The sequence below is a fragment of the Eulemur rufifrons genome, chromosome 15, assembly GCF_041146395.1.
Source record: "Eulemur rufifrons isolate Redbay chromosome 15, OSU_ERuf_1, whole genome shotgun sequence".
NCBI classification, from domain to species: Eukaryota; Metazoa; Chordata; class Mammalia; order Primates; family Lemuridae; genus Eulemur; species Eulemur rufifrons.
This window is the reverse complement of record NC_090997.1, coordinates 54,656,920-54,788,334: the sequence shown is the minus strand read 5'-3', so window position 1 is coordinate 54,788,334 and position 131,415 is coordinate 54,656,920. Positions and strand designations below refer to the sequence as shown.

Here is a 131,415-nt window from a genome sequence, read left to right as displayed (position 1 = left end):
TTCAAATTTTGAGAACTACCTATTTTTGAAAACCAGTATTATGGTAAAGACTTTAATCTGTAAAACTTCCCCCAGGACCTCTGGGTGCATAAGAGTTCCCTGCAAAAAATATTACTGGAAACTTGAGCGTTGATAGTCCAGCAAGAGACTATAGATCTGTCTTAAGAAAAAAACAAGGCTGGAGAGAACAGGAAGGTGAATTTGCTTGGAATCTTGGTTTGGGGTCAGAGGAACAACTATAGGAAGCTGGAAGATGACATAGACCACCTACTCTTCATGAAGGGAGTCAGATTGCTCAGTGGGGCTACTAATTATGAAAACTCGAGACCATTTAAGGTTGGCTCAAAGAGCTATGAGCATTGGGAAAGCAAAACATTCAGCACTTAGAAGTAGCAATGAATGATGGTAGGAAGGGTCACAGCAAGGCAGATAGTGACAAGAAAGAAGTCAGTGGTGTAGCTTTTTCCAACACTTCCATAGGGAACAATAGGAGCCAGCACCCAGCACACATGCAAAACTTCTGTAAAACCTGGAGGAGCCTTCTGGAAGCTAGATTCCAGAAACTAGCAGTAGCAATGAATAAAATAAACATTGCTATATTTGTGTGTTCTATATTTTTCTTCAAGGTAAAACATCACCAAAAAATTGGCTTTAATTCTTTTATTTTACAACTTCACAAGTTTACATGAGGCACTAGAATGTCATCACAGTGCCTGTCCCTTAAATTATGCCTGAGTGTTCACAGATGAAAATATCAGATCACTACAACTGTGATCTTAGGAAACTTCCTATTTTTGATGATAATGTTAGGATTTGTAGGTCAGGAGTATCATCTGGATACTAAGGTTGAACATTGTATTTGACTGGTTATGATTTGTTAACAAAGTTATTTTATAATTAAGTTTAAGGCTCACTCCACAAAGAATCATTCTATGTAACTGTAGTGCTTTAGGGAATTTACCAAAGATGTTCCTTTTGTTCCAGTTGATTCCATAGTGGATAATTAGAAAACTTACAGAGCAAAGTATGTCTTCTCTTTCCCCTCCCTGACTCAGCCAAACGTGTCAAAAGGAGTGTCTTCATCTTACTCTCTTCACTTCTGCGCTGGCACTCTGGTTTGCCTTCCTCCATCATTGTTTCGTTGAAATAGTTCTCCCCAAAGTCATAAGTGACCTCCAAAGGACTATGCCCAAAGGACATTTTCAACCTTTGTTTTGCTGTTTTGACATTATTAATTACCCCCCTCCTTGAAACATTCTCTTGCATTTCTGTACCTTCACCCTCTTTGACTAGCCACTCCTCGTCAGTCCGGATCCCTGGTTTTCCACTCACCTACACAATGACTTTAGTTGGATGGTTCCCTGTATTATTCTGAATGCAAACAAATCTTCCTCATATTATCTTATTTTGAGCATACCGTCTCTTTCCTGTTGGAACTCTCACTGATGGCCCCATGCCCCAACCTCTTCTTAAAACCCTTCAGTGGTTTCTCATTGCTGCTGAGATGAAAGGCTTAAATCTATTACCATACATGGCTACCAAGTCCCTGCATGATCTGGCCCTGCCTGCTTCTCAAGCCTCATTATTTGCTTTTTAACAAGTATGCTGGATTTTAATAATAGAACAGTTCATTACAGGTATTTTGCATTAGTTTGAACTTTACATTTTAAAATAATTTAAAATAATTTCAGACTTAGAAAAAAAGGCACAAAAGTGATATAAAGGGTGCCCATATACCCTTTTTTAAATTTTTTTGGCTGTTCTTGTGGCAGCACCGTATACCCTTTAGTTGGCGTCCCTAAATGTTAGTGTCTTTAACCACTTCACAATTATAAAAACTGGGAAGTTAAATTGGATACAATACTGTTATCTAATCTACAAACCTTATTTAAATTTTGTTAATTGTCCCATTAGTGGAGGTTTTTTTTTTTAAAAAAGATACCAAATGATATTAAATTTTCATGTCTTCTTCATTTCCATTAATTTTTGGACAGTTCCTCCATCTTTCGTTGGTGTTCATAACACTTGAAGAGCACTGGAGAGTTATTTAGAATGTACCTCAACTTGAGCATTTCTGATTTTTCTTCACGATTAAATTCAGATAATGCATTTTTTGGCAAGAAGGCCACAGAAGCAGTATTGTGCCCTTCTCAGTGCAGCCTGTCAGGAGATAAGTGATGTCAATTTGTCTTGTTACTGGTGATGTTAGCTTACATCACTTGACTAAGGTGATGTCTACCAGGTTTCTTCTTTTAAAAGTTAGTATTTTACCCTTCTTAAGGAATAAGTATCTTGTAGCAAGATACCTTGCAAATATGTAAATATCATGTTTTTCATCATAATTTGCCCACTAGTTTTATCATCCATTCATGATTCTTGCTTGAAACAGTTATGATTATGGTATTTATCTAATGGTCGTTTTCATATCTCTAAACTTATTAATGGAATTCTACTAAGAGGAAAACTGTCCCCTTTCCTCCATTTACTTATTTATTTACATCCATGTGGACTCATGGATAATTTGTTATCTTTGATGGGTTATAATTGATTACTATCATTTTTGTTACTCAAATTGTCCCAGATTTGGCCACCGGAACCTCTCCTGTGTCCTTTCATATCCCCATAATTTTTTGAGCACTTCCTTACTTTCTGGCACCATAAGATCCTCCAGGCTTAGCTCATATTTTTCCTGACCCAGCCCTAGAATTCAAGGAGTCCCAATTCCTTTTATTAGGGACTGGTATGTAGAAACCAAGATCTGAGCACTAAGGATTCTCATAACTACTAGGGTGTCATTGTTTCTAGGCCCTCTTAGCAGACAGCTAGGAAATATATGAATGCGCACACATACACACATCTATATTATTTCTGTATCTCTGTGTGTGTGTGTGTGTGTGTGTGCGCGTGCGCGCGTGTGATGTGTGTGTAATCATGCTGATACCTCTGATTCCAATCCACAGGGTTTATTCCAACAGTCCTCCTTTCTTTATTTGTAACCTTTCCTTTGACAATGAAAGCCTAGCTCTCATTACCCACAATATATTTATTTGCTCAATCCTAGAATACTCCTAAAGTAGTTTCAAAATTGCTAACCCACACCCCTGTGAAAACAAATTTACTTTAGCCTTAGCACATATAGTTAAAATACTGTTTTCCAAAGGTACTTAGGTTCTTTTCTTCCTCGTCCACTTCAGTTTGTTATTCATTTGTAACACAGCTAGGATCATATGTTACAGTTTGTATTCCATTTTGGGTCCCCTTTTCCCCACATCTCAGCTAATTTAAATTATTTGCTTTTGGAGTATGTGCCACTAACATGGTTCTAAAATTCAGAACTATACAAAAAGTTATTCTTAGACACGTTACTCCCACTCCCCAACATCCGTTATACTCTGTTCCCATCTCCCCCACCCTTTCCACTCCATTCTTGCTTGCTTGCTGTAAGTAACCAATTTCATTATTATTGTGGTTTTGTGCATGTGTGTGTGCAAGTGTTTTGAATAAATGAGCAGAAATGTGTATTATGTTCCCTCTTGCTTACATGAAAAGTAGCAAACTATCTCAAGCCGCATGTTGTTACATTCTGTTATGGGAACCTTTGCTCAGTTCTCCTTCCACTGTGAAGAACATTCAAACCCCCTAACTAGCCAGCCCCCTCTCACTTCTCTCTCTACTTTTCCTTCAGACCTCACCCAAGCACTACGCCTCCTGAGAAGATTTCTCTTACATCCCTGACTAGGCAAATACCCTTTTAATATTATATTAGGTCATTAAGTATGAAATGGTCAATTTCCTTAAGTACTAAGTTTGACAGTTGATATCTCTGACACTTCACTTTCATACTTCTTGGCTTTTTTCTTTTCTTTTTTTTTTTCCTGTTGTGAAGGTAAATCCTCAGTCTTTCAAACACACAGTTAGGCTTGTGATTATCTTTCATATTTTTTTAGAGCAATTTTTGTGAAACCATGGATAAGTCAAAAATTCGTGGTGTTCTTGAATATGAGTTCCATCATGGAACCAATGCAGTGCAGACAGCTCAAAATATCTTTGAAGTGTCTGGGAAGGATGTGGCCAATGGACACATAGTATGTCTGTGGTTTAAGAAGTTCCATTCTGCAGATTTTAATTTTGAAAATGAGCCATGTGAGTGACGTGAGACTAAGGTGGATAATGATGAGCTGAAAGCTGTAGTAGAAGCAAATCCATCTCAACCTACGCATGAATTAGCAGCAAGGTTTGACATTACTTTTCCAACAATATTGGACTATTTGAAACAAATTGGCAAGGTAAAGAAGCTGGACCACATGAATTAAATGAGCGTCAGAAGAGAAATCATCTTGAAGCTTGCCCTTCTTGCTGTCACGACATGAAGGCAAACCATTTCTGCACCATATTGTTACATGTGATGAAAAATGGATTTTTTTTGACAATTGCAAGCATTCAGCACAATGAATGGATAAAGATAAAGTGCCAAAACAGAATCCAAAACTGAATATGCATCAAAAAAAGCTAATGGTGTCTGTTGGGTGGTCCAGCGCTGGTATTGTCACTACAGCTTCAAAAAACCTGGTCAGTCGATTACAGCGGATGTCTACTGCAACCAGTTGGACAAAATGATGAGGACACTGTGATTAAGCAGCTGAGCAGGTCAATGCAGACAAGCCAATCCTCTTGCAAGACAATTCTCAACCACATGTTGCACAAACAACGCTGCTCAAACTATAGAGGTTGGACTTGGAAACTCTCTGTCATCCACTGTATTCACCAGACCTTGCACCAACTGACTACCACTTCTTCCAGGCTTCGGACCACTTCTTGCAAGGAAAAATATACAATTCTCAACAAGGTGTGGAAAACGCCTTTTGCAATTTCATCATCACTTGCTCTCCCGGCTTCTTCGCTGCTGGCATAAACAAGCTACCCTTAAGATGGCAAAGCTGCATCAATAGTTTAGGCACATACTCTGATTAATTGTACTGCTTCTTGTTTGAGATATAATAAAGTAAACTTTTGATTTGATATTTCGTATTTAATGACCTAATACTTTATTTCCTCTCATAGCACTTACCTCATTGCAGGTCAGATTTATTTGTGTGACTATTTAGAATCTATCTCATGTAAGCACCATGTGGACTGGGACCATTGTTCTGTTTTGCATCCCCTGACTCAGCTCAGTGCCTGGCACTTGATATGTGCTTACTGAATGAAAAAATAAATGAAGTGTTGGTGATATATTTCAACAAAGTTCCAATAAAGTCACATAATTTGAATATCCAACAGGTTGTCACAGGCTGTTGCTTACCCTTTCTTCACTTTGGGACTACCATCTTTGCAGACACCCAAATCAATACATATAATTTTTCTTATGGTTTTGAAAGGTATTTAATCTGCCTTTCTTTATTCTCAATTTTACCTTATCTTTTTCTAAGAATATGCCTGTTTCCATCTCTCTGAACATTAACGTATGCCGCCCCCAATGCCTGAAGAGCCTCCCTTTTGTTTCCCACTAACTGCTTCTCAGCAACCCTCCTGACCACTTGTTTTTGTAAACATGCGTGGCCAAGGGTGATGGATGTCCCCTAAATCTCTTCTTCCCTTCTGTAGCAAAAGAACTCCTTTTAGCTATGTTTCTCAACCTTCTTTGCAACTAGATATGACCCTGAAACTTAGCTGTGGCCAATGAAATACAAATAGAAATAATGTGTGTGACTTTCAGGAAATGTCCTGAGAGAGAAGGAGTGCCCTTTTCCTCACCTTTTCTCCTTTCTGCTGGTTGAAAGGGGACATGAAGGCTTAAGCTGGAGCGGTCATCTCAGGCTTTGAGTTGGAACAACAAGATAGAGGATCCTCAGATGTGAAGTACTGTTGGCGCCAGGCTGTTTACTTCCAGACTTTTGTGGCAGTGACAGAGACAGAGACTGAGACAAATAGCGAGAGACAAAGAAAATCAACTTGTTTAAGCTACTGATGTTCAGGTTTTCTGTCACCCACAGCCAAATCACATCTTAATTTATTATAGCTTGCCTTGCCATAACATCCAGGCATAGGGCCAACTTTACCACTTAGTGAGTAGGATAAACAACCCGAACAAACCTCACATCTATTGAATGAAGCATCCTACATAAAGGAAAGCAATGATTTAGGAATCCTTATAAAAGTGGCCCACCGCAGGTCTAGGGGGCCATGATGATAAAGGATGAAGACAACTGAGGGGCAATGGCAGATGTCCCTGTCTTTAATCACTCAGCACCCTTTGCTCTCTTGTCCATTTGGTGAGTCACTAACATGCTACCAGACTCAGTCCCAATGTCACCTCCATGAATCCATTCCTGACTAGATCCCCACTCAGGTAGAACGGATTATTCACATCTAAGAGCCACCTCTTCTCATCCTCTATCCCGCCTCATTTGATATCCTGTATTTATTCTGTCAAGAATGCTTGTAGCATTTTAGCGCCCTTAATTCTCTATCAGGGCTGGGCATGGTGGCTCACACCTGTAATCCCAATGCTTTTCAAAACTGAGGTGGGAGGATCACTGGTGCCCAGGAGTTTGAGACTAGCCTGGGCAACATAGTGAGATTTCGTCTCAAAAAAAAAAAAAAAAAAAAAAAGACACCTGGACATGGTGGCATGTGCCTGTAATCCCAGCTACTCTGGAGGTTGAGGTGGGAGGATCACTTATCACTTGAGCCCAGGAGTTCTAGGCTGCAGTGAGCTACGATCATGCCATGGCACTCCAGCCTGGGCAACAGAGCAAGACCCCATGTCTAAAAAAAGAAAAAATATTTCTCCATTGGGAAGCTCTTTGTGGGGTAGGACCTGCATGTCTTATCTCTATCTCTGTATTTCTAGTGTAATGTCTGGCACATACAGGCACTATTAAATGAGAAATGAAATGAATAAATACTTGTCTTACTAGATCCAACTCAAGAAGCATATATACCCATAAAATGAGATCATTTCTACATATGGTGCAGGAAAGCAATTTGCAAGCCCTTGATAAGTTCCCTCAACTTTTAGATATCCCTCTTCCCCTTTAGCTCTGCCTCTACTCTTTTTTCTAACTGACCTATTTAGTCACTCATATGGAAGATTAAAAGCACTTGCAATGCCTACAATGTAGTAATTGATTCAGTCAAAGATCACCGATGAAAGCTGTCAACGTAGAATTAACAACAGAGAAATCGACTCTCCAAAACAAAGAGTTTATTTGGGAATAGCGAGAAATTGGAATTTGGGATACACATGCCATGGTGGACCATAGGAACATACCAAGAGATTGGGACAAGGGGAAGCTTTTAAGTCAAGAGGAGATGTCCAGGTAGACTGCTTTGAAACAAAGACCATTGGCTACAGAGGCTTGCTGTAGGAGTAGGCATTAGCTTATTAGTGGAGACAGCTATTTTTAGGCAAATGTCCTTGTGTGAGCAGCTTATCTGGAATACTGTGGTTTTGAGGAATTTCTTGCAATATGTCTGTTACAGGTATATGCATATGAGGGCTCCTTCCTCATGGCCTCCCAGCTGCATTTTGGTAGAATATGACATAAGTGATTCCATTTTGATACTGATAACTTCCACAAGGCTAAAACCATCGATATAAAAGTTGGGGGGAACAGGATATTTGCTGGGTGCCAAAGTATCACAGGACAAGGTACTTACTAATTACAAATGAATAAATGTTCCTTTACAATGGAAAGATTAAATTTAGCTTCACTCGTAGCGGGATAGCCTGGCATTATGTTCTCCTGATGTGATGTATCATGAAGTACATAATGTGGTGTGTTCTTGCTAAAAGCTAAAAACGCTGAGATCTTGTACTCTAGCCCAGGTGACAGAGTAAGACCCTGTCTCAAAACAAAATGACATTTAAATCTGATTATGCTTCTAGCTTAAGTTTCCAGAAATACAGGGCAAGGGGAAACAAGGTAAAACAAACTACAAGGGGAAAACCAGACAAATCCAAAATGGGAGACATTTTACAAGTTTATGGGTCTAAACTGGGATGTAGCCTAAAAGTGACCAATGCAAGATTGAATTCTAGATAGAAAAACAAAAACAAAAGCAACAAAAAACCAGCTAGAAATATGTTTGAGACTGTTGGAAAAATTTGAATATGGCTTCAATATGTACTGGATATAACACATTATAGAATTACAACTTTTCTTATATGTAACAATATTATGTTTATGAAAGAGGATGTTCTTGTTCTTAGGAACTGCATGTTGAAGACTAAGATATCTGCAACTTATGTTCAATGTGTTTCAAAAAATGGAAACAGGCACATTTTGTTTGAAAAGGATAAGGAGAAAATGAGAAGAGTTATATAAAGATAAACAGATGAAATAATTTTCAGAGTGTTAAGAAAAGTTTATGAGAGTGTTTCCCTGCTTGTATATAAATACAGAGAAAGTAAATGTAGCAAAGGGTTAACAGTTGATGAGCCTAGATCAGGGTACACAAGGTACTAGTCCTTCAATTTTTCTGCAAGTTTGAAAATTTTCAAAATCAAATGTTAGCAGAAAACGTCAGAGATTTTGAGTTGGCTTAGAAAAGAAATCATGCATCAATTAATGTAAAATTCTGTCTAATACTACTTTTTAAAAAGAATTCATGTGTAGTTTCTGTTATTTACTGAAATCCTTTGGGTTTCTGAAGTGCCAGGCCTTGTGCTAAATGCTATGCATGCACAATCTACTTTAATCCTCACAAAAGCTGCCTGAGGTAGTGACTACTGTCCACTCCATTTCACAGAAATATGAAGTGACATGTTCAGCATCACACAGCTAGCAAGGGGGAGCCAGGATCTTAACCCAGGCAATTTGATTCCTCAGCCTGGACGCTTGACCACTGTCATACTCGTACCTAGTGTCCATGCCATCGTATGGTCACAGTAGTAGCATAACCACACACAACTGAACTATTGTTACACATTTGAATTGTCATTTACTAGGTAGCATCTTCAAAAGCGGTAAAATCAAACAAAGCTTCAGGAAGTTAGGGTTTGGGCTATTTGCCTCAGTTCTCTTAAAGCTTGATTGAGCTTCTATGATTAAAACAGCTATGTGCTAGTAATCACAACTTAATAAAATGCTTTGAAGATCTTGAATAAAATTATTTCCTTACTGTCTTTATTACAGTTACAAGTTTTACCATTGTGTTACTAATTTGAAGAAAAGCATTCAGTTAAAATACTGCATATCAAAAATAACTTAGCCAAGCAAAAAAGTCAAATTTTGGACACTATTTGAAATATCTCTTTGATGTGTCCTGTGGACACTTGAGAGGGCTTCTGTGCTACCATTGACCTACAATACGCGTGACATTGAGATGCATCAAGTAGACATTTAGAGATTGCTCAGTATCCAGGCACAAGCTCAAGTCATGCTTGCCAGAAATCTTTTTTAAACCTGGACTGGTGCAGCCCATAATTCCATAAAACATATTTGTATCATTATGAAGTACAGACTATAAATTACTTGAAAATAGTTCTGAAAAATCTAAGAAAATGTCAATGTGGAAATAAAGATGAAAACAAAACCAAATAATAAAAATGTTAGTACAGGCAACACATAATTGCTTTTATTAACTTACGATGTGACTCTGTTGGAAGGGGATTGTTACTTGACAATTACTAATGAGATGCAATGACATGCAAGCCTTTTCTGTATCAAAAAAGCATCCTGACACTGATAGTTTGCATGAAAATCAAGCAAAAGAATTAATTGTGACATCAATAAACCTCTTGTATCCCAGTGAGAAAAGGATGCAGCACATATAAAGGACCACTGTCTAGGAGATAAAGGCCACTAGTTGGACCCAAAGAAAAAAATATGCTCTCAAGATGATGTGGCGGCAGAGCTGAGAATGGGGGTGGAGAGTTATAAGTTAAATAAGGTAAATATGGACATGAGATGTTTCCACTTCAGCTAGATCTGAATCCTTGTTTCTCCTTGAGGGACAGGATCTAATGGCTGTAGATGGAACTCACTGACATCTCCCAAGATCTCCACTCCTTTCCTGACTTTAAAACAAACTCAGTATTTGTCTCTCTACTCCTTAGGTGACAACCTTTCTCTGACAGCAATCAGTTCAGGCCCAGGTCACTGGCACTCCAGGACCTGCTAGGGCCAGGTAGTTGTGCCATTCCTATAGGCTGATAAAGATCTCTGCTATCCCTAGTCATTGTCCAATACGCAGGCATCCCATACTGATTCTTTCCTATTAACAGAATATCTCCCTAAGAGTGTTTCTTGAATTTGTCTTGCCTGACTCCCCCCAATCTCCTACACTTTTCTACTATAACTTCTATAGGGCCAATTTCATGATGTACCAATTACTCTGCCTTCTCAAATCTCTACTGAAGTTCCCTTTATATCCTACCGTAACTGAAACCTGCTCTCCTCTGAGGATAGGATTCCACCTGAGCCATTTTGAGAGGATGTTTCACATTTTCCATGAACCTCAGAGTTGGGAGATGGGGTCTGTGTCCTCTTCACTCACTGCCGTTACTCTTGGGTGAAAGCTCATGCTCCTCCAAGCTTCAAGTCTAGCTCTCCTGTCCTCTGCTCCCTCTCTATTGCAAACCCCAACTTCTGGTCACTCCCCTCAATCACAGGGTCTTTGTTCTTCTTCCCCTCCCTAAGTTTTCCCGTATTCCTGAATAACTCCAATATCCTTGTGGATGTCTGTCCTGCCTCATCAGCAATAGGCGGTTACCTCTAGAGGCTTCTACCTTCATGGTCACACCTACCAAAGACTCCCTCCTTGACCCAACTTTAGTCAGGCTCTTCAAGGCCATCTTCTCAACTAGGCCTCAATCTTTGGACTTCTGTGTCCATTTTTGCATTCCCCAATTTTAGCAAGAATCTTTCTAAGTCAGTTTACAGATTTCCGTGGCTAAGCTTTTTGATCCTCAATATTCTATCATCCTCAATATTGGATCAAATTTCTCCCCCCTCCTCAGGTGATAGTGATCATCCTGGCCTGCCTTCACCAAGAACCCTGTTAGGTCAGTTTAGCAACAATTCCCCCTAGACTCGATGTTTTCTCTAAGTAATTTTCCATCCACTGACATCCCCCCCCCACCCCCACACACACACTCCTTGGCTACAAATCCCCAGTTTTCCTTGTTGTATTCAGAGTTGAGCTCAATCTTTCTACCCTACTGCAAAACCACACTGCAGTAGTCCCTTGAATAATGCCTTCCTTACTGCCTTTAACAAGTATAAGAATAATACTTTTTTAACACACCCCAGCACTTGAGGTCACCTAAGAACATTGAAATTATAGATTTGAACATTCCATTCAGAGAAGTTCTTTCTAAAATGATGATAAAAAACCAAGAAGCCATAGAAGAAAAAGCTGAAAGATAACAAGCTTGGGGGAATATTTGCAGATCAATGCACCGACAAAGAGTTATTTTTCTCAATTAAGAGCTTGTATAAATTCACAAAAATACTAATAGCTAAGTAAAAAATGAAGTTTGCAGAAAAATCATAGAAATGCATCTTTCAAAAAAATGCACTCAACCTCACACATAATAAGGAAGCACAAATTTAAAACTATAAGGAGTCATTGCTTTCTCACTGTCAAATTAGTGAGGGTCAAAACATTTAAGAATATCATGTGTGGTAAGTGTATATATGAGGAAACAGACACCTTCAAAACTTTTGAGAGCACCAGTTTTCAAGCCTAGCTTATGCCTCCTCAACACCTGAGTGTGCTCGCCCCCCATCATCAATAATGTTTGCCTGACTGAATAAACTGATTTTACTTGACTTTTGGGGAGCATATGACACTACTGATCCCACCCTGCACTTTCTTGAAACTCTCTATTCCCTTAACTTCTGCAGCCCGGACTCTCTTCTGGGTTCCCTTCCACCTATCACTGCTCAGATTTCTGGATGTGCCTCTCTTCCTTCCCCCATCCTCTAAATGTGGTGTCCTCAGGTTCTGTCCTTTGCCTTAGCAAACTATTATAATGCCTAAATTTACTTCTTTTCTTTTCTTTTTTTTGAGACAGAGTCTCACTCTGTTGCCTGGGCTAGAGTTCTGTGGCAGCATCAGCCTAGCTCACAGCAACCTCAAACTCCTGGGCTTAAGCAATCCTCCCGCCTCAGCCTCCCAGGTAGCTAGGACTACAAGGGCACACCACCATGCCCGGCTAATTTTTTCTATTTTTAATTGCCTGGCTAATTTCTTTTCTATTTTTAGTAGAGACGGGGCTCACTCTTGCTCAGGCTGGTCCTGAACTCCTGATCTCAAGGGATCCTAGCCTCTCAGAGTGCTAGGATTACAGGCATGAGCCACGGTGCCCAGCCTAATGCCCAGGTTTAAAATGTTCTAAACTCTTCTCATGACCTACCTTCTCACTCATCTGAGCCTGGTTCTTATTTGTATATCTTTTCTTAGCATCATGTTAATCTTGCAGGACATGCTTTCCAAGAGTGCATTATGATTTATAAAATGTTCAATTCTGGTGGCTCAGAAAGTACATAGGCAAAGTCACCTTATGGTGACAGACTGGCTTCCAGTTATAATGTTGGTTAGGATTCAGGATACACCTATCCCAGGTGGGTAGGGTGGTGTTAGATCTCTTCTCCACAAACAGGCCAAGAAAGCAGAAGCTTTACAATAGAATGCAGAATAACATTATCAAGTAAATTGTTTATATTTGAATAATACAGAGATAGTTTAATAAAACAGCATGGTAAATTTCATTATGTAAAACAAGCAATAGTGCCAGCATCACATCTACTTATCACAGGAGCAAGGCCTTGAATCTCGTAAGCTGTATTTTTAAACATGAAGTATAACATCATTGTGAAAAATTTCCTCTAGGATAAAATTAATTTGTAAAGTATTTCATTCATTTGCTTATGCTCTGTGTATTGGCACCTGAAAAATGTGCCATGATATCATTAATCACCCAGGCAGGGAAATAGAGGCAAGATAAACTGCCTCTTCTCTGTCCTCTCTCTCCTACCTCCTCCTCCCCACATCTCTGGCTTCCTCCTTCAGCTCCCAGCACCTGGGCATGCGATAAACCTCTCAGAAGGGGTATGCATGACTCTCTGTTCTAACCGTTCTAGAGTCTTGGTTCATTTTCTTTCTATTTCTGATTCTAGTACTGCCCCAATCCTTTTATCTATATGTCTGAAATCCAAACTAATAAGAAATGGTGACTTGACTGAATTGATTAGGAACCATCCAATGTGGGGTGCAGAGTTATTGATCTTCCTCATAAGCCAGTGTTAATAGACAATTGTTACTGAAAAGTGTGGTCTGGTATCACCTGGATGCTTATCAGAAATACAGAATCTTAGCTCCTCCACCCCCAGAGCTACTGAGCCATAATTTGCATTTTAACAAGATCCTCAGTAATTCATATGCACAGCAATGTTTGAGAAGCACCGATCTAATGGTTCCTTGTTTGATCATCATAGCAGAGCCCCAGGTGATACATATGTACTTTAAAGTTTGGGAAACTGATTTAGTTGTCCCTTTCCTAATTGTCATGGGTGACACAGAACATAGCAATATCTGCAGAAGAGACTGTCTGAAGTGACCCTTCTCAAAAGGTGACAGTGTAACTGGCAGGCATTTGAGGTTATGTAGTCATTCAATTTAGACATAGCTCAGAATTGAGCCACAGAACCACAGTGTAAAGCACGAATACCATGGACAGCGCTCCAGTGATCACACTGTGCCTGGCAGGAGAGACAATGCAGGTGGAGGAAAGCCCACAGGGCTGCTGGTGTGAGATGCCCTTGGCTTTGAATCCTGGCTCTATCATAACCTAGCTCTGGGAATTAAACTTGTTAATTGACCCCTATGGGCCTCAGTTTCCTTCACTTATAAAATTAGAGTAACAGTATTATCCACTAGAGTTTGTTTTGAAAATTTACTGAAAAAAATGTCTATATCACTAGACCAGACTACTCAGGGAGGTGTGCAACCAATATTAATCCCTTCTTACTTCTCATCTTATAACACCTCAAATAAAGTTAGTTTTTTTTTTAAAAGTCCTTGAAAAAGGACTCTAGCTTGGAGCTAATGTCCATGCTTATGACACCCAGGCTGTCAAAATTGGTGGTGGGGATAGGAGGAGCGGAGCGAAGGTGCCCACTCTGGCTCCTGGCGTCTTCATATTCTCTCACTAGCTGTGGGAGCCTGTGGAGAGGAGCTGTAGCGCAGACATGCTCAGCTCCTACACCTTCACCCTGCAGGGCAGGGGGACTCTGCATAGCCACTGTAGGTTGAGCCTGGAACTGGCTCTACGCTAGGGATTCTGATGAGCCATTCTTGGAAGAGTCAGCCTTCCTGCTCCTCTTGTTACCCCGCTTGGTTCAGTTCCCCTCTGCTGAGTTCATTCTGCCACCACCACTTCTCTGGAGCTGAGTGCCCTGCCCCTGAGCCTTAGTTTCCTTTCTGTGGCTGGACTGCAGCCCTTTGTGGAGCAGCTTTTCTGTCTGGGACTCAGCCCTACCCTGGTTGAAGAGTTGGCTAGGGCTTGTATCACTGCTGTGCCTTCACAGCTGTAGCTGCTTTCCGAGTTCCTAAAAGGTTTTCTTGTTATTGTTGTTTGTTGGTTGGTTGGTTTTGAGAAAGGATCTTGCTGTGTCACCTGGGCTAGAGTGCAGTGGTGTCATGTAGCTTACTGTGGCCTCAAATTTCTGGAGTTCAAGTGAACCTCCTCCCTCAGCCTCCCAAGTAGCTGGGACTACAGGTGTGTACCACCACGCCTGGCTAATTTTTCTATTTTTTGTAAAGATGGAATCTTGTTGTTGCTCAGGCTGGTCTTGTACTCCTGGCCTCAAGTGATTCTCCCCCCTTGGCCTTCCAGAGTGCCCTGTTCTGACATTTTGATACCAAACTTTTGTCCAATTCTTAGGTCTGTTGACTTCTCAAAATCTACTCTGCCTCCTTCCATCTTATACAGCCCTAGCACTAATAATCTTTCCTCCCTATGGCATGGATCTAAAAGCTAAAATTTAACCTGCATTGGATTGTTTATGATTATATTTGAGTTTCTCTTGTGAGATTTTATTTTAGCCACATCTACTTCTTACAGACGTTCACTGCAGTCTGTCTCTGAAAATTTAAGCCGTATCTGAACCAAAGACCAGATGATGCTCAGCAGTTACCTTATACTCCCAGGAAGCAGCAGTGGGCCATCAGCGCCCACCAGTGCACGGGGCAGTTCTGCCCGGAAGAGCAATTGTGAGAGTGAATTGCAGTAAGTGGCTTTCTGGGATGAAAACATTAAACTTCCTCTGGTTTCTCACTCGTTTTCTGGGCATAAGGTTTGTTAGGATTGACTCTCCCTTTTGCCCTTCATATTCCTCTACTTAAGGTAGTTTGTGTCATCCGCACTGCTGGACCTAGACGCTCACACAAATAATTTGATACCAAATATCAAACTTATATTCTTTAAATATTGGCTCATTGTTCACTGCACATGAAAGCTGAGTGCTACGTGGGAAGGGCACAGAAAGCCCATGGCAGATCCCTGGTGCCTGCCCTCCTTGTTCCCTCTCCCAGAGCATTTCAGCTCTGATCCCAAACGTACCCACTCAGCTTCCCTCCTGGCCCCCTTCCTGGAAGGCAGCCTGATAACCACCTCAGTCACTTCCGGGAGGCCCTTGGGCTTCACTCCTTGCAACCTATTCACGGAAGGTTCACTCCCAACCACACACACTACTTTTTCGTAGGAGGTCCCATATACTCCGTTCCCAGCAGTGTTTGAACTCGGTTAGCCCCTGCCCCCATATCACTGGGACTGGCAACACGTCCACATTTTATTTACTAACAATGGGACCGCACTCCCCACCTGTTCTAAGGTGCAGGTGTAGTAGGGGAAGTAGGAAAAAAAGGGATTCTCCCAGCACCTCAATCTCTGTTCCCTGAGGCAAAATCCTGGAGGTTTCCTGTATCATCCTTCCATGAACCTCCACGTTTTGAATCCTTTTCTCCCTTTTTCCAAACAATTTTGAACTATCCATATTCCTGCTAAAATTTGTGTATATTATAAACTTCTATGAAACACAATCCTATTCTTTGTACTTATGAACTTTAAAAAATGAAGTTAAAAGAAAAAATAAAACACTGAACATACACGGGGTTGTTCGACAGATTTTCTGCGCCAAAAAGGAAAAAACCGAAACCCAAACCCTCTATCAGATAACCATAATGATTTCAAAGGGGAAAGACTTGAGCTGGGTTTGTCGGAGGGGAAATCTCTCTAACTAGAGTACCTTTGTTGTTATTTGTCAACCCAGACATCTCTCCTTGAGCAACTGGCCATGACCTAGGTAACTGTGTAATGTAATAAGAGTGTTTTTATAAGTTATGCAAATACACAGCGCTTTCCTGATGGCCAGAACAGTCTGCTTCTCAACTTTGATCCGGGCCCACTGTCCCAGCCCCCGCCGGGTGGCGTTTCCAAGCCCGCAGCTCTGCGCGGCCCCAGGTGAGTCCTGCGCGCTCCCCGCTCTCAGGCCTGCGGGAGGGGCTGGAGCGAAGGCGGAGGGCGGGCCGGGGTGGAGGGGGGGACCGAGATCCGGGCCCCGACTGCAGTTTCCTCGCAGCGGAGCCGCATTTCCAGCCGCCTCCGCAGCCCCTCACCTCGCGCGGCGAGCGGTTCCCGGGCGTGCCGCCTGGAGGCGCGGAGCCCGGCGCGCCCCAGCCCTGCAGCTCTGGCCCGGGCGGAGGCGGCCCGACCGCGGAGATGCGGGGCGGGGGCAGGGCGCGGGGTAGGTGACTTTATCCCGCCTCTGTTTCCCTGCCCCGGGGAGCAATGACATCACGCGGCCTTCTCCAGGCGCCGACACAAAGAGCGGCGCGGAGAGGCCGCTGCGGGGGGAGCCGGCGGCCGCCGCCGCCGCCCAGGGCCCTGGGGCCCCGCCGGCCAGGCCCGCTGCTCGTGGCCCGCGCCCTTCCTGCTCCTCCTCCGCCGCCGCCTCCTCGGTCGCCGCTGCCCGCGCCGCCCGCGCCGCCCGCGTCCTCCGCGCGCAGCTGAGCCCGCGCCGGGCCGCGCCGGCTCCTTCCATGCGGGCGGCGCGGGCCCTGGGAGGGGCGCCGGGAGCCAGCCGCGCAGCATGCACTGGGGGGTTGGCTTTGCCTCGTCCAGGCCGTGCGTGGTGGATCTGAGCTGGAACCAGAGCGTCTCCTTCTTCGGCTGGTGGGCCGGGTCCGAGGAGCCCTTCTCCTTTTATGGGGACATCATCGCTTTCCCTTTGCAGGATTACGGTGGGATCATGGCAGGGCTGGGCTCCGATCCCTGGTGGAAGAAAACCCTTTACTTGACCGGGGGAGCTTTGCTGGCCGCAGCTGCGTATCTGCTCCACGAACTCCTGGTCATTAGGTGAGCCGGAGAGAGGGCCCCGCGCAGGGGCGCCGAGAGGGGCCCCTGGCCAGGGCAGGGCTGGCGCGAGGGGGGACTTGTGCCAGCCCCTCGGTCATGCTGCCCAAATGCCCAAGCATCCTCAAAGGCATTCTGTGGTCACCTGGCTGTGAGGGGCAGTTTAGAGTTGACAGGAGAATTAAACTGGTACTGGGAGGGAAAAACATTTGTCTCCCTACGTTCGGTGCTGAAAGCAAAAAATGCTTTGGGCCACTAGTTGTTATGTATCAAGAAATGTCCTTAAGAAGATCATGAATGCAATGTGTTTGCAACAATAGAATCAGGCCATGTAGAAATACTAAGTTACACTTTTATGAAATGCCTTATTTGTTTATAGGTGATAATGCTGCAACATTAACTACTAACCTCATCTTTTACTTAAGAGGTTAGTTCTCCCCTATCCTTCCCTAAATGTCAACATCGTCAAGAGGCTGAAAAATTTCAAAAGCTCCTGGAAACTGCGGGTCCCTGTTAAAGAAGCATGGCCAGATTAAGTGGTGGGCAGTTTTGATGCAGCCTTAACCTAGTTCTCTGCTTATGTGGTATTGAACGCTAAGCACCATCTTCAGGCTTAAATGTCATTGTTCTGTGAGCAGCAGGAGATCGGAGGACAGGCCAGCACATGGGTGTGTTTGACATAACACAGAGTCGCCCAGTGCCGTAAACAGTTGCATCCGCTGCTGCTGCCGCAGAATGTTTACAGGATTGACTTGGAAATACCAGAAAATGGAGGCCCCTGCTGTTGGTACATCCAGCCCGCAGGAGATTTTTGTTTGAGTAGGGTAATACCACGGGCTACTGAGAAGGTCGTTTGGCTAATGGATGCATTAGTTTACATTAAAATTTCCAAGCATTCGAGCCCTCAGTCACTGGAAGATTCTCAGAAGTAGAACCTTCTCAATAGCTCAGAATGTCCCTCTTGGCCAGTATTTTCTAAAGAGGGAGAAATATGTCCACGCGGGCTTTTTCCAGAGGAGGAACCCAACACAATAGATTATAAACAGAGACAGTGATAGGTGACCTTTAATCCCTGCAGGGATCCCAGGAGGACATTGTGACAGCCTAACCTAGGTATTTTGCTTAACTTAGGTATTTTTATATTTCTCATCTCTGAGAGGGTGGGAAATCATTTAGGTCTGGGGAAATGTATTGGCTTTCATATTATTTGGCCATAATTGAGGATTTATTTTAAGCTTGTTGCACATTTAATTCTCTGGCTTAACACAGCACCTTGAATCTAGTTGAACCAAATTAAAAGATTCAAAGTGACTTATATCTCTAGATTATTTGATATTTATGCTAGTTTTAGAACTCTATTTCAAGTTAGGTTTAGAGCTTTATAAAGAACTAAAACATTTGCACAGTAATTTAAATGGTAACCCAGTTTTTTCTCAGTTATATTCCAGTCCAAAGCCTTTGAGGATCCCGAACCATGTGGCTTCCCAGCAGTTTTCCACTTTGTGGAGGGAGTGAGGGTTTCATGGGACTAGGTCTGAAACATAGTTTCAATGACCTTGTAGAAATAGTGGGGAATTCAGGGCTCACTCTGGAGTAGGCCACGCCCTGGCAGGTGTGGTTGCTGGACGCTGGAGATCCCTTTGCCTACAGATGGCTCCTTCCCCATGTAGGGCACTACAGGCCCCAGCATTGGATACTTATTTGCATTAAGGAGTTTTAAATCTATGGTTTATTCACTTTTGTTTCTTGAAAAATGTTTAAGTTGAATTGGAAAACCCTGGTGTAATGTAAACAATAAAAAAGGGCTGCCCTTGTTCGAGCACTTAGTAGGGACTCTGCATATAGATGCTTTGCCTGCATGATTGCATTTATTCCTCACAACTCTTGTTTGAGGCTTGATTCCCATTTTATAGTTAAGGAAATTGAGGCTGAGAGAGGTTAAGCAACTTGCCCAAAATCACACAGTAAGAGCAGTAGGATTCCAATTCAAATCTGAGAACGTGTTTTTGCAGAGCCTTCACTTTTTACTCCTGCCTCCTAGAAAGTACTCACTGTGAAATAAGTTCTGTTGGGGGAAGAGGAAATGTGGAGGACTGGGGTATTGCTCGGGGAAGACAGGCCCGTGGCAGGGGCCTGACTTTCTTGCAGCCTCTCAGGGCTGAGGGCTGTGGAAAGTGAGGAGGGTTCAGAACCGAGACTTCAGAGGGTTATGTGATAGAGACCTCCACTTAAGCAGAAATGTAAGTTTCAATAGTCTGTGTACTTTAGGCAAAAAATGAAACAAAATCTGAAATCTGTGGGATGGAAAATACACCTTAAAATGACTATATTGTCTGAGTTCACTGGCAATTGCAAACTCTTCACCACCCTACTCGAATTTTCTGCTGCATAGACAGCCTCCATCTGTGGCTATGTCTCTAGAGTGGAAAGTGAAGTTGACAGGTGAGAATTATTTAAAAAGTTTAGTTAATGAGTATAACCAAAATAGGTATTTTGGGTTTTATCCATGTTTCTTCCAATACATATTTTCAAACAAATATTGTCCCAACCCTCTATTTTGTTTTTCCTGAGTGGAGATGGCCTGGCAACTATCTTAAATTCAATCAGGCATTTGGAAATTTTTTGTTTGTAAATTGAATGACCAAGTCATAACTTCATTACCAGTGGCTCATTTGCACTTTTGGCACACAAGCTCAGCCTGTCCTAGAAAACTTAGTTAGTGAATCAAAGCAGCCCATGGGTCAACATCTGATCTCTGCAAACTAACAACTCAAAAGCTGTATGCAGAGGCATCGTCATCTGTGGTATCCTTAGCCACGGGAATAGGATCTAGTCTACTACTAGACTAGCTAGTTGATAATCTATGGATGTTCTCGTTTATAAACCTCATTATAAGGCCACTTTGTAAAATATAGCCGTACAGGAAACAAGCCAACTGATCTCTGATTCTAAGTTAGAGAGATGTGTGGAGGGAGGGCTCTGGAGCCAGATTACTGGGTTCATATTCAGTTTGTTAGCAACCATATAACCTTGGATATGATAGTAAGCTCCTAATGACTCAGTTTTCTCACGTGTAGAATGGGGATAGTAATAGTAGCTTTCCTTATAGAATTGATGAAATGAATTAACACATATGAAATGCTTAGGATAGTTGGTCATATAGTGAAAATTCAATAAAAGTTGGCCATCATTAGCTATTACAAACTTTTATCAGAAAGTTCCAGGCTTGAGTGTTCTGAGTCAAACTGGCTGTGTTAATAACATTATCTGAAGAGTTGCCCATTTTGGTGTCCTTGAATTGCTTAAGAGCTTGATAACTGGAGTTATTACAGACTTGATCTTAAATTGTTGTGCCTCCGGCAAGTTTTTTAACTTCTCTGAGCTCAGTTTCCTTGTCTGCTGTAAAATATGCGTATAGTATGATACACTAAATTGAGACTATACGATACCTACTCTATAGTGTTATTGTCAGAATTAAATAAATTAATACGTATGATATATAAAAAGTCATTGGCATATGCTTGGCCCTTAATTAGCATCCATTCTTATGATGACATGGCCCAAATTAACCATTAGAATTGGATCTTTCTGGCCAGTGTAGCAGGGAATTTTATATTTATCTCATTTCTTTTCAGTTCTTAAATTTTTACTTGGCTAATTTATATGAAAGTAACAGTTTGTGATGTGAATTATTTGGCTGAACAAAATCAGTTAATTAATTGTCAAATCTATACTTTGTTCTGTCTAGGAACATAGCCCAAGTGGATTCTTGATTTTAATGTCTGACCTCCTAAACATTTGATCTACAGGAAATCCTTTGTTGTATAACAAATAGTGCCAGAAAGCAGCAAATATTTTTATTCTTTTGACTTGACTGGTATTTTCAAAATGAGTCATTCTGAACTCTTCAAGTTGAATGGGCCCTTGGGTGGTAAACTTCTTCAAGAGAGGTTGTTTTACTAAATGGGGACGCTGCAGATAAGATGCATGTGGTGAAGATACAAAGAGCTTGTCCTTGCTGGAGTAGAATAGAACAGGTGTGGTATGAGGCTGGGAACGATGCCAGGGCACCAGAAGCTCAGAGAGGGCCAAGGGGAAAAGTAAAGTTTATTTGATGGGGAAATGGCTAGGTAGAGTGACAGATGGGACTTGCAAAATGTTGCTAAGGGCTGTGTGGCATGATGAGAGTTTGTAGCTAACAGGGATAAGACCATATCTCTTCGAATGAGAATAAATTCCACTATTATTTGGTACTTGATAGCTCACTAAATATTTATAGATATTACCTTATTTATCCTCACAATAATCTATGCAGAATTGGTAGAACTGGTACTGTCCTCACTCTGCAGGTGAAGGAGGTGGAGAGGTCTAGGGTAACATGGCCAGCAGGAAGTAGAGCTTGGGCTTGATCTCAGGTGTCCCACCTTGGAATCCAGCATTCATTTTGCTACATGGTGGCTATTGAAGATTTGTACCCAGGGAAGTCCTCCTTGCCCAAAAAAGTAGCCAAAGGAAAAGATAGATGTGTGGCTGAGATGGAAGAAGGGAAAAGCACGGGTACTGAAATATATGCTGCATGGTCAAAGTGGGGATGCTGTGAAGGCAGAAAAGGGGGTGGGAGGGGAGAGAGAAAGAGAGAGAGCGAGAACACACATACGCAAGTGCACTCCCAGAAACCAGGTTCCGTGGCACTGCAGGTGAAAGGCCAGGTGAGGGCACCAGCAGTTTGGAAGAGGAACCAGAATATTCAGCGTCTCAGATTCCCTGCGGACTTGGGTCATGGCAGAGCAAATCTGCACTGAGATTCCTGAGTCTTGGGAAGCAATGCACTGTTGCATGGTGTAGTCCAATGCCAACAACATAGGCTCTGCCTACTAGCAATGTGACTTTGGGCAAGTTAATCCTCTGTGCCTCAGTTTCCTCATCTATAAAATATGGATGACAATAGTATCTACCTCATAAGGGTATTGTGAAGATTAAATATCAATAATACCTGTGAAGCTCTCAGAACAGTGTGTGACACGTAGTCAGCACAGAATATCATTTTTATCCATCCAACTTGTCCCTGGTAGGTAAACACAGCCAGCAGGAGAAAAGGTGGAATTGTCCCAGAAAATATTCTTCCTGCCCATAGGCTACAGGTAACGGAAGGAGCTTGGTATGTAGTTACTTTTCTGAGCCGTTGCTGTCATGGTAAGATCGGTTTGTGAGGTTCTCTTGTGTTGTGACTAAGCTTCTATTCTGTAAGTGCTGTGTGAGGTAAACCCCTGTGACAAGCAGATTTGTTCATTGAGGAGCTACAACCCAGCAGCGTCCTCTCAAGAACTACGGGAACTGAACATATAACTTGTGGATTGTTCTTTATTTCTGTTTTGGTTTTGACAGGAAACAGCAAGAGATTGACTCTAAAGATGCTATAATTTTGCATCAGTTTGCAAGACCTAACAATGGTGTCCCCAGTCTGTCTCCTTTCTGTTTAAAAATGGAAACTTATTTAAGGATGGCTGACTTACCCTATCAGGTACTTGTGTGCAAACATGTTTTATTTTCATGACATCAATTCCAGTTAGAGGTGGGGAGTACTTAGTCTCACAGAGAGGATGCCAGGGGGGATGGGGCTGGAAGTAGCAGTGCCCAGTCTTTTGTGAAATGGAAATACTCAGTTCCAGGGTCTGTGGATTTTTACATCCAATTTAATGATGGATTAAAAGGGTATAAACTTTTGAGGGATTCAGGGCATGATATTTTCCCCTAACATAGAGTATGCTTTGGTTAATAGGACTACTGGGCAGCTAAAGTGGGTGTGCTGTTGCCTGGTATGTTTTTATTTATTGATATATTGTGTCTCTCGTGAATCCTGGGGGCAGAGGGCCCGGCAGGCCACCAGGTAGATATTTGTATATATTGTTGGAGCTTTTCCACAGTGCTCCATGTCTGTTTGTATGACTTTCAGGGAAACACTTGCTCATTTTTAGCATTAAAGAATGAACAGAGGAATGTATTTAAAGTTATACATTTCTCTCTGAGTAATGCTTGAGTTGTGTCTCACAAATTTGGCATGCTGTGTTTTCATTGTCATTCAATTCTGTGTATTTTTAAAAATTTCCCTTATGTTTTTCTTTTTAACCAAGTTCTAGCCACGTGGAATTATTTTTAAGCTTTGATTTTGTTGTTGTTTTTTAATTTTATAGTCAGAGAAGATAGTCCCTGTGATAGCGATTCCTTGGAATTTACTGAAGCTTTAGCCTAGTGTGCAGTTAGCTTTTAGAAAGGTTGAAAATAATTACATATTCTGTTTGGGTATAGCGCTCTCTGTAGATCTTCTTACTTGAATTCATTTAGTGTATTATTTATTTAGAAGGCCTTCTGCATTTCTACTTATTTTTTTTTTGTCTGCCTGTTCTAGCAGTTTTGGAAAGGAGTATGTTAAAATATTCAAATGTATTTGAATAAATCAAATGTTGATTTATCTCTTTTTCTTGTCATTCTGTCAGTTCTTACTTTATGTAAGAGTATTTATATATTTGAGGTTATATTGTTAGGTACATATAATATGAAAGATCACATCTGTTCCTTTTTTGTTTCTTTTTCTAGCACCCAACTTTGTCCCTTATGATTTTTTTTAAAACTTGAATTCTGTATTATTGGATATTGAAATGGGTTCTCCAGCCTTCTTTTGGTTTATATTTGCTTCCAATATCTTTTTCCATCCTCCTTCTCTATTTTTTTGTGTATTTGTTTCTCATAGGCAATGTATTACTTGTATCCAATCTGAGTGTCCTTTAATTGGTAAGTTTAATCATCTATGCTTATTGTAATGAGTATTTAATTAGGATTTATTTTTAATACATTAATTTAATTTTAATATTAATTCGATAATTTTCTCTTAACTATATATTTTATTTTTTTCTCATTTCCTGCTTTCTAATGGATAGATAAAATTTTTTTTCTCATCATTTAAAACAAATTCTATGTTTGTTATTACGGTGGTTGCTCTTAAGATCCAAATTTGTGTTTATTTATTCTTAATCATTCATTAAATGTATTAAAGTCGGTATTTACTTTGCAATAATACAAATACCTTGGCAGTCTACATGTACCTTGAGGCTCCCCCTTTCTTCCCAGGCCTCATCCCAATTTCATTGCTGTTGTCTAACATTTTAATTCTAAAATTTTGGCAATTCATTCTTTTTTTAGACAACAAACTCAGTAGATGGACTTTATTTCCAATATATCTTGTCCTATAGGATTTATTTATTTTTTTACTTGACTAATTTCTTGATGAATATTTTTAGAGTGAGACTTCACTGTGGTTTTGCATGCCTGAGAATATCTTTATTATACCCTCACATTTGATAAGTGTATGTTCAAAGTTCTTTTCCTTCAGTGCTTTAAAAATATTACTCCATTGTCTTTTTTACACATTGATGTTGCTGTTGAACAATTTGAGGTTAATCTCGTTGTTCTCCTTTCTCTTTTTCTCTAAATTCTTTTAGGATTTGCTTTTAATCTTAATATTCTTAAATTTCAGTATAATTTGCCTCAGTGTGGGTCTTTGTGTATCCTGTTTGGTCTGTTATAAACTCTTTTTATGTGAGATATTTCATCTTTTTTTAATTCTGGGGAATTACAAATTTTCTTAAAATGTTTTTGACCAGCCTGAGCAACAGCGAGACCCCATCTCTACTAAAAATAGAAAAATAAGCCAGGCATGGTGGCGCATGCCTGTAGTCCCAGCTATTCAGGAGGGTGAGGTAGGAGGATCACTTGAGCCCAGGAGTTTGAGGTTGCAGTGAGCTATGATGATGCCACTGCACTCTACCCAGGGTAGACAAAACAAAAACAAAAAATAACAAAAAAACCCATATATATATATATACACATACACACATATTTCCTTTTCTTTTATGTTTGTTTTCCTTTTCTTCTTCTCTGTTCCCTATTGTCTGGATATTGGAACTTCTGCTTTTTTTTCCTATATCAGTGTACTGTGCCCTTTCATTCTTTTCAGCTTCTTTCTGGGGATGTTCCTCTCTCTAAGCTTCCATTGCATTGCTCTATTTTCTTTTTGTTTCTACCTGTTATTTATCTCTTTTGTGCTCTTTATTTCAACCTTTGTGTTTTTCTTCTTAATATTTCTCCTTAGTTTGTATTCTTTCTTTCTTCCTTGGAGGATACTTATTGTGCTAAAATATTTTGGTCTGTTACAGTAATTCAGCTTCATGTCATTTATTGAGTGCATTGCCCTTTTCTTATAGTAGCTGTCTGGCAGTACAACTCCTCAGATGTCTAGTTATTTTGGTTTGAGAGTTTCTTTCTTCAGGGATGCCGGCTTCCCTGCCTAGGAATTTGTACTGGCCAAGGACTACAAGTTGTGTGCCTCTGAGGGAGTTGAAAAGAAGGAAGTTGTGTTCCAGGCATCCCCCGGCCACGATGGTCCTTTCAGTTTGCTGCCACTGCTCCACATGGCTCCCCCTGCTAAGGGGTTTAGCTTAGGCTCTTTCTAAGCACTGGCATCAGGAGGAGGTGGTCTCTTTAGGTTGTAACAGACCAGCCAGGAGGTTGGAGGGAGTGGACTCCTCACCCAGCCAAACTTTTGGCCGCCCCCATAATGATATTACCCCTCCACTTCCTGACTCCCCGTAGCCTGTGCTTTCTGAGCCAGCTTCTGTACAGAAGAGGGATGGCAGCGGTCCTCCTAAGGCAGTGCTGGGACAAGATGCTTGACATACTTTCAGCTTGGTGAGTGCTATGACGAAGGTCCTCTGGGAACATGGTGGAGTGGCACCCAATCCGGACTTCGGTTGGGGGATCAGAGGGCACATGGGATGTGTGGGCACAGCGAGGGGAATCAGAAACGGAGTCTTTATGACGGAACTGGAATGTAAGGGGTGAATCTGGAGACAGCATCAGGGAGAAGATTATGCAGGACTTGCTAAGCCAGCATTGGAGGAGAAATGAGCAATACAAACGAACAAGGCATCTAAATGCATTGGATCAGATTTGGAAGATCATTGTTCAGCTTGGTGTTGGCACTCAGCACTTGAAGATGTGTGTCACTGAGGGACTCAAACTGAAGGAAGAGATTGCCACCTAGCAACTACCCGTCTTTATTCTGTCATCACTCTTGACCGGATCGTCTCACTTAGCCGGTGCGGCTGTGGGGCAGTTAGCATCCAAAACCTGAATTTTGTGTGCTGCTGTCTCTGGCTGCTTTCAAGATCTTCTGTGCTCCCTCACCCTTGACAAAGTAACCCTGCTGTGGCGGCTGCAGCAGCTGCCAGGCTGTTCTGTCCTTTCCTTTCTTTCATTGAAGCCATCAAGCACTGGCTGCTGCAGACCTGTCCTTACCTGCAGCCTAACTACCTTTGTTCGCGTTTCAGAGCAGCCGCTTTTAGTTCGTTTAACTGGAGCAGCAGGACACACAGTTCGCTGTGAAGCCTGAAGCTGTTACAGAGTGTCTTCAAGAAAGGGCGCACTTACCCTATCCAAAATTATTATTTCTTAAGTATATTTTTTAAAAAGGAATTGTATAAGGGTGTTTTTTTTCTTCTGTGTGGTCTCTATGGAAAACAAATGGATGGGGTCCCCAGGGGGTGACAGATCTTTCCTAAAAGAAAGTTGGTTGTGTGGTTTAGAAAGGGATGCTCTGTGCCTGCCGGGTTCACTGTGCCTTCCGCGTGTTCCCCCGCGTGTACCCTCCACAGGGGTTTGCTGAGGCAGCGGTGCCTGGGAGGGGCTGGAGAGCTCGTTTCTTGAGCTGATCCGTGGAGAGGTGTTTCGTCATGGCCCCAGGGAGCTCTGCCTTCTGCCCTTCTTTCCCTTGTGCCATTTAAAAAAGGTTAAATACCATGTTCCTAAGATCACAACTTTATGTTTGAAGTTTTTTTATTTTTTAACCTAAATGGGATGGGAATGAATATTTGATCACAAGGCTTTTTTTTTTTTTTAAAAAAAAAGCCCAATAGGCCGGGCGCGGTGGCTCACGCCTGTAATCCTAGCACTCTGGGAGGCCGAGGTGGGCGGATCGTTTGAGCTCAGGAGTTCGAGACCAGCCTGAGCAAGAGCGAGACCCCACCTCTACTAAAAATAGAAAAGAAATTATACGGACAGCTAAAAATATATATAGAAAAAATTAGCCGGGCATGGTGGCGCATGCCTGTAGTCCCAGCTACTCGGGAGGCTGAGGCAGTAGGATCGCTTGAGCCCAGGAGTTTGAGGTTGCTGTGAGCTAGGCTGACGCCACGGCACTCACTCTAGCCTGGGCAACAGAGTGAGACTCTGTCTCAAAAAAAAAAAAAAAAAAAAAGCCCAATATATTGAACACAATTATTATTGTTTTTTTTCTATCATGTATGAATATTGGTAGTTCAATTTTTAAAACTTTTTATTTTGTAATAATTATAGATTTATAGAAAGTTACAAAAAATGTACAGGGAGGGCCTGTGGCTATGGTTAATTTAAAAAAAAAAAACCCAAGAATAGCTTTACTGTTTCTTTCTGATGACATAATGATGACATATGATCCTTATAAAAAATTTAAACAATACAAAAAAGTATATGTGGAAAGTAAAAATCACCTGATATCCTAGCTAGAGATTACTATCACTGATATTTTTTGATCATTCTTCATACATTTCTCTAGACATAGATAAACACACCTACATCATTTGACATAAATGGTTGTACAAGAAGCATATATTTCATAATTCTTTTTAAATAAGAGAAAGAAAAAAGAAAATGGCCATGTTGGAACTCTCTGCCTTGGCTCCCAGCTCTAACTTCTCATGTTCTATTTATTTGCTGATCTTGTCTCCCCTCCCCATCGCTTTTTTTTTTTTTGAATTTTTTTCTAAGCTACAGAGTTAAAAGAATAGTACAGTGAACACCCCCATGCCCTTCACCTAGATTCACTGGTGGTTAAAATGTTGCCTCCGTTGCTTTTTTCTGTTTATATATACACTTATGAATAATTTTTTGATAAACTATTTGAAAATAAGTTGCAGAGATTATGGTGCTTCACCCCACACTACTTCAGTATTATCTCCAAAAAACAAAGACATGCTTCAAAACAACAATACATAGTAGGTGCATGGATTTTTTTCAATGTGTTTTAATCCATAAAAGCTGTCGCTCAATTTATTTCAAATTTAGCCACTGGAGGATGATTCGAGATAGCTTCAAGGTGCAGTAAATGTAATGGCTAGAAATTTAGCTGAGAAGTTGGGGGCATCATGGTCAGTGTATCAAATCAGAGTCCCAAGATTCTGGCATCTCTCTGAGGGTCTCAAGTTCTCCATCTCAAAGTGGTGATGGTGATGTTAATATTTCTGATGAAGGCACTGTTTCAAACACATCATGTGCATTTTATCATTTAATCCTAGCAACTGTTATTATCCTTATTTTATAAGATGAAGAAATTGAGGCCCAGGGAGGATTAGGGGAGACCCAGGGAGGTCCAGTGAATAAATGATGGAACCAGATTTTAAAATCCAAAGCCTATGGCTTTAGCTGCTGTGCTAATAATGTAGTATATGTGTAACCGCATTATTCTCACCTGGGACAGACTTGTAGCGGAGAAACATCAGCTTGGAAAAAAATAACTCTTTATCTTTCTTCTCAAAATTACTTTCAGAAAAACTATTCTCAGTGGGTTAGTCAGACTCCAATTGCTTAAATAAAAAGAGACCAGGAGTTCTTTAATGTATTTAAGGAAGTTAAGAAAAATTATTATTTTAAAAATATATATTTTTTATTTTAAAAGTTATGTAACCACATTTAGAAAAATTGAAAAGTGTATGAAAGAAAAGATCACCAGCATCTCACCCGTAGTCTTGACATTTTTGTGAGTTTCCCTTTTTAATACTTTTTTAATTTATCTGATTTTTACTTAGATATGATCATAATATCTCTAAAATGTTGTCTCTGAATAAGAAGAATACTTTTTAAAAAATAAAATGTCTTCTACTTTTTTACCTAATCGGCAGAGTTTTTGATCATGAAAACATATTAGAACTTTTATTCCCACAAGAATTGATCACTGATGATTACTCTAATTTTGAAAAATGGTCCAGATAAACATGTGCCAAGTACCCAGGGGAAGGGGTGGTCTAGCAGGAAAGGCAGGTGTGTAAACAGTTGTTCTGTAAGGGTAGGGGAACATAAACCAGACAGTGGGAGCATGGAGGAAGGGCAGATAATGGTTGCACCCCCAGGGAAATAGTTGCCTAACAAGGCGAAATTCAAACTGATTTTTTTTAAGGGATGGATAGGACGTTGAAGAGGATGGAGAAAGGAATTTCTATAAAAGGTGAAGAGTGTTCAAAGTCAGGGAGGCGGAGCAGTTGGAATTCAGGAGACCAGGGGGACTGATAGCCAGTGAAGCCAGGCGGGTGGGCAGTGGCTGTATGGTGTGGGTCTAGATTGCTATGTGAAGAGGCTTAGACTATATCTATTAAAACAGTTGGATAATTTTGAACAGCAGAGCTCTTGTATCTCATTTGTACTGCCAACAGTTCCCTCTGATGGCAGTATGGAGGAGAGATTGCATCTGAATAACAAGAGTCCAGTGTTAGAAAGATATGGGTGCTTATAAGATAAATCTGAAACAGAGGCTATGTTATATAGTAAATTTACATCTTTAGTATACAAATTATAACAATGTATATACAATGTATAACAAAGATATATTAGCAACTTTTAAAAGTATGTGACATTTCTCCTGGTTAACATCAGGGATAATGTGTAGGGCTGCCATGTATGGTTGTGTAGGTTGCTCATTGCACAACAGTGCCTGACCAAGAGGTAGGGGTGAAATCTTGATCTAGTTCTACTTGCCGAGCTGTGAACCTTGGCATGGACTGTATCCACCCAGAGGAGGTTCCATTTCCTAAATTGCACAAAGGTTATATGACTAACAGCAGCCTCAGTAACAGTCCCAATAGTTATTAACCTTTTCCATGCTAGGCCCACTTTCATTCTTTAGAGTAAGCAATGAGATAAAGTATCAAGACACTAAGAGAAGCCAGGTGTGGTGGCTCACACCTGTAATCACAGCACTTTGGGAGGCTGAAGTTGGAGAATTGCTTGAGTTTGGGAGTCTGAGACCAACCTGGGCAACGTAGCAAGACCCCCATCTCTACAAAAAAATAAAAAAAATAGCTAGGCATGGTAGTGTACGCCTGTAGTCCCAGCTACTTGGGAGGCTGAGGTGGGAGAATTGCTTGAGGTTGCAGTGAGCTGTGGTGATGCTGCTGCACTCTAGCCCGAGCAATAGAGCGAGACCTTATCTCTTAAAAAAAAAAAAAAAGACACCAAGAGGCAGAAATCAGTCAAAGTCCCCATTATATTCTACCAAAGACAGCGGCAAGCAACATTTAGCTAATTTAGTTAGTATCTGCTCTGCCTTTTGGCCTTTCAGAAAGATGATATTACCTCACAAGTCTGAGCAGCCCAGTACCCTCAGCACAGTCCAAGCACAGGCCTGTGGGTACCAGTGGCTGACTGCCTTTAGGGGACACGATGGCCAGCCATAGTCCTGGGATCTCACTTGAGGTCAGCTCAGTGGTCAGGCATGGTGCAGCACATACCACATACGATATGTAAGAAGCATAAGTCATAAGTCCTAGATACATAGAGACTTGTCTTAGAAGTTTTTCAGCATTCTGTTTTTATCCCTTGTGGTAAGATGTACTGTTTGGCTTTTGGGAAAGGCACACACAAATCTAGGTGTGATTTAGGCAAGAACAACTTGAACAGTAGTCATTTTTGCTAATCACAGTGGTTTCCCACAAGAAACAGTAATTTTTTTTTTTATCTCTGCGAGTTTTGGAGTTTTAAGCCTAAAAGGGGGATTTGTCCCGGGGGATCTCCTAGAAGGGGGTCCTCACAGAGTTTTCTGTCATTAATACACCTTTGCAAAGAGGTATCTTCTTGTCCAGGGCTTGATCCAATTTGTTCCTTAGTTTTAATTTTGTTTCTCTGAGAGGTAAGAGAGTGAACGGATGCCTGCACAGCAGGGCTTGGCAAACTGTGGCCGGAGAGCTGAGAAGAAAGTTTACATTTTTATAATTTTTTTTTTTTTTTTTTTGAGACAGAGTCTCACTCTGTTGCCCAGGCTAGAGTGCCATGGCGTCAGCCTAGCTCACAGCAACCTCAAACTCCTGGGCTCAAGCAATCCTACTGCCTCAGCCTCCCGAGTAGCTGGGACTACAGGCATGTGCCACCATGCCCGGCTAATTTTTTCTATATAGATTTTTAGTTGTCCATATAATGTCTTTCTATTTTTAGTAGAGACAGAGTCTCGCTCTTACTCAGGCTGGTCTCGAACTCCTGAGCTCAAACGATCCTCCTGCCTCGGCCTCCTAGAGTACTAGGATTACAGGCGTGAGCCACCACGTCCGGCCCATACATTTTTAAATAGTTGGAAAAAGGTCAAAAGAAGAGTAATATTATGTATGATATGAAATTCGAATGTCAGGGTCCTAAACATCTTTTTATCAGGACAAGCCGTGCTCATCCGTGCCTGTGTGTCTGGGCTGCTCTCATGCCGCAACTGCAAGTTTGAGCCATTGCAGCGGAGACGATGGCTTGCCTGGAGTCGGTGCTGTCTGGCCTTTTGTAGAACAAGTTTGCTGACCTCTGCTCTAGGGAAACAGTTTAAACATATACAGGACTGATGTATTTAGCATTTTCTCTAATGCTGTTTTTTTTTCAGAAAAGATTTATTGGAATATAATTGACATACAATGAAGTGCTCACAAAGTATATAATTTGATAAATTTTGACATATGTAAATACTCATGAAGCCATCCCATCAGTGTGCCAATTCACCTCCAAAGTTTCCTTGTGTCCCTTTGTAGTCCCTTCCTCTTCCCCTTCCTGTCCCACATTGTTCCCAACAGCTACTCACTGGCTTTCTGTCTAGATTAGTTTGCATTTTCTAGAGTTGTGTATACATGGAGTCTTACAGGATGAACTCCTTTTTTATCTGGCTAATTTCACTAAGCAAAAGTATTTTGAGATTCACCCATGTTGTTGTGTGTATCAATAGTTCCTTCTACTTTTATTTTTTTACTGAGTAGTATTCTGTTGTAAGGATATGTCAGATTTGTTTATTCATTTACCTCTTGATGGGCATTTGGGTTTTTTTTATGTTTGTGATAATTGCATATAAATCTTCTATGAACATTTGTGTACAAGTCTTTGCATGGGTATATGCTGTCTTTTCTATTGAGTAAATACTTAGGAGTAAAATGGCTTGATTATAAGGCAGATGTATATTTAACTTTTTAAGAAACTGTCAAACAGTTTTGAAGTGGTTGTACCACTTTACATTTTCACTGGAAGTGTTTAAGAGTACCAGTTCTTCCACAGGAGCCAACACTTGCTATTATCCAATGGTGTTTGAACTATCTACTTGCATGAAGTACAAGCAAGAGTTTGTAATAATTTGATTAATTTAGGCTGTGTTGACCACACAAAATAGATGTGGTTTTTTTTTCTCCCCAAGTCAGAGTGTCCCTCTTTTGCCTGCTAGAATTCAATGGCATCATCATAGTTCACTACAACCTCAAACTCCTGGTCTCAAGCGATCCCACTGTCTCAGCCTCCCAAGTAGCTAGGACTACAGGCACATGCTACCATGCCTGGCTAATTTTTTCTGTTTTTTGTACAGATTGGGTCTCGCTCTCGCTCAGGCGGGCCTTGAACTCCTTGACCCCAAGCAGTCCTCCTGCCTTGGCCTCCTAGAGTTCTAGGTTTACAGGCGTGAGCCACTGGCCCAGTCTTAACAATCAACTTTGGGGTCTAGGCTGTGTGTGGTGCCTCATACCTGTAATCTCAGCACTTTGGGAGGCTGAAGTGGCAGTATAGCTTGAGGCTAGGAGTTCAAGACCAGCCTGAACAACATAGTAAGACCCTGTCTCTACAAAAAAAAAATAGAAAAATTACCCAGATGTGGTGATGCATGCCTAAAGTCCAACAACTCAGGAGGATCGCTTGAGCCTAGGAGTTTGAGGTTGCAGTGAGCTACGATGACGCTACTGCACTCAGCCTGGGCAACAGAGCGAGACTCAAAAAACAAAACAAAACTTGTGGGTCTAACTTTAGATTTACCAAGAAAAGTGATTGAGTTTATGGAATTATTACCACAGAATCCCCTTCTTTTATACAGTAGGAAGCAAATGTCACTCTGTAGCTTTATTTGTGTGCATAAAGTGTGTGACCCTTTCACCCCTACCCCATTTTAGGATAAAGGTCCTCTGAGACACTGTGAGTTTCTAGCATGTGTGGACATCAAAGAAGAGCTTCTCAAAGCACAGATTTCTGGGCACTATCCCCAGAATTCTGTCCAGAGGTCTAGTCTGGGACCCAAGAACCTACTTTTTTTTTTTTTTTTTTTTTGTAGACAGACTCTTGCTCTGTCTCCTGGGCTAGAGTGCAGTGGTGTCATCATGGCTCACTGCAATCTCAAACTCCTGGGCTCAAGTGATTCTCCTGCCACAGCCTCCTGAGCAGCTGGAACTACAGGCACATACCATCATGCCCAGCTGATTTTTCTATTTTTTGTAGAGACAGGGTCTTGCTATGTTGCTCAGGCTGGTTGGTCTTGAACTCCTGGACTCAAGCTTGAACTCTCGGCCTCAAGCTATCCTCCCAGTTCAGCCTCCCAAAGTGGTAGGATTGCAGGCCTGAGCCACTGCCCCCAGCCTTAGGAACCTACATTTTTAAGAGGCACTGTAGTTGAGAGTGATGTATATACTTTGTTACACCTAAGTGTTATGATTTGGGGACTACTTGTTTGCAGCGTGGTGGTGTTATACATCATTCAAGTGTAAGATGCAGGATTTCGAGTGAGGTCTTTGGTCAGTAGCCTAGTCAAATACAAACCTCCTCATGGTTTATTTTCACTTTTTGTATTTTTGGGTTGTTCATACATTATAACTAGATTGACTATTAGCAGCCTCATTTCAACCATATCAGAACCCCACCTCCCACCCTTGTACTGCCCTCTGCTCCCACGTCTTTTTATTTTTTTTTCTTTTCCACAAAAAGTCAGAGTCCATGATAGAATCGATGGGAGAGTGAAGTGATATCTTTATGGGAGGTTAAAATGTTTTTTTCTAAAGTAACCATTTATTGTCTTGAGTTTATGTGCTGAGTGCATTCACTTAAATAGTACAATCGTTATCAAACATAAGGTGGGAATGTTTGTTTCTGTTAAACCTATAGTGAAATTTAAATACAGTATTGCTTTTCTCTTTTTGAAAATGTACTCTGCTTAGAACTATTTTGGTGGAAAACTCTCTGCTCAAGGGAAAATGCCTTGGATTGAATATAACCATGAAAAAGTTTCTGGCACAGAATTCATAATTGACTTTCTGGAAGAGAAACTTGGAGTGAACTTAAACAAACATCTTGGCCCTCACGAAAGAGCCGTCTCCAGAGCGGTGACAAAGATGGTGGAGGAGCACTTCTACTGGTGAGTCCCCTCCGGGTCGTCCCCTTCCTTTCCAAGTAAGCCCCGAGTCCTGTTCCACCTTTCAACACCTTTCAACCCCTCCCACCTTTGCAACGGTTTTCTACGTGAACGGTTTGGGATGAGAAGTCTGACTGACGTGGGAGTCACAGTTATGACTGTTAAGTTTCTGAGTCTCTAGACCAGGAGCCGACAAACAGTTTCTGTAGAGGACCAGCTCGTACATATTTTAGGTTTTGCTGGTCGTGAGTCTTTGTTGCAGTTAGTCAGCTCTGCCATTTTATTGCAAAAGCAGCCAGAGACGATATGTCAGTGAGTAAGCATGACTGAGTTCCAGTAAAACCTTATTATGGACACTGAAATTTGAATTTCATTTAGTACATCATCTTCTTTTGATCTTTAAAAATCATTTAAGAATGTAAAAACTTCTTAGCCTGTGGGCTGTAGTTTGCTGACCCTTGATCTAGACTAGAACTCACAGAGGTGAGGGAGATATTTCAACTGATTGGGCTCAGGGCTCTTCACCAATACTGTACAAACTGTGGAATTAAAGTAATGTTATGACAGATACCCAGAGGAAGGAATGGAAGAATAAGTCAAGATAGAATTCCTAGGTGAAATAAATTATACAACCTTTGTAAGATTACTGTCAGTTTTCCTCAGATCACAAGAGCTTCTTTCTGTTCCAGAAGAAAGCATACTACTCCTTTCTGGAGTTTCTTTGCCCTAATTGCTTAACTCCTACTTTGTATTCCCCAAGTTTGAAGCATCGCACAAGTCGTGTTAGTAAGTCTCACCTCTTCGGCTCATTGTGGCCTTGAGCTGGCTGTGACATCATGTGAGTTAGGCAGATATGGTTCTTCTTGTTTTGCAAATTCTTTTGTCATCTGATTTTTTTCTTTTTCTCATCCATTTTCTGGAGTTTCTGCACCTTTCTCTATACCCCAATAGATGAGAGAAAGTTTCTTCCTGATTTCTGCAAACTTTGTCTTATTCCGAAGATTGAATTAAGAATTGTTAAGCCCACTTTTTTGGCATTAATTGTTACTCCTGGGGCAGATGCTGGCCCAGTAGCTTTTACTAAACCTTCCTGGTTGAGAGATACACTCAGTGTGGGGTTGATTATAGAAGGTTCTTCCTTATCATCTCCCTATTTCATCCATTCTACTCTCTTTCTAAATGGAAAACTTGCTGTTTTCTATCTGTCGGATTTTAAGTGACCCTCTATTTTTCTCTTCCTCTTTCTACTTTTGGTTCTTGCTGAGTTTATTCGAGGGCCGACCTGAGCACCACCTCCACTCCCCACACCACAGAGGTGAGGGAGCTGGGAACTAGGGAGAGGATGGGGTCAGGGGTACATATCAGTGTGGGAGTAATCACGCTTGGTGTTCCCAGAATGAACCTCAGTGTTTTCTTTCTAATACTGGCGGAGAACTGCTGGGCTTCCCTCTTAAAGAGTGCAGGAGTGGAAGTGGGGGCCAAAATGCATGACTGTATATGACATGCATAGCTTCTGGGAAAAGCTTAGCTTAGCGTCTGGGAAAAGCCTTGTGGGACAGAGCCCCTCTCGCTTGCTTGCCGGACTCCAATCCCAGCTTTACAGTGACAGGGAGAAATGAAGAACCCGTGCAGGGCCACCCTGACCCTCCTGCCTGCCCTAGGTGCGGGCCTCCAAAGCGCTACCTCTTTTGGTTGATGGGTCCATTGATGCAGAGACCGATGGCTTTGCCAGCTGCCTTTGGCTGCACCTCTTTGCTTCTGTAGTGGTTCAGAAAATACATATTCCCGTTAGAGAGTTTTTGGCCCAGCAAAATTCCCAACTGCTTTTTGTTCTGGGTGTGCGTGCGTGCGTGTCATTTTATATAACTTTACTCCCTGGTAAAAAGTTCATCTTCTGCGCTCGCCTCTTAGGGTCTCCCTGGTCTCCCTTTACCAGCCGAGCTAATACTCGATGGGGGTGGTGGAGGGGGCTGGGAGAGTTGGGAGGTGGTACCCTCATAGGGAAAAATCTTAATTTTATCGAGTACAAACTTTGGAGTGCTTGGGGATTTGTTAGGATCATCTGTAGACTCTGCTAAGGACAATTTTGTTTCTCTATTTCACTTTTCAGTTAGAAAAATTTTGGGAGGGTTAGCTATTATTTCTTACTTGTGTCTACTCAAGAGTTAATTCAAGGAAAAAATAGTGAAGGATGGGCAGAAAGGTCTTGATTGAGATGCAAATATCCAGTTAACTTTCAAGAGAACTGGCTTCCTGATTCCTCCAATTTCTTTTAGTCCCTAGTAGCAGTGGAAGGAAAAACAAATCTTTCTCTGTTTTTTAGGGTTCCCAAGCCTTTAGCCTTCTCCCTCTGGGGAGACCCTGAAGAGACTTTCCCGAGAGCTCTGAATCCCAAGGGAGGAAAGACCCTCCTCTCCCCATGGGAGGAAAATGCCTGAGAATCTCAGATACTCCTCCGCTCCCTCCCCCTTCTGCGCCCAGAGGCCACGCACACAACGTTCACCTGCGGAAGCCAGGCCAGCGCAGGGCTCTGACCACATGTAGGAAAGTGTGAACTTTCCATGAGACCTTGTTAAATTCTAACAGTCAACCCCTAGGTTGTCCCTGTACTTACAGAGGTGAAGAGGAAACTCATTCAATTCAGTAAACCCACCGCGTTTGACTCCATTGATGATTCAATTATGTGGAGTTTTCAGATGTGTTTATTTTGGCCTGAAACCTTAAAAATACTCCAGTTATGATTTTGTGAAAAGCAAAGGCAATAGAAAGCTGTCATTATTATGTAACATCACATAATTCTGAAGCTCTGTTTTAGGTCTATTCAAATAAGCACACTCAGCTATAAAGTGGTTTTTCTTCAACCTGAAATCTATACAATTATGTCCCACTTGCATTATAAAGCTATTATTGAAGATGATGAAGAAGACAGGGTTTTTTAAAAATCCTCTTTGTTCTACTGAATTCTAATGTAATGCAATGCAGGGAAGCTGGTATAAAGGGAACAGTGAGAGACGGGAGTCAAATTACTGGAATGAAATTTATTTTTGATAACAGGCACTAGCTTCTCCAGTGTGGCATGCTGCCCCCTTGTGGAAATCAGTGAGTATCTTAGGAGCCTTTCAACCCCACTGGGAAGTGTACTGAGCATCCTTGTCAGACATTTTTACCCATAAAAATATATGCGTTGGAACAGTGAATTCAAATTCGCTTCTAGATTGGCCATGATTTTAAAATTTTGATCTTGGCTTTTGATGCAGTTCAGGAATGGGGGGAGATGGGAAGCTTTCATGAAATGACTTACCCAGGGATATCTTTTCTAAAAGCCAAGAGACTCTCCCGTATAACACCTTGATTGATATGTTCTCCTTTCCTTTCTTTTCTCCCTACCCCAGTTTTAGATGTAGTGAGGACTCCTGTTTGGAGGGGCTGATCTAATGCTTGTGGAACTTGGTGAAATTACAGAAGCATGTCATGTGCTTCTGCACCCTTAAGCAAACATTCAGAGTGCAAGCAAAAGACAGCAAGGATGTAATGATCCAGAGAAAGGCATTCTCATGATTTGGAAGGACACATACTGATACTCAGCATCAAACAGTAGTTTGCCATGGTTTGCAGTTTCCCACTTATTAATATTCATGTCTACTGTGGGCCAGGCATCATGTTAGGTTGTAATGAGAGATATCTTCATTAAAACATCAGGAGTAAGCTTTTCTTTGCCTGTTTCCTTGATCTCCTTTAAAAATGTTTGAACAGGTTTTGTTCTTCTGTTCTGCCTAAGAAAGTCTTTAAGAAAAAAAACAAACCTCTTTGGCCCCATTTTTGCAAGAGATACTAGAGACCTTTGTTGTGATAAGGAAAATGAATATTTCAACTTCCTGAAATAGAGTCTGAAAATGATAAATTTAATTGCTTAGCCTTGTCTCTTTTCCAAATTGGCCCTCCGAGTCCTTGCCAGTTAATAATTCATGATTCCTTGTGCAGTGGGCCTTTCCCAGTGGAGAGTGGATAGCCACAGAGCCCAGAAGGGAAGAGTGGCAGCGCCTTCTTCCTCCTCCACAGGCGGGACTTCTCTCTTTCCATTTTTCGATTTAAGTATGTGTCATCCCTTAGAAATAGCACTTAGCAGTAGCTGGGTCAAAAGCAAAGCCTTTTTTCATTCAATCAATAGTCCATTCTTTTTTTAAATTTTTTTTTTTTTTTTTAAAGACAGGATCTCACTCTATTGCTCAGGCTGGAGTGCAGTGGTGTCGTCATAGCTCACTGCAACCTCCAATTACTGGGCTCAAGCAATCCTCCTGCCTCAATTTCCTGAGCAGCTGGGACTACGGCATGTGCCACCCTGCTTGTCTAATTTTTTTTTTGTTTTACAGAGACAGAGTCTCCCTGTGTAGCTCAGGCTGGTCTGGAACTCCTGGCCTCAAGTGATCCTCCCACCTCAGCCTCCTGAAGTGTTAGGATGACAGGCATGAGCCACTGTGCCTGGCTAATTCATTCTTTCAACAAACTTAATGAATGACTATTAGTGGCCAGGCATTTTGCCGCTGTACTCAAGTGGCTTACAGGCTGGAGGGAGACATCAAGACTTCATAACAGTCAGTGCTGGGGGAGCCTTTGAAGCACTGAGGAAAGGCTGCCGGCAGCAACTGCTGGAGAGACGAGGGGAAGGCTTTGCAGAGCAGGTGCTGTCACAAGGGAATCAAAGGACAATGAGGGTGGTGGTGAAGGGGCTGGTGTTAGGGGAAGGTTAGGATGTCCAGGCAGAGGGAGCAGCATCTGGAAAAGTTTAGAGCCAAGAAGGAGGCCTTTGGGGAGTGTGTTAGCCTATCTGGGCTACCGTCACAGAATACCATAGACTGGGTGGCTCATAAAGAACAGAAGTTTATTTCTCATAGTTCTAGAGGCTGGGAAGTCCCAGACCAAGGCACCAGCAGATTTGGTGTCTGGTGAGGGCCCACATCCCGGTAGGTAGATGGCCATCTTCTCACTGTAACCCCACACAGTAGAAGGGGTAAGGCAGCTCTCTGGAGCCTCTTTCATAAGGGTACTAATCCCATTCAGAGGGCTCTGCCCTTCAGGTCTACTTACTTCCCGAAGGCCCTACCTTCAAATACCATCATACTGGGAATTAGGTTTCAACATATGAATTTGGGGGAGGTGGTGGTGGGGAGACATAAACATTTCGTCTATAGCAGGGAGGTACATGTAATTCCGTATGGCTGGTGCACAGGGTGTGCGGGAGTCAGTGCTGGGAGATGGGGCCAGAGAAGGGCTGGAACACAGAGGGGTTAGACCACGGGGAGAGGGGCTGGAGCGCCATGCCGAGGTGCTGTGGGGAGCTAATGAATGACTGATAAGCAGTGTGACACGATTAGATTTGTGTTTAGGAAGCTCTCTGGCACCTTGGGACAATTGGGTCTCTGAAGGGCCTTGAGGGGATGTCAGGAGACCTGCTAGGTGGCCACTGTCCTCCGGGTTGAGAAGTGGGGAAGGGTGGGATTGCAGTGTGCATGGGGTTGGAGAACAGGGCAAATGCGCAGGTTGCCTGGCTGTCAGGAGTGAGGGAGAGGGGCAGTGAGGGGAATCTCCTGGGATTCTGGCTTAGAGGAGGAGAAGCAGGTCTGACGGGAGCAGAGATGGTGAGTGGAAATGTTGGTTTGCGGTTCCTGAGGACCATCCACATGGGATCCACGGATCTTAAGGGCAGATGTCTGGCCTGGCTGTGGATTTGGGAGTCATCAGTTTGAAATCATGGATATGAACTAGATCACCCCACAAGTGTTGAGTAAGGAGCTAGGAGGAATGAAGGTAGAAATCTTGGGAACTTGTAAGGGGGTGAGAGGAAAAGCAGTGGAGGCGTAAGTTAAGGGGGAGTCCCAGGAAAGAGGCTAATGGAGTCAGATGCTGCAGAGAGGTCAAGAAATACAATTATTTGGATACTGCAACAAGGAGGCGACAGTTGTCTTGGACAAGAATGATTTCGATGGAGTGGTGGGGTGGAAGCCTCCACCATGTGGATAGAATTTTCAGGAATATTGATTGTGAGAGGAGGTGGATTCTTGGTTGCAATAACATGGAAACACGTACAATGTGATGTCTTCCATCTGCAGTAGTGATTTAGGAATCTGTGAAGCAACTATTCTCCTTGGTATTTTAAGCTTATATACATTTCACTGGGCTTGACCCTTCAAGAGCCTGCGTGGCCCAGATTTGCTTCTCTTCCCTGACACTGATCTGTCATATTGGACACAGGGAGTGAGAGAGAGGAAGAGAAATCAAGACCAGGGCAGGAGGGAAAAGAGAGGAAGACCAGTTTCTGAGGTTACTTCTAGCTTAAAAATTCCGAATCAACCCAGTGTTCCTTCTCCTGTGCCCTGCATTCAACCTGCTACTGCTGGTGGAGAACCATTGCATTGATGGGATTTCCTCCCTACTGAGCTGTGTGGCCCAGAACAGCTGCCTTTCCCATCCCTTCCTGCTATTTAAACTCTCTACCCATTGTTATCGCCTCTCCTCCTGCACATGCCCTCATTTCCCACTCTGCGGAGGAAATTGACATCATCAGGTGGGAACTCTGAACCTCTCCATTAGCCTCTCACCCCTTGCGACACCCTCTTTCTCTCTGTCTCAGAGAAGGAGATGTCCCTACTTCTCTCCAAGGTGGCCCTTCCAGCCTGGCCTTCTCATCTTCTAACTTGACTTTGAACTGTGGTTTCCCCAACACTATTCCTTACCCTAGAGACTTCCTTAAGTTACCTTATCTCCTCTTATAGCTCTGAAACTGCCACCAACATGCCCCTCCCCACCAATTCTCTATCTTGAGTCTAAACCTGTCTCCTGAGTTCTCAACCTTCTAGACATCTCCACTTGAGGATTCCATGGGACCTTCAAATGCAGCTTTCATTGCCCAAGGCTATTCCACCTTGTGTAATCCAGTAGTGGCTAATGGTATTATCTGCTGAAACCACCAGTCTAGGAGAAATACTTAATTTCTCCTTATGCATAATCCTTTACACCCATTGGTCAATAGACTCTTTTTCTTCTGTCTTGATATTTCTCCAACACATTTCCTATTCAGCCTCCCCTCTGCCATTGCCTTAGGGCATCATTTCTTGCCTGGTTTTGCTGTAGTCTTGTAATCATCTGTCTTGCTACCAGCAGTTTCTCCATCTTCCAGCCCTTCCTTCAGATGGTCACAAATGTGATTATGTTTCTTTTCTGCTTAAAACCTTCTAGTGATTAACCTTTGTTTTTGGAATAAAGTTCAGCTCAGTCTGCATCAGGCCTGTCCTGCTCTGGGCCTTACCCCTGCTTCCAGCCTCACGTCTTCCAGCTTCCTTACAGTCATCCTATCCGCTCCCTCCCCTTGCTGGGGTTCTTGCGGTTCACCAGGCAGCCACTGTGCTTTGTGCTCACACCTTCACCCTCTGGGAGCTCTGCCTATCCTTCAAGATCAGTTCTGTTTATGATAAAACCTGTGTAATTTGCCTACAAAGAATTTTTTTCTCGTCATATTAACCTGTCAGCTTAGAGCTACACATCTTTCATTTTTATGCTATCGTTGCTTCGTGGATGCTAGTATTACTTGGTTATGCTCAATATAGGATAGTTTGGTTTTATCCTCAGACCACTGACTTCCAAAATAATCAAAGGTTGTATAACCCTTCATTTGTGAATTTAGATCTAGTACAATTAGAATCAAAGTCCTGAATTATTCTAATGGAATGTGAAAATTGCCATCTTAATTACCACAAGTGTAAAAAGAAGGGCAAATAGAAAAGCATTTAGTTTCCATGTTTATGCAGAATTTGCTAGAATAAGTGTGAGATATTTTATATCAGAAGATCCATTGAATGCTCTGACTGTGTACATTAATTAGTCACCATTGCGATGTACTTTTTCCTATTTTCAGAAATATCCATTTCTCGACTCCTCAATACTTTATTATGAGAGACCTACAAAAAAGAGCACACAAAGCTTTCTAACAAGATTTTTAGGCATTATTTTTAAAAGGTAATAAAGAAGAGTTATAGTACAAAGAGTGTGTTGAAATTGGTTGTAGGACTTTTCAGTTAAAAATCAGAAATGCTTCAGAAATTTTAGAGAAATCTATTTTTTATTTTCTTTTTTCATTTTTTTAAGAGGAGAGAACACTAAAAGAATATAACTATTTACAATGATCAAAAATTCCTGGGCCTTTGTTTTTTACCTTTACGTTTTTTCTTGGGGTGGAAAATAGCGTATCATCATAGCTACAATTTACTATCACTCCTTGTGTTTCCTCTAAAAATATTTTTCACTCCTCTGATTTTTTTTGAAGAGGCTGTTTCTGCCCTCTCAACCAGCAGTAGGAGTAAAGATGACTGCCAATAAATCTTTTATTGCTCATTGTGCGGAAAAATGAAAATGTCTTATGCCTGTCCTCCCACGGCTCCTTTCTCCCCAGCCTTCAGCGGGAAACCCTTTAAATCTCTGTCTGTCAACACTGTTGGCCATGGAAACACTCTTGCAGTCACACAAAATCAGCAAAGGCCTGGGTCTGGTGGCCGGCAGGCCGGACGAGCAGTGACTAGCCGCTGAGCTATCCTTACATGTTGCACTGAGTCTAGGGACACCTGGATGGGCCAGGTTGCCACAAGCACCACCCAGGTGGGAAAAAGGATTCAGCCAAGTTGCACTGGCATTTGTATTCACTTTAGCGTCCCTGAGAACAAACTGAGGTAAAGAGTTGATTTTCTGCAGAGCGAATCATTTGCGTAATATTTATAATGTAGAATAAAGACGAACAGGGGTACCTACTCCCTAATCTTCTATCAAAAAGGCAAAAAGATTTCTTTTTTTTTAAAAAAAAACTTCTTGTATCATGAAACATAAAGTGCATACAGAGTGTACAAAACAGAAATGTGCAGTGTAACTGATGAGCACAGAGCATATACCTGTGGAATCGTCATTTTGCTCAGGAAGGGGGTGATGCCAGCACCCCAGTTGCTACAGCCTCCTGCCCTGTGCCCCCAAAGCTGCTCCCTCTCCTGACTCAAAGACTATGGAAGCAGGTTTCCGCTTGTTCTCTGTGGGGTCGCATAAGAGAAAGCGGAAGCATGGCACTGGGAGGGGGTTTGGGGGTGGGGACCAGGAGAGCTTTGGTGGCATCGTTATCTGGATTTTTTACCGTTTCTCTCACAGGCCCTTAAGTCTAGGCATCAACTAGAGCCTGTTGTGATATCTGCCATGCAGATTGCTCTTTGTAAAAGCTGCGATAATTCAGTTTCTCCAGAGTGTACTAAATTCTGAACAACTCATTGGGAAGTGACTCTGTGGAGCTGGTATGTACCTGATGCACAGTATTACTTGTTTCCACACAATTCTAGGACGTTAGCTTATTGCCAGTGGGTGGACAATCTCAATGAGACCCGGAAGATGCTCTCTCTTAGTGGTGGTGGTCCCTTCAGTAACCTGCTGAGGTGGGTCGTGTGCCACATAACGAAAGGAATTGTGAAACGCGAGATGCATGGCCACGGCATTGGCCGCTTCTCCGAAGAAGAGATTTACATGCTGATGGAGAAGGACATGCGGTCTTTAGCAGGGCTTTTGGGTAACGTACCACACCTTCTACTCTATGCTATCTATATCCTTACCTCTTGCATGACGAGTAAAGCACTGTTGGTTTACTAATTGAAAGTTTTATTTTGGTTGGTTTCTTTGCTTCCACATGTAGGTTGCAGTCCCAACATTTAACCAAATCCCCTAATTTTCAGGAGCATGTGTCTTTCTACTTAATTAGTGGTGCGTGATTGTTTTTAATGTGGCGAGCCCCGTGTGAAGAGAGTACGGGACATGCTTGGATATCCCTACCTGGCTGTAAGTGATGCTGATGTTTCTGAATGTGCTGTGAGAAAGGACGGTTTTGCACAAGGTCAGGGTTAAAAGGCTGCTTGTGAACACATCTGCTTGAAGGTTTGACTGGGTACCCATCGACATCAGGTTGAGGTGGAGAAATGTGCCAACAGCGCTGGTTTTGACCCTTTCAGTGTGTGTATGCGACATTTGTCATTTTATCACCCCTTTTATTTTTGTTTGGATGCTTAGTCCTCTTCTATGGGCACACTTTAACTCTGCTTTTGTGTTTGTCACACACAACAGTGTAATTCTGTTTGGGAAACCCCTCAAAGAGAAGCACAGAGCAATGGTGCCCATGGCAGGTGGGGAGGGCTGGGAGGACAGCGTGTACTCTTGCTCCCTGGCCGGCTGCAGGTGGCCTGGGCTGATGTGGTTCTGCACTGGGCAGAGCTTGATTCTCAGCTATGACAATTCAGAAACAGATCCTTTGAATTCGGGACCTTCTGTGTGTGAAATAATGGCTTCTCCTGAGGAACCCCTAATGGATAGGGAGCCAAGTCCTTTGTGTGACTAGGTCACCCGACCTAGTCTTTCGGGGCTGCAGAAGGCAGGTTTTCACTGGCCCTCCCTCAACTGCAGTAATTTCCAGATTCACCCTCCTCCCCATTATGGAGCACAGTAGGTATCTCACCTCCTCTGGGAAGTGGAGTTTGGAGTTTGTTTTGTTGAAATCCACCTGGTACCCTAGGAACTGGAGGCCATGCTGGGTGTAACCGGACCCTTGCCGTGACCCACTCTGGCTGGCTCCTTCCCGTTCCACACTCCAGACAGTTGCTAGACCTGGAGTCCTCCCTTGGACCCCAGCCTGCAGAGGGCAGATCCCAGCATGACATCTAGCTCTCTGCTAGCTTTGTTTTGGGGGTTGTGTTCTATTGGGGGTCTGCTGCTGGCTGGACTCCTTCAAAAGCCCTGTCTGGCTTGGAGAATTGACACTGTCTAGCCCTGATGTTGTTTTGCTCCACTGGGACCAAGTGGACCTGCTTGAGGTGGATATGGGTGGAATTAGCCTCAAGTTTGCCTCATTCCTTTGGAAACTTAATACCATACTCTCGGCTTCAGAAACCAGGCCCACAGCTTAACGATGGCTATGTCTGTTCCTGGCTTCCTCCCCTTTCTCTCCAGCTCGTGCTGTTGGGAGCCCCAGTGAGCAAGGGGTTGAGTCCCCAGAGTTATGACAGAGATCATGCCAGTGAGTGCTACTCATCTTTAACCATTGAACAGTGCGATTTTCTTAACCAGGAGGGGTGGTCCCATCTTTCTGGGGCATTTCTGGGTGGCAGAACTGGAGAGCAGAGTGACAGCAGTAATAATGATAACCCGCAGTGTTTCTCTAGCACTTAATGATTTGGACAATGCGTTCTGTCCAGTGTTTGGGAGATAAGAGGGAAATGAACCACTGATAGCTAAGCTGGATACATGGCAAGTTTCAAAACAGTAGCAAGAGTCAGATGATTGTCTGTAATGAGAAGCTGAGTGGGCTAGTTGGAAAGTTGGAGTTAGCTGGAGTTATATTCTGTGTGGAGGGCCAGGGAGCAGTCTAGTTGTGAACTCTCTGATAGGAGGAGACGCACTTTTTCTGCATTTGGGGAGGGAGAGGCTCTTTGATTGAACTTCATAGTTTCTCTTACTAAATGAGGCAAAAAGCATTCACCCTCCTCTACCTCCCTGCCATCCCCGGGGATATGGTTCACTTTTACTGTCCAGATGCCTAAAAGACCAAACATCCAAAATTACTTTTTGTTGACATAGTTCAAGATTTGGAGAGATTGTCCATGGATGTATTTGAATCACTTGATTGTCCATGGACAAGCGAGTCATCCACGTTCTAGGTTGCTGTTCTGACGTCCCCCTTGGGGAAGGTGTGTGTGTTTAAAGCAGAGGACTGTGCGGAGTGGGTGCCTGATGTTCACCGCTTGCCAGAAATGCATACATTGTCTGTTTCCAAACCCCTCCCAAAAGGCATGAGAGTCAATAAAGAGCTTGGAAGACATGAAAATCAAGAAGAAAAATGTTAGGTTTTTCGGAGGCAGCATGGCTGGAGGCAGGAAGCCTGTGGCTGGCACGTGGGCGTGGGGTCATGGAGCTGATCCCCTGGGTTCATCTCCTGGGCTTCACCACTTACCAGCTCTGTGATCTCACACCGATAACTTGTTATTTCATCTGTAAAATGGGGGTCAGAGCAATACCCACATCATAGAGTGTGAGGATGAAATGAGATCCTTTATGTAAAGTACTTACTATAGAGTCTGGCGGGTAAGAAGTGCTAAATAAAGATTAGCTATTATCCTTATTGCTGTCACAGATTTTGCATGTAACACTTCATTAGAAACATTGTTTTCTGGGAAGACAAAAACCTTTTCTCTACATTTTAAATTTATTAATTAATTGTAGAAATTTGGGAAGGCTCAGAAAAGCACAGGGAATGAAAATAAGTCACTATAATCTTATAACCTATTGCTAACAACAATCACCATTTTGGTGCATATTTTCCCAATATTTTTATGCATAATTTTGAGTCATGTATATATATGTATTTGTACACATATATAGTTTCCATTTCTTCTATTGTCTTATATTTTTAAATATTCTGCACTATGTGATTCTATGTGCCTGGTATCACACTTGGTGCCAGGAAAACTCATATAAGACTCATCAGACAAAATCCCACTTTGCCTTTTGCCTTTTTTATATTTATGTTCTATTATTAATTCTGACTATAGGTGTGATCTTGAAGTGGATAGAGAATAAGACAGAATGCAAATAAGAATTGTATAGTTGTTGCTGTGTTAGCACCGAGAGCCCCAGCTACAGCCATTAGATATGAAATTAAAGTAAGAATAGAAGATAGAATCCAGTACAAAGTCAAAGTAATACCACCCATTTGACAGATAAGAAAACTGAGGCACAGAAAGGCTGAATGACTTGTCACCAGTCACACACCCAGTAAGAAGTGGGGCCAGGAGTCAGATCCAGACTGTCGGACTCAAGACTCCTGCTGTTCTCTGACCCAAGGACTCAGTGCCTTACGAATTGTGCTTTAAAGCGAAGTTACATTATATTAGGACAACTTCTTCAGGACACTTTCTGAAGTTGCCAGAACTTTAACTGTCAAGTTAAAATGTGATCTCCAAAGTAATTTTTAAATATCTTTTATTCGATTGCTCCAGGAAGCCAAAATATAGAATTAAATGTGGAGGGTTGCTATTGGTTTAGAGATTCTGAGCTTGGTGAGGGGAAGCCGTACCCTTCCTTAGGAGGCTCAGTGCCCAGCCTCCAGGCTGAAGTGCGAAAGTACTTTAGGAGAAATGACTTCTTTTTTAGGGGCTGCTCCTGAAAGAGTCAAGTGATAATGGAATTTGTAAATGGAAGCAAGAAAAACAAGCTGATTTCCAGTAAACTTCGCTTTACTAATAAAAAAATGTCATATGCTTTTCTTTTCTTTTTCTTCTTTTTGGCCAGTCTAAAACATTTTATTGAGTTAGAAAATGGCTCAGGGAGTTTTTATTTTTCAGAGTTCTTGTTGACACAAATGTTCTTGCCAACACATTTGTAAGAACCAAATTTGTTGGTTATTTTAGTAAACACAAGTTGTGATCTTTACTACATATTTGATGAAGAGTAAGGGCAAGCCAAGTAGTGCTTCCTTTCAAAGGCAGTAAAAATGAATCGTTTGCTGCTTCATGTCACCTTCCTAAGCATGTGTAATGACAGTGTGGCATAGTTTTCCAGAATGATTGTCTTTTGCTGTTGAATAAAGAAATCAAACAATTTTCCTTTTCAAGTACATAGATATTTGGGTGTTCACTTAGTTTAGAGTTAAATAATTTATAGATGATTAAAACAGTCTGGTTAAGCGTTTGTGATTTGTGATAGAAAGTCTTTAATCCATTCTTAACCAGAAATGCCTTTGGGGTTCCTTCTGTCCTTCCAGACTGGGAAGGCTCACTAGGAAGCAGTGTTCATGCTGGTCAGGAAGCAGATGGACTATGGAAGAGTCAGGGAGACTCAAGGACGGTTGTGTGTTGAGGGAAAGGTAAAGAGAATATGGGTGCGATTATGCCTTGAAGTCTAGGTCAAAAGTCTTGGAAAGGCAGGAAGCCACACTGTAAATCTCTTATACCTCTGGCACACCAAGAGGAGAGAGAGCTGGTCTCAGTGAGCTGAGAATCCTGTAATCCTAGCACTCTGGGAGGCCGAGGTGGGGGGATCACTTGAGCTGAGGAGTTTGAGACCAGCCTGAGCAAGAGTGAGACCCTGTCTCTGCTAAAAATAGAAAAATTAGCCAAGCATCATGGCAAGCACCAGTAGCCCCAGCTACTTAGGAGGCTGAGGGAGGAGGATTGCTTGAGCCCAGGAGTTTGAGGTTGCAGTGAGCTAGGCTGATGCCATGGTACTCTAATCCAGGAGACAGAGTGAGACTCTGTCTCAAAAAAAAAAAAAAAAAAGAAAGAAAGAAAGAAAAAAGAAAAAAAGAATCCAAAGGAGAAGGCTGGGCTCTTGTAGGAAATAGACTGAGGGAGGGGGCTGTGGCAGCCACACACAGGATTGCATTCTGATGCTTCTGGAAAGCAGCTTTGATAAAGTTGATCAGAGCTAAGAGTTATTATGGAGCATTGAGGTGGCAGCCCCTTGTGTGTGAGAGGGCTGGGTTGAAGCTGGGCCTGAGTTTCTTCTCTCATCTCTACTGACCCCTAAGGCTCAGGGTGGGGAACAGGCTGCCCAGGCTAGGTTTGGTGATTGTTTAAAGAAGCTATGTGCTTATCTGGTCATGATGAGGCCGCACAGACTACTAAAATCCAATCTGTCTTTGCTTTTAATTGGATTTTATAGACCCTGGGTGGTGACACAGTAGTTATCTCATGGGAAAAGTAGATGAATAATTGGTAAATAGAGTTGGTTTGGGAGATATAATTATATAGCAAGAGAATAATAAAAATTCAGTTTCAGCTCAGTGAATCAAATTCACTGAGCACCAGTGGTGGTCAATAAATATCTGCTGGATGAGTGAAAAAAAGAATGGGTGAATGTTAGGACACATTTAGCAGACAGCCAAGCATGGTTGCAGGATATGTGGATCTGGGAATACTTTCTGAGCAAAAATTTAAATTTGTGAATGTATTTAAGGGGTAGGGTCAGAAATAGTAATGGGTTGTTGCAGTGGAAACTGCAGTTGCCTCTCAAAGAATGTGTGTTTCAGCCACTTCTCCCTGGTTAGAGACCGTAGGAGGAGAGTGTACTTGTGATGACTAGAACTCAGAGAGAAGAGTAATTCCTTCAACTTGGGACTGTGTGGTCAAACACGCGTGCCTTGACAGTGTGCTAGGCTTTTTGTGAGGGGCTCAGGAGTCAGTGGTGAACGTGTCGGACAGAGCCCTGAGCTCCCAGAGCTGCCACCTGATATTGTGGGGAGCCATTTATAAAATTGCAGCACTGGTGAGGAGTGGCGCACTGGAGAAGTGTGAGGTGCAGTGAGCGCATTTTTGCAGGGGAATTGAATGTGGTGGTGGTGGGTTCCAGGAGGCTTCTTTGAAGAGGTGACATTTCAGCTGGGCTCTGAAAGCTAAGACCGAATTAGGCAGGCATGTGTGTGGGTGTGGGGAACGGAGGTGGGGCAGCGAGTAGAATAGTGTAGACTAGAGCAGGAACATTGTATGTATGGGCCCAGAGATGAACAGCAGCTGGGAGCTTTCAAGGAACAAAAAGGTGGCCAGTGTGTCTGGAAATCATGCGAAAGCAGAAGCCTGGTGTGAAGCAGAGGTGGCAGGGGCTGAGGTTGTACGAGCCTTTAGTGTCTCATAAATAGTGCTGGGCTTTTTCCTAAGAGCAGTGGAAACCATCAGAGGTTTCAAGTTGGGAGGTGGCATGATTCTATTTACATTTAACGTGCTGAAGGGGCCATGAGTAGATTTGGTGGCCCAAGGAAGAGGCTGTTGCTGTCCAGGAAAGATAAGACGGCATTTGTTCTACAGCCGTGGTGGTAGAGTTGGGCAGAAGGTTATGGATTAGAGCTATGTTTTAGAGAGAGAATTGGCAAAATTTAGTGGGGAGACAAGTGTTGATGGAGAGGGCAGGAGTGGGAGTAATCAGGTTCTGGACATGAAAACCTAGCGGAAGAAATAGCCATTCACAGAGCTGGAGGATACTGGAGAAGAGGGGAAAATCTTGAATTTCTAGTATGGGTATGCTGAGTTTGAGATCCCTACGAGACAGACACATGAGTGAGTGGTGCAGTATATGATAAAGGTAGCCATTATCAGTGGAGAAAAAATAAATTAATTCAGTAAATGGTATTGGGACAGCTGGCTAACCATTTGGAACAAAATAAGTACAATTCTGACTTCATGTCTTAAACCTGAATAAATTTCAAATGAATTAAGCATTTAAATGTGAAACGTAAAACCATGAGGGTGCCAGGATAAACTATGGAAACCTTTTATAGAATTTTGAGCTTGGGAAAGTTTTTCTAAACATGGCACCAAAGGGAGAGAGTATAAAAGATAAGTTGAATTGCTTGATTACACAGGGAAAAAGAAAACAAACCTCCTGTTATATCAAAAAATCACCATAAATAAAGTTAAAAATGAAATAAGCTGGAAAAATGTTTGCAACATGTGACAAAGAATTAATATTGCTTTAATATATGAAGAGCTTCTATAAATCAATATGAAAAGTGAATACCTTGGGAAGAAAATTGGTCAAAAGACATAAAAAGGTTTGTAAAGACAATATGAATGCTGAATAAATACATGAAAATAATATTCAGCCTCTTTGGTAATCAGAGAAATGCAAGTTAAAAAGTGAGGCACCGCTCTGTCGATCAAATTGCCAAAGTTTTGTTTTTATTTATTTTCAAATGATACAAAGTGTTGGCAAGGGTATGGGAGAGGTGTTATACTAACATACTTTGATGGTAGGAGTAAAAATTAGTATATACTTTCTGAAGTTGAATTTTATAGTTTCAAAAGATAAAAGATAACAGCATTGCATAAAATTTTGACTGTTTAAATACTCAACTTATAATTTGCTTCTATATAGGTAAATTTAGTTGAAATCCAAACTAGGTGAGGCAGTTGCAAGAGAATACTTTAAATTTTTTTTTTTTTTTTTTGAGACAGAGTCTCACTCTATTTCCCTGGCTAGAGTGCCATGGCATCAGCCTAGCTCACGGCAACCTCAAACACCTGGGCTTAAGCGATCCTACTGCCTCAGCCTCCTGAGTAGCTGGGACTACAGGCATGCAGCACCATGTCCAGCTAATTTTTCTATATAGTTTTAGTTGTCGAGCTAATTTCTTTCTATTTTTTTAGTAGAGACAGAGTCTTGCTCTTGCTCAGGCTGGTCTTGAACTCCTGAGCTCAAATGATCTGCCTGTCTTGGCCTCCCAGAGTGCTAGGATTATAGGCATGAGCCACCACGCCCAGCCGATACTTTAATATTTTTAAACAATGAGCATGCAAATGAATTATTTGAACATTTATTCTTTATCAATTATGCATCAGCTGCTATGCTAGGCTCTTAGGAAACAGAAGAATAAGAATGGTCTCTATGTAGCCTCAAGAAGCTTATAATCTAGTAGTGCTCAAGCTTCTAGGTCCAAACAAGCAATGTCCTAGGATGTGAAAAATTTCTCACATGATCTTGGAACACCTATTGTAATCTTTCAAAAATGGGGAGAATCAGAAAAATGTCAGCAGATGGGGATAGGAAATTGTTCTTATTTCCAGTAGAGGAGGAAAAAGTAGATTTAGATAATGAAATAATGAATTATTAAATAAATGGTGGGTTTTCGTGACCATCATTGGTTCATTGTGAATAAATCGTATCAAAAAGTAACTGCTGTGTCTTCTTGACTTGCTGGACTTAGATAATCTCTTGATTTCTTCAAACCATTGGATACTGTTTCTTGTCATATTATTGTGGGCAAGATGGTTGGTTTTCTAAGGAGGCTTCATGGATGCATATGGTGCCACCAAGGATCCTTGAGTGTTCTTGTGGGGAGGAGAGGGCGCCCTAGCAGGTTGGACCCTCCTCACCCTTGCTTCACTTAGAGATGATCCTCTTTTATCTATTTATATGTTGAAAATATGTTGCCATTTTGTTTGACAGAAGTTTTCCCCTACCAAAGGAAAAAGTTTGAAAACTCCTGGATTAGGTTGAGGTGGATTCATGACTGGCTGGTAACCATATCCTCACAGTGTTGATTAATGGATTAATATCACTTAAAGAGAGCTATGTAGAGACTCTGCTCTTAATTTATCAAGTTTATACTTTTCTCAATGACCTGGTGACAACTTTGAAGGCATGGTTAATGGCTTTTGAATGACGCTAGGTGGAAAGATAGCTAAATAAGTATGGGGGAAATCAAGAATCAGAGCTTTCAACACTGACAAGAGGGAACATAATAGGGATAAATGTCAAATTCTGTACATAGGTCCAAAAATCAAATGGCACAAATACAGGGTGGGAGAGACAATGTGAAAAAAGACTTACGGATTTTAGTTTATTTCAATCTCAGTATGTCCCCAGTGTGATGGGCTGCCAAAGGAGCTGTGAAAAAACTCCTGCATAAACAGAGCATAGTATCTCAGCTTAAAAGTTATTTCCCCAAGGAAACCTTCTGGAACTTTCTCCCAGAGTGTGTCTGGCAAGCCTGTTCCGTGCTCCCAGGCACCTGGCTTTCTTTTTCAGAAAACTCCCTATGCTTTCTCATAATGGTTTGGTTTGAGTGTCTCCTCAGCTGGGCTCTGTGCTAGGCCTGGCAGATGCCTCCTCTGTCTCTAGGGCCTGACCAAGTGCCTGGCACATCATTAGTCATGCTGCAAATGTTTGTTGAACAAAGGTGTGTAATGATCAGCTTGGGATCCATCTTTTCAAAGAAAAATGGGCAAACCTAGTGTGTATCTGGAGGAGGCTGGTAGGAAGGTGGTTAGTGTCAAAAGAATGTATGGGAGGAATTTGAGGATGCCTGATATGCATAGTCTGGAGAAGTGAAGCTATTAATAAAATATTAATATGCTAACTTTTTTCAAATATTTAAAAGTGAGTAGTGACTTAAGGTGTTGCTGCAGATGACGGGTATGGTAGGGGAGAGGAGAAGGAAACAGAGAGGAAGGTGAGATGTGTATTTGGGGAAATGACAGTAACTTACAACTCAGGGTAAGGCAGAACTTAAAGACAGGCTGTCCAAAATTGGGAGGCCCCGGGTCTTATGATGAGGCCTCAGTTCTCTTCTCCAGATGGGGTTGGGTGACCCGCATTATGATAGGAGGGGTCTTTTTTTACAGGCGGTGAGATGGTTAGAAAAACTCTCTGGAGGTCTTTCCAGTTCTAATGGTTTCCTGATTTTATGTTCATTCTCCAGAGAGAAGAACAGAGTCATTTTTCCAAGTCATAAAACAAAGCAGAGGCTAAAGTGGGATTCGTTGAGATTCATTGACTGGCATTCTGTTTGCACTCTTGGATTGTGATTTATGTTTAGGCTGCTGCTCATGCTGCCGAAGGCTTAGTGCTTTAAATGATCTGTAGCTATAGTATTCTATATCCCTTGTTATTAAATCTATGTTTCAAATAGTTAATCTTCCACTTCTTGTTTTTTAAGTTTTAATTTTTTAATTATTATGGGTACATAATATTTGTATATATTTGTAGGGTACAGATGATGTTTTGATACAGGCATACAATGTGTGTTAATCCAATCAGGGTAATTGGAGTATCCCTCACTTCAATCATCTATTATTTCTTTGTGTTAGGAAAATTCCAATTCCACTCTCTTAGTTATTTTCATTTTTTTTTTTTTTTAGCCCACTGTTACCTGGGCTAGAGTGCTGTGGTGTCAGCCTAGCACACAGCAACCTTAAACTCCTGGGCTTAAGCTATCCTCATGCCTCAGCCTCCCCAGTAGCTGGGACTATAGGTGTGTGCCACCACGCCCAGCTAATTTTTTCTATTTTCAGTTGTCAGGCTAATTTCTTTTTATTTTTAGTGGAGACGGGTCTTGCTCTTGCTCAGGCTGGTCTCCAACTCCTGACCTCAAGCGATCCGCCTGCTGCGGCCTCCCAGAGTGCTAGGATTACAGGCGTGAGCCACCACGTCTGGCCTCTTAGTTATTTTAAAGTATACCATAACTTATTGTTGACTATAGTCACTTTGCTGTGCTATCAAATATTCTTCATTCTGTCTATCTAACTAGATTTTTGTACTTATTATCCATCCTCTTTTGTAGGCTATTTTAATATCGGGTCTTCCTACTCTATTTAATTAGATCATGCAGCAGCACCTGATAGAGATGCCCAGGTCATTGCCATATTAGGCCCTCAGGCCTGGGCTGGGAGCTGCTTGGAACACGGCACATACCGTACTTGCCAGTGAAAGTGGTGGGGGAGAGCCCTCACAGCCAGGCCGAGGAAACAGATGAAAAACAATAGGCTACATCTATGCACATGTTAGCACATTTGTCATGTGCTGAGTAACTGTGCACAAAGATCAGATGAGGAGCATGAAAACATAGACGTAGTTATGTCTATTATAAGAAAATAATAGACACTAAAAGGAATGTTCTGGAACCTCAAAGCAGTGTTTACTAATGCAGGTTCTAAGTGTTCTCAAACTACAGGAGCCTGTTTTGGACAGTGGCTCTCAGTTCTGGCAGTTTACAGAGTCAACTGGGGACTGTGGGGATTGGGGGTGTGTGGTTTTAAAACGCAGCTGCACAGGCCCATGCCAGGCCATTTAATTCAGTGTCTGGGTGAGGGGTCTGAGGAAAACTCAGCAGTGATTCAAATATGTCTGTAATCCAATACAGGGCAGGGGTGGAAGGGCCAGACAGGGAGGCATGGAAGGTGCCAGGTGAGGGTACTGTGGCTCGGTTTGGGCAAGTACCAAAAGGGAGAATATTGCTCTGTTTTGTAAAGGAGGTGATAAAATTCAGAACATATTGGGCCTACTTCACAGTTTTGTCTGTAGGCCTGTCTGCGTGGTACATAGCCTGGCCTGCCCTTCTTTCTGTGTCAAAAACCTATCATCTAGACTGCAGATTTTTTTTGTGTGTGGGTAAATCTTAGACAGTATTTTTAATAACGCTTTGAAGATACTGTAGTCTTACAACACCCTGAGAGCTGGTTATTGCACAGATGAGAAAGCAGAGAGGCAAGGGAATGGGTGCAAGGCCATTCAACTGAAGACAATGCTTTTCTTCTGCTCCAGTACAACATCTGTCTGTTTGCGTTGGTGACTTGTTAAAGTCACATGCAAGAATAGTAGTCATTTGACCTGGAAACCATAAATTCTATTTTTACCTGTATTGATTGGATTCGGGTGAGTGCTTAAGCCTTTTGTAAGTTCATACTGGAGTCCTGTGCTCAGCGATTGAAGTGAAAGTGATTTACTCTGAAAAGCCTTTACATGTTATTCAATAACCCTAAATTGCTGGCTGTTCTCTGAGGGAGAGGGCCATTAGATTGCATACTCAGACAGCATTAACTCCTCTTTTCTCTCATCCTCTGCAGTCCAGACTTCCGGAGGGAGGAGGGAGGAGGGAGGAGGACTAGACAGCCTGAGGGCCTGGTATCCCTCCATAGCCAGGGATTGTGGTCCAGGCTCCACCAGTGTTTGCATTCTTATGGGGACTGGACAGTTGAGGCCCTGAATTGCGGTTCATTTCTTTTCCATTTTCACTGTTCCTATCTGAATTGACAAAAATATGCTGATTATTCATGAAAACAAAAAATTACTTTTAGCAGAATAAAATTAAATGCTAATTGGTACCGAGTTCCTAGAAATCTTTGTGGCTTGTTTAGCAGCACAAATTGGTTGGTGTAATTCCGACACGCACTCGGGTCTGCACTTTATCCTGGGGGTATTCTTCTTCTGTGAAAAGTAACTTTGACTTTGTGTTTAAATTTCCGGGTTCCAATTCCTGAATGATTACAATAAAAGAAAAGAACAAGAAAATATACCTCACAAGATAGCACTATGTAGACAATAGGCTTTTAAAAATCTTTATCAGTATACGTCCTCCAGCTGTGTATGTGCTAGAGATGAATATAGAATGAGAGGGCTCAGCACTCCCCCTCCACTGCTGCCCTGCCTGGTTTGCCAGACAGAAGCACTCCCTGTGTGTGTTCTCTTGGGCCCACCTGGGTGCGAGTCAGGGGGGAGTTATAGATAAGTGATGACCTGGTATATCCTAATACATTCAGTAAGCTGTTCGGTCCTTGGTCAACCTAACAACATATTTTTATTTATTTAAATTATTCAATTTGTATAACCAACCAACATTTAAGAAAATTGGAAAAAAATTCGGTATCTTCCATCATTCTGTCCCCTAACTCAGTAAATGTTTTCTATTTTCCTGTACCTTCCACATGCATATTTTTAGGCGATTTCATTTTTGATGTACACATCTCTTTGTATGTTGTTCCCTTTTTTAAAGCAAACACTAAACATTTTTCTGTGTGTTGACATATTTACAAAATTTATCTCTTTTAATAGCTACATGATATTTCTTTGTGTTGGAAAGTACCTATGTTAATTCCTTTAAAATTAGTACAATTTTTTTTGTATTTATAGATAATTCTTAAATATCTTCACATATTGCCTCTGAGGAGTTATTTACTTGAGATAAGCTCATAGGAATGAAATTATTGGGTGAAAAAGTAAGAACGTTATTAGGTCTGTTCCTAAGCATTGTCATGGTGTTTTCCAGAAGAGATGCAAAATTTACTAAGTGACCAGTAAAAGACTGAGGTACCAGTGTCACTGAAGGCTTACCAGTATCAGGTCGTATTACGGAAAAATAGTTTACCACTTTATTCATTGTAAACTGGTGTCTTAAGTTTGCTCTGTTTTCTGATTTTTAAATCACTCGTAAGAATAAACACTTTTCTTTTTGAGTTTTCCTGATTATGTTTCTTCTGTGATTTGTCCCAATCCTTTGTCCATTTTCCTATTGAATCTTGAGGGTTTTTAAAAAATGTAATTTGGTCTATTTATATTTCGCAGTTTTGTCTTTGAGTGATGTTTGAGGCAAATATTCACTCAGACTCACGTGAGTCTTAAAGGTTTATGTGGATGGGCACTCTGACCTAGGCTCATCCTCTTCACGGCCATCCCAGCTCCACTGTAGGCATCGCAGTGCTTGTGTGGCCCTTTTGTCCAACACCTGGGGACACGGCACTGAGCTGGCACCCTGTGGTGACCTCCACTCCTTCCATGGAGCCGCCCTCTCCCATAGGCCTTGCCCGCACAGCCTGCCAGTGCACCCCACTCAGTCCCCAGCCTCCCTTGATCTCTGACCCCAGACACGCCTTCTCTCAACAGTGTGTTAGCCCCTTACCAGGTGTACTCCCCTCTCACTGGCCGAGCCTGAGCTCTCCTTAGTATCCCCCCACCCCAGCTCTTCACCTTCCTCACCCACCTGTGCCCCAGTCAGCCCGTCTCCTCACCATGCCACATCCCACCCCCACCCTTCCTCAGGCCTTTGAGTACAAATTCTCTTCTCTCTCTTCAACCCTTATCTCTTTATCTGTTCCTTCTGCCATATAAGTCTGCCATCTTTAAAAATACCATCCACTTCTGTCCCGTCTCTTGCCTTCCCTTCATGCAGAAGCTTATTTGAAATGTAGCAGCAGTCACACTCTTCCCTGACCTCCCATTCACTCCTGGAGCCACTGCAAACTGACTCCTATGCACGATCCCCCAATGGCTCCCGAAAGGGTGAATAACACTCTACCATTTAATGGCCTTCCTTTTGTATTTTGGAAACTCCCACAGGGGCGGAGGCGTTGAGGAGCCTCTCTTCTTTGCTGTGATGCTAATGGACATGAGATTTCTTGGATGTATTAAACTACAAAGGACTGAGGCTTTTTCCTCCTCTGGAGGCTTCACCGCCTTTTCAGCGCCACAGATGCCCAGCCCCCTTCTGAGGAGGCTTTAGTGTCTTGCTGTTTCAGGTCATCCCCAGTTGTTGGGTTTAACAACTAACGCATGCCTGCACTCACTTCACGCAGCACTGTTGTAAGGGCTTTACTGGTATCAGCTTATTTACTGCTCACAGTGATCCTAGCCATGAGGAAATTCCAGCACAAAGAGGTAACTTGCCCAGGGACACCCAGCTAGTGAATGGTAGAGCTTGGACTTGAACCTAGTCTCAGAGAAGGCAGAAGTCACTGCTGAACACTTTGTGGCATTTTATATTGGTGATTCCCAGGATTCCACCCCCCACCCTCCAGTCCTCTCACATTTCACACTCCCACATGTTTACCTCCAGTTCTAATCTCTCTTAAATCCCAGCTGTTTTCTAGATCTTCACTTAGATGTCCCATAGCCACCTCAAATCCAGCACATCCTCCCACCAAACTCCGACCCCCTTAGTGAGTGGCACCGCCAGCCATTCGCTTGCTCCGGTTGGAGGCCAAGAAGTCACTCTGGATTGTGCCTTCTGCTCTCTCTCCCACTGGCTTTCAAACCCCTGTACTGCCTGGGCCCAGCTTTCTTTCCAGTCTCATTTTTTAACTTTCAGCCCTCGCCTGCTGTATCCCGACCACGCTGGTCTTCTCTCCGCTTCACAGACACACCAAGCTTATTCTGACCATCAGGCATGTGTCTTAGGTGTTTCCTCTGCCTGGAATTGTCTTCCTTCAGGTCTTTGCTTTGCCAGATCCTTCTTGACATTCATGTCTCTGTGTAAATATCACCTCCACACAGAGGTCTGCCTGACCACCCAGTCTAACGTAACTGTCAGTCACCCTCTATCATGTCACCGTCTTTAATCCTCTGCATAGCACGCATCACTGGCTAATGTTTTCTTATTCCGTGATTGATTTATTTATCATCTCTTCATGTGATGTAAGCTCCATGAGAACAGTGACCTTGTCTGTGCTGTTCGCCACTGTGTCCCAAGCACCTAGAGCTTATAATCAAAATAATATTGATAAGAGCTTACATTTATGGAGCATTTACAGTGTGCTTAGGCAAATAGTAATGTAATATATAATACATAATCTCATGTGATATAATGCCTACTCTCACATACAATATATATAATATATATTAAGCATATAATATATAATATAAACACCTACCATATAATATATATCAAATAATATATATATCAATACATCAAATGACATATATATATATCCTCATGCTAATATAACAATACTTATTCTCATATGGGTTTGTGAGAACTAAATGAGGTAGAAATTGCTTTCATTAATTCTCACCAAAGGCATATCAGGGCAAGTTTTATGATTATTATTATCTTTGATTTGTAAATGAGGAAACTGAGGTACACAGTGGTTAGTTAACTTAGTCTCACATGACTGATAAGAGGTGGGGTCAGGCTGGCCCTGGGAGTCTGGCCACAGAGCCAGGTGCTCAGTAAGTGCTTGTTTACTCAGTGGATGGATACGGTTCATCACCAGGGTGTTCACCAGACGCCTCAGTCTCCTGCCTCTCTTCTGCCCCACACCATAGTAGAGGCCCTCGACGTCTCTTGCCTAGATTTTGCCACAGCTTCTTAGCTGATGTCCCAACATCCAGTTTGGGTTTTTAATTCCACTAGAGTGTTTACTCTAAAATATAAATCAGAACTGTAGACTCTCAATTCTTCTTATGCTAAAATCCAAGCCCCATTTCTTCACAGTCTGAATTCTACTCACACCTCCATCTTTGTTTCCTACTTCCCCCCCATATGGGACTTTATTCCTATCTCACCATGACCCTAGTTCCCTGAATACACTATGCTGTTTTGCAGCTTCATGCCTTTGCATAGGCTCCCCCGGGCAGTGCACTAGCACACTATGGGGTAGGACAAAATCATTCTTCATGAACAATTAGCTCAAGCACCTGTACACTGCCTTGGGTTGAGCCACAGAGTTCTACACTCTAGAGTTCCTTGGCATCAAATATTGGAAGAGCTAATTTTGGTCTAAAAGATTTAAGGGCAAGGTGTCATAATAAAGTATTTGCCATTTGCTAAAAAATATATTTATTGAGCACCTACAATTTACTGGGCACTGGGGGATCCGTCAGTAGATCTCATTGTCTAGTGTGATTTCTGCCATGACTGAATTTCCAGTCTAGACAAAAATGCAAGGGAACCATTTTGTCAGCGCATCAATGTACCAAACAAACCCTAAGTAGCTGAGTTCATTCACCTGTCAGAGGAGGGTTATATAGCATTGTCCATTTAAACATTGGAAAATGTCTGCCAAATATTATAATTTAAGATTTAGCATAGTTGATACACTTTTTCCCCTTGACCCATTATTAGTGAACAAGATCAGGTGATTTTGATTATTTTGTGGTGGAAAATTTCAAAGACAATGAAAGGTAGAATAGTACAATGAACAACTCTATAACCATCACCGAAGTTTAATAGTTGTTAACATTTTGTCATATTTGCTTCATCTATATTTTTGGTATAGAAGTATTTTAGAGTAAATTATAGATATCATGACATTTAACTTCTTAGTGCTTTTGAATGTAGCTCTGGGAAATAAGGATGCTTTCCTCCTGTAGTCGGCAGTCTCCAGGATGGGTCACGGTGATCCCACCTCCTGGTGTGTATCCTCTTGTGTAATCCTCTCCCCGTGAGTGCAGGCTGGACCTGGTAATGTGCTCCTAACACACAGAATATGGCAGGAGCAGTGGGATGACCGTTCCAAGATTCGGCTCCATCTTAGGTGTCCTGTGTTTCTTCCCCTTGCTGTCTCACTTGCTTACCCGGACAGAAGCCAGCTCTGTTGTGAGCTGCTCTGTGGAGAGGTCCATGCAGCAAGGAATGGATATGTCTGGCCAAGAGCCAGTGAGGACCTGAGGTGTGCTAACAGCCATCTGAGTGAGTTTGGAAGTAGATTCTTCCCCAGTCAGTTCTTGAGATAACTGTAGCCCTGGCCAACATCTTGACTGCAGCCTATGAGAGACGCTGAGCCAGAGGCACCCAGCTAAGGCTGCCTGGATTCTTGACCCGCAGAAACTGTGAGATAATAGTGTTTGTTGTTTTAAGCTGCTAAATTTGAGGGTAATTTATTATGCAGCCAGCAATAACTAATACTCCTACATTGCCCCAATCCCGTTAATCCCAGTAGGCGCTTCTTTCAGCTGCTGCTGAGCCGTGAAGAGTCATGCCTGGGTGTCAGCAGAGGAAAGGTGGGTGGCAGGCACCCGATCTCAGTCGTCTCGAGTTATTAATATTTAGCAAAAAGGTTTTACATCTTTTAGAAGTACAGTCTTATCTTGCAGTCTCTCTAGGGACTATGATTATGTAAAATATTACCCATTCTGATTCTAGCAGAAGTATTCTCATCTTGGCTGTGAAGAAAGTGTGAGGAACGATGTTAGAGCTTGGCACAGGAGGTTTCTGTCTCTGGATTCAGGGATCTCTGAGAAGGACTGTGCACTGGGGAAAGAGTCCCGTGGCCACTCTTAACCATTTAATCGTCAGGTCACGTGAACAGGAGTGTTCAGCAGGGGAATACTGTGGTCTCCCACAGAGCAAGAGATAGAGACTCTCTCCTGCACTTGAGAAGCAGCATCACACAGAATTTTGACGTGATGCCCAATATACTATTGGTATATCATTTGGGGTACAGGACTCCGATGTCTAAAGATGCGGTTGATAGCAATTTGATTTCCTCCCAAGGGATCTGTGCGTATGGGGTTAATCTGAGCAAGGCTCCCCACTCTGGGCAGGTCCTAAACAGTTGTTGTGGTTAAAAATCTTGACCAGTGTTTGGTGACTGTTTAGATGTTTGAAAGTGGTTGAGGATCCTGGATTCCAGCTGAGGTGAAACCTGGGATCTATTAAATGAAGAGAGATCTTTCAGGACTGTGCAGTCTGTTTGCAGAGTTGAGGCTTCTCTGGCCCTGACTGCCAAACACAAACCTCACACTAGAATCTATTACCATTCAGCTTTCTTAAAAGGGTAAGTTCCTTATAAAAGGAGATGAACTTAAATTTTAACATGACATTGTGTTCTGTCTGATGTGTTGTTTTATTAACCAGATAGTCTTTATTGAATAAAGAGATAGAACAGCTGGTTCCTTTGATTGCCCAACACAGGGCAGAAAAGACAGAAATGAAATTAAGGGGAAAGCTGTCCTAGAATGCAGTTTGAGTTGAGTGCTCTGTGTTCTTTACCCTCAAAAAGCGGATTTGGGGAAGTGAAACTGGGGAGAGAAACTCCTATAACTTTTGTAGCGCTCAGATCTCACCATGTCAGCTGAATGTGTCGTCAGACTTGGAAACAACAATATTGCTGCAACTTCAAGGAGAGAGGTAGACAAAAAGGCTGATCATCAGTGATGGGGCAGCACTGACAGCTTCGCTGTGGTTCTTTGAGACTCCCAGGAGCTGCTGTTTAGTGATGGTGAATTATAATTGAACCCTGAGCAGGCATTTGCCCCCTCCCGAGGAATACTTTCCTAATCTTGATTGCCCATGTGTGAAGTGTTTCCAAATCTTTCATCCAGGTTTCCTAAAGTTACAAAATATGCCCGTGGATGCTCTGAGTGTGTGGTGTTCAGAAGGTGCTCAGACATTACTAGGAGGACTGAAGGACAGAAGAGCAAGCACAGCCCGTTCCTTAAAGTGGGGAATTTACATGCCTCCTGGTCTCACCTATAGGGGATTTTAAGAGCTGGGACATCGGCAAAGAAACGATTGGGAGGAAGAGACAGGGTGATTGGTATTGGTGATTGGGGGAGAAGGTGTCGAGATAGCTCATATATGCTGAAAAGAAAGAAATTCTTGTGTACTCTTTCAGAGAATCTTACAGAAAATTACAGGAGTATCTAGTTGCTTTCTAGAATCAAATCTGAGAAGGGATTAAATTAAGGGGCTTTTTCTGGTATTTGCCCCAACCCCTTCATCTATTCCCAGACTGTGAGCCAACTGGTGCAACTAGTAGATGTCAAAGTTGTTGAAGCTGATGATTTTAATTCTGAGATTTACCCATAAGGACCGTTAATCACCTCAGACATAAGATAGCTCATAGTTGAAATAACTATGCGGCGATTTTAGAGTATGCTGGGAATGTGATCAAGGGCTCTTTAAAAGAAGTGGCCTGTGCTATATATTATTTGACAAAGAGAGGTCTGATCAGGACTGTAAGACGACAGGAAGTAGATTTTATTTTTCCTGTAGCCTTGCCCTCTGGGAGATTCACATGCAGAAAATCCACATGCAGAAAAAGAGCTTAAAGTGTGTGTTCTTTGATGGTTGGCTGGTAAGATTACTGTGACCTCCTGTGCTTTCCTTGGGGAAAGCACTCAAAATCTTTGTTTCTCAGTTTTCCTTCAATTCCCGGTTAATTAAAGGTGAGAGAGGGATAATTAGAAACATGAATGGTGCCCACATTGACTTCACTGTAATTATCTGCTTATAAATCTTGTCAGTGCTCAAGTATAGGAACTCTATGTTGGTGAAAATCACAATTGCTCTTTATTTCTTTGACTTATAGAAAAATGAGTCCTTGAACATCTTTTGACTGTTCTTTTTAATTTCTCTCTTAAACTTATATTTTCTAGCACAGTCAATCTTTTCTGTTTTGCCACTTAACAGCATTTGGAAATTTAGCTAAATTGCAGAAGTGGAGCTGACAGTGAGCAGTGGAAAGTGGGAAAAGAATTAGCAAAGGAGGAAGGAGATGCAGTTCAGAGGTTCATTTCTGTGGCTATTTCCGATGCTCTGAAATAAACTTTCTACCCACCGTGCCATAGTGATATACGTGAAAACAAGTGATCAATTTTTTACTTAGAAGTATGTTAGTGGAGATTAGGAATGGGTGCTGTGGTAGAATCAATATGGCCATAAATTTGTGTGATTCCAGAGGAAGGAACTGGGATCCATGGTGGAAGTTCTAAGGAGATATCTAACCACAGAATAGTCTGCGTTGCCCAAGAAATTATGGGGGACAAATCTCCAGTGGGGTTGAGGTTGGGATGGGTTTGGGGAATATCTGGTTGGAAAGTGAGAGAAGGGATTTTTACACTGGGAGAGAGGTTGGACTGGTTCTGTCCACAGGCAGTTACTTGTTTTGATTGCTGGCAATGAGTATAAAGTAATTCCTTATGTTAGAATAGCACCTTCTAGTTTGCAAAATGCTTTCTTACATTGTTATGCCTTTTAATCCCTACCATAGCTCTCCATCCTAGGAAAGGACAGAGATCAAATGTATTTAAGGCTATCATAACCTTAACTGATGCTTTCTATTGTGACAGGTACCAGACAGAAGAGTGAAATAGAGGTTTACTTGCCTTCAAGGTGCTTAAAAAACTATTTGAGGACATAGGACATACACGTAAATAAAACTACAAGATGGCTGTGTGAATTACCTACTGAGTGATCTAGATCAGTGTTTCTCAAAGTGTGGTCCCTGGAGCAGCAGTATCAGTATTACCTGGGGTCTTGTTAGAGATGCACATTCTCGGGTCCACTTCATACCTACTGAATCAGAAACTACTGGGGTGGGGACATCAGTGTTTTTAAAAGTCTTCCAGGTGATTATGATGCATGCTCAAGTTTAAGACCAATGATACACGCTAGTCTAGCCTAACACTTCTCAAACTTTAATGTGCAGAAGAATCACCTGGAACAATGCCATGCAAAATGTGGTTCAAAAACTGTAGGCTCTCCAGGTGATTTTTATGCCTCTAAAGTTTGAGAAAAACTGACCTGAAAGCTTGTTAAACACAGAGTCTCTAGTCCCATTCCCAGGCATTCTGATGCAGTTGGTGGGACCCGAGAATTTGTGTTCCTAACTAACTCCCAGAGACTGCTGGTGCTGCTAGACTCTCCTTTGGGTAGCCCTGCTCTAAGCAGTTTGTGCCTTTGGGATTTAGCAGAGGAGTGGGCAACCAGAGGTCCCAGTAGACTGGGCAGTGTAGGAAGCTGTCATGGAGCGGAGGAGGTAGAATTTGAGCTGAGTCTGAAGGGGAAGGTCAGGCTTAGATAAATTGGATGGTGTTTGGGGCAGGGAGGATGGGATGAGCACTCACATGTTAGGATGAAGGAGAGCATTCACAGGAGGTAGACCTCGGCTTGTCCTGCCTGGGTCTGGAGAGTGTTGCACCCTGTCAGCTCTCATGCACTGTCCCCAAGAAGAAGGCTTAGAGCCAGGCAGCAGGCAAACAGCTTAGGGTTGTGAGCACTGCCTCAGTTGTGCTGTATATGGTCCTACCCTCCACCGGGACTTACAGAACCTTATGGCTCTCTGTTCCCTGATAGTCCCTTGGTTCTCTTGCTTGTCGAGTTCAGCTGGCTCCAACTCTGCAGTGTGCTTGTTCCCTCAGTTTGGCCTGAATCTTCAGGCTTGGATTCTGGCCATTCTTCCCAGACTCAATATTGATTTCATTCCCCCTGGACAGCTGTGTGGGTTCACTCTCCATCACTCACCCTTCCACCCTCATCTCCCAGCCATCATCTCAGCTAGGACTAATGGGGATGAGGGGCAGGTGTGGAGTTGGGGGCCCTAGCCTCCTTGCTCAATCATCTCCGGCTTGCTTTTGTCTTTGCTGTGTCCTGTTATCTCCTGGTCAGCCCTCTGTTGCTGCCCATGACAGAAGTGGAAGACAACGTGAAAAGGAGCACAGGTTAGGCTTCAAGGTCAGGATAAGCAGTCTTGGGTTAATGGAGGTCACTAAAGGTTTATAACTGATGGCCTATGATACAGTCAAATCACAGTGAACTCAGGTCTGGGGCACAGAGAGCAAATGTCCATCAGGGTCCCTTAACGTTCTTGTTATTCATGGTTCCACTCAGTTATTCCACTCAGTTTTTGGTCATCCTTGGGTGCCCCAATGGTTTCTATATCCACAATACGGCCTTTCTCACAGAGAGGAGCTGCCTGAACCACCCAGGAGAGATCATATCAGATTCTAGGAAGACCCAGGACCAGCCGTCATTCCCCAGCCTCTCAGTAGAACCAGTTCCTGCTACTCCTGCTGTGGGCTCTCCTGCTTCTGCTCCACATGGGCTCTCTGGCTGCTTGGTCACTGTCCTTGTATTTACTCACTGGTCTCTGTTCTCTGATGGCCACTTGAAGACCCAGCCATGGAGGTCTGTAGATCACCCCAGCACCTTACTGCTAGCAGGATGTGAACTCACAGTCAGAAGGGCTCTGCGCCCTTGGGGAGGTGTTCCAGGTGCTTGGAATCTGGCCTCTGGTGGAACAAACCTTGGGTCCCTCCATGCCTAGGACTTTGATGTTTCCAGCCTTCATTTGTCCTCACCAGTGGTTCACAGTCCACGTTCCCAACCTGGAGGCTGGTGGGGGGTGGGGGGAGGGTAGTTAGAGACACTCAGATATCCCTCAGCTGCCTCTGTGCACCAACGTGCTTCATCGCCCAGGCCTGCTCCTTCAGTGCCCTTCAGAAGTGCCCTTAGTGTTTTGTTTTTGCTAAAACCTTCTGCTCGCAAGATCTGGGGCCACTTTAGGAACCCTGGGAGTGCTGCAGACTGAAGCCTTTAGCGTGGCTTCTTTGTCTCTAAGCAGAGTCAAATCTAATTCTATTTCCCTTTTAAAAATGTTTTCTGCCAAGCTCCCAAAGGCCAAAGCCGGAACAATTTGAGCAACAAAATAAGTAATGAGAGTATTCGATTATAACCTATAGAATAAAATAAATATCCATTAGTGCATACTTACATAAATAAATAATTGAATACATTAGTAAATGGAGAAGAAGGGACAGTAGTATTCTAATCAATACATGTAGAAGGAATGAGAGGAATTGAAAATGGCAATTGAGCAAACACCGCAGTAATAATTGCTTCGGATGACATCCACCGATGGCTGCTAAAATTAGTGGGCCTAAGTTTGAAGAGAAACAGGATATTTGTACAGTCTCAAAGTCTCTCTCCCCTGATAATTAATTGCAAATGGAAAAACAGTAACTTTGTAGTGAAGAAACCTGCAGCCGCCGCCTTTACCGCGTGGTCAAGGTTAATATCATTGGCGGTAAGACACATGGACATTATATGCTCTGAGAAGGTGTATTAGTCAGGATTCTTCAGAGAAACAGAACCAATGGGACATAAAGAGATTTATTATAAGGAATTGGCTTACAGGATTATGGAGGCTGACAAGTTCCAAGGTACACGGGGTGAGTCGGCAGCTGGAGATCCAGGAGAGCCGATGATATAGTTCTAGTCTGATGCCAGAGGCTTAAGACCCAGGAGAACTGGCCGTGTAGTTCCAGTCTGGAGGCTGGAAGGCTTGAGGCCCAGGAAGAGGCAATTGTTTCCATTTGAATCCTAAGGCAGGAAAATCCCAACGTCCTGAGCTGAAGGCAGTCAGGCAGAAGGAATTCTTTCTTACTCAGGAGAGGGTCAGCCTTTTTGGTCTATTTAGGCCTTCACCTGATTGCAATTTGGTTTATCTAAATACCAATTTCATCCAGAAACACCTTCACGGACACACCCAGAGTATTGTCTGAACAAATATCAGGACACTCTATGGCCCAGTCAAGTTGATGGGTAAAATGAACCATCAAAGAACGATACATTATTATTATACTTGCCAAAAATGCATGGCCTAATCTAATCATTAGAAAACCTTAAACAAGCCAAAACTGATGGACATTTTAAAAAATAACTGACCCGTATTCTTTAAAAGTATTAATGTTATGAAAGACAAGGAAAGACTAAGGAACTTTCACAGATTGGAAAACTTTCATAGACTAAGGAGACATGACAACTAAGTACAATGTGGGGTCCTGGAACAAAAAAGGACATTAGTTGAAAAACTAATAAAATTTGAATAAAGTTTGTAGTGCAGTTAATAGTATTATAGTAATGCTTAATTTCTTAGTTTTAATAAATGTACTGTGGTTATATAAGATGTTAACATTATTGGAAGCTGGTTGAAGAGAGTGTACAGGAACTGTGCTATTTTTGCAACTTTTCTGTAAGTCTAAAATTATTTCAAAATAAAAGTTTAAAAAAGCTTTTTGCCAGCAGGTACTCTGAGGACTTTTTAATGACAGAAGATATTTTTATATTCTTTACGTTTATAATTGTCTCGTGTGTGTGTATAATTTTGCATCTACCACTCAACATTTTCCAGATACTAAATTCTATCCATATTTTTTTGCAAACACCTATAAAAACACTCTGATTTCTGTTCTTTTTTTCCCCTTCTGTATTCCTTCCTGACCAAAGCATCCGTTTGTACTTTCACAGCTCAGCCTTCCTCCTGCTGTTCCATGAGGTCTTTATCTCTGAGATGAAGATCCATGTGGCATATTGTGGAGACAGAGTGCACTGGCCAGAAGTCAGGGACCGGGTGCCAGCATTCTCAGTCTGGTTCTGTTACTGACTCACCCAGTCTCCTTCCAGCTTTAACGTTCTGAGACCAAATGGCAAATTTTGGCTAAACGCTATATGCACTAGTTGACTATGGGTTCAAATGATTATTTTTTTTCTTTTTATCAAGATCCTATGTACTCTGTTTTTAGGTTTTCCAATTTTTTTTATCTGTATATATTTTTTTCATCATGCCCCCAAAGTCTTTGGATTCTACAACAGACTTGACAATTGGGTCCTTCAAGGAGAGTAACATTTTCTTTCTTCCTATTTATGTATGTATGTTCAGGAAGCCATTGTTGCTTTGTCATTTTTTTTTTAAATTTTGTTTTCTTCTCTCTCAAGCTATGTATAGCCCCTCTCACAGTAGCCCTACAGCCCCCTTGTGGCATCTATTTTGTGGGCTATTCTGTGTTTGGACCTTGAATCTTTGAGCTGTGGCACAATCCCATAGGGAGGATTATTTGGCTATCAGCTGATACACCCCTCCTGCCCTAGCAGGACGGCACAAGAGCACCAGGGCAGGGTCCCTCTGCTCACCTGCACTAACTTAGCGGCAGGGGTATGGCAGAGCATGGAGCCAGCATCCCTCTGCTCACCTGCATTTACGTAACAGCAGGGGTATGGTGGAGGCATGGAGCCAGCGGGATGCACCATTAGGAAGTAACTCACACTCTTGAGAACAAATGATATCTAGTTTTTCTTTGCTATTTTTGCCCAGTTTTATCCCTGTTTTCCCAGTAGGCTTTGATACTGGGGTAAGACTCAACTAATGGAGAAGTTGGTTGACAATGGGAAACATCTAAGGCTCTAACATGGATGATTTGAGTGTCCTCACCAGGAAAGACAATTTGGTTAGGTTCAGCATATTGTACTAGCATAGGTATTCCTTGCTCCCTATGGAATATATAGTAGAAATGATTTTTTTTAATCACTTCCAGCTTCATTTGTGCTGTATTGGTTTGTTAACTTATGTTCCCACTTCTAGTTATTTCCCCTCCTATCTCACCTGTGCACTGTCATTGGATATTTAATTTCCTCAGTTTGCCACTCAAGAATGGTGAAATGGGTGGATATTCTTAGAGTACAGTACATAGAACCAGGCCAGGCATGTAGTAAACATCATATAAGAGTGTGTTAAATAAAAGTAAGAGATGACCCTTACTTGCAAAGAGCTAACCATTTAGCTGGAAAGATAAAATGCACAAAGAACAAACAAACCATGTGTAGAGCATTATGAAAAAAATGCCACTCAAGAGGCTTGAGAGAGAAGAGGCAGAATGTGTCTGCTATGTGATCTGCTCAAGTCACCTCACTTACTCTTCCCATTTTATAGTTCAGGAAGTTGAGGTTAATAGGCATAAATGCCTTAAAGTCCTATAAGATCGTATGTGCAAAAGTTGGATTTGAACACAGGGCCCTATGAACTGTAAGCTCCTGTTGCCACCAAAAAGCTTTGCAAGGAGGCTGGAGCTGGACCTTGAAGGACGGATAGAATTGATCCAGAGGGACGTGGTGAGCACATGTAGGTCATGGGGGCAGGAAGGGGCACAGCATGAGCAAAGGGGGAAGCATAAAGTGTGCTGGGGTGTCAGGGTGGTCCCCGGGTTTGCTAGAGAAAGGGAGGATGAGGGATAAAGCTGGAACATGGGCTGGAGGCAGCATATAATGGGCCTTGAATTCCAAGTTGAGTTTGGACTTTCTTTTACAACTCATTTCATAAGTCCTTGAAAATGTTCGCGAAAGTCATGTGATGAAGAGAGTGACTTGGGAGATTGAAGTGCCGACGGCATATGGGATGGACCAGAGAAAGGGAAGGGCTATCATGAGAGCTAATGTGCATGATGTCATTTCATCCTCACAGTAGCTGTAAGGAATAGACACTCTTAATATCATCTTCATTTTCCAGATGAGAAAGCCGAGGTTTCGAGAGGTGGTTCTCACAGTGAATAAGAGTGGTGCCAGCGTGTGAACCAGGGGATCCAACTCCAGCTGTGCTGCCTCCGTATGCTGCAGCGCCTGACAGTAGCCCGGAGACAACGTGTAGCAGTTTTAATGGGTTGAGTGTAATATCCAGGTGGAAAGGCCTGAACTAAGTCAGTACTGGCGGGGACGGAGAGACGGGAGCACTGGTGTGGAACAGCCTTGCATGGGAGCCTGATGCCAGGGCTGGGTCGGTGACCTCATGGCTTCTCTTCATTTAGTGTCTCCTGTGGACGCTGGTCCTCAGCGGTGAGAACCTTGCCAGGACCATGGGGGCAGGAAACCTCACCTCGTAACATCTTAGGGAGCTCAGACTTCTTGTTTCTCTGGGGGAAATGTATTTAATTTGATAATGGAAGTGCTGAAGTTGGCTGTGTCTGGTTTGGGTTATTTCAAGATGGTTTAAGAAAACTTCCAGGTGTTCTCAAGCATCACAAGCTTTAATTACTGCAGTTCTAGACAAGGAGATTCTCCAGACGTCCGTAGTGATCAGTTCTCCCTTTTCCCACGAACACCCTTCCTCATCTGCTTATTTTGATACGTTTCCTGCTTTGCTACCCTGTGGATTACTGTATCACAGAATTGCTTAATTAATTTTACTTTTGTTTTTATTTTATTTTATTTTTAAGAAAAAGGGTGTCCATGCATTTGAACTCTGCAAAGCCTTTTGGTACATAGCTCAAGAGTGTATGATGAGAGTGTGCTGAATGCCATTGTGATCACGTGGAGCAGGTGGGCCAGCCCAGTGACCTCTCTGCTCTGTCTGCTGCAGGTGATAAGAAGTACATCATGGGGCCCAAGCTTTCCACTCTTGACGCCACCGTCTTTGGACACTTGGCACAGGCAATGTGGACCTTACCAGGGACAAGACCCGAGCGGCTGATCAAAGGCAAGCCCTACAAACCTCTTCAGGGCTTGGGAGTTGCTGGGGGTGTGTGGGTGGGGTAGCACAGTGGAGAATTCTAGGCCAATGCCTTGAACTTGCTTAGCTGTGCTTTATGGAGACACCAGGCTATGGTGTCTGGGGCCAGGGTCGGTCCTCTATACTCAAGGCACGCAGGGGAGGAGGAGAGACTGGGCTTCTCACCTGCCATCTTGCTCAGACTGTGTTCTTAGCGGTGCTGACACAGATCATGTCATGTTTTATACCAGGACTTTCCTTCCATTTCCTTACATAGTGGGACTTAAGACTTGTGGAAATAGGGCTTGAATTCCACCTGGTGCCCTTGTTTTGTTGATCTTCCTTCATTTCCTGTGGGCAGTGGTGGTTCACCACTTTCTGGTGTATCCAGCGCCGAGGCAGCCATGCTGACGAACTCACTGCACATTTCAGATACTCTTTTTGAGTCTGAACTGGTTTTAGATATTTCACGTGTAGGTATAACTACATATGATTCTGTGTCATTAGAGTTCAAGCCACTCCCTTCTCCTATTCTAGTGAGGTTGGCTGTAGATCATACACTGAGAGTAGTAGAGCTGGCAAGTTCAAGATTGTGGGAAAATGAGAAAAGTGTCAACAAATGCTTTGTAAGTCCAGTGCTATCTAAAATATTATTATTAATATTTTTATATATTCATTTTGACCGAGGAAACACAACCTTAGTATTTTGCATGTGTGTGATCTTGGTTGCAAGGCCTGTCTGAATTACAAGAGATAGGAGGAGAAAAAGTAGTAAGTGGGGATAAATGGGACCAGAGCTGGGAGATGAACGTGCATGTGTGGGGTGAGGGTGGGGGTGGTAGGAGAAAATTCTTGTTTTTTTCCTGTGTGTGTGTGTGTGTGTGTGTGTGTATAAAATTATTATTATGGGTTCATAATAGTCATATATCTTTATAGGGTACATGTGATGTTTTGATACAGGTATGTAATGTGAATTAATCAAATCAGGGTAATTGGGATATCCATCACCTCAGAAATTATCATTTCTTTGTGTTAGGAACATTCCAATTCTACTCTTTTAGCTATTTTAAAGTGTACCCTTCACTTAATGTTGATTGTAGTCACTTTGTTTTGCTGTCAAATATTGTTCATTTTATCTAACTATCTAACTGTATTTTTGTACCCATTAACCATCCCCAATTTATTCCCCCCTCCCTGCTATACTTCACCCCCTCTGGTAACCATCATTCTACTCTCTGTCTCCATGAGATCAATTGCTTTAATATTTAGATCCCACATGTGAGTGAGAACATGCAAGATTTGTCTGTTCTTGGCTTAGTTCACTTAACGTAATATTCTCCAGTTCCATCCATGTTGTTGGAAATGGCAGAATTTCATTCTTTTTGTGGCTGTATAATATTCCATTGTGTATATGTACCACAATTTCATTATCCATTTATCCATTGATGGAAACTTAGGTTGATTCCAAATCTTGGTTATTGTGAATAGTGCTACAATAAACATGGGAGTACAGATCTTTTTAATGTACTGATTTCCCCTCCTTTGGATATATACCCAGCAGTGGGATTGCTGGATCATATGGTAGTTTTATTTTCAGTTTTTTGAGGAATCTCCATACAGTTCTCCCTAGTGGTTGCACTAATTTACATTCCTACCAACAATGTATCATGGTTCCCCTTTAGGAGTAAAATTCATGGTGGCAACAGGCCAGAGAAAGCTCACCTCGGGTTGATGTGCAAGGGACCAGATCTTGGTGTGCATGTATGTGTGTATGGTGGAGTGAGGTGGTGGGATATACAGATGATCCCTGACTTGCAGTAGTTTGACTTAGGATTTTTCAATTTTAAGATATTGCAAAAGCAATACTCATTCAGAAAGAACCATACTTGGAATTTTGATCTTCTCCAGGGCTCGTTTTATGTGGTATGATACTTTCTTGTGATATTGGGCAGCGACAGTGAGCCATAGCTCCTAGTCAGCCACGCATTCACAAAGGTGAACAAACAACCAATACTCTACAACACCGGGTGGCCAGATGATTTTGCCCAACTGTAGGCTAATAAGTGGCCTGAGCTCGTTAAATGTAGGCTAAGCTAAGCTATGATGTTCGGTAGGTTAGAGGTATTAAATGGATTTTCAACTTAGGATATTTTTAACTTGTGATGGATTTATCGGCGTGTAACCCCACGTACGTCGTGGAGCATCTGTACATGGTAGCTAGGGCCCCTGGGATACTGCATAGGTGGCTGGGGACTATTTAAAGTCATCTTCCATTTGAGGCAGTCTAAGCAAGTGCCTGGGGGCTGGGGATGTGAAGTCAAAGTTCAGTATTTAGGTTTGGGGAAGGGGATTGATAAGAGTTAAGCAAAGTTTATGCCTAACTGAGCAGGCCGGGGAGAACATGAGATCATCAGTGGAATAGCACATAGAATGCTCTTAATAAATGTTGGATGGGAGGATGGATAGGTGGATGGATGCATGGAACCTAGCAAGGCAGAATCATACAAGAAACAGGCAGGTGAGCAATCATGTGTTGTGGTCATGGGTGGATGGGTGGGGAGGGTGGTGGAGCCTGTGACTTTGTGTGTGTGTGTGTGTGTGTGTGTGTGTGTAAACGTCCACCCGTGTGCATGTCCAGGAGTTCAGACCAGGCTGAGGACACCAGCACTCACTTTCCAGATCCTCTTATTGGCAGAGAAGGGGTTTCAGATATGTTACCAAATTTGATTGGGATGGATCGAGCATTGATTGAATGTCTTCCAGAAGTTCAGCTGAGTGGGACTAGGGATAGTATGGACTAACATTTAACTTCTGAAGTGATCATTATGAAGATGTTCCTTGTTTTGTGATACATTGGAACTTCTCTAAAATATATTATCATATTGATGTTTGTGGCATTTAAAATATTGATTTCCCATGGTGGTCCAAAAGCTATTGATTCCTCTTAGATCATTTATGGCTGTGTTTTATACCCATTCTCTGTTCCTATTACTTTCTACTCCACTCCCCCCATTGTCCACCACACCACCCCTACACACTCATGTGTACACACCCACATCTACTCACATACTCCATACACACCCCACTTGTACATGTGCACCTACACTTCACCTGAACACATCCCTACACACACACACACACACGCACACACAGACGTCCATGTGCATATGTGCACATGAGCACGCACACATGAATGTGAGCGTGCACACACATGCACACACTATTGTGGTCACCTGTTACTTCGAAGTATTTAGGGACCCATTATCAGTAGAACTTGCAGACTCTGTAGAACACCTTCTTGGAGAAATGGAGCATCTTTTGTTTGTTTATGTCTTGGCCCTTTTCTCTATGATTTCCTGAAAGGACTTGAGGCATTTAGTGTTCTTTTTAAAGAAACGATCAGCCTTTTTGAGGGATTGATTTTGGGCTCTACTCCAAGACATACATCTGGGAATCCAATACCATCACCTGAGAGGGGCTTTTGGCACCGAGTTGCATGTGTTTTTGTTCTTAAGCAGCTTCCAGTTCTCCCTGGGGACTGGTGTAGCATGAATTATTAAAGTCCACAGAAATCTCTGTGATTTTTTTTTTTTTTTTTTTTTTTTTTTTGATAGAGGTAGTGTCTCACTATGTTGCTCAAACTGCTCTTGAACTCCTGGGCTCAAGTGATCCTCCCACCTTGGCCTCCTAAAGTGTGGGATTACAAGAGTGGGCCACCACACCTGGCCCACAGATCTCTAAATCCCATTTTAGGCTTTAGTTACATATCCCTTCTAAATCTCATTCTCTCTCTCTCTCTCTCTCTTTTTTTTTCTTCTTCTTCTTCTTCTTTTTTTTTTTTTTTGTTTTTGAGACAGGGTCTTGCTCTGTTGCTCCAGCTAGAGTACAGTGGTGTCATCATAGCTCACTGCTACCTCAAACTCCTGGGCTCAAATGATCTTCCAGCCTCAACCTTGACAACAGATGTGCACCACCACACCTGGCTAATTTTTGTATTTTTCATAGAGACAGGTTCTTACTATATTGCCAGGCTGGTCTTGAACTCCTGGCCTCAGGAGATGCTTCTGCCTCGGCCTCCCAAGCTGCTGGGAAATCCACAGGATCACCAGCCACTGCGCCTAGTGCCTTCTAAACTGTTGATTAGGGCTGTTAACATGTAGCCAAACTACTGTCTTTTAGTCTCAACCTCTTTCCCTGCTTTTGTTCTCTTTCCTAAGATGTAACAAGAGAAGGGATAAGTAGAAACAACCTGGGTAATTTAGAACTGGCTCAACCCCAGGAGTGTGAATGGCTTGAATCAGGCGGTTTTCTGCCTTTGCTTTGGAACAGACAGCATCGCCTTGCCTCATGTGTGAGTGTGTGTGGATGATTATTAGTTTTTTCGTCCTTGATATTATTTAGAAAGCCGTACAACTACTTCTGGAGCAATCTAGAAATAGTAAGAAATTTTCCTTAATTTAGGTGAGTAAGAGGACAGACTTTTGTTTTATTTATTTTTAAAATTTTTAAATTTTTTCTTATTCCTCCCTAGCCTGCCCCCAAGGACAGACTTTTGAATGTTCGGGAAAGACTTTGAATATACATATGTGTGTGTGTCTATCTATCTATCTATCTATCTAGATATAGATGTAAACACAAGTTATTACATGCTTACTGAAGAAAACTTAGAAAATATAGAAAAGTTTTAAAAGAATAAAAAATAACTTGTGACCCCACTAGCCACAGAGAGCTACTGTTAATATTGTGGTCTGCATCCTCATCTTTTATCAAGTATAAGTATGCATATATTTTTTAAATGGAAGTGTAATGTTGATATAGTTATAACCTGAAATTTTAAAATTAATCGTACTTTTTTGGCCATTTCCCTTGAAATATTCTTCAAAACAGTATTTTTAGTACTTTCAGTATTTTTAGTATAATAGCCTACCCTATGGCTACATTGTAATTTATGTGATTAATCTTTTTCTGGACTTGTAGGTTGTTTCAAATAACTTTTACTAATATTCTAAAGTGAATATTATTATAAATATATACTCCTGTTCATATCTGGTTATTTCCTTAGGCTAAATTCCTAGTTAGGTAATTACTCTCTCAAAAGGTATAAGTTTTTGGTCTACATGGCTAAATTGCTTTCTGGAAAGATTATGGCAATTTACATTCTCATGAACAAAGTTTGAAAGCACCTCTTAATTTTTGTTTCTTGATTAGGGTTGAATATAATGTATTTTGAAATTTTTGCAATTTTTTTATACTAAAATAAATCTCAGTTTTATTATCAGCAACCTTCTAATGTGGAGTCAGATTTGATATTTTAATCAGGGTGTCTTATTAGAGGACTGCATGTGGATTGGGGTGCTCCTTAAAACAGATGTGGAGAACATAAAAAAGCTGAGAAAAGTGAAATTCAGACAACGAAGGGGAAAGAGCTCTCCAGCGCCTCTGCCTGACCTCTAGAGCCATATCGAAACCCTAACACTATCTTCTGAGTTAGCAAGAAAACCAGCCTTCTGTGTTCTAAGAAAAACCTCAACTGGCAACTTTCACCAACATTATTTATTGTACGTGGGTGTCTTTTTTGCTTATCCAATAGATTAAAAAGTGGAAAAAATGTTGGATCTCCTTGAAAAGAAAGTGCGTATATCCTCACTCCTGCACTCTCACTCTCCTCCGTCTGGAAGGAAGTGTTCTGGAAGAGGTTGTTGTGGGGGAATTTGGATCTCAGGAAAGGTCTGGATCAAATGACCTTTGCGGGTCTTTGTATTTTGAGATCTGTGAATTAATGTCCTCCAGCTTCAAGGCTGTGCAGGGTGTCCCCATTACAGTAGTCAAGCGTATTAGCAACTTGCTGGTGCTCAAAGCGAGAATCATACCCCTAGGCCAAGGAGCCAACGCTAAGGAACTTTTCTGAAGAGGAGATGCTCAGCGTCCTATATGCCTGCATGACAAATGCTAAAGGGAGCAACCAAGGGTATAGTTAGCACGTAGCGTGGGTCTGGAACAGGGAGGTGCTGAGTTAATACCTGCAGAGCAAATGAGTGTATTTGGATGTTGGCCCTGTGTTTTCCAAATATTTGCTGGTTCACGACCAAGGGCTGGCAGGTGGTGCCGGAGATGCTGGCAGGCTTCTCCCTCCCTCCCGTTCCTGCCATGCGTGATTGGCAGCTGGGAGAAACTTAGTCCCAGATTCTGGGTCTGGTTGACAGTGTTTTCAGTATCACATTGTACAGAATGTTTTTGATTATTAGAGAAATTAGAGTGACACAGGAAAATAAAGCTAGTCACTTTTTTCAAAAAGCAGTAGAAGATATTTCCATTTGTGAAACTCTAAGAGCAGAGGCTCTTTATTCTTTCTGGGGCTGTCCTCTGGGTAGTGAGGCATTCAGCTTTCTGCTAAATACCCTCTCAAGTTGTCTGAGAACATCACTTTTCTTATTACTAATTTATTTTATTGGATTTTTATATTAACAAAATAATATATCATAGTCACAATAAGTTGAGTCACACAGGTGTGGTCTAAAAGTTTATGACCTTCCCCTCCTCCATGTCCAATATCACCCCCATAGGTAATTAGTATTAAAGATTTAATGTGAATCCTCCTGTGCTTTTCTTTTTCATGTACAAATGTACATATACATATGTAAATATTTTGGTTTATTTGTTTTTTACTGTTTTTAAACCAAACAATGGAATTATACTATATGCATTACTCTATAACTTGCTTTTTTCACTTATTTTTTTAACAGCTGCTCAATATTCTATAGAATGGCTACATCGTAATTTATTCAATCAATCCCTATTGATGGACATTCAGGCTGTTTTTAACTTTTTTTTTTTTTTTTTTTTTTTGCTGATATATAACACTCCATTTGACGTCCATGTACATATATATTGACCTACTGATGGTTTTGTTTTAGTTGAATAGAGTACTAAAAGTGGAATCCTGGACCAATAGATACATACATTTAAAATTTCAATAGATAGCATCAGATTACTTTCCAAAAAAGGTCATAGCCATTTTTGATTTCCCCACAGCTACGTCGTGCAATGCCTGAGCCCCCACATGCTAGTTAGCATTGTACTGTGTCAGACTTTTTACCAGTCTAGTGGATGAATTGTTATCTGATTGTTGAGTATACTTGGAGGAAGTGCAGTTTTTCTATTACTTCACAAAGTTTTCATCTTCAGTATGGGCATTTATGTTAACACACACACACACACACACACTCCACACAACCTGTTTCTACTGCCAACTTTTCCTATTCTTTTGGTCAGTGGCATGTTGAGTGGGTCAGCTGACGGAGAATCTAAGCTTAGGAGGGGATGGGCAAGGCTAGATAAAGGTAGAACCCAACTATAGGTGTCACTCTTTGTTTCACTCATTTTATTGGAGCAGGGTATGAGGAGGGGTGCATGGGCTCCCAGCCCTTGCTCATCAAAGCAAACCGTTTCTCAGCTGTGTGATGGAATGATCACTTCTTTCATGACAGATCACTGCCAGTAAGGAGTGACATCTGTTCCTTCACAATTTTTGACACTCCAGAAAGAATCATAGAAAAATATTCCATGCCAGGTAGCACAAAGCTATTAGGCCAGGCTGTCAACTCATCAGTAGACAGACCAGAGTCATGGTTAGAGGATGAGGACTAAGGGAGTTAATATGGATTCAACAGATAAGTAAAGCCCTTGTAAAGTAAGGACCATATAAGTATTTGCTATTATGATTAATGTTTATATTGCACAGTGAGGTGGTATTACTGTCATGCGGTCACAATGGAGGCAGCCTTTCTGGAAGAAAAGTGAAGAAACAAGGCTGTAGAAAGAAAAGCTACCAAAGAAGTGGATAGAGTCACAGATCCTGTGGATCTTGTGAATAGATTCTGATTGTCTGGGAATGGATTCCATTGAGTTAAACAGGGCTGTCCCCAGGTCTACTGTGAAGTGACCATAAGTCATCTTCGATGTCTCTGTACTTCCCCCATTAGATTTTTGTCTTCCCTCTTGCTGCTGCTCCCACATCTTTATCCACTTCTTGGTTACCTGTGATTGGCAGTAGTACCTGGTGAGGAGTTTCATGGTTGTTTCCCTGAGGGAGACAGTAAGTGAAGGTTTTGCATGCGGCGTCTCCTCAAAAGGGGCAATGATGTTGACTTCTGAGCTTCTGGCTCCTGAGCATGTACACAAACATCTTCTTGTAGAGGGTGATCAGAATGGACTTTTATGTAGTGTGAGCTGAGCTGTTATGATCTGAGAAGACTGAAAAAGGTGACCTGGAACAAATACAAGTCCACTGGTTTACAGGATCCATGAAGCAGGATGATTTGCTTTGTTATTTTTTGTAGGGGATGTGTTCATGTGAGTAAAACAGCAATCAGGTTCTGAAAAATTTTAGTGACATGGGAACACGTTTACAATACTGTTACTGGAGATAATAGGTAATGATAATAGCAATATATAAATAGAAAAAATACTGAAAGAAGTTACACCAAAATGTTAACTGTGATTATCTTGGATTGATGAGGTCATAAGTGCTTTTTATTTTTTTGTGTGTGTATTTATACTATTTCTGTATACAGACTTCTAATTTTCCAGAATGAGAATATATTATTTTCTTTAATAGAAAAATAAAATAGAGTAGTTACAGACTATAACCAACAGAGCTATTAATATGGAAACAACATAAATGATCTATGATGGGGATTGGTAAAAACAAAAATGAAGCTATGGTATGTCCATATAAGGACATACTAGGCAATTTTGGTGATCATAGTGTGAAATTCAAAGATATTCACTATATGTCGTTTGGTGGAAAAAAGTAGGATAGGAAACAGAGTTTGTAATAAATCCTATGTAGCCAAAGTAAATATATGTAAATGTATATATAAATGCATAAATTTCTGAAAGAATATAAATGAAAATGTTATGGGTAAAGAGATTATTGGTAATTCTTTTTTTTTTTTTTTGCTTATCTGTGTTTTCTAATTTTCTGCAATAAAACATGGATTCCCTACATAATAAGTGAATGGTTTATGTAACTTAAAAGAATAAACATCCAAAGACTATTTTTAGGGTAATAATGTGCTATAAGAGATAGTGGCAAATCATGTATTTGTAAGCAATGTTGCCATCTGGTGGATCAAAAGAAAAAATTCATCCTCTTTAGTTTTCATTTGAAATTAGGAAATGAAGGCCACATACTGTGTCATGTTTCAGACAAATGCCTAGGCAATGATAGTGACTTAGCACAAGTGTTCTTTGGATTCACATGAAAAAGTAGACCAGTGATTGAATGGGAGCCCAATCATGGGTACAGCTGTTTAATTTAATTTTATTTATTAAAAAAAAATCTGTTTTAAATGTGTTTGCAGGCACACTTATCTATAAAGACAATTCTGAGTTATCTATTTTATGGATTATTTAGGGGAAAGATTTTATCCTCATGTAACTCTTTTCAACTATTTGGGATAGTACCCAGCCCATAAGAACACCACAAAAATTTGTGGAATAAATGATTACCTCTGACTGACTTCATGCAACCCACAGTTGGTGTATTTTCATGGAATATAAATTTAAATGTGAACTAATCACCGTATTAGTTCTCTTGATATGCAAACATAAAATAACAAAATGCTTCACAAAGCCAGATGACAGCAGTTTATCTGCCATTTGGATAAACTACTTCTCATCACCATAGGACTCGCTTCTTCCTTCCGTTCAGCCCACGCACTGAATTTAACTTTTCTCACTCACCTTTATTATGCACATAAAAATCTAAATATTTCGACAGTAGCTTTGTGGAAAAACACTGCTAATGTCCACCCCGCCCCATTATTTTAAATGTCTAGAAAGCACAGTGGCTTTGTTTGTTTGGATTGCTATAACAAAATACCATAAAGTAGGTTGCTTGTAAAAACAAAATTTATTTCTCACAGTTCTGGAGGCTGGGAGGTCCAGGACCGTGGTGCTGGGAGATCGGGTGTCTGGGGAGGGCCTGCTTCCTGGTTCCTAGATGGTGCCTTCTCTCTGTGTCCTCACACGGTGGAAGGGGCAGGGCCGCTCTCTGGGACCTCTTTTATAAGGGCTCTGGTCCCATTCACGAGGGCTCTGCCCTGTAACCTAATCACCTGCCAAGGCCCTACCTCCCAACGCCATCACCGTGGGGATTAGGACTTCAACACTTGAGTTTGGCGGGGACACAGACGTTGAGACCATAGCACTGGTAGAGTGTTGCGTTTGAGAACTAATCCTTGCTTTTCTTGCTGCACCGCAGGTGAGCTGATCAACCTCGCCATGTACTGTGAGAGGATAAGGCGGAAATTCTGGCCGGAGTGGCACCACGATGATGACAACACCATCTACGAGTCTGAGGAGAGCAGCGAAGGCAGCAAAACCCACACCCCCCTGCTGGATTTTAGCTTTTACTCAAGGACAGAGACCTTTGAAGATGAGGGAGCAGAGAACAGTTTTTCCAGGACCCCAGACACAGATTTCACCGGACACTCGCTCTTTGATTCTGACGTGGACATGGATGACTACACAGACCACGAACAGTGCAAGTGACGTCCGGCTGACCCTCTTCCTCCGGAGCTGCCACTCCCTGGGGTCAGTCCAGTTTCCCAGGTAGAAATCCCGCTGAGCTGGGAGGAAATCTTCGTGCTTGGCACAGTTTTCACACGCTACCTGGACTATAGCCGCCTTATTTCTTTTTTGTACAAACAAAACACAGAACCATTCAGATGGCTCCATTTAAAACAAACAGGCAAAAAAAAAAAAAAAAAAAAAGTCAGCATGGTTCCTGAAATCCATTTTTGTTTTCATTAGAAAACTAATATTGTGTGGTAGAGCAGGTGAAAGAGAGGGTTGTCAACTTAGAGTGCTTATGTTGATCCTCTTCACCCTGAGGGCTTAGTTGCGAGATGGATTCTTGAACCTCCTTTATCCACCAGGGTTTGAAGTAATGAGAGATATCAGAAAAAATGCAGGAGATAAATGTTTTGCGGTGGCTGCTTGTACTCTATGTGTGTATATTGTATGTTGAGACATAAGTCAAATAAAATTCACAGATATTCAGTGAACACCTACTATGTGCAAAGCACTGTGCTAGGTGCTAATCAGTATAAGTTTTATTCTAACCCTGCCAGTGACAGCTGTGTGATTTTGAGCAAGTCCCTTAACTATTGTGTGCCTCATTTCTCCCACCTGTAAAGTGGGGATGACAATACTCTCCACCTACCTACCTCACAGGGGTGTTGTGGGGATTCACGTGGTAACATTCGTACAGTGCTTTAAACCTCTTGGAAGTGGTGCGACATCAACATGACATTTTATTCTTTATTGTGCTTTGTATGTGTGAAGATTTGAGGGCAAAGGATTTCCTATCCAGGCAACAACCACCACAGTCACTTGTAAAAGCCGATCAGATGAAACACACACAAAGGCACCGTTAGGACTTTGCCATCATTCCTCTTTGTGATCTTGCTTGAATCAAAATCTTTTGTTGAAAGAACATTGGAAATATTTTTACAAATCATCAACAGCGACAAATGGTCATCAAGTCTACTGCGTATTTGCAGAAAAGTGTTCCTTTCATTGCCTGAACTCACACTGGAATGTTGTTCTTTGTTGACTCCAGAGTGTTAAGTTGCTTGTGTTTGATTTATGTGGAGAGAATAAATCTCAGGAATATGGTAGGTTTAATAGAGGTGAAGGGGGAAATATTTTATTGGTTTTTGTAAGCAGAAGCTTGCCAACTTGTGATATCTTTTTGAAAACAAACCTTGTAAAGATGTACTGAAAAGATGAAGTAGGAAGAGGATCATGTCACTTGTATCAAAGCACTCCGTGCAGTGATAGACTATATGCAGTTTTATTAATGCAACTTTCCTGGTGTTTTCAGCCATTGCCCAGTGAGAGGAGGGCAATGCCAAGGACAAATCTCAATGTTCCTTCCCTCCTTTCCCTGTCCCCCTCTCCCTCCCCATGGAACACATGAACTGTTAGGTTACCTGTATTTGCGAAGACACTGTTATCTTCGAAGACATAGTTTTTGTTGACTTAGAACATTTTCTAGGGAAATATAGGGGAAAGACCTTGAGTGATGGCTGTGGACTTGGGCTAGGAGAGCCAGGGTTAAGATTTCAATTGCAAACAAAACTACTTTGCTCTGACTGACTGGGTAAGTGTTGCTCGTTATGGGGTTAAAGAGGCACTTCTTAAAAGATGGGAACTTCTGAGAAATTCACGCACTTTACTTGAAAAAACCCTCTTGGAATATAGCTTTTGCTAAGCAATCATCTTAAAAGACTACTGTGGATTCACAAAGAGATAAAGGGGGGAGAGTTTTTGAGCCTGTTTGCCAATTAAGCAATTGTGTGGGGCATATGTATCTGGGAATAAATGTTGAGATACCCTAAGTTAGAAATTCTTACTCCACGAAAAATTTAACTGTTAATATCTTATTATAGCCATTCCTATTTAAGGGGCCTGATGAGAATGTGGGGAGAAGATGTGAATGGATCAGCTTGGTTTGAGTGTCCAGCAGCACTTGGGAGGGCTGTTTGCCTCCCCTCTGGCAAGTGTGTTCTAAGGCCAGCTGGTGGCACTTCTGTGTGACTAGGGAAACTCTTGGACTGCAAAGTAAAGATGATGAACAGGTGGACTGTAGATCTGTTTCCACAAAAACTCGAGTTGCCCTTTCCCCACCCTCAGCTGCAAAGAAATGTATTTGAAATTTTTGTTACAGTTGATTCTTACTGTATAGTACCAAGTGTGATGCATTTTCACTCCAAGAATGATTAAGTTATGAGTATATATTTATATATCTTTTTTTTAATTTATTTTGCATTACTTGGAGGGCAATATGTGGAGAGCCAGTTTTTCAAAGTGAAGTTGTAAAACAATACATTCCATCCAGTTACCTCCCACAGGTACGTGAATGGACATTGCCATTTGGAATCTTGGATACTGGCTTGACGGCTTACAACTGGGCACTCAACATTTTGTAGGTGTCAACTCAATTTAGAACACTAGAATAAACCCCAGCTTTACTTCTCCAAGATGGGTTATGGGAACAAAATGACCAAGACAAAATGACCACGGTGTAGGTTTTTGTTGGGAGAGCTTTAATTTTATGTACTTCATTCTTAAGCTACCCAGATTTGAATTGTTCTCCAATTTGATATACTGGTGCTACTTACAAGAAAAAACAACAGCAAGAAATTAGGGGACATTTTGGTTATCTGGCTCACTTGCTCAACTTCTGTCTTTCTTTTTTGCTGGAAAGCAACTTGATAATGTTAACAGATGTTTTGGGTTGGACAAAACACCCACGAGCCACCTGTTCTTTTATACTTTGCGTTGTGCAAATAAATTCTGCCCCTGTATCTGCCTCCCTTTACCCTCATCCTGCCCCCACTCGCCAGGATTAATGAGCAGCAGCAGTGTGCTTTACTATTCATCAGAACAGATATAAGGACAATATGAATTTATGCAGAGAGCATCTGTATTGTTAGAGTTTACCATTTTGTTGTTGTTACATAATGAGTTGTGAATAGTAACACCACCAAAGCCATGGGCCACCCAGAAGACTGATCACAGACTTAGAACAACTCAGAGTTGAATCACTACTGCAGTCTAGTCCTCCTGTGAGCCCTGCCCATGCATACTAAGCCATTAGGATATGTTTTTGTGAAACAGCTAGGGTTCAAGGAAGGGAAGTGCTAAGGATTTTAGTCTCATGGGTCTTGCCTGGATTTGTTTGAGAGAAAGTGTAGAATCATGGAAATGTATAGCTGGGCTGAGGATTAGATCTAGAAAGCCCCGTATTGGCTCAGTGTCACATACACACTTATTTGAAGGGCAGGACTGAGAACTGAGGTCTTTCACCTTGCCCCAGGTGGTTATTTCCATTTATCATCTTGGCTTGGTTTTCTTATAAACCCGTGCTCTCTGGGAAGTCACTCCATGTTCCCAGCCTCCTCACACTCTCACACCCCCAGCCTCTCTCAGAGTGTGCTTGGAATCCTCCCTCGCTGTCATCCCCATGTCTAGTCAGCTTGGTTCAGGCCCGTTCAAGAGACCTTTCTTCAGTGTCTGCTCTGTGCAAGGCACTGCTGGGCTCCGTGAATAATAGCAAGATGGATTTCCCAAACGCCAAGACTCCTCATTCTTTCTTTAAAGAATGCATGTCCATTCCTCACTCACTGAATATTTACTGAGCACCTACCCTATGCCTGGCCCCGATCTACACTGGGTACAGAGTGACAAATAGAACAGACACAGAACTCTGATTTCAGGGCATCTTATTTTGCCTAAGATTCTGCAATAGCCTCTTTTATGTGTTTGGCCACTTCCTTGATCCATCCCACCCACCACCACTGGAGTAATCCTTCTAGAAGGCTCTCTGGCCCCGGTGGGGTGCCACATTGCCGCAGGATGGGGGCTACTCCTTAGAGCCTGGTATACTCACTTCTTTATTCTCCTTGTCTCCCGTGGCTCTTCCGCGAGAGCCACCCAGGACAGCCAGGTTTTGCCATTGCCTAAGCAAGCTTCACACGCCCACCACCTCTGGGCCTCTGCTCCTGCCAATCCCTCTCTTGAAATGCCCTATCCTCATCTCCACTGGCCAAATCATCCTCATCTCGCAAGGCCCAGCTTCCTCAGTTCTGCATGAAGCTTTCCCAGCTCATTATAGTCTCTTCCTCTAAAGACAAAGCACTCATAATTTTCTTCCTCTGAAGGCTGCATGGAAAAGATAAGCTCAGAAAGTCAGCCACACACTATAAAATGGTGATTTTTAGTTTTTATTTTTTCTGTCAGGGACTCCATTGATAATCTAATGAAAGTCCTATACCCTATACCCCCAAAACACATATATGCAAATACATAAAATTTTACATATAAATTCAGGAGATTTAAAGATCTCCTGAAATTATCCATGGATTCTTAGGGGGTTCATGGACCCCCATTGAAGAAGTCTTGTTCCAAAGAATCTTTAAATGTTACTGTTGACAGTGTTTGTTCTTGTCTTTAACATGTCCAGAGAGGAGATACTGGTATGGGACGTGCAAGCAAAAGTAATCTCTGTTATTATCCACATTTGGTATGTCTTGAGTGACAGAAGGGAAGAAAGAAGAGCTGTCTTACACTGAGAAAATATCATTTTGAGAGGTTTGAAATTTTGATAAGGTTTTATTGTTGTTGTTATAGTTGTTTATCTTTTAACCACTCAGAAAGTTGACTTATCAAAATGAATTCAGGGCCAAGTGAGCTTCATTTCAGCCCTGAAACCCTGCACTTCTGCATGGGAGGCCAACTGGCCTGGGGCTTCAGGTGGGACAGGACAGGCTGGATTTTTCCTTATAGGAGACAGATCTGCACAATCAGATTTTCCTGTATTTCTTCATTCATTCATAGAGCAATGATTGAGTGTACTTCCAATAAAAGGTTGGTGCCTTTTGTTGATAGGGAACAACTCAGGTTATTCCTCTTCCTTTTTTTTTCTTTTTTAAATAGAATGAAGTTATTTTTATTGTTCCTGACAATGATAATCCAGGATCCTTTGTTCTCCTTTATGTGCAGTGCTATTCAAGTCGCACAAGAACTGAGGAAAGTATATTCAGTGACAAATACTTCTGAGTTTAAATGCTGAGCTCTGTCAGCCCATTTTTAACAGTTCCAGGGATCAGCTGCATGTGATTGTGAAGAGTTTGACCTTTATTCAGTTGCTTCCAGTGGTCTGGATGAAGCTTGCAAAGTTTGAAAGGATCCCCTTGGTGGGTGTGCTGAGAGATGTCTCTTGCCTGTAGGACTCTTGCTCGGGTCCAGGGGTAGAAGCAAACATATGTGGGATGTTTTCCTCATTTGAGTTCCTTACCAGGAATTTAGGTTTTTGGTCCTTGACTTTCAAGAATATCTTAAAGGTGTTTAAGTTTCCTTAATCTTTAAGATAAGATTGCTGGACCCAGAAACATATTAGCTTGCCTCTTAAAGATGGCTATGGAGGGTAATGAAATATAGCTTAAAAGAAAGGGGCTCAGCTATTTTGGAGCTGATAGTGTGACCTCCTCAACATTCTGGCTCTTGCCACAGCACAGAACTTGTCCCCGAACCTAGACTTTCAAAAACTCCTGCTGCTGGCTAGACCATGACAAACTAGGATGCTCAAATTTCATGAGAATTACTGCCTTAAACTGTCAAATTGGTAGATGAATTAAGGGGACCATTGCAATAATAAAGCAAATCACTTATGGACGTGGTATAGCCAGCACCACACTCCTGATCATTTCAGTGGGGAAACAAGTCATCTAGGGTAAAAGGTGGATACAGTACTTTGGTGTTCTGTACACAACTAAATCATTTCAGCCATGAACTTAATGGCCATCTTGCATTTGTGAACAATCCACAAATTGTAGAGCAATATATACTATCATAATCAATTAATTTTATAAAAAGTAGTATTACTAAATGTGACTAATTCACCTCCCACCCCCTATTGGCAAGCATTTATTTTTATTTATTTATTTTTATTTTGTTGCTCTGGAATAAAGCAACTTTCATTTATCAGTAATGTTTAAACTTTTTCTCCTTTTTTACTATTTTATAAAAAAAAATTACTCCATAGCTTTTTAAAATATAGGATCGAGCTTCTGCATTGCCATGTTAATTCACAGCAGCCAAGCACATAGCAGAGGGAACATGATATAATTGTTCATAGGAGGGCTAGAAAAGAGGAATACTCTGGATATTTACTCTCTCTCTCCTCTTTTACAAAGACAATCTATGGACTTTCCCCTTAATAGTTCAGAACTGAAAGTGATTTTCATTTGCTTCTACCTTCCAACTAGAGATCATGTTTGGTGATTAAAACATGCACCACGCCCAAACGGTTGTATTTTTACCTTTAATGAATTATATCTGAAAGTTTTTCACAGCAATAAGACTAAAGACAGTGCTCAGATTTTGAGGGATCTCTGCTTTAGTCGGGGTGACATGTTTATGTTACTCCTGTCGAAATGATTTTCCCTCGAGTAGTAAGCTTCATGGGATCAGATCGTGCTTATTGTAAACATAGGTTTTTTTTCCCTAGTGATCTACATCATGCCAAATGTCTGATAACTCAGTGTTGTTGAGTGTGATAATTTCTCCATGGTGATGGTTGGGACAATGGGGGTCTGAGTCCTTCATGTGGTTGGTGTTAGAATTTCCCTGAGTGGGAGGAGAAAAGGAAACAGTAACAAATGCCAGGGTTTCAAGCAACCGATTGGGGTAGGGATGTGTCAGCCATACTGAAAGTTTTCTAGGTGGTGGCATCTTACAAAAATTATAAAAAGTACAGGTTTATACATAAAAAACAAATGCAACCTATGTAGGGAAGGATTGTTTATGGATATTAAGTGGCAGGTGCAGGAAGCATTGAAGTAATGTTTATCTTAACTTCTATTCTTGTGCCCCTGGATTGCCCCACCTGAAGCCAGGCCTAGGATCTTGGAAAAAGCCCCTTAGAGGGGCTGGCACCAATATGTTTACTCCTCTGATTTTGGAATTTCCTTCTAGTCTCTTGAAAGTGTTTGTGGCACATATTTTCCATTTTATAAATATGAAATGTACAAAGTAATGTACCTTTTGTTTTAGAGAAGTCCTTTGAATGTTTGGAGATGCACCAAATCACTCCTGTTTAGGTGGTGGGCTCCAAACCTCTGTGCTCATTCACCCCATCAGTAAAACTTTCTGAGCACGCCCCTCAATGTGTTTATTTATGATCTATACATATGTATATATGTATACACTGCTGTATATGTATATACTGCTGTACTGATATATACATTACAAATCATAGGAACTATAGAAATGTAAAAAGTATATTTTCTGGTACTCAATACAGTTTAGAGAATGAGACAAGGGGTCTTTGGGGGTGGCTCCTCGAAAGCTGTAATTGATTAGAGAATGTGTGTAACATTTGTGGCAAAGCAGATATAAAATAGGCATGGACGCATGATTTTAGGGTAAGGTCTTTAATTATTTTTACTTAAAATAGACGTTTTTGGTTAGGGGAAGAGAAGGGTGAACGATTAGATGTCACCTTTAAGAGTACTCTTTTTAATTCTGCTTTTTGGGACCACTTAATCTAGAATGCCTGGAAAATTCCTGAAAAACTCCACTATATAATAATTTGCAAAACAAGAGAGAAAGGCAGGGGGCCCAAATAATGCAAACACAGAGTGTAGATGTATTGCCTGAGAATTTCAGCACCAACCTGCAAATAATGTTTTGATAATGCCTGGCGGTCATCACCTCACTGACTATATGTCTTCCTTCTATTTATTTATAACCTCGTGTCTCCAAATGTGTGGAAGATGTATGGATTTATTTTCAGATATCTCAGCTAGGAAGGGCCCGTGTTGGCATTATTTGAACCCACATTTCAGCTGCTTGAGGGCTGACGGGTGGACACTGCCTAGACACATTTACCTGTACCACCTGTTTTGCAAACACAACAAATAGAATCTTGCTGAAAGAGGACCCGATGTGGAGGTGGCATTGTAAGTGTTTATTTCTGGACCTATGAGTTATTTTAGCAGAGTTGTTGTTAGTAGTTTATAAAGCCATATTTAAACTTGTACACTTGATTGTAAGATAGATTTGAATTGTGCACTGTGTTGATTACTGTATATAAATGTGGAAATTCTGTATATTTGGTCTTAATGCTGTATGTATTTGATGTGTAAATGACAACTAATGGATATGAAATAGCTTGCTGTGAATGTCTTTATTCCAATTTGCTTCCCTTCACAAATTTGAATGTTTAAATTTTATACCCATGGGGAAAAATCTGAAATTTTTGCATCTAATATACTGTTAAGTGGTGGCCTCTTAGATGATTGAGAGAATATTTTAGTTGCAGCTCTTGTATAATTAAAACAGAGGTAATGAATTTTTTAGGCATATAACTTTCTCATAGAATTTCAAATAAGTGTTTTTTAAGAAGAAAAAGAGGTCTCTGGAATGTGCTGTCCTACCCTCTCCTGCTTTTACTTCATGCCCAGTGTGCCTCTCAGAGCCTTGGGCAGAGTGATAACCACTGGTGGAGAGAAGGAAAGGAGGAGAGGGAGAGCTGGGAACACGTATTAAGACCTTTGTTGAAGCTAGTCTCATAATAGACCAATTTCCCCTTGTATAAATATTGTCTCAGTTTTCACACCCCTTCAATAAATAATTATGATTCCTGTTTACAGACGAAGAAAGAGGCTTGCGGAGGTAAACTTGCATAAGGTATAATATGGCCATGGTATGCTCGAGTCACTGGGGTCAGAGATTCACAGCAAGGTTTTGGAAATACAAATCTTATCACTAAGTGTTTCACACATACGCATATTGCAATGAACCTTGCGTCTCTGCTGGGAGGGTGCGGACAACTCCAGATCACGATCACGAGCCTGGGGCTCTCAGGAGAAAGCACATTCTGCCTTCCTCTGTCGTAAAAATCATTCACGGCACTTCCCAGTCTCCCTGGGGCAACTACAGGTGAGAACTCTGGGAGTGTTGCTGCTCTCCTGTGTCTTCTCCCTGTTCCTTTGTGATTGTCACAGTCCAAGTGGGTTCTGGGATTCAGTGACAGGGAGACTGAGGGGCTGTGACTTCCCTGGCAGGATAGAGGCACCCAGCATGTATATAAGCAATATGGCGCCTGCTGTCTCAGCTTGGGTCTGTGGTGGGGGAAGTAACCCTATGCGGGCCCACAGCCTGCTGCTCTGTTCCCAGGAAGCTGTCAGTTTGCTGATGGCAGCGGTGTCTGGATTCGTCAGGGTAGAAGGGCTCTCTGACAGATTGGGAGCTGGGAGACTGCCACAGGTATGAGGGCAGGAAAAGTAAACACTCCCACCGTGTTAGTCTGTTTTGTGTTGCTATAAAAGAATACCTGAGGCTGGGTCATTTGTAAAGAGAAGAGGTTTATTTGGCTCATGGTTCTGCAGGCTGCAGGCTGTACAAGAAGCAGATGCTGCCAGCATCTGCTCCTAGTGAGGGCTTCAGGGAGCTTCCAATCAAGGCGGAAGGTGAAGGGTGAGCAGGTGCGTCACATGATGAGAGAAGGAACAAAACGAGGGAGGAGGGGAGTCAGGCCTTTCTTATTAAATAAACAACCAGCTCTTGTGTGAACTAATGAAGTGAGAGCTCACTCATTATTGTGGGGAGGGCACCAGGCTATTTATGAGGGATCTGTCCCCATGACCCACCAGGCCCCGCCTCCAACACTGAGGATCAAATTTCAACATGAGGTTTAGAGGGCCAAACATCCAAACCATATTGCCCACCTACCGTTTCCACAGGACTCTGAACCCTTCAGAGGTTGGTCTCTGCCCAAGTCTTGCTCCTTCCTGTTCGGCTCCGCAATTTCCTCCCATGGGATCTCCGGCAAGGGTAAGTTATGGTGCTTTTCCCTTAGTATTTCACCTGGGTCTGCTTTTTCACCTGAAAGTTTTTCTTCTTTTTGGGACAATCTGGCAACTGATGTCTCTAGTCGGCTATCTTGCCCCCTCCCCCTGTTTTTTTAATTTTTAATTTTTTTTGTTTAAAAAAAATTTAAATTAATACATAATAATTGAACATATTAAATATTTATTGGGTACATAGTGACGTTGTGATACATATAATGTTGTCCATAGATCAGGGTAATTAGCATATCCATCATCTCAAACATTTATCATTTCTTTGTGGTGGGAACATTCAATATTCTCCTTCTAACTATTTGAAAATATATGGCATACTATTGTTATCTCTAGCTATGATGGTTAATTTTATGTGTCAACTTGAGCAAGCCACAGGATGCCAAGATTAAACCTTGTTTCTGAGTGTGTCTGTGAGGGTGTTTTGGATGAGATTGGCAATTTGAATTGGTGGACTCAGCGAAGTAGGTTGCCTTCCCCAATGTAGTTGGGCATCATAAAAGCTGTTGAAGACCTGAACAGAATATTAATGAAAGGTGGAGAGGACGAATTAGCCCCCTTTTGTCCTGCCTCACTGCTTGAGCTGGGACAGGCTATCTCATCTCCTCCCGAGGTCTGGGATTTACAGCATCAGCTCCCCTGGTTCTCCTGCATCTCCAGCTGGCAGATAGCAGACCACAGTGCTCCTCAGCTTCCAGAATTGTGTATAAGCTCCCCCTCTCTCTTTCTCTCTCTCTGTCCGTCTCATCTATCTAACATCTATATCTATCTATCTATCATCTATCTCTCTATATATATAACTATTGGTTCTGTTTCTGGAGAACCCTGATTAATACAGTGGTAGAAATAAAGATTAACCAGGCACTGACCCTACCTTCAATAGAAGGTAAGGCACGAGTGTACAAAACTCTGGTACGAGGTATATGCTGATAATAAGATGCTTTGGATCCCAGAGTAAAGAGAGTCCATCCAGCCCAGGCCTTCCAGAAACACAGGAATGCTGCTTGCAGGTGACTTTCGAGAATCTGTGCCTTTTGCTATTGTTCTCCTGCCCTTGTAGTACCAAAAGTTAACTTATTTTTTGAAATCATAACACCTCCAGATATGCCCTCTTTCCAGCATAGAAAGGAAGAAACATGTCTTCCATCGGTTCAAAAGAACTTCGGTGCCTGGCGCGGTAGCTCACTCCTGTAATCCTAGCACTGTGGGAGGCTGAGGTGAAGGATTGCTTGAGCCCAGGAGTTTGAGACCAGCCTAAGCAAGAGCGAGACCCTGTCTCTACTAAAAATATAAAAATTAGCTGGGCATCATGGCAAGCACCTGTAGTCCCAGCTATTCAGGAGGCTGAGGCAGGAGGATTGCTTGAGCCCAGGAGTTGGAGATTGTAGTGAGCTATGATGATGCCATTGTACTCTAGCCAGGGCAACAGAGTGAAACTGTCTCAAAAAAAAAACCAAAAAAAACAAAACACCAAACCAAAAAACCAAACAACAACAACAAAACACAAAAGACCTTCAGAAAACTGGATGTCTAAGAAATATTAATAGTTGTCCACAGACCACATGACCTGAATTCTAATAAGTGTAAAGTTCTGGTATATCCTCATCCTCCTGAGATGGCATACACCGTCAAGGACTCTCTCTCCACCATCAGCATCTCAAATAGGTAAACAACATTAGCCCTGAAGGGCTAAAGGAGGCAAAGAGGTGTCTGAAAAAGGTCAAAGTGGACCTGGGAGTGCATCTGTGGTAGGGAACGACAGGTTTCGCTCAGTGGCATTACGCTAGCTGCTTGGAGGCAGGCGGTGTGGGTTGATTGGGTGTATGCACTGATGTCTTAGCATCAACTAAGTCACCCCTTTTGTCCTTCAAAGCAGCTCCCCCAAGTCACTGTGCAGCTTTTCCACATGAGTGGATCCCTGGGAAACTGCCTAGATTATGAGGATGGAGCCCTCTGGGAACCCCGCCCCAGAATGTTTGTGGTTGTGTTCTCAGTAAACATTTGTCTTATCTTTGTGGCTGATGGGTATTTACTCTCTGGGCAGGGCAGGGCTCCCTATAGGATGTCTGATGCCTGCTGTTGAGTAGCTGTAAGGTTTAAAGCCTGCAGCAGCTGGAGGTCCGAAGGGGATTACGCAATTCACTTCTCCCACAGCACAGCACATGTAGTAAATGCTCAGTAAAGATTTGTTACAGGAATGGACAGATTCTCAGGTAAAAGACAAATCAAATTCCAAAGAAATATCCTAAGTTTCAAGTTCGAGACGACATACTGCGCAAAGGCAGCCAATAAATTACTCATAGAACAAATCACAGGTGACTGAAATATGGGGTAGTAATTTCTGTAGGCTCAAGTGGTTTATGCAGTCCTCAGCATCCCTCGATGGAATTATAGCCCCATAATTCAAACAGCTCCTGTTTCCTTGACACACATAGACCATGGATCTGAATCCCAAATCCTGCCCATGGTTGGCACTATGCTTTTCTTCACCCCTGCACTGTTTCACTACTCAATAAATTCTTTTGTTGGAGCCTCTAGTGTTAGGTACATTCACCTTTTTCTTTGTGTTATGTTGTTTCTATATATTAACTGGATATTTAACTTATTAATGAGACTATATACATTAACACTCTGTGAATGGCTTTCTTCTGGGGTTTTGAAAGTTTGTTCCTTTTTGCTATCAGTTTTTACATCCTGTGTGAAGCAGAGTGAGGTTGGTGGTGCATTCTTTGCTTAGGTCCTAGCATGTGTGGCTTTAGTCTGATCTCCGTACACAAAGGCAGAGGGAGACATTCCTGGTAGGTAGGAGATAAATCATCTTCTTTTCCTTTTTCCTCCTTCTGTTGCAACTCACTTTCCTGGCAGTGAGAATGTGAATTCATAGTAATATACTATTTTTTTTAGCCCTTTTTCCTATGCTGTCTTATATATATAAAAGCAGACATGTTAGGTACAATTATAATGCAATCTATTGTATTTTTAAGTAACTGCCCCTGCAAAGTCACTCTGTGGGGCTCATTTTTTTCCCTGATGTTGGATGAAATTTCAGGCAAACCTCATTATTTATCTGCTTGCTCTTGGTCACTGAAAAGTTGAAGATCTCCTTAGTACCTCAATACAGTTGCAATTCTGTTATCAATATGTCTGTCCTGTCAAGTGTGATAATCAAAACTCTGAATTGCATTCAACACTGAAGCTGCTCCCTGCTTTGCTTAGGTCTCTATCAGAAGAAGGGCACAGTACACTTATTTTCTTTCCACTGTCAACTTCTACCTCCCACCTCTATCCACCCCATGCCTGCATTAGCTAGCCACCGATTCTGATCCTTTGAGCACAGAGGAAGGGAGAGGCGTTCAGAAGAAATGTTTAACTCTCCTGCCACCAGAATGGTTGCAGACATTTGCAGATGTTTAAAGATGACTCTCTTGTGGATGCTTTCACGGGCCCTTTGGAGACTTCCTATTATGGGGGATCTATCACCTGGCAGCTCCCCTGATGCAGGCAAATGCATCTCCTCTAGCGGACCCCTTATGACTTTGTTGTTGCCCCTTGGAAAATTCTAACACTCTTCCAAAAGTCCTCTTGGGCAAAGTCTCTAAGTTGCTGCTATTATGTCTGTTTTTCTTTAAGCTAAAATGTAGACTTATCCACCTAAATGGAGAACTCTCCACCAAGCCTCATTGACTAAGCGTGAGGTGACTGGAAACCTCCCCAGGCCTCACCCACTTCTGCTAGACTTGCTCATGTTGTCCGAGACCTCACTGAGGAGCGTGGGATTAGTTGATGCCGATTGGCTTGGGACCTCAGTTGAAGGTAAAGGCATAATCTCAATTTTATATCCTATAAAATGTAACGCATATATGTGAAAGAGAACCACATAATTTTCTGGGTGGGCTTGGTGGTCATTAGTCTGCAGCAAGCCATGAATGGGCAGGACTCTGGCATCTGTTCTCGGGCTCCATGCAGGAGGCACTCGTCACAAGGGCTCTGCTCCAAGCATCCCCACCTACTGTGTTCCTTCTCATGAGATCCTATGTCTGTCTTTGCCACTGCCAAATAAGAGAGAATTCTTTGTTGTTCCAACTAACTGGTTAATATAGTCCTGTATTGTTTCTCTGAAGTGAGATTCTGAGGTGCTCAGAGAATGTTCCCTTAGCGTGTGGGAATATTTGCAAATGTCCTTTTCTTTTAATAATCTGAAATGAAACTAACATTCGTATGTAAAAATCAATCAACAGATTTTTATGACTGACCTTATGTTCTGTTCTGTGCTAGTGATTTGGAGGGACTAAATAAGACCGTTTTAAACATATGAGAATATTAAAATACGTATATGTGAAAAGATATCTGGCCAGTGGGCTTAGGGGACTGTCAAGGGGCCTGGCTTGGAAATTGACTAGTAGATGTCCCTTAGCCTTATAGAAATGAAGTGGAATTTGTTGGGAAAGATAAGTTATTAAAGTTTCACATCTAGGCCAGGTGTGGTGGCTCATGCCTATAATCCCAGCACTTTGGGAGACCAAGGCAGGAGGACTGCTTGAGGCCAGGAGTTCAAGACCCTGTCTCTATAAAAAAATAGAAAAATCAGCTGGGTGTGGTGGCACACACCTGTAGTTCTGCTGAGGCAGGAGGATCACTTGAGCTCAGGAGACTGAGATTGCTGTGAGCAAAGATGACCCCACTGCACTCTAGCCTAGGTAGCAGAGAGAGACCCTGTCTCAAGAAAAAAAAAAGTGCTATTTCTGGATGGAATGGTATTTCTATTTTTAGCTCTTTGAGGTATCTCCAAATTCTTTTCCACAGAGGTTGCACCAATTTGCAGTCCCACCAGCAGTGTAAGAGTGTTCCCGTCTCTCCACATCCTCGCCAGCATTTGTTGTTTTGGGATTTTTTGATAGAGACCAATCTCACTGGGGTTAGGTGATATCTCATTGTGGTTTTGATTTGCATTTCACTAATGATTAGAGATGTTGGGTATTTTTGTATATGTTTGCTGGCCATTATTCTGTCTTCTTTTGAAAAGTTTCTGTTCATTTCCTTTGCCCATTTATTGATGGGGTTGTTTGATTTTTTTCTTGTTGATTTTTTTTAAGTTCTAGATAGATTCTGGTTATCAGCCCTTTATCGGATGTGTGAAGAGCAAATAAACGCCCGAATGTTTATGGCAGCACAATTCACTTGTGCAAGGATGTGAAAACAACCCAAGTGCCCATCAAATCATGAGTGGATTAGTAAAATTTGGTATATGTATACAATGGAATATTACTTAATTATAAGAAACGACAGTGATCTAGAACCTCTTATATTTTCCTGGATTGAGCTTGAGCCCATTATCCGAAGTGAGGTATCACAAGATGGGAAGAATAGGCTCCATATGTACTCTCCATGAAATTGGCACTGACTGATCAACACTATGGTGCTCACACAGTAGTAATATTCTCCAGGGATTAGGGGGTTGGGGGAGTAAACTCATAACTAATGGACACAGTGAGCATTGTAGAGGGAAGGGCATGCCTCTAATCCTCGCTTGGGTGAGGCAAAAACATAAAATGTAACCAAAATGTTTGTATCCTCATAATATCCTGAAATAAAAAAAATCATTAACCTGTACATCTAAGATTACCGCATCTTGTGCAATATATGAATGTTATCCCTTGATTTAAAAATATTTTTAAAAGCTATAGTAATTAAGACATATACTCTTGCTGCCCAGATAGACAAACTGGCTAAAAAACAGATTAAAGAGTCAAAACAGTAAAAAAAAGTTTCACATCTAATGCCAAAACTGAAGGGTAAATTTTTCAGAGATTTATTCCCAAATTATGATTCAGGGAAATTATCTGTTCTCCATCCAGACAGATGACTTGCTCAAAATCGTACCATATTTTTGGTTGACTTCCTGTCTTGGCTTGTGGGGTTTCCATCCTGTCTGCTTCTCTATACCCATTCTGTGCAGTGTGGCCATATCAAGTTTATCCTTCTCCAAGAAGTCTTCTAGCCCTGAGAAACAGTCCCTTCTCCTTAACTTCTAAGGCAATTATTGTTCATCTGTTCACTTAGCAATTAGCATGTGCCTGTATCCTTTTCTATTAATCTCTTCTTGTATACCATATCCCACTTTTGAGATTAAAAACTTCTAGAAAATACACCTGAGTTTTTGCATTTTTAAAAACTTTCCTTGTATGGCTCAATGATAACATGTTGTTCATTGTGGGGACAGTGGCAATAGAAGGGAAGAGACAAATGCATAAGTGATTTCAAAGGAAGATTTCCACAGAACTTTGTAATTACTGACTTACCTAAATCCTTCTTGGACTTATTTTTATTTTTATGCTGTTCAAACTCTTGAGATAATAGGTTCCATATACATCCATACTCCTGTGCAAAGAAGTTCTTCCTTTTATTTGTCCTTAATTGCCCTTTATACTGATGATCCTATTTAAAGCATAAGGTCTATATGCCTTTTAAAGGTTAGGGCACTGTTTAGCCAGACGCCCAAATATTTATATACTGAGACCTACACGAGTGTTGTCTGATTAATACCTGTCTTCTTGGGAAAGCTGTGAATAATGTCAACATGAACTACATTATTCTTGCTAAAAATTCATCCATTTAGTTTAACTTGCATGTAACGACACCTGAAAGTCAGGAGCTGTTTGCTGAGCACTGTTGCCATACTGTTGTAGCTCATTCATAACGAATGGCAATGAAGTACCTTCAGCATACCAAATGGGAACATCAGCATAAATGGGAAATTTAGGGGCTTCTGGAAATCTTTAATATGTGATGAATATAAAGGGAAAATGCAATGAGTCTCAGAGAAATCCTTGTTTGGAGAAAAAAGATTCCTTTAGTAATAAAATTGAATTGGGAGTTAAAACTATGGTATTAACCATATGCTTTACATTAATGCCAGTTGAAATTTATCAAAATAGCTGAACAACAAAGAAAGCGAGGATGGAGCTATTAAACAGATCCAGGGAGAACTGGGGAAAGGCTGAACTTCACTATTTTCTTTTGACCTTTCTCTCTCTCCTTTTTTTGATTCCTTTTTTTGATTCCTTTTTTTCCCTCTCCTTTTCCATGACTCTGGTTATACTTTTTCTCCCCGCTTGAAAACTATTTACCCTGGTGTTTGATCAGTCCCTTCTTTTTCCTCTAACTACAGACTCCTTTCTCTCCTCCCTCTCCTTCTTCCTCTTTCCTGCTGTCTGTGAGTCCACCCTTCCTCCACCTCCAATATTCTGTTCCCTCTCTGTTGTAAGTTACAGAATTCTGCAACGCAAGGGGCCTTGAACCATCTGATTAGTTCTCTCTTCTTCTAAGTGAGGCTGAAAAGCCCAAAAGAAATGAACTTACTTGCTCTGTTCCCCAGACAGTGAGCGAAGGGACTGGATGTCATCTGTGTCATTCGTTCATCTAGTGCAGAAGTACTTTCTAAATATCCTGAAATAGACCATTGGAGAATATTTCCAGGGAGGAGAGCCCACTAGGTGTATTATCATATTACTGGAGAATTCTGAAAGCAAGCTACTCTCTAGGTTCAATTCTGCCTCTCTGTCATTTTCTTCCACTGATCCTGCGTCTGTCCTCCAGAGTTAGAGTGAAGACGTTCTTTCATATGCTTGCTCTTCAAATATGTGATGAAACAATTAGACTCTCTTAAGCCTCTCCTCTCCTAAGCCAAACACCCCCCAGTTCTGTTAATCGTTCCTTGTGTCACAGGGTTTACACATCTCTCATTACCTTATAGCACTCCCCAGGATGATCTCTGGCCAGTGTCATCCTTGTAGGGTGACAATACACTTAGGCACAATACTTCAGATAATATTTAATCTACACAAACTGCAGAATCATTATTACCTATTGTGATCTGAGGATTTTTTCAATTTATTAGTGCTCATTGTGTTGTGCTCATCAAGGGTTGGCTTATCCTGAGATTTGGCTCAGCTGAAATCCACAGTTCTCTTCCATTTAAACTGCCAAGAAGCCAGATCTTTCTAGTTCCTCTTGTCTGATTATGTAGATGATTGTAACATTAATTTAGGTCTTTATAGGTACTGCTATAAAATTTGGTCATTTTGGTCTTGTACTATTTCTCCGGCAACCTAGGCTCTTTCTGGATTGTTGATTTCACCCAGATTCCTCTACTTCACAGTGTACTAACAGCTTCCTGTTGGTGAACAGCCAACTTTGATCAATGTGTAAATTTATTTTGGCTGTAATTAAGTATCCATACTGTTACAGGGATATCTGCCAGAGAAAATATTAAGTGACAGAGTCATGTGCTGCAGAGCGGAATGGAGTGCACCTTGTCTTGCATCAGTTAAGATTCATTTGATTACAAGCAATAGGAGTCAATTGGAAGAACTCTGTTGTATCTCACAGAGCTAAAGGAAGAATGGGATGATAAAACCTCACAAGGAGTGATTCAGTGCTAAGTGTTCATGACATTTTCTAGAGATAGGTGACTCCCAGTCTCTGGGTCTTTCCATTCTACTTTTCAAAATTCTTAGCAAAAGAATCTGATTGCTCCAACTTTAGTGGCATTGAGATCCTTGGAACTGCCTTGGTTTTTGCCCTTCCCACTGTTGTTTGTCATCGTCCCACTGTGCTTTGGGTCATGTAGTAAGAAGTGCAAAGTTTTGTTACATAAACACAGAACCCCTGGGACCCAGCTCCTGTGCCCTAGACTTCTCAGTGAAGGGAACATGTTATAAGCTAGTTATCCCCAATGATTCCTGCTAAAGGCATAGCATGGTATAAAGAAAATGACAAAAGAAGAAAGTGTTTTTACTGGAGTATATGAGAATATAGCCTCGTTAGTATATAAGAGTGCAAGGTCAGGGCAGTAAGAGATTTTCTCCGACAGCTACACAGTGCTAAAGAGCAACTGAGGGAACAGTGAGAGGTTTAAAGACGCTGCAAAATTTGGTCATACTGTAGGAGGTGATTTTTAACCTGGGTCTTAAAGGATAAGTAGATCACATGTAGTAGGGGTGAGACAGCCCAGGGAGATCAATAGGAGTGATGGTATTGGGGGCTGACTTCATTTGTTCATTCATTCATCAAATATTTATTACATGTTTACTATGTACCAGTCATCATTCCAGGTGCTAGGGAAACCTTGGTGAATAAGATAAAGTTCTGCTCTGATGGAGGTGTATGTTAGTGTGTATATAGGCACAATAGATAAGGAAACAAACAAGAAAGATAATGTCAGATATGATAAGTGTTATAAAGAACACAAAAGGAGTTAGGGAGAAGGAGAAGACTGGGGCTGGTGCACCACCAGGAAAAGCCTTTCTGAGAAGACAACGTTTGAGCTGAGTCCTCAACTTTTCAGGAGACAGACAGATCAATAGACTCTGGGGGCTAGTAACATTTGACTTGATTAGTATAATTTTGAGTCTTTTAGTACCTTTAAATGCCCCCAATTTAACAGCGGTTCCCAACATTTTTGACGCTAGGGACCGGTTTCATGGAAGACAGTTTTTCCATGGAAGTAAGGGTGCTCAGATCAGCTCAGGCGCTGGATTCTCATGGGGAGCACGCAAGCTGGATCCCTCCCATGCACAGTTTGCGGTGGGCCAGTGGGGTTCCTGGTCCTATGAGGATCTGATGCCACCAGCTAATTGACAGCAGGGGGTGGGGGGGGGCTCAGGCGCTGATGCCAGCAATGAGGAGCGTTTGTGGGTGCAGCTGGGGCTTGCTCACTCGCTTACCTCCTGCTGTGAGGCCCAGTTCCTGGTGGGCCGCAGAGTGGTTCCGATCCGTGTCACCGGGGCTAGGGACCGCAGTTCTAGTATTTGAAAGTTAATCATAAACAGCAAGGCTGAGAGCCCAGCCCTAGGTAGATTGCTACTGAGTGTGAATCTTGACTTGGCTGCAAGAATCTGGTGGCTTGCCCGAGACAACAGCTCTTGGAATTATCCAGCTTGATATGTATGAGTTGGGGGTAGAATAAGCAGAGATTTAGGTTCAGTTTCCTGAAACTTCATTATGAAGAAGTGGGGCAGTTCTGATTCTCTAATTTCACCAACTCTGTGTTGCCCATCATTCTTGCATAGGTCCTAGAAAGACTCAGAGCTCACCAGACCCAAATCCTCATTTGATAAATGAGAAAACTGAGAAGTTTGTGACTTACTTTAGATCGCACAGCTAGTTAGGGAAGAGCCAGGATTTGACCCCAGGCTTCCCATTCCCTAGTTCAATTTTCTTTCTTTCAGATCTTTCTGACCCTGAAGATGTTTTTTGGAGGTATTTTTTGAGAGCTATATTTCATAGTAGGGTCGAATCAAAGCTCACATTTATTTTAAAAAATAATAGTTTCCCCAATTTCTAAATAATATTGATAAAAGATAAAATATTTTATAATAAAATATATTATATATTAGTAACATATATTATTAAGAATGATTGACAAGTAATAAATATTTTTTTTAAAAAAATAAATAGCTATGGAATTTCTCACAAGAGACCAATGAACCTTATTGTTGTGTGGTGGGAGGAAGTGGATCATGAAAAGCTGCAAAGAGGAGGTGATATTTAACCTGGGTCTTAGAGGATGAGTAAGTAGATCACAGGTAGAGGGGGTGAAAAGTAGGGGGAGACATCCCAGGGAGATCAGTGGGGATGGTGGTATTGGGGGCCATGAATTGAGGATATTTGGAGGAAGAAGCCAGAGAGGAGAGTAAGATGGCAGATGGGACCAGGCTGTAAAGAGCTTTGTTTGCCTTGCCAAAGATTTTCAACAATATCCTGTTTGAGAGTACTTTCTGTGATCTTTGAAATGTTCAATATTTGCACTGTCCCATATGGTAGCCGCACATAGCTAGTGAGCATTTGAAACGTGACTAGTGCAATGAAGGGACTTTAATTTTACTGCATAAGAATATAAATTTAAATAGACAAACATAGCTAGTGGTTACCATATTGGGCAATGCAGCTCTAGAATATGGGGCTATATGAGTTTCTAGGTAGGCGAGTGATACAATCAGGTATGTGTTTAATGAGTTCTCCACTTGAGGAATCATTAGTATGAAGCCGTAGCTATGCAATGCTAGAACAGTTAATCAAATAAGAAAGAAATAAATTCACTGATTGATTTCTGCATAGGCCAACCCTAGAATGAAAACAATGGTGATATTGTGATGAAGGATGCTCATAAAACAGCATTTTCTATTGGGACACCCATGAGATTAGAATGAATGCTACTTTAAAACCACTACTCCAGTAGTAATGTTAGTAGCCTTTGTATTGTGATATATCAATAAAAAGATAATAGCAAATAAAATACTGTTTTATTAAGGTTCCCCTCTTCTTAGATTATTAGAATATGCTTGCATTTCTGTAAGATTTTTGAAATTTCATGTACATACCGAGAATGTAATAATTAAAAAAAAGATCCATTCAGGTTCATTTATCTGTCACTAGTTAAGTTGCAAATGATGTGGCAGCTAACAGAGAACTTTTAAATCTTTCATTAGCACAGGGTGATCTCTAGAGGAACTGCAATTTCAACACACACTTTGGACATATTCCAAGCTGGAGAGGATATCTTTGAACATTCCTAAAAACAAAAACAATTCTTTTAGATCCTTGTGGGCTGAAAGTCTTGCTTGGCCTGTTAGGGACAGGGCTGCGGTGGGAAGCACAGCATCTGCTCCCAGCTCAGGCTATGTTTACTGTGGATTTGTCTCCCCTTTCCTCCCTGGAGACTGGTTTGGTTTCACAGTTGATCTGGTCCAAGATTTCATCGTGAGTCGGAGCCCCTGAGCCCCGCTATTCTAGAGAAGAGGTAACCCTCAGGATTGGTCTTGGAATACCTCATCTTTCCAGCTCTCTTCCACATCCCACACCCCTGGATGACCCAGGCTTAGACCAGGAGCCCAAATCCAGATTTGCATCATAGGAAAATTATAAGCACTATGACAAGTCAGACTTTTTATTGCTTTTCCTTCATATTTTCCTCCACAGCTAAGGATATAACTCAGACTTCCCTTGAATACCTCAAACCCAGGCCAGAACTAGACTGAGTTCAGGCACATGCAGGATGGGTGGGAGCAGGCCGAGGTGTGGATTTTCCAGGTCCTTTGCAGAGGTGAGCAGCGCTTTTGGGCACCATGTGTATTTTCCCCTTTGACATGTTTCTGGTCTCGGCAACTGACAAAGCAGGATGCCAAAGCACCCACAAGAGGGCAGCAAATGATTTCCATTCTGGTTTTCTTTTTAAAAAATCATTTTGCTTCTCTTCCACAGAGCTTCTGTTTAGTCAAGAAATAAAAATTTGATGTTGATGGGAGGAATGGGACCTGGGTTTCATTTCCCTGTGTATCCTCCTTAGTACAGCTTCTCGCTGGAGTGTGGCAGGTCCTGGCTGGTGGTCTCCCGGCCCAGGCACAAGGGATGGGATGGACTGTGGGGGTGGCACCTTTCTATCCGCTCTTGAAGTCAGGGTTTATGTCTGAGGAAAGGAACACCACAGCCCTGCATTTAGTAGAGTTATTTGTATATTTTCTTGTTTCAATGCCCCTTGTTTGTCAAGATCCCTGGGATTGTGCCTCTGACCAAATTATCAGATGCTGATCAGTTGTCAATGCACCTGCCTGGGAGACTGAATGTGGAGGGGATGCCTTGAGAGTGGGGGTCTTTTCTTCTCCGTCATCGAGTGGAATGCTGCCCTGTGGGTGAATTGTGTGTTCCCACCATGTGAGACACATGCACGTCTAGGCATAATGATGAAATTGGCCCTTGGTCATCCTTTGCCTACCTTTCTGTATGCCCTTTGCTCTCATGAAAGGGTCTTTCTATAGTCTCCAAATTCAAATCAGCAAATATTTATTAAGCACCTTCACTGGGCAAGTCACTGGGTAGATGCTGAAATGGTCATAAAATGACACTAATAGTAACTTACTTATAAAATGTGTATGCTCAGCTCATTTGATGACATTTCATTAATCCCCCAAACAACCCTATGAGGTTGATATTATTCTCAATTTGCAGATGAAAAAATTGAGGCTGTGAAAAGTTAAGCAGTTTGTCACTTAGCTAGTAGAAGGGAGAGGCAGGGATTTGAATCCAGGTTTGGCTGACTCTAGGACCTAAATGTGCTGTTATATTGGTTTTCTTCCTGGGAAGGTATTTAGTCTCAAAGACCTTGCAATTTAATGCGGTGATTTTCCAACTTGGGTACGCATCAGAATCACCTAGGGGGCTTTTAAAAATGCCAATGCCAGAGCCTTATCTCAGGCTGGTTAAATCAGAATGCATTTATGTGTTTGTGCAATGGGGAAGAGGGTGGTGTCCCAGGCACCAGCATGTTTGAAAGCTCCCAGGTGATTCCTCTGTGCAGCCAGAGGTGAGAAGCTCTGCTTTTATGAGTGGGAAGGGAGGGGTGATGTGAAGTCCAAGCACCAAAACAGAGGCATACAATAGTTTGGTTGGGATTGCCTGTCAGCGTTGCTCAGCCCAATCCAGCAGGCAGCTGACTGTTCCTGTGAAGGGAAACACCTGTGTGCAGAGGAGCTCCCATTTGGTAAAGCTAGTTCTTTTGATTGATTGCCTTTGTGAGGCACAGTTCCAAGTTTGTCCACCTATTTAAACTCTTTTGATCCTCACAACAACCTAATACAGTTGCTCCTGCCTTGTCATCAAGTCTAAGATGCCATGGATTCTAAGATGCATCATCATTTTATGTACACTAAGAAAGAAAGGAAAAACCACTAATTGTAAGTCATTTGTTTTTTTTTCAGAGATTTTAAAATATGAGAAAATGTGCATCTTAAAAATTACTTAAATATGGTGACATCATTCCCACTTACAGATGAGGAAATGGAGGCACAGAAAGCTAGTCATGTGTCCATGATTGATCAGGTAGGAAGCATTATATTGTGAACATTTACTATGTTATCAATATTCTTCCTAAGCATAATTTTGAATGATAGATACCCAGCAGTGGGATTGCTAGATTGAATGGTAAGTCTATATTTATTTCTTTGAGGAATCTCCATACTGTTTTCCATGGAGGCTGCACTAACTTGCAGTCCTACCAACACTGTGTAAGTGTTTCTATCTCACTACATCCATGCTAGCATCTATTGTTTTTTGACTTTTTAATAATGGCCACTCTGACAGAGGTAAGGTGGTATCTCATTGTGGTTTTAATTTGCATTTCCCTGATAATTAGTGATGTTTAGCATCTTTTCATATGTTTGTCGGTCACTTGTCTATCTTCTTTTGAAAAACTTCTGTTCATGTCTTGTACCCACTTTTTAAATGGGCTTATTTGTTTTTTTCTTGATAATTTGTTTGAGTTCTTTGTAGAATCTGGATATTAACTCTTTATTGGATGTATAGTTTGTGAATATTTTCTCCCATTCTGTAGGTTGTCTATTCACTCTGTTGATTATTTCCTTTGCTGTGCAGAAGCATTTTAATTTAAGTCCCATTTATTTATTTTTGTTGTTGCTGTATCTGCCTTTGTAGTCTTAGTCATAAATTCTTTGCTTAGGCCAATGTCCTAGAAGAGTTTTCCCTACATTTTCTTCTACAATTTTTATGGTTTTATGCCTTACATTTAAGTTTTTTATCCATCTTGAATCCATTTTTATATATGGTGAGAGATAGGAGTCCTGTTTCATTCTTCTGCATGTGGCTATCCAATTTTCCTGGCACCATTTATTGAATAACGCTTCCTTTCCCCAGTATATGTTGTTGTCTACTTTGGTGAAGATTGGTTGGTTGTAGGTAGGTGATTTTATTTCTGGGTTCTCTATTCTGTTCCATTGGTCTATGTCTCTACTTTTATACCAGTATCATGTGTTTTGGTTACTATAGCCTTGTAGTGTAACTTGAAATCAGGTAATGTGATGCCTCCAGATTTTGTCTTTTTGCTTAAGATAGCTTTGGCTATTCAGGCTCTTTTTTTTTGTTCCAAAAGAAGCATAGAATTATTTTTTCTAGATCTGTGAAATGTGACATTGGTATTTTGATAGGGCTTGCATTGAATCTGTCAATCACTTTGGGCAGTATGGACATTTTAATAATGTTGATTCTACCAATCCATGAGCAAGGGATGTTTTACCCTTTGTTTGTGTCATCTATGATTTCTTTCATCAATGTTTTGTAGTTCTCATTGTGGAGATCTTTAAACTCCTTGGTTAAGTATATTCCTAGGTATTTTATTTTCTTTGCAGCTACTATAAATGGCATTGAGTCCTTGATTTGACTCTCAGCTCGACTATTGTTAGTATAGAGAAATGATACTGATTTTTGTACATTATTTCAGTTTTTTATCAATGTATAATGAACTTCCCTAAAGCTTAGGGGATTAAAACAGGAACCATTTGATTATCTCTCGTTTGGTGCTGTAGGTTGACTGGGCTCAGCTGGGTGGTTCTGCTTGTGTCTCTTGGAGTCTCACATGTGGCTGCAGCCAGATGATGAATAGAACTTTAGTCATCTGAAGGCTAGACTGATGTTCTGGAAGGGCTGAGCCTCCCTCCCTCTCCATGTCATTGCAGGCTTCTTTTCTCATGGGCCCTCTCCACCAGGGTCATCAGATTACCCATATGGCAGCTCAGGGCTCCTAAAAGAGCAAGAGTGGACATTGCCAGACCTTCTTCAAACTTAGGCCTGGAACTGGCACAGTGTCACTTCATTATGGCGTCATAGAGACAGCCTAGATTCAAGGGGAGGGTTAATAAACTACAATTTTATGAGAGTAGTGACAAAGAATTTGTGGCTATCTCTGTCATATACTATATGTTCACATTTTGGTCATATTTGTGAAAGTAGGCTAAAAGATAGCCCTAACCCCAAGGATTTTAGGGTGCATAATTGTTTCCCTTCTGTTACTTTGATAAAGATGCCAGATGGGTTTTGTATACATTTACAAAAATTTTGTTAGGAGGAAACCAGAAAGCATAGTAGACAGAAGAGGTGGTCTTTCTGCTTTGGGCATTGACCACCTAATCCAAGTACAGAAAGGAGAATTCGGCACTTTTTCTAATTAAAAATGAATTTTTACCTATAATTGCTCCAATTTGTTTTTATGTTTTGCTCGGATTTGGCTGGTGAAGCTCTTTTCTCAGTTGTTGTTGCCCTTGGAAAGCTCATAGCAGAGTCTGCTGTTGGGATGGAGAGAGTTTAGCTCTTGCCTGCTAGACTGTATCTGTTGGAGGACAGGTCCTGTGTCTTAGCTGCCGCTGTAACTATAGCACCCGCGACAGTGCCCGGCACAGAGTAGATAAGCAATTAATGTTGTCTGAGCTGAACTACAAGTATAATGAAGGAGACAGGGGAAATCTAGGTAAGCAAGGATAATGGAAAGCACAAGAGAAAATAAAAGTAATAGCTTCCTGCACACAGCTTCATATGCTGTGGGAGATGGGACAGAATAGCGATAGGAGAAAGATTTGTGACTGAGATCATGACAAGCTCACTAAGAAAGACTTTAGGGATGTTAATAAAAGAAGAGGGAAGGCTCAGGGGGCCAGGTGGAAAGGGGTTTAGGAACAGGAAGAATGTAATGTAGTGCTGACTTCTCAAATTTTTATGTGTAAGACAATCACATGGGAATCCTGATAAAATGTAGATTCTTATTTAGTAGTTTGTGGTGGGGTCTGAGAGTCTGCATTTCTAACAAGTTCCCAGGTACTGCAGATAACTCCTCTCAGAGAAGGATCTAGCAGAAAGGAGAAAAATGAGACAAGTTTCTAGGGTGGAGAAAAGTATGTGAAGCTTGGAGATGGTGCTAAAGGGCACTGCTAATGGAGTCAATTTTCTCTGGACAGCTCTCACCTTAGGAACATTTCTCTAGCAGGACTGTAAAATATTCTGAGGCAATGATCTTCCAGAAGGTAGATGTGTGGGAGTGAATGAGAGAGAACTGCTCCAGATTTTTTGTCTATTTATTTTGTACCATTTCAGCAAGTTGAATTCAGACATTTTCTTAAATATCCCCCCCTCAACACTCTCCTTCTCCTAGCACATTGGGATTCCATTTCTCTAGCATTCACCTTAAAAATGGTTTCAGAGATTCATTTCTGAGGAAAACAGAGAATTTGCTAATTTTCGAAGCTACTTTGAGATTGTGAACAGACATTATAATAGTCGAAACTTCATTTGAAGATCAAAATGATGTTTGAAGACCTCAAATGGTCAACCAAGATGAGAAATACTTGAAGAATCTATTTAAAGATTACTTCCCATTTAAGGCAATTATTTGTTTCCATTTCTCTTGCATGATATGACTGTCATTTTTTCCAATTCAATATGGCAACCATTCTAAGTAGTGTGGGGTTACCTATACTTCTAAGAATATGCTTCTAGTCCTCCCAATAAAATCCTATTCATCCTACGGGCATGTGGTACTGATTCACTGAGGGGGAGATTATACCCAAGAAACCACTGACCTCCACTGTAGCTAAATGAAGTTCTATGTCTCCATTCCAGCTGAGATAGATGGGCCCCATGGCCACCATTACTTCCATAGGGAGAGGTGTGTGTAGACTGTAATGAGAGGTTAACATCTCTGTAGATTTATGACCCCAGCCAGCCCCGGTCACTGCTCAGATAGGCAGTATCTCCTCTTATCACATCCCTTTTGTCATAATCTGAGAGATAGCAGTCAGGGTCCAAATAAATGATACAATTTGAGTTCAATTGGTGATTTTTTGTTTCATAGTAGTTATTTCAGGTGTATACTCCCATGCTCTATGAAATGTGGTGTCATGTCTTTTCTGTATAGGAACCATTGATTTGTAACACTCATTTTCTAGATAATTGTTTTCCTTGGTCTTGTATTGCTGCAAACCACTCCCTGGAAAGCGAATACTGTATCTTCTTTTTCTTCTTTTAAAGTGGTCTAGTTTAGATAAGAAAACATGATTTCAGATTCTTATCCAAAGACTATGCAAACCACTTTGGTTTAAAAATTGGTCTGTAAATCTTACAGAGTCCAGGATTTTCTTGGGCACTTACACGATTTCATGTGGATCAGAAATATTGATACAGTCTGGCCTTAGAATTACAAAGTTGCACTCTGAAGCCAGACTGTAATTGCAAGTACTAGGAAGTATTACGAAATGGACAGGAGAGGCACTTGGATGTTTTGAACTCTAAAAGAACTTCTGTCTCATTTCCATTGGAGTTTAAAGGTCAATCCTCTCTGTTGGCAAAGCTTAGTTTGTCTTCTGGGGCTCACTCAGTTTTGATAAGAGAGAGTTTGCCTGTTTTCCAGGGCTCACAGCTATAGGCAGCTGGATTGGGGTACTGCTGCATCTGCCTTGGCACAGGTGCAGTTGAGCTGTGTGTGATGCTTGTGGTGGCCTGATAATAGAGAAAGCAGTAATAGTATGCAGGTTGCTGATGTGCATGACTTGTCAGGGGAGAAAACAATGCTAGCTGCTCCCATGCACTGTATGCCTACTGCACTCTGGGCTTTGTGTATTCACCATGTCATTTGATTCCCTCAGCAGCCCTGCAAGATAGGCACTCTCATTTTCATTTCTCAGCGGAGGAAACTGAGGCACAAAGAGGAGAGGTCTTTAACTTTCTGCCAGGATGACAATGGGAGAAATTGTCAATACAGTTAGTTTTAATGGTGCCAAAAAATTAATTAGATAGGTCTCCACTCCAACCTCATTTGTCTCTTTAGCTTCTTTGTCCTGTCCCCCAATCCTACCTTTCCCCTTGGGGAATCTAGGAAGAGAGAGAGGGATGGAAGGAGGAGGATGCCAGTGGTTCAAGCTGGGAAAAGGACTGCACATACTCAGAAGGTGAAGACAAATGGAATAAAATTGCTCCATCTTGATCCTCTAGGCCCTGATGCACATGAGTATCTTTTCATAGGGAAGAGGCATTAGTGGCCTGGACAAAGTTTCCTTTCACTGGTTGAGTAACATGGAGGGTGGAGTGGAGGAAAGGCTTCCTGGGGTGAGCTCTCCTTGGCATCACTGCCAGAATCCAGGGTCCTATGGTGTGGAGGATGCAGGAATCTTCCATTGGGTAAGGGCTGCTCTCCTATTTTCTAAAGGCAGGTCTGTGTCTTCAATCTCACTAACATTCAGGGTTCAGATAGTTCTTTCCCTTTTTTTTTTTTATTCAGCACAGGAGCCAGACATGGGGGAAGCATTTCTTTTCTTTTGTTAGGCCTACATTCTGCCTCAGGGGTAAGAATGCTGCTTCAAGGAGCTTCAGAAAGCTGTGGGATGAGGCACCACGGACCCTGCTTCTGGAAAGCCCAGGCCTTCCTTCTGGAATCCTCCATAGTGGCTCTGGGTTGCAAGGCAGCTTGTCTCCCTTCTTTGAAACTGGGTTTATTTGCTAAGCAAAGGCAGTACCATCACATCTTGCTGATGCTCCGAGCAAACATCAGTAGCAAATGATCCTCTTAAACAAGTGCATGTGGCTGGAGGCAATGCTGGGGGCTAAAAGCACAGAATGGACTAAAACCAAAACAACTGCTCAGCCTCAATGCCACTGAGCGTCAGAGGGCCCTTCAGAATACTGATGTGGGGAAGGTGTCTCAGAACCAGCAGCGGATGAGTGGGAGGAGGGGCTTCTTTCCATGTGTGCAAATTGAGCACATTCTGAGCCACAGAGTCAATGACTTCAGCTCTCCTATTTGTCTGGCTGGAGAGAGGCTCAGCCACTGAGGCCGATTGGCATGAGGGTATAAGAGGTCTGGACCTGAGCTGGAAGGGGAAGTACCCTCTGCAACTCTGGCTCTTTGATTCCAGCAAGCAGTATTCCTGTGAGCTCCATCGGCCATTTCCTATCCTTTCCAATGCATGGAGGAAGTCCTTGAGACTGGGGTGAAGTAGTCTATGTTTTGATTTTGAAAAACAAAATCCTTGGATATTTTTCACATAATCCTCTCTCAGTCTTAGCATTCCTGTCAGCAGCTCATTCTAAATCATAGACATTCACTTTCCCGACAGAAGCCTGGGACAGGGCTCTTTGCATGGAAGGGAAGTCAGGGAATTTTGATGGCTGGTGGTGCTTGTGCTACCAGCCGACTAGTGTACCAGGTTACTAGTGTAATCGTGCCTCAGAGAAGTAAGACCACAAGAGGATTCGAGCTTCTCAAGTGTAGAGCTACTGTGAGGTGGATGTGTTTTTAGATAATGGTTGTAATGGTCCGTGGGATTTGATGATTTTTCAGAACCCCATCTCTGTTCCCTTTTTTCTTCACTGGAGTCATTAGGGTCTTCTATGCTTCCCAGGTTGTCTGGTTTCCAGCCTTTTTTGTTTCCCATCCCAGAGGCTTTATCTTGCCGAGCAACTTGCAGTCTTAGTTCTACCCTGGGCCTGAGGACTCATCCCACCTCCAGGCTGGGGGATTTAAGGCGTTCCAGGTTTCAGTACCAAGCAGCCTTTGGTGCTAGCTAGTTCATCCCCAATTCTGATAAGTGAAGTTGTGTGTTTTGAGACATCTCACTCTGTGCCTTAGGTCTCAGAACTGAGCTTCTGTCTAGTACTAAAGACCCATTTGTTGTTTTCTCCTTGGAGAAAAATATCCATTAGTTGTTGTTATTTTCTCCTTAGTTTTTGTGTTATTTGCCTGTGTGTAAATTATTATTTCAATAATCTTCCATGTATTTTGATTCCCCCATGGTAGGGATTCTACACATTTTAGATTTCTCTCTTTCTCCTTGATAACTTCCACCTGCCAGTGGCTATCCCCGACGCTGCCTGTCTATTGAGGCTGCTGAAAGATATTTAATAATCTAAAAATACGGTGAAGAAATTTTTTTTCACTTAAAAAATAATGGCGTGTATAATAAGTTAGTACAAATGCAAGTACTAAATGCAAATGAAGTGCTGATCTCAGTAAACTGGTAGAATACTGTAATTTGTCAAGGGAGGGAGATCGGCACTCTCTGAGGAAGATTGTTGGAATATGGGTGACCTTCTACAGAAGGTCAGAGGTCTCTGGATTAGGGTGGAGACGTTTAAAGACAAGCAGATCCCACTGGAGTCCCGGACACATTTCATTTATGCTTTCACTCACAGTGTTCTCAATGAGCACTTGAATAGTTAGTTCCTCTGGGCAAAGTCCTCAGATGTGGTGGCTGAAAGCCAGTCTTATTATCTCCAGTCCTCCTTCTCTTTCTTAACTTTATAACAATTCACTTGATTCCCAAATGAAATGTTTCTTTCCCGTCAGAGTCTTTGATCTGGCGTGTCAGCATCACATCATATGGCGTCACCTGCTCTCTTCTCTTCTTGCTGTATCATCTTACCCTGTTTCTTCTGAACTGCATGTCCCTTCACATTTGGCTGATTATGTTTGAAAGCACTGTCTTGACACTTTCTCTATAGTATCATGCGTCTTGTGCTCCCACTTTCTGTTGGAAATGACAATGCATGGTTAAAAGAACCCTGAACAGTTAAGGTAGGATAGAAACCTCCCTAATGTGTACCATGCATTGGAACACATATGAAGAGACACCCTTAAAAAGCAGCATTTCTTTACAGCATCGCATATACATTCATTTAAAGTAGTCACATATAAAGTTTAGAAACCTCTATTCTCCTGGAGAGAGTTGGAACCCATTATATTAAGTGAAGTATCCCAAGAATGGAAAAACAAGCATCACATGTACTCACCAGAAAATTGGTTTCCCTGATCATCACCTAAATACAAATCTGGAAGTGACACCAATTGGACATCAGACTGAGGTGGGGGGTGGGGGAGGGGATGGGGGTATGCCTACACAATGAGTGCATTGCGCACCGTTTGGGGAGTGGTAACACTTGAAGGTGCTGACTTGGGAAAGGGGGGGTGGGGGAAAAAATATGAAACTATTGTTTTTAACTTGCACTGTTCACTTAATAATTTATCATGAATATTTCCCATATTATTTCATATCATTGTACAAGAAATAATGTATACATTATGAGGACATACTGTATCTAACAAGATATACTGTTAGACTCTTTGATTCTGTAAAATTAAATTGAAAACAAAAATAAATAAAATAAAATAAAATTAAACATTTCAAAAAAAAAAAAAAAAAAGTTTAGAAACCTCTAAATTCTGTATAGACTCTGATTAGTTCATTCTCTTCTGCTTTAAAAAAAATCATTTAGCTAAGACTTACTTGCTAAGTTACACAGTTCTCTCTGCTCTTTCTTACAGCATGCTATATATTATTTATTACAGAATAGTATTATAGTATGTTATCTGTTGAGCATGATTACAATCACCTGGACCCTTATAGTTACAGTAAGTCCTACCTATTAAATACATACTATATGAAACAATGATTTTCAAACTTGAGTGTTGCACCTCAGAATCACCTATGAAAATTCAAAAAATCCCCATGCTGAGATTACACCCCCAGGGCCGATTAAATGAGAATCTCTGGGGGTGGGACTCAGTCATCAGTATTTTTTGAAGTTCCACAGATGATTCCAAGGTGTAGTTGAGTTTGAGAACCAGTGATATAGTTGAGTTTGAGAACCTTGCTACTCAAAGCTTGGTCTGTGTACCAGCAGTATTGGTATCACCTGGAGCCTGTTGGAACTCTTGAGCCCCATCCCAGTCTTTCTGAATCAGTCTGCATTTTATCAAGACCCCAAGATGTTTCTATATGCGCTTTAACGCTTCAGAAGCACTGATGGACACTGAAGCGTACTCTGTTAAGCATTTTAAAGTCATTCATTCATAAACAATTTATTAAGCTCCCACAAAGTGCTGGGCGCTGTGCAAGGCTTAAATTTATCCCTATCCAGCAAAGTGGTATTTCAACACCTTTTTAGGAAGAAGTCAAGGCATGGGCCGGTTACCCATCTCAAAACAGGCTCAGCTGGGATTTGAACCCTGGTCTCTGTTACTCTAAAACACAGCCTTTTCTCATGGCACCACGCTGCTTCTAAGTATAGGTTTTTGATGTTTTTCATGGTAAACCTCATAAACAATATTCCCTGAGTCTTTATTCTAATTAAATCTTTTAATCTATTTATCAAGAACAGAATTAAAGGCAAGATCGCCTGGCGAAATGTAGTTCTTGGCAAAGAAAGATAGTAAGGTGAAGAGTTGTTTTTTAGTTACTGGTGCAGAAGGCAGGAGGCAGGACAAAAATATTCCCCTTTAGCTATGAGTGAGTCCCAGGGGACACACTGAATATTCATTTTACAGAGAAAATATCCTTAGTTAGTTATGTGGGGGCTCTGGTGTGCCTGACTTCGGGTAACTGGTCTGGAAGAACCAAAATTGCCTGTGGGGTAGCTTCACGTAATTCTTCATATATTCTTGTCATCTCGCTCAGTTGTTTGCCTCAAGGGCATCATTCTGGGGCTACTTGTACGAAGATTTTGTGTAAGCAATTCACAGGCACTCTGGTAGCTAGGATGTGAGGGATATTTGATATGACTGCAAATGTGCTCAACGATGTGTATTGTATGTACCGATATTATTTCAACTAAATAATAATAATGATCTGCCACCATAGTTCTCTTCCACAAATCTAACTCTTGGCTATCTTGTGTCAGTTTCCTTCCCAAATTAGAGATGGTTTTAGTGGAATGTTTCTAAGATTTATTAGATGTAATAAAATGGAATAGGTAAAATAAACCTTACCTTTTCACCTAATCATGAGTATTTTTCCTGGCATCAAAAACCATAAATATGCAACAGCTTTTTAAAATTACTGTTTCACATTCCATGCTATGGATACATCACAATTTAGTTCACTATCATCATACTATTGGACACCTCACATTTTTCTATTATAATAGAATAAGATTTCTTCATAAACCTTTGTTTGTAATTTAAAATTTTTTCTTAGGATCAATTTTTTAAGTGGAGAGAGTGATTCAAAGAGTATGAACATTAAAATTGGAAAGCAAATGTATTCACTGATTATGAGAAATGTAATTATCAAAGAAAACCATTCATCAACACATGCTCTCCTTGTCATAGAAAAATGCAGATATTTTGAAGTCTCATCATACATATTGTAAAGTTTCCTTCCAGAAAGTTTATATAAGTGTGCATTTGTGCTAAAGGGGTAGCATTTGAACACCGACTGCCACTGCAAGCCTTGTCATGGAGCACCAGCATGGTGGAACAGCCCTCCGAGCAGGAGGCAGTAGAATTAGGAGTCAGCCCTCGCTCTGCTCCCTTGAGCTCCGAGATGTTGGCAATCCTCTGTAGTTGCTGTTTTCTGCCACTCCGCCCCCCCACCAAGCTAGTCAACAAAAGGAAGAATTCCAAGATGATGGCCCAAACCATAGGCCAGCCAGATCCAGTGGCTCTGTTGATATCAATAGGGCATTGTCTCCTCCCTCAGATCTTCTTTTTCTCTTTGGATTCATTTTCAGGTGGAATTTTTCCACTTTGTGTCAAAAGATATGACTGGGTAACTTCAAACTTAGATATTCCTCGTAAATAGCAATCTAGGGTAAAAGGCAGGGAGTCCTTCCCCCGCCCCCATCCATACCAATTCCTGAAAATGATTCAAAGTGACTGTGTTGGTGTCACATATTCATCCCTGGAACACGCCCTATGTCCTGGGGGATATATATTCTAATTGGCCAGCCAGAATCATGTGCCCATTTCGGATTGGTTTGTTCTCTTCTCCTTTTTCTTAAAAAAAAAAAAACAAAAAAACCAATGTTTAGCTAAGACCTACCTGCTAAATTATGCAGTTCTCTTCACTCTTTCTCACAGCATGGAATATGTTATTTATTATGGAATAATAATATGTTATATGTTAAGCATGATCATAATCATCTGAACTCTCATCAAAATTTATAATTACAATAAGTTCTACTTATTAAGTACATACTCTATGGAACAGTGGTTTTCAAACTTAGGTGCTAAACCTCAGAATCATGTAGGGAGCTTTTAAAAATCCTAATGCTCAGGTCACATCCTAGATGGATTAAATGAGAATAGATGTCTACCTCCCAGGCAGGGAAGGCAAGCTACCCAAAGAAGAAAAAAGTTGGAGGACAGAGAAAAAAGTAAATACTGTGTAAGACAGAAATCATTCCTTATGTAACTCTCTGGGCTCCAGTTTCTTCAACAATAAAATAAGGAAATTGGATAACATAGTCTTTAAATTTCTTTAAAAAAAGTTATAGATTTATCTGATTCTAAAACTAATGTACATTGATGTAAAAAATTAAAACAATACATAAATTTAAAATGTAAGAGAGGAAAACCATCTATGGAAATAGAGGAAATAGGAAAACCTCTAATTTAGTACATGTTTTCTAAATTTTTCTCCATGCATGGCCAATGTTTATTTTACCAAATTTTATCTACTATTGGACTTATTACTTTTTTATTAGAAAATGTATGGGATATATTCCTTATAAGTATATATAGAACTATTTTATTCTTTTAAACAGTGCAGTAGGAGTTGATTGATTGATATACCATTTTTTATTTGGCCAACCCCCTTTTGATGGATATCTGGCTATTATAAACAATTCAGTAATACATTTTGTATTTGTACACTGATATTTGAAGGATAAATTCCTGCTAGTGGAACTGACGTATCAAAAGGTATGTGTGTTTTAAATATATGTCAAGTGACTCACCAAAAGGCTGTGTAAATTTATATTGCCACTGACAATGTCTGAGAGGGCTTGCTTCCCTATACTTTTATCAACATGAAGCAGTATCTGCATTTTCAATCTCTTGCAATCCAACAGATGCAATATACTTTTGTGTTCTAATTATAATTGCTACTGAATAAGTTCTTCAAGACTTACCATAAGGTGATCCTAGTTTATATAGTCAGTGATCACTTCTAAAATGTCATATAAATTTGGATCAATATGGTAAAATTTTAAGGCTTTTCAAGGGTTGTACATGGTCCACAACAGAACAGTACATAACTGTAGCAGAAAGTCCTACATTCATTAATTCATTCAGTACCAGTTTATTGAGCACCTATTATGTGTAAGACACTATGGTGGTGAAGATACGGAAGTGAATAAAATAGATATAGTTCCCGTCTTCTTCCTTAAGGAAAGAAGATGGATATTGCACAATTAATTACCAAAAGAAAAATATGATGCATTGGAAATTGAAAATAGGGGGACCATATCTTATCTGGGGGATTAATTAAGCTTTTTTGAGAAAGTGATGTTTCTGCTGAAATCCAGAGGATGGTTGGTGTGAGGAGAGCTGAGAATATTCCAGGCAGAGGGAATAGCTTGTGGGAAACATGAGAAGGCCTGAAGGAGAGAAGGAGTGTGGTACATTTAAAGAAGTCCAGATTGGCTGGAACAGAGAAAACGAAAGTGGTACAGACTGTGGCTGGACAGAAGGGCAGGGACCAGATCATGTGGGTCTTGTGGGTCATAGTAGAGATTTTGGGTCTTTTTCTAAGGGCACTGGGGAACCAAATTAAGGTTTTAAGTAGCAGAGTGACATGTTAGTGTTTGCATTTAAAAAGATCACTGTAGCTGAAGTGTAGACAGTGGATCAGAGACGAGCAAGCCTAGAGTGTGTAGAGTCCAGCACTGTTACAGGCTGTTGCAGAGGCCCGTGCAGGACGTGGTAGTGCCCGGACTAGGTGAGGACAGTGGAGGTAGAGGAAGGAGGGGAGAAGTGGGAGTTGTGGAGGAGAGAGCACCAACGGGATTTGGATGTAGGGGTGGGAGAGGAGAAAAGGGTGCATTCAATAGATGGTTGGCCTAGATAACATTTGAAGTCTTTGGCATCTCTGAGGTGATAACATTCCATGAGGGTTATACACATTCGAAATTTCTTTTAAAGAAATGCACTTGGCTCTAGGAATAAAGTGACAATTCTTAAACCAGTGGTGGTTGCTAGCCCCCACATTTTTCTTAGAGGATAAAAATAAGCATAACAATGATAATAATTGCTGAGCTCTGGTAGCCTAGAAGTTTGAGGCTGCAGTGAGCTATGATCGCCTCACTGTACTCCAGTCTTGGGCTACAGCACAAGACCCCACTCTACAAAACAAAACAAAATAAAACAAATCAAACAAAAAAAAAACAACCAATGATAATAGTAGTATTTATGTAATACTTTTTAACATATGAAGCTTATTTATTTTTAAACAGCTTTATTAAGAGATAAATGACATTCAGTAAACTGCACATATTTAAAGACTACAATTTGATAAGTTGTGATATATGTATGCAACCATGATACCATCACCACAATCAAGGCAATACACATATTCATAACTCTCCAAAGTTTCCTTGTGCCGCTTTGCAATGTCTCCCTCTCACTCTTCCTCTCCCCACCCCATCCTCCAAAACCACTGATCTGTTTTTTTGTGACTTTAGATTCGTTTGCATATTTTGAGTTTTATATAAGTGGAATCATACGATAATGTACTCTCTTTTGGGGGAGGACAAAGGGGTTTGGATTCTTTCACTCATAAAGGTCTATTATGTACATTATCTTAAATATTATAACAATAACCTTAGGATCAAGAAACTGATATTCAGAGAGGCTAAGTCCCGAGGTCACCCAGCTGTGTGTTGGTGTTGGAGCCCACAGCTTTCTCCACTGTCACACACAGCCTGGCTGGGCAGTCTCTCAGGCACTCCATCTCCGAGGCATGAGTCTGCAGAGGAGCAGCCTTAGGCATGGGTTCACGACCTGGAGCAGCGGGGATGAGCTCCTCACCTCCCATGACAGTGTACACGTGAAGAATTCTGGCGGCAGGGCAAACAGGCATGAATGCCTGAAGTTGTGCAGGGTCTTCATTTGTGAAGGCCACTGGAAGCCTAGGCTGGTGAAGGCAGATGAGATTGCAGAGATTACATACTCCCTTGCTTTTGAAACAGAACCCAGGGCAGACCTGTGTTGGGCAAAGGGTGGAAGAGGGCTCTGGTTGCCCAAACCTGCCTCAACCAGGCAGCTCTGTTCTTATCTATTCCACATATTGTGCTTCTGAGTAAGGATTCTTTTGATGGAAGAACTTTGACTTGGAAATCACTGATCTAGTTTAATATTCCATTTAGAAATGAAGAAACTGAGGCCTTGACAGGGTGGCCAGATAAAATGCAGGATGCCCAATCAAATTTGAATTTCAGATGAACAAAGAGTAATTTTTTTAGTATAAGTATGTCTCAAATATTGCATGGGACATACTTATATTAAAAATAATTCATTTTTGCTAAATATGGCAGCCCTAGGCTTAGAGAGCATAATTACCCTGCCCAAGAGATGCTCAGGCCTGCCGAGGGGAAGGATGTGGGGCTGATTCAAATGAACGGCCTCCTGTCGAGTGGAGGCCTCAGCTGGACTCTCTTATGTAGAAGTACGGACCCTCCCTTGCTGGAGCCTAAAGATTGTTTCAGCAGAGCTACACCTGTTTAGGGGCTGGAGCGAGAGAGGATAGTGGAGGCAGGTCTGGGGGAGGCCCAGGGCCCTGCTGGCCTCCGTGGGGTCCTGCTGGCCTCCACAGTGCCCAGCCTCCTCCCTGTGTGTCTTCCTGTCCTCCCCTCCTAGTGCTGCCCTTGGGCCCAGGGGCTGTGCAGGCTGTGACACTTGGGGTAACCAGCCACGTTATGGTTCCAGCACTGTTGCTTGATGAGGGGGCACACTGAATCCTTGTCCTGAAAGCTTCCAGCTCTCTCTCTCTGGAGCCAGGCAGGGGTCTCTGGAGGGGAGAAGGGAGAGAGCGAAGAGGGCTGAGAGTTAACAAGCAGAATCACTCCAATGAGCCCCTTTCTTCCTCTTGCCTGCCTCGGCCTCATTAACACAAGGAGGCTAATATTTGGCTCTGGAGTGCAGGCAGGACTGAAGTTCTCTCCAGGGGCTCTGTTAAATGTCATAAATTGCGAGCGCGCAGCTTGAGGAGTTTGTGAATGGCATCTGAGCCTGAGGCCATCTAGTAATATTTATACTGTGGAAGTTCAGCCTTTTTCTCTCTTTAAAAAAAGTTTCCGATTTGTTTCAGAAGATGTCCATATTAATCACTGTTTCTGGTGCTCTAATGGGCAAGACTCTCCGTTCCCAGATGCCAGGGGAAGGCTGCGGAAGAAACAGGCTTCGAGCTCGGAGAGGTGCTCACGGGAGCGCAGATTCAGGGCCCTTTCTTCTGCCCGGTGCCTGCTTTCAGCGTGGAGTACTGCACCGCCAGGAATCAGGTCTCTGACTGTCGTGGGCAAAGAGAGTTATTCCTATTTTAGCCTATAAAATCCAGAGAAATAATTAAATATGCCTGTCTAGCCATCCCCAAGGGTTGTATAACCCCTCAGCAAGGATAACGGAGTATTATCCAAAATTATAAAATCATAACTAACTTGTACCTAGAACTTATTTCCCAGGTCCTGTTTTAAGCTGTATAGTTATTTCATTCTTGGATCAATACTATAAGGTAGGTACTGTTATTATCCCTGTTTTAAAAGCTAAGAAACCGAGGCTGGGCTCCTAATCTCCAGACAGATCCAAGCAGAGGATTATGCTGGCTGCTCACAGCCAGATGTGCATTTGAACCCCATAGTCTGGCATTTCAGGCTCCTCACAGTTTGTCCCCAGCCTGTCTTTTAAACCATATCTTGCACAACTCATCTCTGGGCCCGACTCAGATACAGTAGTTCTCATGGTTCTGAGCTCCTAAGGTACATTCCCCCACTGAGATTCTGGGTGTAGTGGGAATGTTGTCTGCCCATGTCTTAACAAAGAGAAAAAACCCATCCTGCGTTGGATCAGTTCGTACCTTCCACCTAGGCATCCCCATGGCCATTCCAGACCACAGAGATTTCTCTCTTACTCTGAATTATTGAAGAACTGCTCCGTATCTTTGCGTCTGTGAATTGAGCTGCAGTAAACATTCAAGAGCAAGTGTCTTTTTGATAAAATGGCGATGGGTAAAATCATACCTAACGGGTACAGTGCACACTGTCTGGGTGATGGGCACACTTAGAACTTTGACTCAAACTGTACAAAACGAGTATATTTGTAGACCCATGATATTCTGAAATTTAGAAAAATAGAAAGAACTGCTCTTTGGTTGTTAAGCCTGTATAGCCTTGAAGTTGCTTGTATTGCTACTCGAGTTTAGTGCTGTTTCTTATCTCTGTCTTGTTCCCTAACTAGATTATAAGATCCAGGAAGGAAGAGGCTTTATACCAACATAATGGTCCCTCAGTCAGAGATGCTGAGGAATAAGGGGCTGAGAGCTTTATTTTACACTTGCTGACTCTTAAAAAAGTCACCAGGGACGTAAGTGGTGCTCTTCATGGGCACTTGGGATACTCCCGGGGTCTCTTGGGATAGGTAAGGTCTGAGATTTAATACTGACTATAAGCAGATAGTCCCTCACTTATGAAATACTGATCTTACACAAATTCAACTCTCCTCAAATTATTTCAAAAAACACATAGTAAAATTTTAGAGTCGCAGAAAGTTTGTGTTCTTACAGGAACACGAAGTCAAGTGTTGTGAGCGGCAGTGGCAGCTATGAGCTGGCCTTACCCTTCCTTTCTGGTATCATTTTGGTGACCACAGTATTCACGATGCATAGGCCTATGGTATGTCAGTGTTATCTGTGCGATTTTCCCATTAATTGCTGTTGATTGCCTTTCCTGTTAATTACAGACCCATGAGGCAGAACACGCTAGGAGTCTGACTGAAGATGTGAGGGTAGAGTACCGTGATGCTAACACTTCGAGTCTAGTCATGGACGGCTCAATAGATTTGCAGCTTACATTTATTTTTATTATGCAAAAATGAGTTCTGAGGTGGGACTAAAACGAACAGAAAAGTATGCTGGAGTGTTTTTTCCTTTCCTGAAATTTGAGCTTTGCAAGACTTTTTCTAACTAAATAGTTGGGTGTCTCAGGGAGCATTTGTGGTTTGTGAATCTGGGTAAGATAAACCAAAGGTGAACTGTGTCTGCAAATGTGTAAGCATCTTGTACTTGAACCCTTTGCAAGACCTCTAAGCTCACAGCTGTGGTACTTCCGGGCTCCAGGCTGGTCCTCAGCTTTCCCCATTGCCCAGAGAGAGCTGTTTGTCCTCACTGCAAGGGGGCAGACCTTCTGGGGACAGAGAGTAATGACTGCTTTTCTTTTATTTTCATCATAAAGATTGATAATCCACATATAATTTCCACACTGGAACATAAATATGAGTAATTGTGGAATAATTAAATGTGCTAAGGGTGGCCAGGACTGTTAAAAGAGCAATTATGTAGCTAACTCCTCTGGGCTGCCTTTACTCTGAGTTGAAAGGAAATAATTTGAAATATCACATCAGATTTCAGAATGAACATTTCAGAGATTTTTCTAGTACACACTGTTTACCTGAAATAGAACTTCTTTTGTCTTTCTCAGAATTTAATGAACGAATATCAGTCTCAGGACCTCAAACAAGGGCAGGGACCAAGGGCATTCGAGACCGTGCCAGGGTGGGGCTGTCCCTACCTGCCCAGGTGCACGATTCTGCTAGAATCCTGCCGGTCTTTCAATACCTAGTTCAAGTGCCACTTTCTCTTGAAGACTCCTGTGACCCTAGTCGTCTTGAGCACCTCTCTCTCCATAGTGCTGTTTACTTCTGTGGTAGAACTTGGTAAAATCTGTCTTATTTTATGGCTCTTTGATATTAAAAGTAATAAAAAACTTTCTGTAGTGCTTTCCAATTTATGAAGCATTTTCATATATCTTAACTCATTTTAATCCTCATAACAACTTTGTGAGGGTACATAGTATTAAGAAACTGGAGCTCAAATGACTTAAAAAGGGACTTTTAAGCTGAAGTGTCTATAGGCGCCAAGCAAGTACAAATACAAAATATGCTGTTCAGACATGTCTCAGTCAGCAGAAGCTAAAGTATGTGCAGTAACAATGTGATCGCCAAGTCTTGGTGGCTTGCATCCCTATGGATTTCTTTCTCAATCGGGTTTGACGTCCATTGTAGGTTGGCTGTGGCCTCGCTTTACTTGTCTTCACTCTGAGGTCCCGGCTGACCAGTGGGGTCGTTGCTAGGAGTGAGGCAAATGGTAATACAGTGGAGCCATGTCCTGGCTTCTAAAGATCCCACTTGGAAGTGGTACACACCCCTTCTGCTCACAAATCAAAACACGTCCTTTTCCTCGGGCTTTTCTAGCAGATCTGTACGAACCAGGCCATTCATCCTGCGTTAGGGATTGGCAAACTAATGCTCATGGGCCCAATCTGGCTCACTGCCTGTTTTTGTACTGCCCGTGAGCTAAGAATGGTGTTTACATTTTTAAAAGGCTGAAAAAAAAAATCAAAAGAAAAATAATATTTTGTGACACATGAAAATTGCATGAAATTCAAATTGTGGTGTTTTTGTGAATAAAGTTTTATTTGGATAAAGCTACTCTATTTGTTTACGTATTATCTATGGCTGCTTTCATGCCACAATGGCAGAGTTAAGTAAAGGCAATAGAGACTTAGACCCTCCCAGCCTATAATATTTACTGGCTGGTCCTTTATAGAAAAAGTTTGGTGCACCCTGCCCTATATCACTGGTCCGAAATTACCTTGGTCAGGTAGGCACTCAGGAGTTAGTCTCAGCAGCTTTTCCTTTCTTTTCTTTTTTTCCTGTCTCCGTGGACAGTGTGTGTGGAATCCAGACCCATTGTCTTCTGCTGTGCATTTCAGGGGGTGGTGTTCAAATAGCTTCCAATGTGACTGGAGCCCTCAATGGGTAATAGGATCTATACGCAGAAAGGTTCTTACCTCTTACTTGGAGCACTTGCCAAATGTCATATGAATCGTAACTAAAGCAAAAAATACCTTAAATAATATTAGAAAGCAATAATAACCTGGGGGAAATATTTGTCATAAATATGGTAGATCAAAGGTGAATACTTTTAATGCATAAAGAATTGTTCCAGGCCGGGCATGGTGGCTCACACCTATAATTCTAGCACTCAGGGAGGCCAAGGTGGGAGGATCACTTGAGGTAGGAATTCCAGAGCAGCTCGAGCAAGAGCGAGACCTCATCTCTTCTAAAAATAGAAAAATTAGCTGGGCACAGAGGTGTGCTCCTGTAGTCCCCAGCTACTTACTTGGGAGGCTGAGGCAGGAGGATTGCTTGAGTCCAGGAATTTGAGGTTGCTGTGAGGTATGGTGACGCTACTACACTCTAGCCAGGAAGACAGAGCAAGACTCTGTATCTAAAAAAAAAGAGAGAATTTTCCAAATTAATAGGAAAAAGACAAATACAGCAATATAAAATAAGGATACGGGCTTCAAATATTTAAGCAAACGTCCAAAAAGAATGTGATAAATTGATCAATCTTACTAGTAACAAAAAAATGCCAATTAAAGCAATGAGCTCTTAATTTTATCTATTCAGTGGGAAAAACAGGAAATACCCACCATTGGCAAAGGTGTAGGGAATAGTGCACACATTACAAATGTGTACAATTTTTGATGGACAATTTGTTAATATAAATCAATATTAAAAACATTAATATTCTCTGGCTTTGTCCACCTCAACAGATTAATTTTCAGGGAAGGATACACAAAGAGATTTAAGCACAAGAATTTTTACCACCAGTGTTATTTCTAATAGAGAAAATTAGAAACAACTTAAATATCCAACAGTAAATACTATGTCACATTAAAATTATCTTGTGGAAGAAAGTTTATGTCATGGGAAACTATTTGAGATATATAATTAGGTGGAATAAAAAGGACACAAATAGTATATACAACATGCACCTGTTTTTGTAAAAAACAACAACAAAAAATCCCCAGGAATGACAAATGTATATTCACAGAAAGGACTGGAATATATTCTCTGATTTACTGGATTATGATTGATTTAAATTTTAACATGTGCTTTCCTCTAATTTCCTAATTTTCTACCATAAATATGTATTATTTTGGTAATCAGAAAAAATATATAAACTTATTTGGATTGAAGAAACTTTGTACTTACAGGATGCTTGAGTATATTGAGGACAATATAATCCTCTCATTTCCTTCAACTTTGAGAAAATCTCTTTTTAACCACTCTTTGGGTGAATCATGGACTTTGTTTTCTTTGAAGCACTAAAAATATGTGTGATTCCTGATCATGCTAGAAAAGAAACGTCCCGCTTTGGTCTCCCCTACCTGGGTATTAAAGAGAAAATATTTTGCTTGGATGCGCTGAGGTGTTTAGAGAATTACTTCAGCTCAACAGACCACTTCATTACTACAGCTATGGCTTAAGACGATCGGAGGCCAGAGTGCTTTCTGAGATGGAATGAGCCAGCTTTGAACAGAGACAGTCTTCCAAATTGGGGTAGGAACCTACAGCATGTGGTTTTCATTGAGAGTCGACACGCTTCCCCACACCCTGAGAAGTGTGGGCCCTCATCACCCCACCCAGTCATGCCTGAACATCAGGGGGGAACAGCCTGGTGTGGTACTTCACTTTGGAAAGGTTGCTGACTGCTATTCAAGAAAATTGCTTTAGTTCTCCAGCTTTGTTACTGCTGGTTTGGCCCTGGTTGTCCATGGGAAATGAATTTCTAAGCAAAGTTTGAAGAAAGTTAAATACTTTTCTAGGGTCTAAGACTAGAACTCTAGAAAGTTCTGGGCAAAGCCCACTCCTTTCTTTTGGAGGTCAGCTTTTGCTCAGCCTCTTAGACGTGGATGGTTCTGTCATAGTGTATTACCTGCCATCTCTGGTGGCATAACGCTTCCTCCTTTCTTGGGATTCACACTGCCCTGGATCAGGTGCTCTCAGGAAGATGAGGCAGACTGTGGGGTGCTGAGAAGAGGCCCACAGCTGCTCCTGGTCAGCCACCAGGGGCTGAGGGAGGACTGATCTGGCCAGTGCGGCAGAGATTCCAAGGAGTGAGGAAATAGCCCGGCACAGCCCAGCCCTGCAGTCCGCAAGGAGGATCCAAGACAAAGTAGCTGGGGCCGGGGTGAGGGGGGTGGGTCCCAGTAGAGAGGTAGGTCCCAGCAGGGGGAGTACTGGGGTGGTAGTGTTCTGAATTCCCCGTGTGCAGCCAGTTAGTGGGTAGCAAGGTGCCAGTCACCAGATGAGGGCTCAGAGAAGACAGATGCTCAGGAGGAGAGTGGGGTAAGGGTATACCATTGGCAGTGTGGTGCAGTGGAAGGGGCATGGGCTTTGGAGTCATACAGACCTGGGTTCAATCCCAGCTTCCCCACTGACTTGCTGTGTACTATTTGGTAAAATCTACAGATGTTTTACCTGTGAGTAGGGCTGATACTACCTAGCTCTGGGAGGTAAGTTGTATTAATGCACTCATTATAGAGTGGACAGACACACAGAGGGACCGTCTAACTCCTTTTGCCCTGGCTCAGGTTTGGAGCTGGGAGTGGGAGGGGTTGCAAACAGGGTGCCAGTGGGCCCAGTGACGGGGCCTGTTCTGCTGAGGTGGAAAGCCAGGCTGGGTCTCACACTGTTGGTAAGAATGTTAGCAAACTATTTCCATTGATTTACCTACTTTCTTTTCCAATGCCTTCTCTTTGAAAACTCCAGGATTTGGATCTATTTGATTTGATGAGATCTCAAAGTTGAGATGATTAGAAGGGGATGAAGTGGTCTGAAGAGCAACTGGAATTTGACTTGTGTCGAGGATTCCCCAATGCAGTAGAAATTCTTTCAAAGAAATAAAATTATGAATATTTGTTTAGAGAGACAGTAAAAATGTAAAGATTGTTCATCTGGCACATAGTTTTTAAATTTCAGTTAGAGAAAACAAGTGTGGATCTTATGGTTTTGTACCCTATTAAAATCGCCCGAAAAGATCTATTGAGGTCAATATTTTTTTCATTAGTTCATAAAATTACTACCCCTTAACCCTTTCAGTACTGCATTAAAAAATTCCTGCTTTCTATAGTCACTACATATCCCCCACTACAATATTCAGTAAAAAAAATACATAATGATGCCACCTCCTTGAAGCCCTCAGGGACTACACCACACTGACTGCTGTATCTCTGACATTTAGCCCAGTGCTTGCCTCCTCCTTGTAAGCCCTCAATAAAGGGTTTTTTAGCTGAACTGAATGATAAACATTTTTAGGGTTATTAGTCATTTTAATATATTTTTTTTAAATTTCAGAGTATTATGGGGATATAAATGTTTTGGTTACATGAATTGCTTTTGTGACATTTGAGTCAAAGTTATAAGTGTGCCTTCACCAAGACAGTGTGTATTGTACCCGTTAGGCGTGAATTTACCTGCCCCCTCCTCCCTGCTCCCACCTGCCTGGTTTCCACTGAATTTTACTACCATATGTGCACCTGAGTGTTGATGGAATAGTTCCAGTGTAATAATGAGTACTTGTGGTGTTTGTTTTTCCATTCGTACAATACTTCGCTTAGGAGAATGGTCTCCAGTCTCATCCAGGTTGATAAACAACATTTTTAAATGAATGTGCTCCAATCTAAGAAAACCCAAAGAACATCAGGATTTATTCAACAGATACATAAGATGGCGGTGGTGGTGATTTGAATGTAAGGACAGTTAAAATTCACATTACAAATGATTTCTTATTTTACATAGTAAAAATGGCTTTAAAGATAAATTTCCTGTACTGAATTAAAATTAAGATCCAACACTGGGAAATTCATCTCTGCATCCATTTTTGGGAACATATTAGTTTCAGAAACATAGATACTTCTTTTTCTATTACAGTCAGTAAGAAGGGGGAAAAAAAGCCTGATTTTCCTTGAGGTGTTAGAGAATATGTGGCTTCCTGATCCCAATGGGGAGAGGGACGTCCCGGTTACACTACGGACCTAAAACCAAAATTCCTCAGATTGAAATTCTAAGCCCTTCTCAAACTCACGCACTGTAGGGCTGCACCCTGCTTCTGTGCCTTCTGACACGTGGTAGAGCATTAGTGCTGGGGACAGAAAGGCCCTGCACTGTTCTCAGGCAGGGCTGAATGGGGAGCCTGGACAGGCCCAGCTTTGCTGAGTCGTTCACTCTTCCCTTTATACTTGCCTCTGTGCCTTTGTTGGGCTGTTCCTTTCTTTAAATTCGCCTGCCCTCCACAGGCCACATCCTATTCTTTCTTTAAGGCTCTGCTCAAGTACCGATTCTCTGTGAAGGCTTTTGTAGCACATGCACTTGTCCCTAAACCCGCTTGGAGAAGCCGAAGGCAGTTTCTCTAAACACTGCTGTCTCTAAACTTCCTGTGCCCTCTAGAGGGTGTTCTCTGGCCATGGGTGGGATTTTGGGCTGCCGGGCAAATGGAGTTAATACTGCAGGAGCAACCTTGAGGAATGGGAGTTTTGAGATAAACATTCCAGCTTCCTCATCTCTCATTGCAACGACTCTGAGGCATGTTCAACACCCCAGAGGTTTCCCAGTGTGGTTGAGGCCCAGCTGCTCATAGCGGTATCCTGCTCATTAAAGGGTCCTTTATTGGTCCCTTGGCTGTCTCGATTTCCACTCTTTCTGTGTGCCCAGATAAACTACTTGTACCCAAATTTTTGCCTTGGGATCCGCTTTTGGGGAAAGTCCAACTAGAGACGACTGCCCTGATATTCCAAATGCAAGAAATGCCTTTCTACTCCCAAGACTCGCACGGCTCTACCTGTACTTTTCTCATGGTATCTATTATATTTTACCTCATCACAGAGAAAGTTGTATCTATGACTTATCTCCTCTATTAAAGTATAACAGTATAACCTTTTTTGAGGGCAGGATATCTGGCGAGTTCTCCTTTTATTTTCTTCATTGCCTAACACAGTACTTTTCACAAAGTAGGTATTCAATGTCTATTTATTGAATCAGTGAATAAATGAATGATGAATGAATGACAAGGCTCCTTCCCACCTAATGCCCTACCAGTGCAGGTTTAAGCAGGATACGTCCCACGGGGTTTGCATCCCTAGTCTTTAGCACTGGGTAGAGCTGTACAGACATTAGTGGCATGAAAGAAAGTATATCTGGCTGAAACAATCTGCAGGAGGGGACAGCACGGTCTTTAGCCAGACCTATGTCTAGTTCAAGGTCAGTTGATGTAATGGTATTCGAGAAGCCTGCATGTTCTGCTGACTTTAGAGGCTGTTTGCAGCCAAACCTAGTTTGCTGGGACCTCACAGAAACAGCCAAAAGGGTCTGTCAGTCTGGACTCTGTCCCTGTCTCCGTGAATGAGCCTCAGGACTGGCCGGCGGCAAGAGGGAGGCCTGCCTCCCTGACAGCTGTCAGCTGCCCATGGACGTGGGAAACCAACTCAAGTTGTAGCCTATAAAATTCGGTCTACTCTCAACCACTGAGAAGGCTTAAAATCCCTCAGATATTGCCCTGGGGCCTGATCTCAGCCTGAAGAAACCCCTGGGGGGCTGCAGCTTGGCTGGACTCCACGGGGATGGGTGGGAGGGGCGAGCTCAGATAATTCTTTGGGTTGTGGGAGTGTGGAGGGGATGGTGAGGCCTCAATTCAGACTTTCAACTGCTTGAAATATTTTCATGCTGGTGGACTGTGTTGATATCATAGGCTCCAGAGAGGTAGAAAAGGTGGATGGAGATGGTATTGTACATTCCTGCCCCTTTGTGTCAAGGGAATTGGCTAGTGTGTTAGGATAAGACCGCATGAAAAATGAGGCCAAGGCACTAATGTGCATTAAGTGACCGCCCAAGTGTAACTGCTCTTAAGGACTTGGGAGTTGAAATCGCCCTGGACTCTGTGCAAGTCGCGCAAACATGCTCAGGCTCACTTACTTCCACACTGTTGGGAGCAACAGTGACAACTTGGGACAGTGAAGAGGATTCTGAGAGGTGATCTATGTATTATAAAACATCTGGGCCTCAGCAGATGCTCAGAACATATGTCCTTTATTTATGTGCTCTCTCCTTCCCTCTTTCCTGTTTCCTTTCTCATTTCCTTTTTACCTTAAAGAGCAAGAGTGATAAAGTATATTCCTGAAGTGGCTAGTATTTTATACTTACCGTTTATAAACTGTTAATTGACTGGTCTGGTTTTTTGAACACTACAGAGACACATGTAGAAATACGTCGGTTCCGCAGTTACTTGTCAGGAGCGGGCACAGGCAGAGAGCCCTGTGCTCCTAGTTCTGTCTAGGTCCTGGGATTTGGGGCCGCCCCTCCTCCCAGCCCTATGCCTTAACTGAGGTGGGAAC

General features: G+C 41.8%; 1 protein-coding gene across 1 annotated transcript; it reads left to right on the top strand.

The window, feature by feature from the left end:
* The first annotated feature begins 17,102 nt into the window (after positions 1 to 17,102).
* Positions 17,103 to 82,483, top strand: FAXC (failed axon connections homolog, metaxin like GST domain containing). Its single transcript, XM_069488682.1, has 6 exons — positions 17,103 to 17,368; positions 22,751 to 22,886; positions 34,651 to 34,847; positions 44,210 to 44,433; positions 71,798 to 71,914; positions 82,194 to 82,483. The coding sequence occupies exons 1-6, from the start codon at positions 17,103 to 17,105 to the stop codon at positions 82,481 to 82,483; spliced, it is 1,230 nt and encodes a 409-aa protein (XP_069344783.1).
* The last annotated feature ends 48,932 nt before the right edge of the window (positions 82,484 to 131,415 follow it).

Coding starts and splice junctions, on each gene's coding strand:
- FAXC (XM_069488682.1), top strand. CDS start 17,103: ATGCACTGGGGGGTTGGCTTTGCCTCGTCCAGGCCGTGCGTGGTGGAT. Junction 17,369..22,750: donor CACGAACTCCTGGTCATTAG/GTGAGCCGGAGA, acceptor TGGTTTTGACAG/GAAACAGCAAGAGATTGACT. Junction 44,434..71,797: donor GTCTTTAGCAGGGCTTTTGG/GTAACGTACCAC, acceptor TGTCTGCTGCAG/GTGATAAGAAGTACATCATG.